We start from the raw sequence: 118,200 nt of genomic DNA on the forward strand, positions 1-118,200 counted from the left end.
AAGATACATTTGCAGACAGATGAGCATTCTCTGGATGTAAACATCAAACAGTTCCTAACCACCCCCTACATCCCCTCAATTAATTATTTTGCTCTGAATCCTGGTGACAAATTCAGGGAAAGAAGTATCCAATATTGGGCATAGTATCATAGCCATCAACTGGTTTATATCTAATGTTCTACTTCTGTTTTTAAAAAGGAAAAAAAAACATTTGGAGCAATCATATCCAATGTTCAAGACAATTGGTGATTTTAGTCTCCTGCTTTGTCCAACCTGCTGACCAGGTGGACTGCAGAAGTAGACTCCCAGGTACAGGTCCATCTGAAAGCAATGATTTTCTCAGCAGGGGGGTGTACCTGCCATTGGCTTAGTAAAAGTCCAACACTTTGACATCCTGAAATATGCAGGAGTTGGGATGAAATAAATAGTTTTTAGGCATCTAGGTGCATTGGCAGAATGTACAGAAAGTGTAAGGAATGTGATGCACTTGGGTAGGGCCAATTTCAGGCATGAAGGTATCATGAAATGTTGTGTACTGTTAAGCTGTTGACAAATATCTGAGAGTTGTAGTTCACAAAGCTTTGAGATTTCATGATCACTGGTGTTGGACGACTACAAAATTGGATTGGGGCCTCATTATATTTTTTAAGTATAATTTTTACAATATACAAACTTGTTTGGCTGCATCTAGCATCCTGCATCCAGTTTTGGTCCCTCATGGTGGGTGAATATTCAGGTCATGGAGAAAGTTTAGAGAAGGATTACCCCACATGGAGGAAATTAGAACTAGGGAACGCAGTTGGGGCGCAATCTTAGAATTTTTTTTGTAAGTGCCAAATGAATGAGAAAACAGAAGAGAATTGCACTGGCCCTGACTTTAATGACCTCCAATTCACCCCCCCCCCCCAACCCCGGCCCCCCCAGCAGGAAAGTGAAGTTAAGGTCACAATCCAACAAACCATAATCTTATCGAATGGCAGAGCAGGCTTGAGGGGCTGAATGGCTCACTCCTGCTCCTATTTCCTACTTTGAGGGATTTTAATTGTGAAAATAGCTTTGAAGATGGGGGCTTTTTTTTATCTGGAAATTCTAAACTTTAATGACACATGATTAAGTTATTTCTAAGGTATTAGATTTTATCCAAATTATGGGTTATTTGGTTTAGTAGGCAGGGGAGGGGCAGGTGATATAAATGAAAGTTATAGAAGTTATGTCAGTTTTTGGAAGTCATGGGTCTCGAATAGTTTTGTATCGTACATGATCAGTTGCTACAGACCTTCCGAAGGTTGTTCCTGTGAGTGGAAGATTTACACAGCTTCCTTATCCTTTTTCTATGTTTCTATGATCTGCTGTTTCTGGATCAATGGTAATTGCCCTTCAACTTTTTTAAAATGCTGCTCAGTTATTGCACCTTAATTAAAAATGATTGCTGGGGAGAGATTAATGAAATTATTTTCTTATAGGGTATGACCTGAGGACCTCGATTCTGCTTAGTTTGAATAAGTGCTGTGATCACTGTTTTACATTAAAAGTAAAGAAAATGCAAGTGGGACCAATAATGCTTTTTAAAAATATTTTGATATTGGCCACAAGTTGAGTTAAAAGGTCATTTATTAAGATAGCAATCCCATGGGTAAACTTAATGCCCCCAGCTGCCATCTAATCGGGTGGGTGGGGGAGATCCTGCTGCCCCTCTCTGATTAAATCCAGGCGGGATGGCTTGCTGGCAGCCTGCCTGCCTGGAGACCAACTGAGGCCATTGAGTAAACACTTAGTCCACTTAAGGGCCTTATCCCACCATCTGATGAGATCACGGTCTTGATGGAGAAAGGGTGGAGGAATCCTCGTTCACAAGCATTTAGTGCCTGATCAAGGGACCGAGTTTCAGGACAGGATGGAGGCCACCCACCTCCCCCCTAATGGTGGAGCAGGCTCAAAGGACCAAGTAGCCTACTCCTACTTCTATTCCTATGTTCATTCTATAGTTTGTATCGTGTGTCTTTTTAAAAATCAGAACTTGGTTTTGATTCAATTTAATATGAATTTGGCCTTTCTGCTGATTTTACGATTCATTTATGAAATTGTTGATGCCATCATCTGGTTGTGTTGAGGTCTTGAATTTCAGCATCAGGAAGTTATGTTGCCATCAATCCAGTGCTTGCATTAGTGGATGACAGCAATCGTGCCATAACCATCATTCAATTCTGTTACATTGTCAGATTTAGTTCTGAATAACAAAATCGGTAAGCATTTGACTTGAATATCTTGACAGAAGTAATGCTTCATTTTGGCACCTCCCAACACCACCCCCTCACCCCCCTCAAACTTCCCTAAACTTGAATCAGTGTAAAAAAGAACTATTGCTGTGCATGTGAGTTACTCACACAGGTCAGTGCTTTTTCACATACTGAGCTGCAAACTATTAAATTCAGCACCTTGCCACCCTGTCAGGGAGATGTTAATATTAGCAATGCAGTTACATTGTAAAATTATTCTTTCTGTACTAAATACTTAAAAAAAATATATCTTAAACAGTTTAATTAGGAAAATGTTTTATTCTGAATCTAATTTGAAGCTTGGCATTTTCTTTTCAAATTTCAGCATAAATTGTTTATTGCTGGTTTTTAAAATGCATACTTTGGTTTTCTGATCTGACTGCATTGGAAACTGATTTTCCCAGCTTAGTTCCATCTTTGTGCAATGTCATTGACATTGCCAGGGAGGACAGAGCATCAAATCGAACATTAAAATGTAAAGGATCAGCTTTCAACCTGCTTTCTGTATTTCACTGCCTCCCACGACACCAATTCCAATATGAAAGGATATTCTTTTTAGTAGTTTTCTGTATTAAATGTAACGGTAGAGGGTATTTGTATTTAGAAATTTTGCAGCCGCTATCAACTTGTGTGATGAGTACAAGAGAGGATAGCTGAACTGAAGTGTTTGGATTAATTGTGTGTTGGTGAAGGAATGGCTGATCTTACTGTGGATAATTACAGTAAAAGATCTGAAAACTTGAACAGGAAATGTGTTATTGAAAGGGTGTGAGCAATGATGTAAAGGATCATGTTTTTATTAGTGAAAACAGCAAGAAGAAATCTGGATTCCAGTTTTCCGATGACAACTGGTAAAAGAGGAATAATGAACAATATATGGTTGGCTTCCTGGAGTTTGGGGCAGGAGGCAAGATGGGGTTGGGCTTAGGAAGGGATCAGGAAATATTTTGCCAACATTTTTGCATGAGGTGAAATAGAAAAAATCCATGATTGAGCAGTTTCTCTTGCAGGTGTAAGAAACAATAGCTACTTGTTACACTCTTAGCCATTCACTCGATCATCATTCTTTGCTTCACTGTCTACTGTGACTTCAATGGAGCAAAGTGAACTCATCCAACCCATCCTGCTCACTTTCTTCCCGCACTTGCACGCTGTCACTCGTGCCCTCCCTATCCTCCTCTGGCTCTTGCTGTCTCCTTCAGCATTTTTCTTTCTTTTGAATCTTCTTTTCTTCCTCCTAAACCAAAAATATACCATTTTACACTACATCTTGCATCCAAACCAGCTCCTGCACTTCTAACCTATGCTAGAGTCTATTGAAAAGGATGTGATAATAGGACAATTAGAGAAGATCAATGGGATTAGATTTATGAAAGGAAAATGTTTTACAAACCTACTGGAGTCTTTGAGAACATAATTAGTAGTATAGATAAGGATGAACTACTGAATGATGGCATAGTGATTAGCATTGCTGCCTCAGCGCCAGGGACCCGGGTTCAATTCTAGCCTCAGGTCACTGTGTGGAGTTTGCACATTTTCCCCATGTCTGTGTCGGTTTCCTCTGGGTGTTCCAGTTTCCACCCACAATCCAAAGATGTGCAGGTTAGGTTGATTGGCCATGCTAAACTGACCCTAATGTCAAGGGGATTAGCAAGGTAAATATGAGGGGTTACGGGAATAGGACCTGGGTGGGATTGAGGTCGGTGCAGACGCGATGGGCCGAATGACCTCCATCTGCACTGTAGGGATTCTATAAGGATGTGGTGTATTCGGATTTTTAGAAAGCTTTTGATAAAGTCCCACACAAGAGGTTAGTGTGCAGAATTAAAGCACATGGGATTGGGGAGCAATGTACTGGCATGGATTGAGAATTGGTCAGCAGACAGGAAGCATAGAGCATAGAACATTACAGCGCCGTACAGGCCCTTCGGCCCTCGATGTTGCGCCGACCAGTGAAACCAATCTAAAGCCCCTCTAATCTACACTATTCCAATATTATCCATATGTTTATCCAATAACCATCTGAATGCTCTTAATGTTGACGAGTCCACTACTGCTGCAGGCAGGGCATTCCACGCCCTTACTACTCTCTGAGTATAGAACCTACCTCTAACATCTGTCCTATATCTCTCACCCCTCAATTTAAAGCTACGTCCCCTCGTGTTAGCCACCACCATCCAAGGAAAAAGGCTCTCACTATCCACCCTATCTAATCCTCTGATCATCTTGTATGCCTCTATTAAGTCACCTCTTCACCTTCTTCTCTCTAACGAAAACAACCTCAAGCCCCTCGGCCTTTCCTCATACGATCTTCCCACCATACCGGACAACATCCTGGTAAATCTCCTCTGCACACTTTCCAACACTTCCACATCTTTCCTATAATGCGGCGACCAGAACTGTACGCAATACTCCAAATGCGGCCGCACCAGAGTTTTGTACAGTTGCAGCATGACCTCCTGGCTCCGAAACTCAATCCCTCTACCAATAAAAGCTAACACACCGTACGCCTTCTTAACAACCCTATCAACTTGGGTGCCAACTTTCAGGGATCTATGCACATGGACACCCAGATCCCTCTGTTCATCCACACTACCAAGTATCTTGCCATTAGCCCAGTACTCTGTATTCCTGTTACCCCTTCCAAAGTGAATCACTTCACACTTTTCTGCATTAAACTCCATTTGCCACCTCTCAGCCTAGCTCTGCAGCTTATCTATGTCCCTCTGTAACCTGCCACTTCCCTCCGCACTGTCTACAACTCCACCGACTTTAGTGTCATCCGCAAATTTACTAATCCATCTTTTTACGCCTTCATCCAGGTCATTAATAAAAATGACAAACAGCAGTGGCCCCAAAACAGATCCTTGCGGTACACCACTAGTAACTGAACTCCAGGATGAATATTTCCCATCAACCACCACCCTCTGTTTTCTTACAGCTAGCCAATTCCTGATCCAAACCACTAAATCACCCTCAATCCCATGTGTCCGTATTTTCTGCAAAAGCTTACCATGGGGAACCTTATCAAACGCTTTGCTGAAATCCATATACACCACATCAACCGCTTTACCCTCATCCACCTCTTTGGTCACCTTCTCAAGAACTCGATAAGGTTTGTGAGGCACGACCTCCCCTTCACAAAACCGCGCTGACTATCCCTAATCAAATTATTCCTTTCTAGGTGATTATAAATCCTATCTCTTATAATCCTTTCCAAAACTTTGCCCACAACAGAAGTAAGGGTCACCGGTCTATAATTACCAGGGTTGTCCCTACTCCCCTTCTTGAACAAGGGGACAACATTTGCTATCCTCCAGTCTTCTGGCACTGTTCCTGTAGACAATGACAACACAAAGATCAAAGCCAAAGGCTTTGCAATCTCCTCTCTAGCCTCCCAGAGAATCCTAGGATAAATCCCATCTGGCCCAGGGGACTTATCTATTTTTACCCTTTCCAGAATTGCTAACACCTCCTCCTTATGAACCTCAATCCTGTCCAGTCCAATAGCCTGCATCTCCGTACTCCCCTCGACAACACTGTCCCTCTCCTGTGTGAATACCGACAAAAAATATTCATTTAGTGCCTCTCCTATCTCTTCAGACTCCACGCACAACTTCCCACTACTGTCCTTGACTGGCCCTAATCTTACCCTAGTCATTCTTTTACTCCTGACATACCTATAGAAAGCTTTAGGGTTTTCCTTGATCCTACCTGCCAAAGACTTCTCATGTCCCCTCTTGGCTCTTCTTAACTCTTTCTTTATGTCCTTCCTGGCTAACTTGTAACTCTCAAGCGCCCTAACTGAGCCTTCACGTCTCATCTTAACATAAGTCTCCTTCTTCCTCTTCACAAGAGATTCAACCTCCTTAGTAAACCACGGTTCCCTCACACGTCTGCTTCCTCCCTGCCTGACAGGTACATATTTATCAAGGACGCGTAGTAGCTGTTCCTTGAACAAGTTCCACATTACAATTGTGCCCATCCCCTGTAGTTTCCTTCCCCAACCTATGCCAGCTAAATCTCGCCTAATCGCATCATAATTTCCTTTCCCCCAGCTATAACTCTTGCCCTTTGGTATATACCTATCCCTTTCCATTGCCAAGGTAAACATAATCGAATTGTGGTCACTGTCACCAAAGTGCTCACCTACCTCCAAATCTAACAACTGGCCTGATTCATTACCCAGTACCAAATCCAATGTGGCCTCGCCTCTTGTTGGCCTATCTACATACTGTGTCAGGAAGCCTTCCTGCACACATTGGACAAAAACTGACTCCTCCAAAGTACTCGAACTATAGCTTTTCCAGTCAATATTTGTAAAGTTAAAGTCCCCCAGAACAACTACCCTGTTACTTTCGCTCCTATCCAGAATCATCTTTGCAATCTTTTCCTCTACATCTCTGGAACTTTTCGGAGGTCTATAAAAAACTCCCAACATGGTAGGAAAAAACTCCCAAATGGTAGGAATAAATGGGTCTTTTTTGAAGTGGCAGGTAGTGACTAGTGGGGTTCTGCAGCGATCAGTGCTTGGGGCCCCAGATATTTACAAAATACATTCAAAGTAATATTTCCCTTCGGGGGAGGGGGGGGGGGTCACCTTCTCGGGATTAGAAAGTCCTGCTGGTGGGAAGGGCCAGAAAATCCCACCCTATGTTTCTGTGCCTTTACCCTTTCTCCTCCCTCCCAGAACCATGACTTTTTTGTCACTACCCCACCAGCCTCTGCATTCAAAGGATAATCCTCTGCCGTTTCCACCAACTCATGTGATGCAAACACCAAACACATCTTCCCCTCCCCTCCCCTCCCCTGTTAGCATTCAATAGGGACCGGACCCTCTGTCATACCCAACACTTATCCTGTTCCCACTGCATAAGCTCATGCAACCACAGGAGCTGTAACACAGGTCCCTTTAAAACTGAGATGAGGAGGAACTACTTCTCATAGAGGGTGGTGAATTTGTAGAACTCGCTGCCCCATAGCACAGTGGAGTCTGAATTGTTGAATGGTTTCAAGAGGGAGATGCACATTTCTTTTAAAAAAAGGAAAAGGAGGATATGGGGAACAGGTGGGGAGTGGATTTGACACGAGGGAGAGATCAGCCATGATCTGATTGAATGGCAGAGCAGACTCAAAGGACTGAATTTGCCTACTTCTGCTACAAATTCCTATGTTCAGTTTGGTCTACTGCTCTCCTCTATATTAGGGAGGCTAAATGCAGACAGTGTGACTGTCTTGTGGAATACCTTTACTTAGTCTGTAAGCAGGACCCCAATCTTTCTGTTGCTTGCCAGTTCAATTCATCACCTTGCTTTCATGCCCACATTCTTGTGCTTGGCCTGCTGCAAAGTTCCAGTTGAGCCTAACACTTTGCCTTCCATTTAGGCACTTTACTGCCTTCTGGACTCAACATCGAGTTCAACAACTTCAGACCATGAACTCATTCCTCCACTCTGATTTATTTGCCTAACTCCCTCGCTCCACAGAGACAGTCTGTAATTTGTTCTTATGTTTTGCTTTCAGGGAGCATTGATCCTTGCGCTGCTATTAACACATTCTGCTATCTGACCTTTGTGTGACTATTAGCACCCATCATTACCACTCCCTTTTGTCTTGTATCCATGACATCTTTGTCATCTCTCCCACCAACCCCTAATCCTTTTTTTTGTTCCACCTTCTTTTCAATAGAATAAAACTCATTACATTTATCCTTTTCTTCAGTTCTGAAAAAATGTTAACTGTTTCTCACTCCACAGATGCTGCTGTTCCTCTCCTCTCTACATCTTAACTATCTGAATTTAAGATTCCTCGCTGTCTCTTACTCTAAATTTCTTTGGGGCTCCTTATCCTTCTCAATCTTCAGGCTTATGAAACTTAAAACTAAACTTTGACTCTGCATGTATTTGAGAGACCCACAAATCTCTTGAGCTGTACTTTATCTAGACTTTCCTTTGCCCTCCTGTCTTTAGACTTTTAAAACACCAGCTTGACTTCATCTAATTATTACCACCTAATTTACCTTTTATCTCAAAATTCAATCAATCATGAGCAAAAATAGGAATAATGACAATCGAACAGACTTGTCTCATGCCACTTTCTATGTTGAATTTGTCAGAAAAAGCTCCTCTATGCAAGACTCAATAGTTCATTCCGTCATTGGTATTTTTCATGAGGGAGATTATTTTCTCTGGAATGCCATAGCTTATTGCAAGGAAAGCTTTTACATGGAACCAGCAAGGAAAGAGAAAGCAATGTAGATCCAGAAACACATGGAGGCGGGATACAGAAAAGGAGATGAGAGCCAAGGGCTACACATGGCAACAGCTGAAGAGTTTGGCCCAAAACAGGATTAGATGGAGAGAATTTATCCATGGCCTATGCTCCTTCAAGGAGTGAAAATGCTAAGAAGAAGAATTTACCTTTTTTTTTTACATGGTAGTGTCTGAATTATGAAGCTTAGATTTTCACTGGTTTTGCCATAATCTTAAGAACATTGTACAATGAATATTAAGTTTGTGTGTGTGCGTTTGAGATGTCTGATGATAAATCAAAATATGGGTAACAGATATCCTTCAAGCAATTGTGCAGACCTCTGGAATATTATCTGGCAGTAAGAGGCAGTTTTACCTTTCAAGGTGATCGCTTTAAGATCAAGGGAAGAGACACTTAAAATATAAATGACACCCTTAAATTTCCATCTTATGGTTTTGAATGTGACCAGCACAAACCTGTCTGGACTTTAGCTTTTTGGCTATCAAATAACCAAACTCTACTTCATAAAGCATACAGAGATTTCAGTATCTGCCTTTGTGTCTACAACCATTTTTCATTAAAATGTGGCAATCAAACAAAGGCCAGCTTACGTTTTGACTTGAAAGTGTGAAGTGTTAAATGAGATGGGCTATAAAATGCTTGTTTCCACAATGAAGTAGTAGATTGAAAACTTGGAAAAAGCAATAGATAACTGCAGTCACCTGACAGGCAGCACCTTATAGACTCCATTTGTAAGGTAGCTGTCATATTTTGGAACTTCTGCCTATGCATCACCTAGCAACTCGTGATATAATATATTAATGCTGTTACTGAGTTAATTAACTCTGTCAAAGGATTAAATTAATAGGACAGCAAAACAAGTAGATTAAGATTTGGTCACAATATTCTAACCAGTGCACCTTAAATGATGAACATTAGTTTTAACATTTCACTGATCGGTCATGCCTATTCTAGTGGCTATGATTTGTTTCATTTGCAGGCAGCAGGAAGAATCTAATGAGATCCCTTTCTTGGTGATTTTAACAAAAGGGTAGGAGTATTGAGACATTTGGTTCTAACAAAGGCTGTAAGAAAACAACTTTTGGGCTGAGTTAGGAATTAAAAAATAACTGGTTGCTTTTGGTGATCAGAAACTGGCTGGAAAGGAAATAGTGACTATTCCACCTCCCATCTGAGAGTGTGTGTTTGCTTTGTGTTATGTAAAGCATTGGTGGGTGAAGTTTTAGAGAATGGAATTGATTAGAATCATAGAATAGGACAGAATCTTTGAATCCCTACAGTGGAGAAGGATGCCATTCAGCCCATCAAGGCTGCACCAACAACAGTCCCATCCTGGCCCTATTCCCTTAATCCCACATCCCCCTGACATGAAGGAGCAATTTAGTATGGCCAATCAACCTAACCCCACACCTTTGGAGTGTGAGAGGAAACCGGAGTGTCTGGAGGAAACCCACAAAAACATGGAGAGCATGCAAACTCCATACAGTTAACCGAGGGTTAAGTCCCTGGCGCTGTGAGGCAGCAGTGCTAACCACTGTGCCACCGTGTTGTCTGCAAAATAAACAAGCTTCTAGGTTTGTCATTTTATCAACATTTTTGCCTATGAAATGATTGGTGAAGAGCACTGAGGGCACATGTGACTTTATACTATCAAATTCATTGGCTAAGGAGGATGCATTGTTCCATTTTGGAAGCTATGATACAAGTAGCTGTTAGGCAGTCTGCTCAATGGGAGTGGCTGATCCTATTGAACCTGAAGATAGAATCATAGAAACCCTACAGTGCAGAAGGAGGCCATTCGGCCCATCGAGTCTGCACCGACCACAATCCCACCCAGGCCCAACCCCCACATATTTTACCCACTAATCCCTCTAACCTACGCATCTCAAGACTCTAAGGGGCAATTTTTAACCTGGCCAATCAACCTAACCCGCACCTCTTTGGACTGTGGGAGGTTACCTACAGCAAATCCTGAATTTGAAACTGTGATTATAATTGGAAGCAATATTCATATATTTATTGTCTGGATTTGCTCCAAAGAAGAATATTCTTTTGATCACTCATCGTAATTAACTGCAACTTACTTGTTGGGGCTTTCCCTCCATAAGATTTTGATGGAGGAATGTCCTAATGAGCGCTGTTAAATATTTGTGGTCTATGCAAGAGACTTGCCTACATTCCTATGAACTGACATTTGAGTATGTGCAAACTATCTGAGATAGTCGGTCATGGGGGTGAGGCCAGTTTTCTTTCATTACTGTAGTTTACAACAAAAAAGAATGGACTGCCAATGCCTTCACTCTGGAAGCAGCATTTTGTTGGCAACACCTGCTAAAATGAAGTAGCAGAAGGAGGGAAATAGGACAGAGAAGGTAGAATTTCCACCCCTTAGAGCCCTGCTGGAAGCCTTCCCCCTTTTTCTACTCTTGCTATCCCCAAAGCTGGGAATTTATCCCTTCTCACTTGCTGTACACATGGAGGGACAGGTCTAGGGAAACCAATTTTCCTGCAACTATTACTTGTTGTGATATAAACAGCAATCATTCATGTGGGGATTGTGTAAACACGTTGTGGATTCATTTATTTACAACAAGCACATGAAAACATTTTATATATGGGTAGAAAGCTTGAACACATAAGCAGCAGAGCTGTGTGTATGCTCTGCTCAAGTGAAACTAAGACTGGATTGCATGACTTATTCCCTTCTAATGTCATCTCTTAAAGGCATATTATAGTACTGCTATGCTTAGGAATTGACAAAAGAAGGGTGGCAGAGATTTCTAGTGAAGCAGTAAGAATACTGCTGATTGGTGTCTAGTACTTGCCTCCGAAAAGGATAGGGCACCGGTCACCTCTGCTTTTTTTCTACCCCGAGTACATTTCTAGTTTCTAAAAAGAATCTTGGGGCTGTTCCTTTAACACATTTACTTTTATTTTTAGTATTGCAGCATCACAGTATTTTGCTAATAGCACTAGAATTCCCACTTAAACCCATCACCAGTGACATAGGAGCTCCCGAGGAGCGCGCGCACACACACAGGTCTCACTCTGGGATCTAACTTGTCCAGTATTATCAGCTGGGATCATAATATCAAAGCTGGGAGCCTCGCATTTTTACAGCTTTACAGCTTCAACTTGACTGGCTGGATTTCTCAAATCTCGGGACAGATGGTAGTTCAAAGTAGACGAGAGAGCTTGACGAAAACTAAGTGCCCCTACAGCATTGTTAATGGGCCCGGAGGAATGGGGTGCTTGATCTGGGCCTCCACCCTATCCACCTTTCCTGCCATTGAAGCTTTCCAGCCAACCCAAAGAACCTGGACCTGTCTCCATGCTCACAATACAGCAGCCTTTTCCTGTTCTAGCAGCTGCAGCTGCTAGCTCCTCCAAAGGATTCCCCACCTGACAGGGAGCCAAGCCTGACATCGGGCTTCTGATAGAGTTTCTGCTTAATGTGCCTGTTTGAGAAGCTTCCAGGAAGCTCATGAAATGGTGCATTTATGCTTGAGGGCACTAATAGGCACTTTAAGTATTATATATTTAATATAGTGGCTAACTGACAACTGTACATCTGAATCTATTAAAATTCTTTATTTTTTAAGTCCCTTTAGATACAATCGGGTTACTCACCGGTGGTGGGCGAGACAGTGATCAAAAATATTTTGTCAAAAGTCAATTAATTTTAGCTGTATTGATACACTGTTTAAAAATATATATAATAATTTTTCTTTCAAAAGTAAGGGGAAAACATGACGTTTTGAAACGCTGCCTGATTGCACTGGTTCATGGAAGATTTTCCACTTGTGATATGCAAATAAATTTGAGCACAAAGTTGTACTTATTAAAAGTAGCTCAATTTTAAGAACAACTTACGGCTGAATTGCTGATTACACTTGAAGCGGAAACTCGACCAAGTATTTTAAGAATACTGTAAACGTGCTTTTCCTGCTTTTGTCACTGTTTCCATGGTGGTGGTGTTGTCCAAATGAGTACTGAGCATGTTGCGTATTTACATAGCATATAGAATTCTTTTATATCCCTTAAGGATACAATGTTTAGCAGTTTGGGGTTTTAGAACGACATGAGCAAAAAGTATCAATGTGGAGTTTTTCCCTACATGCTCGAATAATCCCTGAAATATCCTCGAGTTTAATTCTACAAAAGTCTTGGTAACTAATATTTTTTTAATTTGAAATCACATGAGAATGGATCTTCAGCTTTTCCACATGTAAACGTTGGCATTTAAACCATGTGATGAGTTACTGTTAACAATCGCCCTTTTGAGCCTTTTAATAGTGCGTTGGAACTTCACTTGTAGAAGGAAGATGCGCTTTAAATCGAACTCTTTCACTTCCTACTGCTTCAGTAGTTTCTCGGCCAAGAAACAATTAGATTGTAAATCCTTTATTGCATCTCAGCCAATACTGTCAGTGTTTCTATCGCAGTTAATAGTGGGTTTGGAAATTATTGTACGAACATGCAAATTGCGTGCTAGTTTGGGCAGGGAGGTCATTTGATTTATATAAACTCCAGGAAGTAACACACACAAAAAAAACTCAGCAGTTAGTTCCTTAATTTGAGCTGTGCTGCAGGGAGTGGATAAAGCAGCTGTAAATTTTCTCCGAATTGCTTTCCGTTCAATGTGCAAAAACTTCGGTGTGGGTTTTAAAAGTTACGGAATCCACATGTAGAAAATTTCCCTTGGATTGGTAAATCGTCGGTACAACTAAAAGACCAATTCTATCCGATTCCCATTCGGATACTGGGGAAGGTAAATAATTTTCAGTCCCGGAACTGTGTTTTGAGTGAAATAGACATGGAGTTGAACTTTGTTCTTTGTGTAAATTGTTCCGTGTTTTTATTTTTAAGAATTAATAGCTGTTTTAACACAGTACAAAAGCAGTTGGGAATGTGTTTACCAGCGAACTACCAGAGACAATAAAGTCCCTTGGTGTTTGACTTGGTGCTTATTGATATGGTTAAGTAGTCTTGGATACAAAAAGCTTTAAGGTTACATGACAGCGACCAAATTCATTTCTTTTAATTGATGGATTTCCTTTAAAAGGTAATCCTTTAACTGTGTTTGCCAGCATGTGGCATTCAGGACTTTTAAGAGGTAGAAAAGATAAGGAAGCAAGAATGCAAAGTTTTATTGAACTAAAGGGGTTTGCGGAACTGCAAACTCATGCTCGAAGGGCCGAATGATCTATTTTTTCAATAGAATCTCATTTTCTATGTTGAAGGCTAAAAGGGGGGATCACTTTTCACAATGTGTAACTAGTGTTATATCACTTAGTTTGCGCCACATTGTATGTACCAGTAACGTGCATTGGAATGTTTGTAATGTTAAAAATGCCATGTAAACAGTTACATGATGTTTCCTTTGACCAGGTGCTGCATTCTTTTGTAAATCAGTGGGTTTCCTTTTAAAAATGATGATTCTGCTTTTCATATTCTTTTTCTAAGTTAATATTTTATTTTTTTTACTTGTCCTATTATCTCCATTTGTACCATCGTCCCTTTTGTCATTTAATCTTTCCTGCTTTCTACCCTAAAGACTTTCCTTTTTGTCTTTCCCTCTTTCTTTGCCTCCATACTTGCTTAATACATATTAAATCTCTCATTTTTTCCAGTTCTGATTAAAGGTCATTAACTTGAAATATTAACTTAGTTCCTCTTTCTCAGGTGTTGCCAGGTTTGCTGAGAAGCTCTAGCATCTTCTATTTTTTATTTCAGATTTCCAACATCTGCAGAATTTTCATTTTTAAATTATTGTTAATGGGATGTGGGTGTTGTTGGCTAGGCCAGCATTTGTTGCCCTTGAGAAGGTAGTGGTGTCTTCTTGAACCTTTGCAGTATGTGTAGGTATACCCACAGTACTGTTAGGCAGGGAGTTCCAGAAGCTTGACCCAGAGACTTTGAAGGAACGGTGATATAGTTCCAAGTCAGGGTGGTGAGTGACTTGGAGCAGGATTGCAGGTGGTGGTGATCCCATTCATCAGATGGTAGAGGTGGGTTTGGAAAGTACCATTGAAGTTTTGGTGAATTGCTGCAGTGCATTTTGGAGATGGTACATGCTGCTGCCACTGTGCATCGATGATGGAGGGAATGAATGTTTAAGGTGGGGGATGGGATGCAAATCAAGTGGGCTGCTTTGAAGCTTCTGGAGTATAGTTGAAGCTGTACTCATCCAGGGAAGTGGAGAGTATTACATTACAGTCCTGACTATTGCCTCATAGTTCATGGACAGGCTTTATGGAGTCAGGAGGTGAGTTATCTCTACAGACTGGGAGACCAGGAAGGGAGTTGAAGGGAGGGGGGATAGGGTTGGTGGGAGATTGATAAGGCAGGGCAAGGCGGATCAGACTGCAGCCGGGGGAGGTGTGGGGGGAGTGGTGTGTAGGGGTGGGGTGCTGTAGTGGGTCCCCTGTAGAGATCATGCAAGGCTGGGTCTGGGTGTTTAGATAGCTACTCTAGAGTTGAAAGCATTTTTTTTCCTTATACCTCTTTCAGAGTAACTATCAATGTAAAACTGATCAATCAAAACTTACCAATTCAAATCACTTCTGTCGGATGGTTCTCAGCCCAGCGCAATTATCCAGAGGTGAGGGTGGCACATAGCACTGTTGCCTCTCAGCGCCAAGGACCTGGGGTCGATTCTTGGCTTGGGTCACTGTCTGTGTGGAGTTTGCACATTCTCCCCATGTCTGCATGATTTCCTCTGGATTCCTCCTGCTATCTGAAAGACATGCTGGTTAGGTGGATTGGCCATGCTCAATTCACCCTCAGTGTATCCGAACAGGCACTGGAGTGTGGCGACTAGGGGATTTTCACAATAACTTCATTGCAGTGTTGATGTAAACCTACTTGTGACATTATAAATTTTAAAAAGAGTTAGCATTTCTGGGCAATTTCTAGGTAAACCATTGCATGGGAATTTCCTAATCCCCAGTGCATTATTGGGGAAGTTATGGGCCCGTGTCAATTAATCATGAAATACTTGTTTTGTGTTAACTTACATTAAAGCTGTTATCAGTAAGATTGCCAAATGGAGTAGCTTTAAAATTTGGGAATAATGTGAAAACAGTACTCTATATATACTGTTATCATCTTAGATCAACATTGCTACCTAAAACTGACAACTGTGAAAATGCCCACCTTCATTAAACTATTTTGTTCCCCTAGTAAACCACATTTATCTGAATCCTTGTTTGGAGAGGGGTGGAATGCATCAACTCCAAGTATTGCTGTGAATGACTTCAGTGCTGCTCCTGTGTGGTACAGGAAGGAATCTCTTGTCTAGACAAGAGATTCTTGATGGGCAGTTTAAAGTTGGCAGATATTTTCTCAAGATAGACATGTGAACCATTGTCAATTGAAACTGGATTTTATCCTGCCCTCCATTTTGAGAGGTTGGCGCACTAAATGTGCGTGGTTATTAGAGTCAGATTTACAGCACCAAGGGACCCTTGGGCCCATCATCCCCGCGCAAGCCATCAAGCACCTAGCTATTCCAATCCCATTTTCTAGCACTTGGTCGGTAGCCTTGTATGCTATTGCATTTCAAGTGTTCATCTAAATGATGCTCATGTTGTGAAGGTTCCTGCCTCTACCATCTATTTGGGCAGTGAGTTTCAAGGCAAACATGCTTGGACTAAATGCCTGTGGTTGGGTGAACTGCAGCTCCAAGAGGCCAGGATACAATTAGAGTTCAACATATGGCTCAAAGGTTGATGTGGGAAAAATGGGCTTCCATTCATGGGGTACTGGGGAAAGTGGGAGCTGTACTGTTGGGCCGGTCTTCACCTGAACTATGATGGAACTTGTGCTCTGGTGAATTGGATAACTGGGATTGTAAAAACCCCACAAACTAAATAGTGGGGGATAGGGATCAAATGAAGGAAGATGTGCTAAATAAAGAGAACACAAGCAAGAGGGCAAAGTAGCAGCAATGGTATTCAGTGTGTGGTAAAAAGGGACAGAGTACACAAATGTGTGTGCCAATAGTGAAGACTGGTGATCATGAAAATTATCGGAATGCACATTGCACTCGCCACAAGATAGATGAATTGACTGCATGAATAGAAGTAAACAGGTATGGTCTAATTGCCATTACAGAGATGCGGGTGTAGGGTGACCGAGGCTAGAAACTAAATGTCCAAGAGTATTTAGCATTAAGAAAGGATAAGCAGGGAGGAAGTGGGATAGCACTGTTGATAAAGGATGAGATCAGTACATTAGCGAGCGAGGATTTTCAATTGAAAGAATAAGTAGGATTTAGAGCTAAGAGGAAGGGGCAGCAAATATTGGTAGGAGTTGTTTACAGGCCACCAACAATAAATCTAATATAAGACATGGTATAAATCCGGCAATTAGAGGTGCATCTAACAAGGGTAATAGAGTAATCCATGGGAACTTCAATGTAATATAGACGGAGTAAACTCAAGTAGCACTCAGTGGCTGTGAGGACAAATTCCTGGGATATATACGCAATGATTTTCCTGAATGTATGTTTAGTAACTAACTAGAGAATGGACTATTTTACATTAGTATTGTGTAATGAGAAAGGGTAATGTTGTTGTAAAGGGGCCTTTGGGGAGGAAAGACCATTAGCTGACAAAAGTTTACATTTGTTTGAAAGTAATGTGGTTCAAACCAAAACTAGGGAGTTAGCTTAATAGTTTCCTTTGTTTAGATTTATCAGGGGCAAATTGGCTGTGGCAGATTGGGGAAACAACATTAAAAGGAATGATGATAGACAGACAATGGCTAGTATTTTTTAAAAAATACATGGTTTACAATAAATTTACATTCCTTTTGAGGCACAAATCCCAGCAGGAAAAGTGATTCAACCATGGCTAACACGGGAAGAAAGATTTTATTAGATCAAAGGGAAAGGCTTATAAAGTTGTCAAGAAAAGTAGTAAGCCTGAAGATTGGGGGCATTTTAAAATCCAGCAAAAGAGGACCAAGAAACTGATGAAGAGAAATCAGAATGAGTGTAAATGGACTATAAAAGCTTCTCTAGGTATGTAAAAAGGAAAAGATTTGCAAAGACAAATGTGGGCCCATTGCACAAACGAACAGGAGAATTTATAATGGAAATGAAATATTTTGTCTGTCTTCATGGCGGGAGGGGCCAAAAAAACATTCCGGAAATACTGGAGAACCAAGGTACTTGTGCAAATATGGAAAATAAATTAGTATTAGTCAAAAGTAGTACTGAAGAAATTAATGGGCGTAGAAGTCAATAAATGCCCTGGACTTGATTGTCTAAATCCCAGAGTGATGAAAAAAGTGGTTGTAGAGTTGTTGGATGCATTGAGGCTCATCTTCCAAAATCCTATTGATTCTGGAGTGTGCCTTGCAGATTAGAAGGTAGCAAAAGAAACCACACTATTTAGGAAAGAACAGAGAAAACGTGGAACTACAAACCTGTTAACCTAATATCTGTAGCAGAGAAAATGCTAGAATCTGGGCGGCAGGGTGGCACAGTGGTTAGCACTTCTGCCTCAGCACCAGGGACCTGGGTTCAAAACTAGGGTGACTAGTTTGCACATTGTCTGCATGGGTTTCCCCCCACAGTCCAAAGATGTGCAGATTAGGTGGATTGGCCATGCTAAATTGCTCCTTAGTGTCCCAGCTTAGTGTAGGTTGGGGGAATTAGCGGGGTAAATGCACGGGGTTGCAGGGGTGGGCCTGGGAAAGATGGTCTGTTGGAGAGTTGGTGCAGACGAGATGGGCAAAATAGCCTGCTTCTCCACTGTAAGCATTGTATAAAGGATGTGATAGCTAGAATAATAGTAGGATCGGGCAAAGTCGACATGGATTTATGAAAGGGGAATCACCTTTGACAAACTGGAGTTTTTAAGGTATGTGCTGTATTTGAATTTTCAGAAGGGTTTCAATAAGGTCCCATGCAGGAGGTTGGTGAGCAAAATTGGAGCTCATGGGTTTGGGGATAATACTGGCATGGATTGAGAATTTGTTAATGAACAGAAAACAGTAAGAATAAATGGGTCAATTCTCTGGTTGACAGGCTGTGACTAGTGGGGTACCACTAGGATCTGGGCTTGGGCCCCAGCTATTCGCAATCTACATAAAGGATTGGATGTGGGGACCAAATGTAGTATTTGAGTTTGCTGATGAGACAAAACTAGTTGGAAATGTGAGTTGTGTGGAGGATACAAAGAGGCTTCAAGGGGCTTTAAGCAGGCTTAGTGTTTGGCTAAGAATATGACAGACAGAATATAATTGAGAAATGTTGCATCCATGACACTTTTGAGGAAACACCTTTTATAGATTCTAAAGTTGCCTGTTAACAATGGTATTTGAAGTATGTATGTAAGTATGTTTTTTTACCAGTAGAGTGTAAAATTCAATTTAATTTACCCAGCAGTGAAGCCTTTTTACTCAACAGGAAGAGGTTGAATTATTTTGCTCTCTATTGATCTTAAGTTTTCTGAGTAAAGAGAAAGTTACTAATACAAATGTGCGCACACTAGAGGGAGATAAAAATTGGATCAGCTCAGTCCCTCTCTTGTTTCGTGCAGGCCTGATGTGCCTGAAGTCAGGACCTTGCATTCTCTGTAGTGAAGGTTGACTAGATGGATTTCTGGGAAGAGAGTGTTGTCTTCGGAGATGAAAAGTAGAGGTCATGGTCTCGGAATAAGGCCATTTTGGACACAGATGGGAAACATTTCCTGACTCGGAGGGTTGTGAATCTTTAGAATTCTCTACTCGGAAGGATTGTGGATATTCATTCATTGCGTATATGCATGGCTGAGCTTGATGGATTGGACAGGAAGTTAGTGTTAAGGTTAAACATCAGGAATGATATTACTAAATGGCAGTGCAAGCTTGAGCGATCTTATCGTTTGTTCCTGCTTCTATTTTCTTTATGCTCTTGAGTTTCTGCCTACTGTGAAAAGCATACTATCAGACCTTTGGTACTTGGGCTCAATCTAAGAAGCATATTGATTTACAAAGAAGATTGGTCATGAATGCAGTGAAGTACATAAGATGCTTGATTACTTAAAAGCATGAAGTGATTAAGAGGAGGTTGAAGGTTTGTGGGGTTTTTTCTTTGTTTTGTTTCTTTTGCTTATAACTTGCAGAATGCACCAAGACTGGCCTTTCGTATAGCCAGTCTCTGCATATGGTAGCCCCACCCCTCCAAATTGTTTCCGGAGTCAGAAATTTTCCCAGCTCTTCGCTTCCAGCTCTGGAGCATAATCCAGGCCCAAATGTCAGTTCCAGACACTGAACTGCATTATTAAGAAAAGTCAACAGTAAAAATCTCAGACAAATGGCCTCTACTATAGTTTTATCAGTCATTTTCAGAGGCAGATTGGCAGAGCTACTATGCTAGTGTTTACATGTCAGCAATTTGCAAAAGACTCGATCTTTTAACCAATTTATATTTGGAATAGCACCCCCCCCCCCCCCCCCCACTTCCCAAGACACAATGAGGCCATTTACAATGGAATTTTGCAAGACTATGTACTTCAAATGTTAGCTTGGTTCAATGGGCACCTCTGACTTTAAAGATTCTAAGTTCTGTATTACTGAAAAAGGGCTGCATTGTCAAACATGGTGTATTTTGGAAGAGATGCTAAAGAAGTGCTCAACTACCTGAAAACATCCCATCTGGCTTGCAAAGGGAACTCTTTGGTTTCCTGATCAGAAGCCATTCTTCCAACATGCACCAGATAATCAGTTAATTTGCCATTCCCCTCTTTGCTATTTGTGTGATCTTGTGGTATACAGATTGGCTGTCATGTTTTCATGCAAACAATTCATAACATCATAGTATGATGCAGCTCAGAAGGAGGTCACTTGGCCCATTGTATCTGTGTTGGATCTTTGGTAGAGCTAACTAGCTAATCCCTTCCTTCTGCTGCCTCTCAAAGTCCTCCCAAAAGTATGGCCCTGAATTACACAATACTTGACCTTTTTTTTTAAAGAGGCTTACTATTGCTTCCTTGCTTTTGTATCCTATGTCTCTATTAATAAAATGAAGGACTTTTCAACTTGTCCTGCCACCACGAATTGTGTACATGTACACCTAGATCTCTTGTTCCTCCACCTTGTTTAGAACTGGGCATTTAGTTTATATTGCCTTTCCTCGTAATTCCTATCGAAATCAATCACACGATACTCTTATTTCAATCTGTCCATGCACTCCAGTGGTATGTTACTATTTTCATTGTTTACTAAATTCCTCAGTTTTCTGCAATTTTTGTACTTGTCCTGTAAACTCAAGACCAGATTATTAATGTATATCAAAAAGAGGAGTGATCTGGGGGTATAGTGTTGTATATACTTCTCTCCAATTCAGAAAACAACCAGTACTCTCTGCTTTCTATCCCTAAGCCAATTTTGCACCCATTGTGCTGCTATACCCCAAGGCTATAATTTTGAGAACAGGCCAATTGTGTGGTTCTTTATTAACCATCTTTGGAAAGTTTATATACACAACATCAACTATTCCCTCCATCAATCCTGTCTGTCACTTAATCACATAACCTCAAGTTACTCTAACAGAACTTCGCTGGGATTCTCTGGTGCTGCTGCTGTGAATGGAGTTTTGGCTGAGCACCAAATTTTTCATTCTTGCTGGCAGTGGTGCTGGGGCTGACGAGATTGGAAAATGCCACCCATAGCCTTTAGCAACTCAATGCTGACTTTTCTAACACACACGTTTTCAAGTTTCAATTTTGTTCTCGATTATTCTCAGTAAAAGTTTCTCCAATGCTTGAAATTGCCAAGTTTTCCCTTCCCTTTTTGTTGCTGTATTTGCATTACCCCATATCTAAGATGGAGGCTCTGACTAATGTTTTCTAATTATCAATTTCCACCCTTCTCCCAGTAACCCAGAATATAGGGTGACTTTTCTACTTCAAAGTTTTGAAATGGGAGGAAGGTCTTTTTTGTGAAAGGCTTGTTTTCAGTTGCCTATTAATTTAATTATCTGATCTCTCTGAACTTGATTGCCTGTTGCAACAAAGAACAACCTAAGTTTGAGGAACAGCAATTCATCTTTTGATTAGGCACTTTACAACCTTCTGAACCCATTGATTCAACAGTTTCTGTTCATAAGCACTGCCCATTTCTTTTCTGTCAATAATGCTTTTCCCATTTATACCATCTCTAGACTCATGTTTTCTTTGCTGATTATATTGTGATCTGCACCATCATCCCTTTTATCCTCCTTTAATCGCTCCTGCCTTCCATCCCATCAAATACCTTCATTTGTGTTCTGTCACTGTACTTGAAACAGTTAGAGGTATTTACAAGGTTTTAAGTCCTGATGAATTTGCCAGAAATTGACACTCGTCCTCCTGGGGAGAGTTGGGTTGACAGGTAAGGGGATGATGTGAAATTGGGCACCATGGCAGCAGCGCTGTTCACTGCCTATCCACTCCTCACAAGTATTTTACCTGTTGCAGGGAGATATCGGGTGGCTTGCTTACCCATGTGCCAATTGAGCCTGTTAAGTGGGCCAATGAGGGACACCTCCCACTGGTACCTTGCCCACATGGTGGAAGCCATTGCCATGTGCCCAGGCCACCCAATTAAAGCATTGTGGCTAGGTGGAAGGTTTGGGAAGGGGGGAGGTTGGTGTTGTGGTGCCTGGGCTGGATTAGAGATAGAAGGTTCTATTTGCTTGGAAATAGAGCTCCTTATTTGAAGGTGAACTTTGGATTTCAGCAGGGATCATCTTTGATGGTTGACTTAACCAAAAGAAAGGTCTGCATTTTAGGTGTGACCTAACAAGACATCCTCCATGATGTTGTGTGAACACTTCATTTCTGCTTAGACTTTCATTTCCCCATCTTGGCGCTATTTAAAGATTGACTGCACTGTATGCTACTTCTCTGGAGATTAAAGTGAATAAAGCATCCTTTTTAATTTGCTTGATTAAGCAAATAGCTCATTTACTTGATTTGTATGTTGCTGGAGCCAGCACTGTATATTTAAGTTGTTATATTTCTGCTTTTCTAATACACTTTATTGTTTTATATTGAATCCCAAATGGCTCAAAAGTCTTCCTTTTTCCATTTAAAAAAATAAACTCATTTCGTTGCCATACAGCTTCTTTTGATTGAGGAAGTAGGAGGCAAGCTGCTCTCATGGTGGAGTGTGGTGTCTACTCTTTGCCTTCACCCACCTCCACTGTGTTGCTGTAAAGTTTGCTGCTAAATAGTATGAAAGATTGGCAAAGAACTGAATTACCACTTCTCCTTTTGCTGATTCTTGTCATGCAAAGAGCTGTCGAGTTCTTTCCATCCACGGAAACAGCAGCCATTAAAGGCTAGGTTGTTTGTCAGTTTTCCAGCTGATTCCGGTTCAGCAAGCACATTTTCATTTTTAAACAAGCACACGCACAGGCCAGGAATTTCCTTGGAGCTACTCGTGCTCAATCATGGTAATTTCATTGTCTAATTTATAGCTGCAGAGCAGAAATGCCTCTGAGGACATTGATAACATTTGAATGAAGAAAGCCCTTCAGACCATTTGGTCTCTCCAATCTACCAATCCTAATCTTACTTCCTTCCCATTGCAGCATTCCGTTGTTTCTTAAATAGATTGCGTGTCTGGTCAAAGCCATAAATTATGCTTGTTGATGTTAAATTAACCCTTTTATGACTTTGTCCTTATCCTGTTTTGATTAGCAGATTCAAAAGTAAAATGTTTTAATTAACAAGTATTGTTACAGAAAGTAGAGTTGCTCATGGGTGAAGGTACGTCCGTGAAATGAAACAAATATTTTGATCAATTCCTTCAGAGATGATAGTGGAAAGGAGAAGGAAGGTGTACTACAGGAGAATATAGAATCTTTATTAGCAAAAACAACAGGAAAGGATTGCTTTTAATGAGTCTGATGGTACACATTTGGGCTGTTAGAAAAGCACAGTACAAAGGTTAGAACAGAAGCTCTAGTCACAACTTTCCTTTTAATATGCAAATTATGCAGCAGGAGAAGTAGAAATCATAGAAATCATAGAAATCATAGAATCCTACAGTGCAGAAGGAGGCCATTCGGCCCATCGAGTCTGCACCGACCACAATCCCACCCAGGCCCTACCCCCACATATTTTACCCACTAATCCCTCTAACCTACACACCCCAGGACTCTAAGGGGCAATTTTTTAACCTGGCCAATCAACCTAACCCGCACATCTTTGGACTGTGGGAGGAAACCGGAGCACCCGGAGGAAACCCACGCAGACACGAGGAGAATGTGCAAACTCCACACAGACAGTGACCCGAGCCGGGAATCGAACCCGGGACCCTGGAGCTGTGAAGCAGCAGTGCTAACCACTGTGCTACCGTGCCACTGTTGTAAATCTGGAAGAGAGAAAAATAAATACTCAAACTATAGACCAGTTAATTTAATGTCCTTTATGGGCCAACTCTTGCATAGCAATTTTTAAACTGACCTACAAAGTTATCCACTTGCAGGAAAACTGCTGTGATCCCACCAATCAGGATTCTAACTGCTGAGCAGGGAAACACCCAAAGTTGCTGGGGTGCTTGGATTCTGATCATGTCTTCAAGACCCCACGGCAATTTTAATTGGTCATCTTAGTGAGGAAACATTGAAACTTTCCTTCAAGGTGCAGATTTTGGGAGGAGGATCTAAGTCAGAGGAACACTAATATTTGTTCATGTGAGATCTGGAGGATCACTCCTCTAGTTTTGGACACCAAAGGAAAACTTGGCCTTTTTTTTTAACCCCCTCTTCCCAAATGTGAGGTTTCCACAACTTTGACTGGGAAAACAATTCAGTCACTATCTATTAGTGGATGGCCTCAATACCATGCAGTTCTTCAGATGCTTTTCACCCATCACTGGATGGAAATCAGCTGATGGGATTTATATAAACCAGGAAGCTTAAATAGCCCAAGCTTCATCTCTCGAGCAGTGGATGCATTTCCAACTTTTCTTGCTACTGCCTACATCGTTAAAATCCGGAGCTCGGTGGTGGGGAGGGGGGAGGGGGGAGGGGGGAGGGGGGGGGTGGATCTTGCACCTCCCCCCCCCCCCCCCCCCCAGTGGCACATTTGAAGGGGTAAAATAAGTAGGGTGGGCAGACAATGTGTCAGCCTGACCACCCTGAGGCCTATTGAGTTCCTTGGGCTGCCAGTTAGAAGTTACTAATAGGCCTTGTTTTATCGCTGCATCATTGTACAATGAGTGTGGGAAGGCAGAAGGAAAGTAGCCAGCCTTCTACTTTACCAATTCAGGAAGAAAGCAAGGAAGGAGGTGTGTATCCTGTGTCTATCAGGGGCATCCCAAACTCACTCCAACCCCAGCCTCTAGAACCCGATCATTCACCAGGGATGCTAATCCCTCCATAACCAAAAATCTCCGCATTTAACTTGAAGGCTGGCATCCATAACCTCCTTCTGAAGCTTCCCTTGCAGTCCCAGCACTGTCCACTATTGCATTCTGATGCTGCTGCATTACTGCCCCTGAAGGGCAGAAGCCACATCCTCATTGTGAAGGCTGCTCCCAGTGTATTATGGCAGCCCTTATAAAAGCTGTCAAGCAGGTGACTGTAGCACCCTCCCCAGAAAACTCACCCCTTTATAATCCATAATTTGGCCATTACTATTTGTTGACAAGATGGGTAGTATGAACAGCAACTTGTGTGCTGAGGCCTGGAATGATTTTGACTCCTGAGTATTGTTGTCATATTTGGGCTCAAGACTCCCACCCAAACCTGATGGGAATCACTTCCTGCCCAGCAGGCTGGAACTGGAATTCGGACACTGAGGCCACAACCTGACTAGTATGGGAAATGTCCCTACCAGTTGGAAGTGGTGAAATGGTTGGGTGAAGGGAGGACATCCAGAGGTGATCACAATCTGAGAGAAGGGTTGTCTAGGGCAAAGGTGGCCCAAGATTTGAGACCCAAAGGCACACTGCTACTGTTCCTGATCTATAAGGAAACTTGAGCAGAGTTGAAATGTATATCACTGGGTCTGTTCTGACACTTGACCCAGAAGTGCAGTTATCACCACTGGTGCCTGCCAGGCCTCTGTTAAATTGGCAAATCCAGACTTCATGACATTTTTGAAACCCAACTGCATATTTAAAGAGATGCCAATTGACTAGAGCTGACTGTTCTTGCCAACTGTAAAGTAGTGAGTAACTCCTTCATTTCATTTTAGCAAAGTTTCTGCACTTTAGGCCAGTAAGTGAATGTTCAGAAATACGTTGATTAATAGGGACGGCAAGCATAGATTTATTGAGAGCAAGTGGTGACTATCTGGATAAATAAATGCTAGGCATCAGATGTGGGTGTATTTCAAAAAGACTTCAATAAAATGTCAGAGTTTTGTTAGGAGTGTATGATAGACAAGGAAATGTAATGCCCAGATCAAAAAGATAATTGTTAAATGGGACATGGAGAGGTTAGGATAAATGGTTATCCCTTGATGAGTTGGACTTCGATGTGGGGGGACCTTGTGTTTAGAATTTGCTGATGAAACAAAGATTTCGTAACCAGTTAGGATTATAAAAGTCTTCAGGAAAACCTAATCAGCTTTTAGTGTTACAAGAGCAGAGAATATGAATAACTAATTAATGAAGAATCTGTTGAAAACCTTGGTTAAGCTACAATCATACAGAGAGATTTTAGCTGCTCCATCATAAGACGGTTAAAGACGTAAGGCAGCATTATAGGTAAAGTCCCAGATGCCCATTGGCTGTTCTCCCCTTTTAAGGAGGAGATTGACTGGTGGTGATTTATCCGGAGGATCACCACACCTCGGGCAAGGGGCAAAGTTGAGAAGGCAGACCCTTCATGAATAACCTCAACTGGTATCGGAATTGAACCCGCATTGTTGGTGTCACTCTGCATCACAAACTAACAGTGTAGCCAACTGAACCCACCTGCCAAGGGGAAGCAGATTCAGGTAGTATATGGGCAGGAGATTAGAGTACCAAAAAGTGACACCTCATCACAAACCAACATGGTTCCTTCCACTTCTGGGTTTAACCCAGGTGTGTTTGCAGTCAAGAGGAGAACCCCTGTGGACCTGTTGGATAAGTGATTAAAATATTCAAAGAGGCAATTTACTGAGTATTTAACCCAGAATTTTGCCTTTAACCAACACTGGGCTTTGAAAGTTGTGTGGAATTCACCAGGTGGTGGTGTGGCAGAGAATGCTTCTTCATCGAAACTGACAGGCTGGAAAAACTTCAGCTAGTGAAACTAAATAGCTGAAGTCACGTCTGGGTGAAAGGCTAGTGCTCAGACACTTCTGAAAGTTGCTCTTACCACTTGGCAGATGCCTTCTAAATTCTTGTTCACTTGTCTTGGGAGTTCTCTCGTGTTGTGCTGTGCTTCCCTGCTGCCCGCTTTTACTGCAGCATGGGAGCAACTTATTTGAGCTTTTCCTTGGATCTCTGTCCTGTGGAGCAGAAAATGACAGCGGAGAAGGCCGCTGGTGCTATTGTACTTGCTGCTCCTCTTGCTCCACAGCAAAGGAGCTAGACATAGAGCTTCAAGGAGGTGTGACCCTTGACATAGTGTTTATAGGCAGAGGATCAGCTCTCGACCTGTGTGGACACCGGTGGCTCAGATAGTTCAGGCTTTGATAGCAAGCCATTACTGACACTTGCAACCTTCTGGAACAAAATTTCCTTGCCAGCCAACTAGGTAGGCATCGATGCGGGTAGCTGCAAGTTGGCTATCACTAGAGGCTTTGTTTCATTATCGCTTCCTCAACCTGCTCGCTATTCTCTAAGGAGGGAAAACAGCGTTGTGAGAAAAGGATTGTGCAGAAGGAAGGATGTTTATGGACAGTGACTGAACATGGGTGTAAAATGACATAAAAAGGAGGGGTGCATGTGTGTGTTAGCTGTCCAGATGGGGATGTGAGGTTCCTGGCAAAAGAGGAATGAGTGGTGATAGTGTGTTGATCTGTGGAGTGCTGTCCAAGGGCATGCTGGGAATGTCAGAGGCACCTGAAGGTGTTTGGCCACTTACCTTTCCTGTCTTCCTGAGCTCCTGGAACCTCTTTGGGAACTGGCTGGCGGGACCACACTCCTGCTCATTTTCTCAACCACTTCTGTCCAGGTTGGAGAGGCTGGCTTCTTCCCCCATCCTTGGCAAAGATCACCTCCTTGCACTTTCTCAAATCCCACATGAGTAAGAGACCAAGATCCCAGGTCAGCCTTTCCAGGTCACTTGCTATTTCTGTGGTTGCTGAAGTCGCAGGAATCAATGTACCAGTCAGCCATTCTGAACCCTGCTGGGCTCTCTTTAATTAGAAATCTTTCCAGGGCATCTTAATCCGGAAACTGGATGCTGATGTTGTAATTGAGTTGCAAAGCCCACTGACCAAGCAGCTGACCCACTACCAGCCTTGTCACTGCATGCAGGTCTGTCAAGATAAAATGTTGCCTATGAAGACCATAGCAGGAATGTAATGAACAATGGAATTTAAGAGGAAAGGCTCAAGATTCTGGGACAATTTTTACCGGATGATATTTAAGAGGGTTTTTTCCCCAATTAGTTGTGTTAGTGAATAGTGAAAGACAGTTTCCTCTGGTTGAGATGTCAGTGATAATGAGTCATTCATTTACAATCGGCACCCAAGTCCAAGCCCAGTGGGGCTCTCCTTTCAAAGTTTACATATGTTCTCCATCCACAGTACACTTCCTCAATTCTCACAGAGCACTGGTGCCATTTGAAAATTTCAGTATTCATTAAATAATTAATGTCTATCAGCAAAAAGAAGAAATCCCTGGATCACCCCATCAAAATTCTTTCCCCCCTCTTCTCTACTGCATAGATGTTCAAACAGGAAAAATCCCACATGAATTTGCTCTGCTTGGTGTACCTTGTCTCACTGTTTCCTTTCACTTAGCTTTTATTAGACTGTGTTTGTGTTGATAGCCACAGGCCTTAATTTGTAATGGGTTTCTTTCATATAGTATTATATTCAGAAGCCTTTTGAAAATCCTACACATGCTATCATGTGGCTCCATTATGTCATAAGACTTCCCTAGGTCTATTTGGAATATTGTTTCCTCAAAGAAAAATCCACCATTAGTCAGACTAGTGTTGAAGCATTTTTTTACACATTATTAGGACTTGGATAACATTAACAAAATGCCAACAAGACCGAGGTTATGGTTGGAATTTTTCAAAAGTAGCCCTACTTCAAGCAAAAATGGTTTCCCACTGGCGGGCAACCTGTGTGTGGCAATTTACCGGCCAATTAAGAGTTGGCTGTCAGGACAACCGTCCAGTTGAGAACAACGGCCCATCTCCCGAAGCTACTACCAATCGTCTTGCAGCCTTGCCAGTGGCCACTTGTATCGGTATTGTGTAACCGGTACAGATGGCCACTGGTGAGGCTGCAAGAAAAAAGGGGGTATCCAGGTAGGTTTTTAACAAGAATTAACAGTGGCTTCATGTTTATCGTTCCTTTTCTTAAACCCAGATTTTTTTTTGTTATTGAATTCAAATTCCACCATCTGCTGTGGTGGGATTCAAACCCTGTCTCCAGACCTTGGGTCTTTGTATTACTCGTCCAGTGACAATACCTCTATGCCACTGCTCCCTATATGACTAACAGTGCCAAATACATGACCTCTCTTTTTCACCATCAGTGGCAGAGATAATTTAAAAGGCTGGAAATACTCTGTCAGGATGCATCTGTGGAGAGTGAAAAATATTTTCTGTCTGTTTAAGCAGTTCTCGATCCATGCTAGTATGTTACCCCAATCCCATGCATTCTAATTTTGGTTACAAATCTCTTGTAGGACCTTATTGAAAGAGTTCTGAAAATCCAAATACACCATATCCGCTGGTTCCCCCTTATCTATTTTGCTAGTTGCATCCACAAGAAACTCCCACATGTTTGTCAAACATGGCTTGCCCTTCATAAATTTTGACTGTTCCTAACCCTACCATTTTTTAAATGTCCACTTATCATCTACTTCATAATAGATGCTGGCATTTTCCCTATTGCTGATGTCAGGCTAACAGGTAGGTCCCTGTTTTTCCTCCTCTTCCTTTCAACACTCTGGATTGTAAGTAATTGGGTCACAGAGTTATGGACTCAGAGCCCATTTTCCTGTACTTGGTCTGTGACCTTGTATGCTATGGCATTTCAAGTGCTCATCAAAAAGCTGCTTAAATGTTGAGGGTTCTGCCTCTATCATTCCTTTCAGCAGTGAGTTCCAGATACTCACCACCCTCTGGGTGAAATAGTATTTCCTCAAATCCCTCTAAATTTCCTCCTTGCCTTAAATTTGGTTATTGACCCCTCTACTAAGAGGACAAGTTTCTTCCTATCTATGTCCTTCATAATTTTATACACCTTGATTAGCCTTTTCTGCTCTGAGGACGACAACCCCAGCATGGCCAACCTCTTCTTATAACTGAAATGCTCCAGCCCAGGCAATATCCTGGTAAATCTCCCCTGCACTCTTTCTACTGCAGTCACATCCTTTGTATAGTGTGATGACCAGAACTGCGCAAGTACTCTAGCAGTGGCCTAACGAGCATTTTATTTTCATCATAATCTCCCTGCTCTTTATGTTCTATGCTTCAGCTAATAAATGCAAGTATCTCGTATGCCTTTTTAACCACCTTGCCTACCTAGTCTGCAGCATTCAGGGACCTATGGACATACACCCCAAGGTCCCTTTGGTCCTCTGTATTTGGCGTTCTACTGTTCATTCTGTATTATCTTGCCTTGGCCCTCCCAAAATGCATCACCTCACACATTTTGGGGTTAAATTCCATTTGCCACTGTTCGGGTCAAGGGGATTTATTAACTTCCAGGCCCATTAATTAATCCAGTACTCCTTTTTTACTAATTTATTTTAATTCCGTATTCTCACTATCCCTTGGGCCTTTAGTATTTCTGGGAGATTTTTTGTATCTTCCTCCATGAAGGTGGACAGAAAATGTGTTTAGTTTCTCTATCATTTTGTATTTCCCCATTATAAAGTCCCCTGTCTGTGTAATGGGTGCACATTTGTATTTGCCAATCCATTTTGCATACCTAGACCATTCTGTTCCTATGTTTCTTTTTGTTTACACTTGTATTCCATTTTCTCTAAGTTTCATGGCTCTCCTTTGCTCCATTCTAAAATGTTCCCAATCCTTGGGCTTACTACTTGGCAACTTAAGCATTTTCCTTTGATCTAATGCAATCTTTACTGTCTCTTGTTAGTCATGATTTGGTTTTTGTGCTTCAAAGGAATGCAAATTTGTTGTAAATCATGTATTAATTCTTTAAATGCTTGCCATTGCCTGTCTATCATCATACCTATTATAATGTTATTTACTAATCTACCACAGCCAACCTGCTCCTCGTACCTTCACAGTTTCTTTAGTTTAGAGTAATTACCCTAGTTTTGGATTGAACTACATTACTTTCATAATGTAACATTGTACATATTATGGCCACTTTCTCCTACAGCCTCCTTACGATAAGATTATCAATGAGCCCTTTTTCATTGCACAATGCTAAATCGAAAATAGCCCATTCACTAATTGGGTACTCAACATTCTGTTCCAGAAAGCCATTGCTATTAGATCCCAGGAATTTGTACTCCAAATCCTCACTGCTAATTGGAATCTATATGGAGATTGGAGTCCCCCATGATTACTGTATTGTCCTTGTTACATGCATCTCTAATTTTTTGATTTATACGATGCCCTACATTACTTTGGTCTACAAAGAACTTCTACTAATATGTGCTGTTTCTTGGCTCTACCCAAACCGATTCTACGGGCAGACTTTCTTCAAAAGAAAGGCAAGCCAGTTATTTCAGCGATGTAAGTAATGGTAATTTACTGCATGCTATGCAATATGCTTGCCTAAGCTGCTGAGCTCTAGGGGCACCATTCCTAGATCTTCCAATATGCTCTGTGTTCAGAATACTGGGAGATCTGTCACTCCCTCTGCCCCACCTGCAGAGTTCTACCTTTCCTCCCCTCGTATGGATCTCCTCCTCAGGCTACGCCCCTTTGGCAGTGCAAGGATGCTAGGGTGGCAGTGCCTCATGAGCACTGCCCGCACCTGCCCCAACCATCCTGGAGGCTTCAATGGCCTCTTGTCCCACTGGTGAGGCTATCGTGTCTGGTCCCCGTTGGTGGGGACCATCTGTGATCCTCAACCGAAGAGGGCACTGAGGTTGGTGAGCCTGACGATTGCGTAAAAAATGTCATTTATATTGAAATCAGCCTCAGGCCCAGGATTTCTCCAGCAAGATTGAGAGGTGGGAAATCGGGTACAAATCCAATTTTGTTTCACCTCTCTCCCTATCTTACTGGCTCACCATGCCGATTGACTGGCATGATGAGCCAGTGAGATTGTACCCTACCTTGATCTTTTGGTTCAAGTTTTGATTTATTATTGTCACATGAATTAACATACAGTGAAAAGTATTGTTTCTTGTGCACTATACAGACAGAGCATACCATTCATAGAGAAGGAAATGAGAGAGTGCAGAATGTAGTGTTATAGTCATAGCTAGGGTGTAGAGAAAGATCAACTTAATGCAAGGTAAGTTCATTCAAACGTCTGATGGCAGCAGGGAAGAAGCTGTTCTTGAGTCAGTTGGTACGTGACCTCAAACTTTCACTAATATATTGATCTCATCCTTTATTATGAGTGCTACCCTACATTCTTTTCCTTTTTGTCTATCCTATCCTTTCAAAATGTTGGATCTCTTGAATCTTCAATTTGCAGCATCGGGCACACTGCAGCCACATCTCCATAATGGCAACTAGATTATACCTATTTACCTCTTTGTGCTGTCAATTCATCTATCTTGTTGCGAATGCTGTGTGCTTTCTGGTGATTTAACTCTGTCTCGATTATTTTCAGTCTCCATAGCCTTATCTGCTGACACATGTTTGTATCATTCTATGATCATCTTGCTGGTGCCAGTACAGAGCGAGACTGCGGATAGTTGGGAACCTGTCTCGGGGGCAGGGAATTCATATGGTGTTCGTGGAAGTGGAAATGACGGGTTGGGAAGCATTTTCCGATCAGGGCCATTGTGATCTCCTGGACTCGTTTCGATCGCCTCAGGGGGTCGGAGAGGAATTTCCCAGATTTTTTTTTTCCCCATATTGGCCCTGGGGTTTTTCACTCTGGGTTTTCGCCTCTCCCTGGAGATCACATGGTCTGGAATGGGGGGGTGGGGGTGAGTTAATAGGTTGTAATGAACAAAGCATCGTAGCTGTGAGGGACAGCTCAGTGGATAGGATATTGGTATGTAGATAGGCTGGAAAATTGGGCGGGGATCCTGGATTCAGGATTCAATCCTGGACTGGGGAGCGGCGCAGGCTTGGAGGGCCGAAGGGCCTGTTCCTGTGCTGTATTGTTCTTTGTTCTTTGTATGTTCTGTCCACACACTGTACTTGCTCTTATTATTACCTTGCTCTCTTGCTTTGTCTTCTCTTTACTTTATCACACCTTCCCTCACTTGAAGCTTGGCCCTCTCTATCAGCCTAGCTATAAAATTCACAGAACACTGGTCCTAGCACAGTTCAGGTGAAGACTGCTTCCAATAATACAGGTCCTACTTTCCCCAGTACTGGTGCCAGTGTCCCCTGAATAAAAACTCATTTCTCCCACACCAATCTTGAAGCCATGCGTTTATCTTATTTGCCCTACCTCATCCACTAATATTCAGTCCTTCCATCATCGCCCAATAACAGCAGTAGTCTAATGTACAAGATGCACTGCAGGAACTCACCAAGACTCCTGAGACAACACCTTACAAACCCATAACAACCAAGAGGACAAGAGCAGAAGATACCTGGGAACACCAACATCTGGAAGTCCTCACCATACTGACTTGGAAATCTATCGCTGTTCCTTCACTGTCGCTGGATCAAAATCCTGGAACTCTCTCCCTCACACATTGTGGCTGCACCTACTCCACACGGACTGTAGTGGTTCAAGAAGAAAGTTCACCACCACTTTCTTATGGGCAAGAAATGTTGGCTTTGCCAGCGAAACCACATCCCTTGAATGAATAAAAATAAATTGCTCATGACACAATGAATTAATTGACAGGTTATTATCTTTTTAAGGTTTTGTGTTTTTTTAATTTGACCCCCCCCCCCCGGCCCCAACTCTTCTCCAGCCCAGAGCAAAAGTCCCAAACACTGGCACCAGTCAGGCAACTCTGCCTTCTTGATCTGCACTCTTGGCTGTAGAGAATTGTCTATCCCCCTGACTACAACTATCTCCTACTACCATTAAGTTCCTATTAACTGCCCCTGCTTGAATGGCTATCTTGTACCAAGATGTGATGGTCAAGTTAGCTTATCCACCTTAAAGCTTTTGTCCATACCGGCTGCAAGGACCTCAAACCTGTTGGACAATTGGAAATATTGAGGCTCCTCCACTTCTACCTTCTCGATCTCCATTACTGCCTCACTCTCAGCCCCTGACCAAACTTGCCATTGGTGGGACATTAAATTCAGCTCATTGTTTCTTTCTTTCAGCACTCTCTACTTATGTTGCCAGATGACTCAAATCTTTCATGAATAATGCTATTTCATTGATGGATGTGTAAGTTCAGTGAATTCCTTTTGATGTTCCTGTAGTGCCACAGGATGTCCATTGCACCTGCTTGCCTACAGGTAAAGATCAGAGGAACTTTCGTCAAAGTTTTTGTGGAACTTCTATGGAAAATATTTTTGAGACTTTTTTAGGATCTGCCTTTTGAACATTACATTCATTCAATCCATGTAACTTTAAACTGAATCAAAAAGTACAAAGCCACTAACCACTTGAAGGAAAAAATACCTCTACTTAAGTGTAAGTGATCTAGAACTGAAGGGAAGACCTTTCAATTTTTTTTGCCCTCCTGCTGCACATCATTAGTCTCTATTTTTAAATATGGCCACTACGATGGAAAAATAAATGATTTTTATGTTTTGGAAGCTAGGAAGATGCTGCAAAAGGACATTTTTGCCCAGAGGACTTTTTTGAAATTTGGTGTGTATTTTTAGATAGCATTTGTTTTTAAAATAACCCTAACCCCTCCAAACCACCAAAATGTATTAGCTGAAGAAGTGTATTATGTGCCTATTTTTATTAATTCATGGGACATGGGTGTTGCTGGTTGGCCAGAATTTATTACCCACCCTTAGTTTCCCTTGAAGGACAGTTGAGAGTCACATGTAGGCCAGACCACGTAAAGACAGCAGATTTCCTTCTTTCCTAAAGGACATATTAGTGAACCAGAGTCACATCGTAATCAACTCAGCAGTCCAGAGAGAACACTCTGAAAGAAGCCTCCCGGAATGGCAAAAGCACCATGCAAGCCTGGAATCTATAATAGTTAAAGACTAACAGTAAACAGTCTTTTAAAACAAAGTGGCTGATCGCTGGACAGTCTGCTGAAACTCGAGCACAGACATTCAAACAAAAGAGGAAGGTTTCTGCAGAGTTAAAAGAAAAATAACTTTAAAAATCGTTCAGAGAAGAATTGCTGCAATTCTAACAGCTTTGAAAAGTTTGAAAGCAGGAGACCCAAAATCACCATGAAGCCCAGCCAAACCTGAAAAACATGGGCACCTCCATGGCACAGAGTGTCAACAGACAGCCTGAATGTGGGGGAAAAAAAATGGCTACTGCACTCATGGCCTTAAAGACGCAACGACATTTAAAGCAAAAGAAAAGGGCCTTGGACTGAAATGAAAAGAGCGCAGAAAGGGCAATTGCCAATAAAGCGCTAAGGGAGCCAAGGGACGCAAAGGAGGGAACTATGATCCAAGTCAACCACAAGATGGTTGCCATCCATGCCAGTGCAATGAATTTCACAAGCCAAAGAGTTTTGGTCAAGAAGAAATAGCTGAGAAGCAGCCAAAAGGTTCAATAATTTCTTGAAAGTACTGACATACCCAAACTGCCACAGCAGGTGGCAGTGCAGAGTGTGCAGATGGCTATGAATGAATGAAAGCTATCTGAGGTAACTCGGAAGAAGCGAAGTGTGCAAAAAGTCAATAATGCTGTTTTACAGTAAAAAGTTCACATTCAAGCTGAACTAGAAGATTCAAAGCACAAGATGTGCTGAAATGCAGAGTAATTTGGCAAGAGGTCAACAAGAAAATAAAACCATTAATTGTCGTTCAGGATTGAATGCATGACCATTCAGCAACATGAAGAGATTGTCTCTTTAAACAGCAAAATGGAAGCAGAGCAGTAGAAACTAAAGGGCTGAATTATAAGAACTCAATGAAGCAAACTAGCTTCACACGCAAAACCTGTTGATAGACTTTCAAATGCTATAACAGTTCCTCAGGTCAAAGTTTATTCCTCTAGGAAATTACAGAGATGCAAAATTAATTAAGCATCACTCTGAAGAATCAGTTGGCAGACTAGACACTGTAATATTCAATATTCCAGGAGGAAGCTGAAAGCTACAAGAAAGAGATGAAGCAGTTGAGTGAGATGGCATTGAAAGGAAAACCATAGAACTTTCCAAGCTGTGAACGGATAATGAAACCATGAGTAGCTCGATTACAGAACTGAAACAAGTGAGATTTCACCAGAGACCAACTACTGAATCCAATATGAAGGACCAAGGGCAGACAAAGGAAAGAAACAGAAATAAGATTGTAAAATGTAAATTCACAAGGCACTCAAAAAAAAAACCAGCTGAGCTGAATGGAAAGATTAATAAGCTTGCAAACTGGCCCAAGAATAAAGCAGCAAAGAAATGTTTGACTGAGATTGTGAAACAAGTGGAAATGAGGTGTGAAACATTCATGTCTAAGAACATGGCAGACACCACGGAAAGAGAAACTTGCGTCCACTCAAGGAATGAACAGTCCCTACAGAAAGAACTGAACAAACCCACAGTCTTGATAAAGACAAAAGGCAACTCAAACACAAAATACAGATCAAATGCAAATAATCAAGTACCGGAAACAGAGTATTGCAGCCATTCCTCCAAATGTGACAGATCAAGATGTGAAAGAACTATCAAGCCTCAAGACTGTCTGTCTGAATTTATGAAGTCAAAGATTTTGACCTGAGATAGAGGAGCAGGGATAGCAAGTAAAGATTGTGTTGCAAATAGTTAGGCTCTGTTGGAAAAGAAAGTAAATGCATGCTAGTAATCTGGGAACTATACATAGTTACATACTAACAATGAACAGAATCTTAGAATTGTTAAAGCGCATTATTTTGGCCCATTATTTCTGCACTGGCTCTCCGAATGAAAGCATTATTTAGTACCACTCCCCTGCCTTTTCCTCGTACCCCTGCACATTGTTTCTATTCAAGTAATCATCTGATGCCCTCTTGTTTGCCTCGATTGAACCTGCTTCTACTGCACTGCATTTCAGACCTGAACCACTCGAGTGTAAAAAAAAAGTTTATTCTCGCATCACATTTTGCTTCTTTTGCCCTCTTGTTCTTGATGCTTTTATGAGTAGGAATAGTTTCTCCCTACCAGTTCAACCTCCTCATGCTTTTGAGCATCTCTATCAAATCTCCTCTTAGCTTTCTCTCCAAGAGAAAAGTCCCAATTTTATAGGTATATTAAGAGCAGAAATATGACCAGGGAAAGTAGGGCCCCTTGGAGACAAATTGTGACAATTTGTGTGTGGAGTGGAAGACATAGGTGAGGTTTCAAATGTGTACTTTGCATTTATGTTCACTATGATGTAGGTATAGAAATCAGGCTGGGGCATTGTGATTTACTTGGACAACTTAACATTGTATCGGGCCTAAAAGTGGATAAATCGCCAGGTTCACATACTATGTATTTCAGCCTGCTGTGGGAAGCAAGGGAGGAGATTGCAGCGGCTCTGGCAATTTTCAAATTTTCTCTGGCCACAGGAAAGGTGCTGGAGGACAGCTAAACGTGGTACCATTATTCAAGAAGGGAAGCAGGGAAAAACTAAGAAATTACAGACCAGTGAGTCTTAACTTCAATGATAGGGAACTATTGAAAAAAACTTCAGAAGGTCAGAATTAATCTCCACTTGGGGAGGCAAAGATTAATCAAAGATAGTATGGTTTTATCAAAGGAATATCATGTCTTACAAATTTGATTGAATTTTTTGAGGAGGTGATCAGGTATGTAGATGAGGGCAGTGCAGTTAATGTAGTCTACATTAATTTCTGTAATGCTTTTGACAAGGTCCCACATGGGAGGCTGATGAAGATGCTAAAAGCCCATGGAATCCAGGGCAATTTGGCAAACTGGACCAAAAATTGGCTTCTTGGCAGGAGGCAGCGAATGATGGTCGAAGGTTGTTTTTGTGAATGGAAGCCTGTGTCCAGTGGTGTTCTGCAAGGATCAGTGCTGGGTCCCTTGTTGTTTATAGTGTAGATTAACGACATGAATGTAGGAGATATGATAAGTAATTTGCAGATGACAAAGTTGATAGTGTGGTAAATAGTGAGGAGCAAAGCCTTAGATTACAGGATGATATAGATGGGCAGAGTAAAAAGTCTCAACACCAGGTTAAAGTCCAACAGGTTTATTTGGAATCACGAGCTTTGAGTGCTGCTCCTTTCATCAGCTGAATCCTGATGGAGCAGCGCTCCAAAAGCTCATGATTCCAAATAAACCTGTTGGACTTTAACTTGGTGTTGTGAGACTGCTTATTGTGCCCACCCCAGTCCAACGCCGGCATCTCCACATTATAGATGGGCAGAACAGTGGCAAATAGAATTTAACCTCAGTATGAGGTAATGCATTTGCATTACGGCAAGGAAATATACAATTGATGGTCGGACCCTCGGAAGTACGGAGGATCAGAGAGATCATGGTGTGCATGGACATTGATCCCAGAAGACAGCAGGAGAGGTGGACAAGTTGGTTAAGAAGGTAAATGGGGTAGTTGCCTTTGAGCTGAGGCATAGACTATAAGAGAAGAGAGGTTATGATGGAGCTGTATAAAAGTACGATGGAGCTTTATAAAACACCCGTTAGGCCCCAGCTGGATTACTGTTTGCAGATCTGGTTGCCACACTATAGGAAGGATGTGATTGTACTGGAGGGAGCACAGAGAGGATTCACCAAAATGCTACCTGGGCTGGGATGTTTCAACTCCATTTGAGAGACTGGATAAGCTGGGGTTGTTTTCCTTGGGGAACCTGATTTGAGGTATAAAATTGAAGGGCATAGAAGGGGTGGAAAGAAAGGAACTTTCCCCTTAGTGAAGGGTTAATAACCAGGGGGAATGGATTTAAGTTCAGGGGCAGGATATTTATAGGAGATGAGGAAAAAAAAATTCACCCAGAGGGTGGTGTAAATCTGGAACACTCTCTGCCTGGAAGGGTGGGAGAGGTAGGAATCTTCAACATTTAAGAGGTAGTTAAATGAGCACTTGATTTGCCATAGCGTACAAGGCCAAGGGCCAACTACTGGAAAATGGGATTAGAATAGCTAGGTGCTTGATGGCTGGTGTGGACTGAGCCCCAACCTCTCCAATCTATCCTTCTAATTGATTGAAGTTTCTCATCCCTGGAACTATTGAGGTTAATGTTGTGTGGAGAAAACGGGAGGTAAGGACTGTCGGCCAACTCAAGTGACAGATTATTTTGTGAAAGAAAACAATTGAGTTGTGTAAAAAAAAAAGTATAATTTAGTCATTTGCTAGATGGCTGGGTGTATTCATTTCACTAAACTGGTCTGGGTGATTGCTGGCAAATAGAATGAATTGAACAAATTTGCTTGAATAATTATCAGCAGTGTAGCTCAATACTTGCTGAGGCAATTGTCATGTGGCAGTTTGCGGTCACATCTGCAAACTGTTCTCATAAGGGACTCGAGTCTTAGTGTCTGAAGGAGTTATTTTTGAACATATTTGGTTGTGGCACCATTCGCTTCTCTCCTGTCCTTTTCCACTCAAACATACACTCCATAAAAGTATAGCAAAATACATTTTTTATTTTGATACTTGCATCAGTGAACCACTTGTCACCCCTCAATAATCAGACATATTTTGTACTGCAACCAAGGCACAACCCCCAACGCCGCAGGAATTCTGAGCCTGACACAGATTTTAACACTCCCAATTCCCACTTCCCTCTTCCACTAAGTGTGATAGATGTCTTATCCTGGATTTTTAAAAAAAACAAGCTGTTTTCATCAAATTAACTTGCAAACTCCACTGAACCACCATTTTCTAGTGTGCATAATTAATAGAATTCGGGTGCACATGAGGCTCACTCAAGGTTGTGCACTGATTAATTCCTCTTTGCCAGACTGGAAGGCAATGATTGGGTTACAGACTTGCCTTGATCCATGTATGCTAACAAGAAATTTCTCAAATTAATATCACTCCACTTTCAATCTCTTTCAAAGATAGTCGGTAGGATTTACTGGCTGTTCATTCCAGCAGGATCTTCCAGTCTCGACAACAGCACACCCGATTTCTCCAACGGTATAGGGTGGATTCCAGGGGAAATCCCATTGACGGTGGCAGGACCTGAAGATCCCACTGTCGGCCAGTGGCAGGCTGCCTTTTGCCACTGAGAACTATGTTAAGGTGGCAATGTCTTAGCACAACGATACCAACATCCCTTGGTAAGAGGGTCCATTTAGTTATCACTATGGGAAATGGTCTATACCTGAGGAGAGGTTTGGGTTTTTTTTGCAAGTGCATTTAAACTGAATTTTATCTTCAGGGTTGTAAATGAGTTCACATAGTGATACCTTGCTATATTCTGTTACAGTTCCTTAATTTTTTAAATATTAATTCATGATTTGTGGGTGTCACTGGATCTGCCAGTATTTATTGCCTCCTTACAAATTGGTAGTGAGCTGCTTACTTGAACCGTTCATACCACACAAGTGTTAGGCCATGACCATTCTCAGCAAGAGAGAATCTAACCATCTCCCTCCACATTCAGTTGCATTGCCATCACTGGACTCCCCATCTGGGAGTCACCATTGACCAGAAACTAAATTGGGCAAAGCATTTAAATACTGTGGCAGGTCAGATTGGGAATCCTGTGGCAGGTTAGCTCACCTCATGACTCCCCAAAGCCTGTCCATCATCTACAAGGCACAAGTCAAGAATGTGATGAAATACTCCCATCTTGGTTAGATAAATGCAGCTCCAACACCACAAGAAGCTCAACACCATCCAGGACAAAGCTCACTCAATTGGTACCCAATTCACCACCTTAAATACAGTGTCCATCACCAAATGCACAGTGGCAGCAGTATGCCTCATCTATAAGATTCACTACAGTAACTAACCAAGGCTCCTTCAATTAGCAACTTCAAAACCTATGAGCTGGGAAAGAGGAGGGAAACTGATGTATGGGAGCACCATCTCAGTAGGAGGCTGTTTGGCCCATCCACCTTAAGTTGCCACATGCCATCCTGACTTGGAACTATATAGCCATTCCTTCGCTGTATCTGAGTCAAATTCTTGGAACTTCCTTTCTAACAGCACAGCAGGTGTACCTACCCCACGTGGACTGCAGTGGTTTGAGAAGCTGGCAGCTCCCCTCCCCCTCGAGGACAATTGGGAATGGGGAATAAATGCTGGCCTCGGAAACACTGCTCACATCCTGTGAACGAGGGTTGTAGGGCTGGAGGTGATTATACAGAAGACTGAGGCAATGGAGGCTTTTAAGTTTGAATGAGAATCTTAATTATAAAAGACATTAATTAGAAAGCAAGTTATTAAAAACAGTAGTGTCAAGGTATAACTATGTTTTCCAATTGTTGGGGATCAGATGTTTGAATAATTTTAGGACACTTAGATCTCAAATTTTCTCAATAATCAGGATCAATGCTTTATCTCTCGGATCGGCAACCTTTTCAAGCCAAAGAACCAAACTACTTCAAAATTCAGAAGAAGTAGTTAAGAATTCAGTTACGTGACTGAAAATATACAACTTAATATCTGGACTTCTCCCCCCTCATGCTGTTTTTAAATTCTCAGACCTCTTTTTTTCCACCCCCCGAATGACAAAGCGTCATAGTTGGTTCCATGTTATACTAGCAGGCCATAGGATGTTGACCCCTGCTTTACACTGTCTTATTTAAAATGGAGAATCCATGTAATATCTTTTGGATTGTATTCCATCTCTTTCTAGTTTTGATGCAATGCACCGCTCCAATATAGTTGAAGGTATATAGGAACTCTGTGAGAAGAGGGGAGATCCAAATAATCATTTCAGACATGCTAACATTCAAAGCAAGTTTCATTTACTTGGCTCAATCTCCCTTCTCTCCTCCAAAACATGGAAAAAGAAGTAAATCACATGTCCTGTCAAGATTGTGGCTGACTTGCCTATTTTTGGTGTTGTTTCTTTTGCACTATTAACTATCTTGAATCGTTTGGCTTTGTGCTCCAAGCTCAGGGCTGTTTGCCAAGGTCTGTTGTTAAAACCTTGCTGTCCAAGCTGACCTTTGTCTCCAACAGTAGGAGGAGTGTGATGTTGATTTCCTCCTCGTAATGATTTTCCGGTTGGTCTGTGAATAAAGCTCCAACCTCTCCTCCTTCCTTGGCTGTGATTTATTTAGCAGCCATCTCCGGGACTGAGACTGTTGGCCATTATTGTGTCAATTTGAAGTAGGCAGTGAACCACAGTATTTAGCAAACTGCAATATATCTAATTCAATAGACATCTTCAATGGATGCTCCCTGTGACGTCCACATTTTAAGAAATTTTGTGAAAATTAAATTTCTTTCAAATGTGGGGGCAATTCTCCGACCTCCCCACACTGTTAGCAGATCACACCGAGCCTGGAGAATAGCGTGTGGGCCTAAAAATCTGTTTCACGCCTGGCACCAAACAGTTTGCGAGTCTCCCAGCCTCTTTCTAATGGCATGAACCGGATCATGCCCAGAAAGGGTTGAGGTTGATTAGCGTATTTAAATATGCTTAACGTGTTCAAATCCCAGTGCACGGAAGATTCCGGCCTTCGGGTGCGGCATGATAACAGTGAGAATAATCACTGGTCTCTGGCGCGATGGTCACGCCGGGGGGTTCAGAGCCCATTGAAGCCCTGGGTGGTCGGGTCATGACTTGGCAGTGTCCACCTGCTGGGTCTACCTGGTGCCCAGTAAGAAGTCCAACAGGTTTATTTGGTAGCAAAAGCCACTAGCTTTCGGAACAGGCTGTCCCTTCGTCAGGTGGGTGGGAGTTCTGATTACAAACAAGGCACAAAGACACAAACTCAATTTCAGGTTGTGGGGGTTACAGATAGTGTGACATGAACCCAATATCCCGGTTGAGGCCGTCCTCGTGTGCAGAACCTGGCTATCAGTCTCTGCTCAGCGACTCTGCGCCCCCACAACCTGCCTGGATGTGCAAAATCTCACGAGCTGTCCTGTCTGGAGACAATACACATCTCTTTAACCTGTGCTTAATGCTCCCTCCACTCACATTGTCTGTACCTTTAAGACTTGATTAGCTGTAAAGGCTCACATTCCAATCATTATTCATGTAAATTGAGTTTGTTTCTTTGTGCCTTGTTTGTAATCAGAACTCCCACCCACCTGACGAAGGGACAGCCTGTTCCGAAAGCTCGTGGCTTTTGCTACCAAATAAACCTGTTGGACTTTAACCTGGTGTTGTTAGACTTCTTACTGTGTTTACCCCAGTCCAACGCTGGCATCTCCACATCAGCACTAGTGCCCACCAGACACCCTGGCTGTGCCAGATGGGGCACTGCCAGTGTGCTGGGGCAGTGCCAAGAGGGTGGGGCCTGAGTCAGGGTTATGACAGGATGGGTCATTTGGGCGGGGCGGGGGGGGGGGGGGGGGGGGACATATTGTGAGAGCCCAGATGCCAGTGACCCATGTCATGGAGGGGCCTAGGGGATTTACCGATTTTATTTTTTTGTTTCGGGGGAGAGGGGACCTCCCATTAAACTGTGAGATCGGGGTGCCCTCTCACAACAGCATATTTAGCCCCCCCCCCCCCAACAGCGCGCCTGAGAGACCGGCGCAGATCATGCCGTTATTGTCGTCATTATGACACTTTGAGTTCAGAGAATTCTGTCCATAATGTTTAAACACTGTTCTGTGGAGAATACATCATCCATTCTGCAGAGAAAATAATCAAATTCCGAATGCACAAACATACAAAAATAACAGACAAAAGGGACCCGCTGAGCCATCTAACCTGTTCTACACAGTTGTGATGCACACATTTCCCACCTACCCCAGCTGTGCTAAAAGAAGCTGTTTTTTTTTTAATTTACGGGGGGAAACAAAGTGTAAAATTCCTCTCTGAACCATTAGGCAATTGAAGTTCATCCAGGAGAGGACATTGGGCCTGGTTTGTTCCAAGATACCTACTTTTTTTTTGTGATTTCTTCCTCCTCCCTCCTCCCACTCAGAAATGGATCCAGCACATATTTAGAGGAATGCAGCAACTCAGCATTGCTGTCATAAGCTGGCAAGCTTTTCCATGCGATTAATGTTGCCCATTGATTTTTCAGCTTTCTGGTGCAATTTCCTTTACACCAGATACATACTCTGGCCACATCAGTGGAAAGCCAAGAATGACATTTTATATTGACTGCCTAATCACAAAGCATCAAGGCTGGAAAGAAGAAATAATAATCTTGCATGGTTTTGTTTTACTTTCTATCTCCATTCTAAACTACATTATTGTTTAACTAATTTAAATTAGAACTATAATCAACCCATATTCTGAACCTGACCACTGTAGCTTGGCTGATGATATCCTCAACGCACATGTTTTTAAAAAAAACTTGCGACCTAAAAATGGATTTGTAAAGGAACTGAAAACAGTGATGAAAGATTAAAAGATATGTATGTGTGAAAGGTGTTCTGTTTGAGTAAGATGACCATACTATACCAGTGTTCTTATTACTTGGAAATTGAAGAGGGGAGGGGACGGGGAAGCAGGTCTGAACCTGGGGGTAATAGCATAAGATGGGACACTGTTCAATGAAAAGATAATGTAACCAGGATCACAGAACTTCACTGGTTGCTTTCTCTTTGTAAACGCAATGAATATTAGAGCTTAGAATGCAATTATGAAAAAGATGGCTGATCTTTGGTGAAAATGCATGAGGCTAGTTCATATTAACTGAAGGTAATACTGCAGTTTCATATTCCCACCTGCCTACTTCGGATCAAGTTGCTTAAACTGTAAATAGTCACAATACATGCTACCTTGTACAAATAAAACTGCCCAAGCTTTGGAGCTAAAACTGATTACGATTTTTGGGAAGAAGAACCACTCCACATTTACTCCCTGACCTCCTAGTACAAAAATTCAATATTGAGGTGCTTGGCATCTGCATTCCTTGATTTGAACACCCCATTGCTGAATAGATTCATTCTTATTGAGGAGTACAAGAGTAAGAACAAGATCAAGATGTCAATTTTAAAGTGAGAGGGCAGAAAGTTAAGATGGCATGAGGGGATGCTCTGATTTTTTGCAGGATTTAAATTGCCACCTACCCAAGATCTGCTGCTGAGTAGATTGAATAACCGCAACTTTGAAGATCTGATTGTCAATTTTGTATTTTGCAAATATGGTGGAATAGCAAAAATGGATGTGAAATTTTAAATAATTGTAACTGGTAAATCTTTGGTTCTTCACATATTTTGAGAAAAGGGTCTTTAATGTACAAAGATGGTGAAGCTGATCTTGGGCAATAGCAAGCCAGTAGCTTATCTAACATCATAAAATCATATAGCGCAGAAGAGGCCCTTCAGTCCATCGAGTCCGCACTGACACTTGGAGTTCCATTGGAAGTTGCCATAGTCCCAGAGGACCATAGGCTGCTTTTCGATCTGAGAGCTGACTGGTGGAGATTCAGCCTTGGGTCGTCATACCTCTGGGGAGGGGCAAGATTGAGAAGGTGAGGTCTTCATGAGTAACCTCAGTGGTACGGGAACAGAACCCGTGATGTTGGCATCGTTCTAAACCATGAACCAGCTATCCAGCTAACTGAGCTAACCAACCATTACTGGGGGTTCCATTACTGACCAAGACTAATATCATTCCTATAGTGTTCATCAAAGAATGACAGTAGACTTTGTTTGTTGAATGCATAGCCACATGAGTGAGTTTTGAGAGAATTTTACCACTGTGTTCTTTTACAGAAAATATGGGATGTATAAAGTCAAAGAACTTCACTGAAGAACCAAAAGAATTGAAGGAAAAACCAGTACGTAAATCTGAACCAACTATTTATGTGCGAGATCCCACATCCAATACACAAGTGCCAGTAAGTAGTGAAGGGACACCTCATGGCACAAAGCTGGATACATGCATGACTGACTTATTTGAAAAATCCATTGCCCTGATCACAATTCTATGAACTAAAACTTCTGATTTGTCTAATTTACCTTATTTACCAATCATCTTTTCATCACTAATAACTAGTGTTGTATTTTATTTGAAACAAATGTCATGAGTATTTCATGTATTGATCTAGATATTAAAATATTCCCCCCCCCCCCCCCCCAACTGCTCCCTTTTGTGCACGACTCAAACATGCACCTTTCTCAGTTTCTCTTCATGCCCCTTTCTGATCTTATCTCATCCATAAGACCCACTTCTTGTTCCATTGCCCCTTTACTAAGTGATAAATGGTTTCCTCTCCTAGGATTTTCAAACTGCCTTTTCCCTCCCTGTTCTTAAATAATCCAACCTCAACCCACCTGTCTAAAAAATTTACCTCCGTGTCTCTAATCTCCCTTTGTCTTCAAAGGCTTTTGTTAACTTTTTAATCTCTCTACCGTGAAACGTGTCTCCGTGTTTCCAGACTTGAATTGCTCCAGCCTGGCTTCTGCCTCTCCCACAACAATGAGTCCTTATCAGAGTTACAAATGACACCTTCTGTGACTGACCGTGGTGCACTATTCCCCACTTCACCTCCTCCCCAGCCTTCGAAACAGTTGACTGCACCACTCTCTTCCGGTGTTTAGCTCAGTGAGGTGGTTGTTGCTTGGTTTTCCTTTTAGCTATCTAAATGTAGAACTGAAGTGGATAATTTACTGCTTCAAGCTTGCTTTGCCATTCAGTTTGGTCATGACTGATCTGTGCCTCATTTCCCCATTTAACTCCAGATCCCTCAACCTTCATGCAACTAAAGTTCATTACTCTCCAATTTAAAAATTCCAATTCCTCCAGCATCCACAGCTTTTTTTGATGGAGTGAGTTCCAGATTTCCACTACATTTTACTTGCTGAATTCCCTCCCAAATGGCCTGGTTCTAATTTTAAAATGATGTCCATATTCTTTATCCTCCCAACAGAGGAAGTGATTTCACAATTATTATATTGCAGAAGGAGGCCATTTGGCCCATGGTGCCTGTACCAGTTCTCCAAAGGAGCATCATGAGTTAGTGTCATTCTCTTGCCTCTAAAACGTTGAACGTATTCAAGAGGCGGCTAAATATAACGCTTAGGACGAATGGGGTCAAAGGTTATGGGGAGAAAGCAGGATTAGGCTATTGAGTTGGACGATCAGCCATGATTGTGATGAATGGCAGAGCAGGTTTGAAGGACCAAATGGCCTCCTCCTGCTCCTAAATTCTATGTTTTCCTGTATCCCTGCACATTGTTTCATTAAATGCCTCGACTGAACATGCCTCTGCCTCATTTCCAGGCAGTGCATTCTAGACCCAAACCATGTGTTCTGTAAAAGTTTCTTCTCACAGCACATTTGCTCCTTTTGCAAATCACTTTCAATCTGTGCCCTCTTGTTCTTGACCTTTTTACAAGCGGGAACTGTTTCTCCTTATCTACTCTGTCCAGCCCCCACGTGATTTTGAACGTCTCAGTCAAATTTCCCTCTTCTCTTCAAGGAGAACGGTTGCAACCCCTCCAATCTTTTCTCATAACTGAAGCTTTTTATCCCTGGAACCATTTCTGTAAACCTCTTCTGCACTTCACGATTCTTTGTAACGTTTTCATCACCTTGGTCAGATTTCCCTTTCAGTCTTCCACAGTCATGGAAATCCAAACTACATGTATGTGACCTATCCTGATCCCTCAAAGCCCTGATATCATTTTGGTGAATCTGTGCTGCACCCCTGCCAAGGCCACTATATCCTTCCTGAGGTGTGCTGCCCAAATTGGATGCAATATTGCAGATGGCGCCTGACCAAGACTCAACACAATGGAAGTAGGACTTCCTTCACTTTTCTGAATATAATTAATATAGTGTAGTTTCTTCAAGTTCTACTTGCTTCTTTGGTTATACCTCATAAGCTATATTTATTAATAATTCCTCACATCAAAGACTTGTGTACTGCCCGGAAAGAGAGTTTTTGATACTCCCAGAAGGTTCCCTTGACTTGTATAATTTCAGATAATATTTAATAAGATTTTGCTTTGCCTGTAAGCGTTGAACACGTGCATGCTAGAAGACAATAATGTAGTCTCTCTTTTTCTATAGTTCCGAGATTTCTAATGGTAATCTTTGGAGCTGATACTGTTACACAAATGATTACAACACTAGTTCATCCACATTACCCATGATTTGATCATTGATCCAGAGTAAATTGTTGTTTTAAAAAAAAATTACCTTAAACTTTCTGCACTTCTGTTAAATTTAATATTGTTCTATATTCTCCTAGTCTGCTGGGAAACTTGCACGAGAAGCTTTTATCAGATCTATGGCAATTAAAACACAATTGTTGGAAGGTTTTTGGGTGAAGAAGGAAATAATCTATGCAGTGAAAAATATATTTTATATAATAATATATTATAAAATAATAAAATGATTGCATTTACTTTTTAAAGTATATAAAGCCTACTCTCTCTTGTGTTCTTTCAATGCATCTGGTAACTCCCTTCCTTCTAATATTTGCCATGGATACAATGATTGAGCTTGTGCAGTTGTGGTGCCATGTGACTTAACTTTTCCTTTTTAATTCTGACTCCGCGTGAGGGCAGATTGTTACTTCTTGCATGTGTAACAAGGAAACATACTGAAAATTTGAATTATTTCTTTTGAATCCATATGCAAAGCAGATTGGGGTGATTATATAATCAGCTACATTAAATATATTTTTGTTCTCGAATATTTGTCTTGTTTTAGGCTCCGAACCAGGATTCTCATCTTTTACCTGGCCAGAAGTTTCAGAAGTTTGAAGGTAAATTTATTAGCAGCTTTGTATCCATGTGGATTCATTCTTTCTATTTTGACTTTGCAATCACTTTAATATATCTTCTATTTGTATATAGAGACTGATGGCAAAATAGTTATTGCCTTGTATCCATATGATGGAAACCATTCAGATGACCTGAACTTTAAGAAAGGGGAAAGACTGAAAGTGCTTGAAGAGTAAGTGCTTAACATTTCTCTCTCACTTGTTCACTCAATCACTCATTAAGAATATAAGTGCATAGGCATTAAATTAGTCACTCTTCAGTGAAGTTGTCATGTATCTAATTTCATTTTGGATTGCCTTTGCTAGTGTGGGCAAAACTATTTGAGCTCTGATTGTGCAGGATCAAGTTGTTATCGGTAATGATTAGGACCAATCATTTTAAGAGTAAGACACTTCTTGCTTTGCAATAAGTTTGAAGTTTTTAAGTTTGTTTGTTAGTGTCACAAGTTAGCTTGCATTAACACTGTAATGAAGTTACTGTGAAAATCCCCTAATCACCACACTCCAGTGCCTGTTCAGGAGGGAGAATCTAGCATAGCTAATGCACTTAACCAGCACGTCTTTCAGATTGTGGGAGGAAACCAGAGCACCCTGAGGAAACCAACGCAGACACTGGGAGAATGTGCAGACTCCACACAACCAGTGATGCAAGCTGGGAATTGAACCTGGGTCCCTGGTGAGGTAGCAGTGCTCATCACTGTGCCACCATGCTGCCCAGGATCCACCTCACAATGTGGTTCCTGCCCAACCAAAGATGCTTCAAAAGATCAGTCATGTAGAATCTGTTCTGCAGACAATATTGAGGTTGAAATTTAACATTTATAGCCCAAGGCTATTTGGCCAAAGACGGGAGGCCTGTGCTTTTCTTGTGGAGCCCGGAGAACTCTCCTGACCCTTAGATCCTGTAGTAAACTATCAAAATGTGCCTTCAGCCTCCTATGATCACATTCCTGCTTGCTCCCAGATTTCTCAGGTGAGTTTGGTGTACCGTGTGACACACATGATCTGGGATTAAAATCATCTTGGGGTCCTATTGCACTGTAGAACCCTGACTTTGACACGTGTCAGACTATGTCCAGTCCCCTTGTCAGACTGTGGCCAGTGTTTTCAATGCCTTCTGAGACCCCACAACTAAAAATGACAGTGGGACAGCTCAGGTCAAGCTGCGAGGTAAGTATTCTGTCCCTATTTTAATCACTTCCCTCCCTGGGCACATTTGTTCTGATGTGGAGATGCCGGCGTTGGACTGGGGTAAACACAGTAAGAGTTTTAACAACACCAGGTTAAAGTCCAACAGGTTTATTTGGTAGCAAATGCCATTAGCTTTCGGAATCCTGCTCCTTCGTCAGATGGAATGGAAATCTGCTCACAAACAAGGCAGACAGAGACACAAACTCAAGTTACAGAATACTGATTAGAATGCAAATCTTTACAGCTAATCAAGTCATAAAGATATAGACAATGTGAGGGGAGAGAGAGCATTAGGCACAGGTTAAAGAAATGTGTATTGTCTCCAGACAGGACAGCCAGTGAGATTCTGCAGGTCCAGGCAAGCTGTGGGGGTTACCGATAGTGTGACATCATCCCAAGATCCTGGTTCAGGCCGTCCTCGTGTGTGGAACTTGGCTATCAGTTTCTGCGCAGCGACCCTGCGCTGTCGTGTGTCGTGAAGGCTGCCTTGGAGAATGGTTACCTGAAGATCAGAGGCCGAATGTCTGTGACCGCTGCAGTGCTCCCCCACAGGAAGAGAACAGTCTTGCCTGGTGATTGTTGAGCGGTGTTCATTCATCCATTGTTGTAGCATGGTTTCCCCAATGTACCAGATCAGGTAGACAACGTTGGCCGAGTTGCAAGAGTAGGTACCGTGGACCTGGTAGATGGTGTTCTCGCGCGAGATGATGGCATCTGTGTCGATGATCTGGCACGTCTTGCAGAGGTTGCTGTGGCAGGGTTGTGTGGTGTCGTGGTCACTGTTCTCCTGAAGGCTGGGTAGTTTGCTGCGGACAATGGTCTGTTTGAGGTTGTGCAGTTGTTTGAAGGCAAGAAGTGGGGGTGTGGGGAAGGCCTTGGTGAGATGTTCGTCTTCATCAATGACATGTTGAAGGCTCCGGAGGAGGTGCCGTAGCTTCTCTGCTCCGGGGAAGTACTGGACGAAGAAGGGTACTCTGTCCGCCGTGTCCCGTGCTTGTCTTCTGAGGAGGTCGGTGCGGTTTATCGCTGTGGCGCGTCGGAACTGTCAATCGATGAGTTGAGCGCCATATCCTGTTCTTATAAGGGCATCTTTCAGCGTCTGGAGGTGTCTGTTGCGATCCTCCTCATCCGAGCAGATCCTGTGTATATGGAGGGCTTGTCGTCCTGCTGAGCAGAAACTGATAGCCAAGTTCCGCACACATGAGGACAGCCTGAACCGGGATCTTGGGTTCATGTCACACTATCGGTAACCCCCACAGCTTGCCTGGATCTGCAGAATCTTACTGGCTGTCCTGTCTGGAGACCAAACACATTTAGAAATCTTAGAAATCACAGAAATCCTACAGTGCAGAAACAGGCCATTCGGCCCAACTAGTCTGCACCGACCACAATCCCACCCAGGCCCTACCTCCATATCCCTACACACATTACCCGCTAATCCCTGTAACCTACGCATCTCAGGACACTAAGGGGCAATTTTAGCATGGCCGATCAACCTAACCCGCACATCTTTGGACTGTCGGAGGAAACCGGAGCACCCAGAGGAAACCCACGCAGACACGAGGAGAATGTGCAAACTCCACACAGACAGTGACCCAAGCCGGGAATCGAACCCAGGTCCCTGGAGCTGTGAAGCAGCAGTGCTAACCACTGTGCTACCGTGCCGTTATTTCTTTAACCTGTGCCTAATGCTCTCTCCACTCACATTGTCTGTATCTTTAAGACTTGATTAGCTGTAAAGATTCGCATTCTAATCCGTATTCTGTAACTTGAGTTTGTGTCTCTGTATGCCTTGTTTATGAGCAGATATCCATTCCATCTGACGAAGGAGCAGGATTCCGAAAGCTAATGGCATTTATACCAACTAAACCTGTTGGACTTTAACCTGGTGTTGTTAAAACTCTTATCACATTTGTCCTGCCAGAATATCAGGACTCAAGTGTTTATTCGTTAGTTCCAGCAACTTGATTATTTCCTCCATCAGCGAATTCTGACTCTTTGACACTTCAGATGAACATCTATGTCCCCAGTTGTGAATTATCTCTCTGCCCTGAACTGTTCAGCATTGTCTTTTGGCTGATCACATTCTGAATATCTCATCTTCCATGCATTCCTTCGGGATTGAGGATGATTTGCTTCCACTCTGGTTTAATAGTTAAATGCCGAAATTGCAGACTTACTGCATATGGGGAGGGTTGGGTGGATGGGTTTTTGGAAGGTTTGTGTGCTCCCTCCAATGCCTTGACTTTGCCTTTGTCATTTAGGATAAGGAGAAACTTCTTCACTGAAAGGATTATGAATCCTTGGAATTCTCTAGCCCAGAAAGTTGTGGATTCTCTGGCTTTAATATATTTAAGGCTGAGATAGACATATCAATGGATACAGAGAGCCAGTGGGAAAGTGGAGTTGAAGAGCAAGATTAACCATGATCAAGCTGAGCAAACTTGATGGAACACTTGGCTGTCTTGCATTCATATTTCTTACATTGTTCTTGTTGTTTGCGTGGTCCCAACAAAGTTTCTCGATGCTTTGGTACCTTCCTGCATGAACCTTCTCCATTTTGGTTGGTCACAAGTCAAGAACTCCCTAAGGAGGATGTTTGACCACTTCAGTGGTGCTTTGAGGACCATTTCTGCTCTTCTTGGGAGTCTTCTGCTATGACCGAGTGCTGAGTAGAACAGCTGCTTTGGTAGTCTGGTATCAGGCATATTATCAACATGTCCTTCCCAGCAGAATTTTGAATAGAATGGTTCAGAAATCCCTCAACTTCCCGGAATGTGGTTATTAAAGGAGTCCTTTGGGACCAGAAGTTCAAGTTCCTGAAACTAAAGGACAGAAAATGCTGGAAAACTGCTTGGCAGCATCTGCGGGGAGAGAATGTTTTTGAGTCCAATATGACTTCTTCGGAGCAGAGGAGAGATAGAAATATGATAGATTTTATGCTTATGAAAAAGGGAGGTAGGGGCAGGTGGAGCAAAGGGAATACGTTAGAGGGCAGGGGAGATTAAATGAAAAAGGTGTAATGGAATACAAGACAAAGGGAGTTGTAATGATGGTATTAAAAACTAACACCGAGACTTTCCAGCCCCTGCCATGGTGGGTATTTCCATGCTGGATGTGATGGTCCGTTTAAACCCCTGTAAAATTCTGCCCTAATGTTTTGACCAGAGTAAGCATTAATAGCAGAATAAGGGTAAGCACTGTCTGAAAGCAAAAATATGGCACACAGTTCACTTCTGAAGTTGTTGAACTGGAGTCCAGAAGGTTGTAACGTGCCTAACTGAAAGATATTGGAACATTGTAGTAGTCCAAGGGTAGCAATATGAGCATGAGAACAACATGGTGAGTTGAAATGGCAAGTGGCAGGAAGGTTGTGATCATGCTTGCGGACTGAACAATAAAGTTTTTGAAACTGGATTGACCGAGATTCTGTGATGACTGACTTGTCTTACTCATACTCATTAAAAATTCCCTTTTCCACTGCATCAAAGATAATACTTCTGTCTCATTGTTTCGTTTGAAATTATAGGCCAAAGTTTATGCTTTCAAACTAAGTTCTGAGATTGCTGTAGAGCTCCAAGGTGGTTTAGAGTTCTTCCCTGCCTGCCTGGCTGCAGAAGCAGCTGCAAGGCATTCTTGCAGGGGGGCCAGCCCTTCAGTTATTGCCTGGTTGCAAAAGCCATTGGAGATGGGGCATCTCTATTTTGATGCAACCCCTCTCTCACTCGCCTGATCTGGCAGCTTGCTGCCGCTTTCAAACTGGAAACTCTGGCTCTCCAGCTTTGAGAGCACATCACTATCCTTAATTGCCCACAAATTGGCCTCTCTGGGGAAGATCAGAATTACTGTTTCTCTCAAAGTTCAGGATTCTGGCCAACATTTGAGTGTGACTGTGGAGTTCAGTGCCCCACAGGAAACATTCTGCCCCAAATTTGGGTGAGGTTACTGTGCTGCAAACTCACTTTAGGAAAGGGGAACAATCTACCCTCTCTCCCACTCCATTTTACAGAATGCCTGGACCATTCTACTCTTATGACTGAGCATAGCCTCACCAGTTAATCACCTCTGGCTACTGTAAATATATCTCATTGGTTATATTTCAACGTTGCAGCAGATTTTCACTTGAACTGCTTTCATTTATTTTCCCTTCAGCTGTATAAACTTTTATTAAAATCTTAGTTGCTTTTCAGTTATTTCATTTTAGATCTGGTACAACTTTTTTGTCTAGTTGAGCCTGAGTGTTCATGGTCTTGATCGCCCCCCCCCCCCCCCCATCAGATTCTCCTGGGTAAAATACAGGGATGTCCCCAATGTTTAGTCATAAAGCCACCCTACCCCCAAAAGTTGGACGACAGACAGCTAAGACTTTCATCTGGACTATAAACAGTCATGTGTTCAGGCTGGGGCGGAAACCCAAGAGGAAGTGACTTCCTTCGCTGTACAAGAACATCTCTGCTCTGACACACTAAACTAATTCTGCCACATTGGCTTAAAAGCAGACCAGAAATGCACATTGGTGCACATGAACAATGGTGGTTAATCGGGTAGATTTTTCATCCTCTCTCCTGGTCTTACAACCACCTGTAATTCTTTAAAACAAAATGCAACTACTTCAGTTTGCACAGAAAACCTACCGTTTTGTTCTTTTTTTTGCCATGGCATGTGTGCATTTCTGGGAAGTAGGAAGATAGTTTCAACCAAAACTAATTTAAGAACGATAGTAAAATTGGGCTTTTTGACTTCCTTCCCTGTCGTTCGAAAGCCTATAATTCCCACCGTAATTCTTTTGTCACTTCTCCTAATTCTCTTGCCAGCAATTGGGCAATGCCCGCCTATGTGGTGTGCTTTTGGATATCTTAAACTAAAAATACTAAGCAAATGGAAATGCTTTCTGTTGTAGGTTTCAAATTTTCACGTGAGGTTTTCAGTTCATCAGTTGCCTCACTCGTTCCAGTGTTGTAATGTGTCTTTGCACATACACGCATTTTATTTCCTGAGATGTCTGAAACATCTTGACTAACTTTGTTCCTTCAGACGCCAATTGACTTTGGCAGACATCACTGCATGATGAGGCATTTTGCTGGTCACCCGAATTCTGTGCTGAATCATGCACTTTTCTGGGCATCTTCCTATTACCAGGGATAAATGTTAGATATTGCGTCTTTTCCAAATATCATTTATAAAAATTAAATTTTAACCACAGTGAGGGCTATCAATTCATCAAGTATTGTAAAGTTACTCAATCAAGCAGGGATTTAATACAAATTAATCAGTCCCAAGAAAGGTTTCCAGAAAGACTAAAATTAATGTTTGCACTTTTTATTCAAGACCGGCATCAACCATTCATTTGTTTGAAATGTAAGCTGAATAATGGAGCATTGGGAAGCGGATGTTAGAGTTTTCATCCAGAAACAGATATCTAGAATACTTTCTTGCTGACAAGAAAGAAATAGAATAGGAGGTTCCACATTCCTCCTGGGCACCGTTGGATTTCTGTTCCAACAATCATAAAATCCCTACAGTGCAGAAGGAGACCATTCAGCCCATTTGAGTCTGCACAGACGACAATCCCACCCAGGCCCTATCCCCATAATCCCACGTATTTACCCTGCTAGACCCCCTAACACTAAGGTACAACTTGGCATGACTGATCCATTTAACCTGTACATCTTTGGACTGTGGGAGGAAACCCACACTGACCCTGGGAGAACGTGCAAACTCCACACACAGTCACCCAAGATCGGAATTGAACTTGGGTCCCTGGTGCAGTGAAGCAGCAGTGCTAACCACTCTGCCACCGTGCTGCCTGGTGATTTTTCACCCTCAGCACTGAAATGATGATGATGTCACTCAGATGGTTTTATCCCAACAAACTGCAAATAACGGTTTTGTCAAAGCAAAATAATTTTGAGGGGTGATCGTGAGATGCGCGTTCAAAGGGCCCAGACTTTATAATGGTAGTATTGATGGCAATCTATTCATTTTAAATAGGTTATCAGTTGTCTAAACCAGTTGTCACCTGGATTTTCTACCTACGGAATATGAATTGTATTATCTCTTCGAACTGCTCTTTAAATGTAGTATTTGTATCTTGCAGACATGGTGAATGGTGGAAAGCCAAGTCACTTGTCACTAGAAGAGAGGGATATATTCCCAGCAATTATGTGGCAAACATCAACACACTGGAAACTGAGGAGTATGTTGCTACTACTTTTATACTTCAAATAATTTGATTTTTGCTCCATATCATATGTAAATTAAACACTCAAACTTTTGATATTTTTGAGGTGGTTCTTTAAAGATATCAGTCGCAAAGATTCAGAGAGACATCTGTTATCACCTGGAAATAAAGCTGGTGCTTTCCTCATTAGGGAGAGTGAAACATCAAAAGGTATGACTTTATAATTGCTACCCTCATTTTTTACATCTGATTTGACGACTGTATTATGGCCTATTATTTAGACGTGTTCTGTTCTGCTTAAATCCTCATTGACATCTGTTTTAAGTGTGGAGTTGTGCTTTCCCCAAATTTTAATTTTAGGCACAAATCCACCCTTGGTTCTAAACCAAAAGGAATCATTAGATTACTGATACGAACCGGGAAAAAATTAAACTGCATGTCAAACTGCCAATTTAGCACGAAGGTTGAATATTTTTCCATTTTGTTTTTTTTTTGAGAGGTGGGCGTCTGGAATGCTGAGCAAAAGAAGTCTCTTATTTTGGGCACCCAAGATTATTATGAAACATTTCCAGATTATGGGTTAAGAAGATTGTCTGTTCCACTCCCAACATTGTGCATTAATTCCACCCTTTGACCATTACCCATGATGCTCTTCAGAAATTCTGTATCCCCACAGCAGCTGTCCTAGTTGTAGTTACTAGATATAATGGACAATATTTAATGGAGGCAATGGGGGGGGGGGGGGTGGAGTCACACCTGTTCACTGGAGAGCAAGTGAATGTCTGTCTTTGTCTCTTTTCGGGAAGGCCTGCCAAATTAAGTGCATTTAACTGGGCAACAGTGGGCCTTCCCTCTGATCAAGGACCCCAGGGTCAGAAATCCCACTCATTGGGAGTTGCAGCCATACAGAGGCCAGCAGCTGTTTATTTTGCAGCAGCGCCATCAGGATGGTGGTGACTGCAGCTGGTACTGCAAGTATTGAAGGCCTAGGATCACCCACAGATCCAGCCACAAGTGCATGATGGTAGGAGGGGGCTGGTAAAGTGAAGGCTTTTGGGGGAATGGGGTCAGCAGCAAGGGCAGGGGTGTAGCTATTTGCATGCATGCTCCCCTCCCCCCACCATCCCAATTCCTGATGCCAGGTCTTTTGATCCTGCACTGAGTGCCTTTGGCACAACTTCCTACAGCTACAGAAACCAATGTTGGGCCACATCTGGAGTACTGTGTACAATACTGGACATCTTGGAAAGGATATATTGCCCTTGGAAGGGGTGCAATGCAGATTCATTAGAACATTACCAGGACTCCAAAGGTTATATTATGAAGCAAGATTACATAAACTGGGCCTCTGTTTCCTGGAATAGTTAATGTTAAGAAAGATTTGATAGAACTTTTCAGGATTTTGAAAATAGATTAAAGTCGCTGGAAACTTTTTTCTTCTGGTGGGGGAATCTGGGGCAAGGGCACATAACCTTAAAATCAATTCACAACCAGGCTATTCAGGAGAGAAGTTAGACACTCTTCACACAGAGTGGCGTGGACCTACTCTCAAAAATCAATAGCTTTTAGCTGAATTATTCCTGTTAAAGTTGTGTTTGGGTTTTTGCTAGCCAAGGTATTATGGAATATGGAGCCAGGTGGGGAGTTAGGTAATCGATTGGCAATGACCTCACTGAACAGAGGGGTTAAATGATCACCTCCTGCTCTATGTACTAATTGGTTATTTTGGCCAATTTTGTCCCAGTTAATATAATTGAACCCTCTATAGTTTAGTGATTAATACGACAACATAAAAAAATTAAGGAAACACGTTTTTATTTTGACTGAAGTTATGCTAATAATTAGAAAATCAAATCAAAAGTTTACTTTTAAACCCTATTCTGTTTCTTAGGTAGTTACTCACTGTCGATGAGAGATTCTGATCCTCAGTTGGGCGATGTAGTTAAACACTACAAGATTCGATGTTTGGACAGTGGAGGCTTTTACATTTCTCCTAGAATTACATTTGTTGACCTAAATGAGCTAATTAAACATTACCAAAGTAAGTACTTGCATTTTGTACGATATATCTGAAATGTGGCTTGATACGTGGATAATTGGAACACATTCTGGGGAAGGTGGGACCTGTACAAACAGGACGGGGTGCACCTGAACCAGAGGGGCACCAATATCATGGGAGGGAAATTTGATAAGGCTCTTCAGGGGGGTTTAAACTAATTTGTCAGGGGAGTGGGAAAAGGAGTTGTAGTCCAGAAGTCAGTGTTGAGGGTGGAGAGGTATTGGGGAAAGTATCAGGGTCAAGGGTGGGTACCGGTAGACAGGAAGGTGGGTTGAAGTGTGTCTACTTCAATGCAAGGAGCATCCGGAACAAGGTAGATGAACTTGGGGCGTGGATTGGTACTTGGGACTACGATGTTGTGGCCATTACGGAGACGTGGGTAGAACAAGGACAGGGATGGTTGTTGGACGTTCCGGGGTATAGATGTTTCAGTAAGTGTAGGGAAGCTGGTAAACGAGGTGAAGGAGTAGCATTGTTAATCAAGGATCGTTTAACGGCTGCGGAAAGGCACTTCGAGGGGGATCTGCACACTGAGGTAATATGGGCTGAGGTTAGAAATAGGAAAGGAGCGGTCACGTTGTTAGGAGTTTACTATAGGCCCCCAAATAGTAATAGAGATGTGGAGGAAGAAATTGCTAAGCAGATTATGGATAGGTGTGGGGGTCACAGGGTAGTTGTCGTGGGGGACTTTAACTTTCCAAATATTGATTGGAACCTTTGTAAGTCAAATAGTTCGGATGGGGCAGTTTTTGTGCAGTGTGTGCAGGAGGGTTTCCTGACACAATATGTGGATAGGCCGACAAGAGGTGAGGCCACATTGGATTTGGTACTGGGAAATGAACCGGGCCAAGTGTTAGATTTGGTTGTGGGAGAGCACTTTGGAGATAGTGACCACAATTCGGTGTCTTTTGTTATTGCAATGGAGAGGGATAGGGCCGTACCGCAGGGCAAGGTTTACAATTGGGGGAGAGGTAATTATGATGCGATTAGGCAAGAATTAGGGGGCATAAGTTGGGAACAGAAACTGTCAGGGAAAGGCACTAATGAAAAGTGGAACTTTTTCAAGGAACAAATACTGGGTGTCCTTGATAGGTATGTCCCTGTCAGGCAGGGAGGAAATGGCCAAGTGAGGGAACCATGGTTCACGAAAGAGGTGGAATGTCTTGTGAAAAGGAAGAGGGAAGCTTATGTAGGGATGAGGAAACAAGGTTCAGATGGCTCGATTGAGGGTTACAAGTTAGCAAGGAACGAGCTGAAAAAGAGGCTTAGGAGAGCTAGGAGGGGACATGAGAAGTCCTTGGCGGGTCGGATCAAGGAAAACCCCAAGGCTTTTTACTCTTATGTGAGGGATAAAAGAATGACCAGGGTGAGGTTAGGGCCGGTCAAGGACAGTAGTGGGAACTTGTGTATGGAGTCAGTAGAGATAGGCGAGGTGATGAATGAATACTTTTCTTCAGTGTTCACCAAGGAGAAGGGCCATGTTTTTGAGGAAGAGAAGGTGTTACAGGCTAATAGGCTGGAGGAAATAGATGTTCGGAAGGAGGATGTCCTGGCAGTTTTGAATAAACTGAAGGTCGATAAGTCCCCTGGGCCTGCTGAAATGTATCCTAGGATTCTTTGGGAGGCAAGGGATGAGATTGCAGAGCCTTTGGCTTTGATCTTTGGGTCCTCGCTGTCCACGGGGATGGTGCCAGAGGACTGGAGAATGGTGAATGTTGTTCCTCTGTTTAAGAAAGGGAATAGAAATGACCCTGGTAATTATACACCGGTTAGTCTTACTTCGGTGGTTGGTAAATTGATGGAAAAGGTCCATAGGGATGGGATTTACGACCATTTAGAAAGATGCGGATTAATCCGGGATAGTCAGCACGGATTCGTGAAGGGCAAGTCATGCCTCACAAATTTGATTGAATTTTTTGAGGAGGTAACTAAGTGTGTTGATGAAGGTAGGGCAGTTGATGTCATATACGTGGATTTTAGTAAGGCGTTTGATAAGGTCCCCCATGGTCGGCTTATGATGAAACTGAGGTGTGGGATAGAGGGAAAGTTGGCCGATTGGATAGGTAACTGGCTATCTGATCGAAGACAAAGGGTGGTGGTGGATGGAAAATTTTTGGATTGGAGGCAGGTTGCTAGCGGAGTGCCACAGGGATCAGTGCTTGGTCCTCTGCTCTTTGTGATTTTTATTAATGACTTAGAGGAGGGGGCTGAAGGGTGGATCAGTAAATTTGCTGATGACACCAAGATTGGTGGAGTAGCGGATGAGGTGGAGGGCTGTTGTAGGCTGCAAAGACTGCCTGCAGTGACAGTGGAGTCAGACACTTTCGGAACATTTAAGCGGTTATTGGATAGGCACATGGAGCACACCAGGATGATAGGGAGTGGGATAGCTTGATCATGGTTTCAGATAAAGCTCGGCACAACATCGTGGGCCGAAGGGCCTGTTCTGTGCTGTACTGTTCTATGTTCTATACACAGGAGTGCATTTTCACCCTAGAGGTGGGTAATGGGAGTCAGGAAATTTCCTGGCTCGGAGCTTGCCGCAGGAAATAGTGCTTGCAAAAGTGAGATTTTCATTCCGGGGGGGTGGGAGGTTCAGGCTGGAGTCGGCCTGCTGCCTGCCTCCCGAAGCAGTTCAGAGGCGATCAGCATAGTCAATCAACCTAACCTGCATATCTTTGGACTGTGGGAGGAAACCAGAACATCCAGAGGAAACCTACGCAGAAACGGGGAGAATGTGCAAACTCTAGACAGACAGTCACCCGAGGCTGGAATTGAACGTAGGTCCCTGGCACTGTGAGGCAGCAGTGATAATCACTGTGCCACCGTTACTTGTGTTGAAATTATAAGCGAATGATGTATTCGATTTTTGCTGTAAATAGCAAAGACAGGAGTTTCATCTAGATGAATACATTTTGTACAACTTGGTTTCTTGTTGGAACCATGTAACTGCAATCTACCCTGACCAACAGCACTCCACAGATAACAGTTTTTAGTCTTCCTTCTGGGATCACTGAGGAATTTGTGTGTTTTATATGATCAACAAGCTGTTACAGGAGATGAATAAAGTGGATCCTATTTTGGGGTAAATTACACATAGCTTGTGCATGGTCATTTAGTCATCTTCAGTTCTTTTAACTCGTTTTTAAAAAAAATAGTCCAAGTTGACACAGCAACTATGGTAGGGATCTATGTTGTGGTAATTTCCCATCAAGTTTCAAGACAAATTTGAGCTGAATCAACCATTTTTCAAGGTTTCATGCACCAAATTGTAAACTAATTGAATCTGATGAAGGCTTTTTATTCCAATGTAGCCATTTTTTGCCTGATAAAAAGAAGCATCATAAAGTTTGATCTGTTTGGACAGATTTAAAAGGCAGGGCTCTGGGTCAGGACCCCGGCTCTCTGTGTGGTTGGAGCAGTCTGATTTTTGCCTAAATTAGCCATCAAATTAAAATAGTGCACCCCCCACCCCCGCCAACATCCAGCCTCACCAAAATGGCTTTGGGATGGGATGCTGCCACCAAACAGGCACACCATCTAGCAGGGTGAAATTGTGTGCCTCGTCGTCCTTCTTTCCATCAGCCAATGAAAACCCTGCCCAGGTTCAGTCTGTAGCTGACCTTCAGTTTCAGAACTCCGAGGCAATTTCACTCTTTTCAAATACATTGGCCAGAATCCTGTGGCAGTTCGCTGGTGGTGGATTCTCTGGTCGTGTTGGCAGTAGACCCCTGCCCCTGATTTAAAGAACCACCTCGATGCTAGGAGTCTTCTTCTCAGTTGTTCTCTATAATATTAAGCCTTCTAGCCCTCGGCATTCACACCATTCATCCCCCTACACACTTGCCATGCCCCATCCATGTCAACCTGTGCCCCCTAATTCATCCACCTCGATGGACCAAAAAATCTGAAACCAGCTATTACTCCCCTTCCCAAGGAAAACATAGTCTGCTGTGACCAATTCTGAAACCTGAAGCGTAACTAGAATGATGTGTATAAATATATCAACAAATTCATTGTGTATGGATCTATAAATAATGCAGAAGCAGAACTTGCAATAACTTCACAAACAGCTTACAGCACCTTTTTAATGTAGTGAAACATTCCGCGATGCATTATTAAACAAAAATATGACACTTGAGGCAAATAAGAAAATATTAGGTCAGATGTCAGAGGAAGGTTTAAAGGAACTTTTTGAAAGAGAAGAGCAAGGTAGGGGTGGAGATTAGGGGATTCCAAATCTGAGGCCCTGGGCAGCTGAAGGCATGGCCACAAATGGTGGTGATGCATAAGGGGCCGGAATTGGAGAAATGTGGATATTTCGGAGGGTTATAGGGCTGGAGGAGATTAGAGATGTACCAATGTGTAAGATTCTAGGAAATGAAAATAATTACTTATTGCAATGCATTCTGTAATGAACTAACCTGCAAAATAATTTTAATGTTCAAGAAGATGGATCTGTTGTGCATAGTATTTCAGCTTAAACTCTGTTTGAATCAACAGGACAAGCTGATGGCCTGTGTCGAAAGCTTGGATCCCCCTGTCTTAGTCCCAAACCACAAAAACCATGGGATAAAGATGCATGGGAAATTCCACGAGACTCTGTGAAACTGGTGAAGAAGCTTGGAGCTGGACAGTTTGGAGAAGTATGGATGGGTAAGCGACTGGAGGTTACTTGTTTGATTTTATAAATATATACGGATACAGCCATATCCAACTGAAATTTATACACTGTGCAGGGCCAAGAAATAAGATGGACAATAATATTCTACCATTTGCAGTCCAGAGTCAGAAAATGATCCTATTAAAAGCCAAGTCATCTTTGAAAGGTGTCTAGGAAATTTGTTTGGCTGAGGGGTTATGTCAGTATGTTGGAAACTTGTACCCTGTCATGATTCTGTGTGAAATGATGGATCTTAGCACAATTTGCAGTAATCTGTAGTGCAGTTGCAAATTCTTTTTGTTCAATTACTTTATCCTGAAGATGGATTCTCTAAAAGAATAAGACCATTACTTGAAATTCTTTGGAATTAAAATCCCACTCATCATTACTGCCTAGAGGAGTGGCTCGGATTAGATGATCATAGTTTGTTCCTCCCATGTGATCTTTTGGAGTATTTAAGTTATAAGCCACAGTCTTTAGTGTCCTCATACATTTTTGGTATTGCTTTTAAAATGAAATGAACAGCAGTATTAATTCTCTGGGGAGTTCCCAATAGTCCACCGTAGCTTGAATCACGAGTTTTATGCACTGTTTCCCTGGGGTTTCCACAAATTTCCACTAGAAGGCAACTGCAAAGATTCTGCCTGTTTGCAGGTATGGGTACTTGTCTGGAATGGCTTGTGGTTGTACAACACTCCAGATTGGGGACAGAGAAAGCAATACTCTACCTTCATCTCTTAACATACTGGGGGATTACCATTGACCCGACACTGAATTGGTGCCCCAATTTCTGAGGAGCTGGTCTTGCTGCCGTCTTTCGGCCCCGCACATCCCCCTCATGGTGTGAATCACCCCAACCTCCCAAATCTTTCTGAAGTGTGGGTGAATTGTGTGGGAATCTTCTTCCCAAGCTCTAAAAAAATCACAAGTGTGGGCGAATTGCAATTTGTATTGCGCCAACCCACTCAGTGGAATTCCCACTGCTTTTCCTACTGGAGATGACACTTAGCATGAAATTTGCAGTCCTAAGTTGTATTGGCACAATATTTGTTTGAATCAAATGCTTTGTGTAACCCTTGCTTTTGCTGTGTTTTAAGTCAATGGATTAATGAGATATCATTGCACAAGCGGTATGACTTTTTAATGGGAATCAAATGGGCAATATTATAAAATTGCATAAAAGCTCATGGAAATATTTCAGCCTCCTCGTTGGGGGAAAAAAGATACAACTCTGTCTGATTTCACACCCCTCCCCAGCAGCATGTTTTGCGGAGGTGGCTTGCTATTGATGCCGGCAGGGTCTTCTGGTCCTGCTGATGTCTACGCCATTTTGTGTGGCTCACCCATCCCATGGTGACTGGTTGCCTTTGTTGGGACCGGAAGATCCATCCCTCCGTCTCATTGTATTATTGAAATTATTAAAACCTCCCATTTCATGAGGCAGCACAGTGAGCATCATCAGGGTACAGCAGTTTTGCATAAATCAAAGTTGTTTGAAGTCTGTTGCAGCCATTACAGGTGTTGGGGAAATAGATTTTTCCCGTCTTATCCTCTGCTCTTTCACTATATACAATGCTCAGTCTCTGGGTCAACGAAAGATAGCTAAAAGTGCAGGTGAGCTGTGCTCTGGTTGCTGAATGTGTGATGAACAGCAGTAGAGCCTTGTAATATCCTAGGTAATAATGCAACTATAACCTGAATGCTAAATGCTGACACTTGACAGTATGTGAAATTGCTATGTGAAAATGATCATTCGGTTTTCATATTACAAAGGCAATGGTGAAACTACCATTTGGTATTCATTTCATTCAATTCAGATTTAAAATCCAAAGGGTAGATCAGTCACATATGTCAAAAAAAATATTGACTGAGGTAAATACTACAGATCCCATTAAAGTGGATTATGGATGGAAGAGGCTAGACATTTTGCACATAAGTTTGATGTGCTGGTAACTTATCATAATATTAGTTCAGCATCTAGCAGTATAAACCATACATTCTTTCTTTCTATTTTTTGTTCTTGTGTGTTTCATTACTGGCATGAAATCATTCACCGTATGAAATGTAGATTTCATTGCTTTTCACACTTGTTGAATTGTTTAACCTTTTTTTACGTGGTAAAGGAATTGATATCAATTCCAGGAAGCTTGTAGTTCTTCAGATGTAAAATATTCAGGGTTGTCTGACGTGCAAGATGTTTCCTCTAATTTATACAGCTAGGTTGACGTGTATACTGGGTGAAGCTCTTCCTTTTGTCATTGTTGTTACAACTGGCACCATGAGTAAAGCAGCAGTGCACATTTCCCCTCTCGCTGCCTCTGTCAACTATTCCTTTGCTTTGTAATGTTCCTTGCTGTGACTCACAGGGCACAGAAAAATCAGCAGTTTCTGATGGTTTAGGTCTGGAGACTTAAGTTACAAAATACACAAACATGCCCATTTTATACAGTGCAGTTTAAGGCCAGTTGGACAAACTGCAATTTATAAATGGTTTTGATGTCACAGAAACGTTGATTAACGTTCTTTTACACTGGTTTATCTAGTAAAGAATCAGTTTGAGGACATGTGGGGATGAGGACTGGATTTTATCTGTTATATAATCCATACAGTGCAGAAGGAGTCCATTCAGCCCATCGAGCCTGCACCAATAACAATCCCACCCAGGCCCTATCCTCGTAACTTCATGTAATTACACTGCTAATCCCCCTAACACTTGAGGACAATTTTAGCATAGCCAATCAACCTAACCAAAAACTTTGGACTGTGGGAGGAAACCGGAGCACCCAGAGGAAACCCACGCAGACACTGGGAGAATGTGCAAACTCCATACAGTCACCCAAGGCTGGAATTGAACCTGGGTCCCTGGCACTGAGGCAGCCGTGCTAACCATTGTGCCACCATTACTTGTATTGAAGTTGTAAACAAATTGTGTTCGATTTTTGCTGTAAATAGCAAAGAGAGGAGTTTCCTGTAGATGAATAAATTTTGTACAACTTGGTTTCTTGTTGGAACCATGTAACTGCAATCTACCCTGACCAACAGCACTCCACAGATAACAGTGTTAGTTTTTAGTCTTCCTTCTGGGGTCACTGAGAAATTTGTGTTTTTTATATGATTAACAAGCTGTTAGAGGAGATGAATAAGGTGGATCCTATTCTGGGGTAAATTACACATAGCTTGTGCGTGATCATTTAGTCATCTTCAGTTCTTTTAACTTTTAAAAAAAATAGTCCAAGTTGACACAGCAACTATGGTAGGGATCTATGTTGTGGTAATTTCCCATCGAGTTTCAAGACACATTTGAGCTGAATCAACCATTTTTCAGGGTTTCATGCACCAAATTGTAAACTGATTGAATCTGATGAAGGCTTTTTATTCCAATGTATCCATTTTTTGCCTGATTTAAAAAGAAGCATCATAAAGTTTGATCTGTTTGGATAGATTTTAAAAGACAGGGCTTTGGGTCAGGACCCCAGCTCTCTGTGTGGTTGGAGCAGTCTGATTTTTGCCTGAGTTAGCCATCAAATTAAAATAGTGGCCCCCCCACCACCGCCCCCCCCCCCCACCTTGACATCCAGCTTCATCAAAATGGCTTTGGAATGGGATGCTGCCACCAAACCGGCACACCATCTAGCAAGGTGAAATTGTGTGCCTAGTTGTCCTCCTTTCCATCCCCACCAGCCAATGAAAACCCTGCCCGGGTTCAGTCTATAGCTGACCTTCAGTTCAGAACTCCGAGGCAATTTCACTCTTTTCAAATACATTGGCCAGAATCCTGTGGCTGTTTGCTGGTGGTGGATTCTTTGGTCGTGTTGGCAGTACATCCCTGCCCCTGGTTTCCTGGCTCCATGGGGTGGTTACAGTGGGAAATCCCATTGACAGCAGCGAGACCAGAGACCCTGCTGCTAGCGAACAGCGTGCTGCCCCTCACTGCCGAGAAATCCACTGATGGGAGGCTGGGGAATTCCAGCTTTTCAAGAAATGTTGAATATTCTTTTTTCCAGAATTTTTTTTCTAATCCCTTGAATGGTGAAGTTCCAGGTCGTTTGGCAGTAGGAAATACCTGGTGCAGGGTGAGAACGATGGTACCATTAAAATTTGGATGAAATGTATTCTACACACTTGGAGCTGAGGGCTTTGTCATTTAACATTTTTTAACAATCAAACAGCTATCATAATGGCACAGAAGGACATTTGGCTCGCCAACACTTGCTCGAGGAATCCAGTCCATCCCATTTCCCTGCTCTATCTTTCTAGCCCGGCAGTTTATTTTCCTCCGCTGCACATCCAATTTCCTTTTAAAATCATCGTCTCCATTTCCATCAAGCAGTGAATTCCAGGTCATTACCTCTTGCTGGGTTTTTGTTTTGAAAGAAGAGCACTTCCTTGCATTCAGTCCAGCCTCTACTTCCCTTATCCAAAATCCTAAATCTGTGTTCCCTAGTCCTTGCGCCATCCACTAATAGCAACAGCTTTTCTTTGTCTGCTTTATCTAAATCTGTCTTAATCTTACACAGCACTGTCAAATCTCCACTCCATCACCTCCTCTCCAGAGAGAACAACCCCAGCTTCTCCAGTCTAACCTTGGAACTAAAATCCCTCATTCCTGGAATCATTCTGGTAATTCTCCTCTGCATCCTCTCAAAGATCCTCACATTCTTTCTTCAGTTTGGTGGCCAGAACTGATGTAATACTCTTTGTGGCCTAACGTTTGCTTGAGTTTTGAAAATGGATGTGATTTAAGCTGCTGGAAGAAGTGGCAGATGGAATACAATGTGGAAAAGTGTGAGGTTATGCACTTTGGAAGGAGGAATGGAGACATAGACTATTTTCTAAATGGGAAAATGCTGAGGAAATCAGAAACACAAAGGGACTTGAGAGTCCTTGTTCAAGATTCTTTTAAGGTTAATGTGCAGGTTCAGTCAGCAGTTAAGGAGGCAAATGCAATGTTAGCATTCATGTCGAGAGGGCTAGAATACAAGAGCTGGTATATACTGGTCAGACCCCATTTGTAATACTGTGAGCAGTTTTGGGCCCCATATCTGAGGAAGGATGTGTTGGCCTTGGAAAGGGTCCAGAGAAGATTCACAAGAATGATCCCTAGAATGAACAGCATGTCGTATGAGGAACGGTTGAAGACTCTGGGTCTGTACTCGTTGGAGTTTAGAAGGATGAGGGAGGATTTTATTGAAGCTTACAGGATATTGAAAGGCCTGGATAGAGTGGACGTGGAGAGGATGTTTCCACAAGTAGGAAAAACTAGAACCAGAGGGCACAAATTCAGGCTGAAGGGTCGATCCTTTAAAACAGAGATGAGGAGGAATTTCTTCAGCCAGAGAGTGGTGAATCTGTGGAACTCTTGACACAAAAAGGCTGTGGAAGCTAGGTCATTGAGTGTCTTTAAGATAGACAGGTTCTTGATTAATATGGGGAAAAGGCAGGAGAATGGGGATGAGAAAAATATCAGCCATGATTGAATGGTGAAGCAGGATTAATGGGCCGAGTGGCCTAATTCTGCTCCTATGTCTTCTGGCCTTGTGCTGCTTAATTTAGGTGGCGAATGCCTGGCAGCACAAGCGATCCCTTCCTTTAGTGGCAAGACATTGCATGAGTAGCATTGGGGGGGGGGGGGGGGGGGTACCGGGGGTGGGACTGAGAGCTGATTCATGTTTTTCTTAGCAATTGTTGGCCTTGTCCACAAAATACTTGGCTTGTATGACTGCTTATTCTTCTAATAAGGTAGATGTGATTGGATAGAATTTGCAATGTCTACTCAAATCAAAACAAAGAAAAAAATGTTTCAATTTGGTGCATAAATTGAGCTTCCGCCTTTAGAGCAGTCCGAAGGCTGAAGTTGTTTTTCCCTGTTTGAGATACCGTAGGAGCAGGTTATAAAGGTGCTATAAACTCTGTACTGAAACCTCACTCCAAATTGCTATCTCTTTTGCTTACAGAGCATATAACTTATAGTATCTTATACGCAATGTGCAATTAATTTTATTGAAATGTGTGGAATTCATCCTTTTTTTTCCTCTGCTCCATCCCTTCCTGGCCTGACCACCTCCAGCAAAGTTGGGAACTTTTGAGCAGTACAAGATGGTAAATTACTGGACAATGTCAATTTCCATAAATTTAGATCAGTTTTTTAAATAATCAACAATGAATTCCATTTGTTTCTAAAGTGAGTCCAGGAGCAGAAAGCTCTTGGGGTTTAAATTATTGAAGGTGGCAAAACAGGCTGTGAAAGTGGATAAAAAAACATCAAGCATACTTTATAAATGGTAGCATAAGAGTAGAAAAGCAAGGAAAATTTGAGCTTTTATGAAACACTCTTTTGGTCTCAACAGGAGTATTATGTTCATTTCTGGGCACCACATTTTAGGGAGTGGGTTAATGAAATGATTAATGAGTGATCCCAGAGATGAGGGACTTTGTTATTTGGTATGGGCAGCATGGTGGCACAGTGGTTAGCACTGCTGCCTCACAGCACCAGGAACCTGGGTTTGATTCTGAGTGGAGTTTGCATGTTCTCCCTGTGTGGGTTTCATCCGGGTGCTCTGGTTTCCTTCCTCAGTCCAAAGTTGTGTGAGTTAAGTGGATTGGCCATGCTGAATTGCCCTTTAGTGTCCAAAGATGTGTAGGCTAGATGGATTAGCCATGGTAAATGCACTGGGTTTTGGGAATAGGGTGGGGGAGTGGACCTGGGCAAAATGCTCTTTTGAAGAGTTGGTGCAGACTCGATGGGCCAAATGGCAACCTCCTGCACTGTAAGGATTCTCTGGATAAATTGGAGAAGCTTCTTCTTGGGGAGAAAAAGGTTGAGAGGAGCTTTGATAGAAGTGTTCAAAATCAATGGAGATCTGGACGATGTAGTGGCAGGGATGAGAACAAAAGGACACCAATTTTAAGGTAATTAGCAAACAAACCAATGAAGACCTGAGGATTTTTTAATGCAGTAATTGATTAAGAACTGGGATGGACTATTTCAGAATGTGGTGGAGGCCAATACAATTGGGGTTTTCAAAAGAGAATTGGATACATCCTGAAGAGAAATAAATTACATGTCGCCAGCGGAAAGGCAGGGAAGTGGGATTAACTGAGTTACTTTTGTAAATACTTAATGGACTGAATAGCTTCCTCCTGTGGTGTAACCATTCTAATTTAGTTAGACATGATTTGCCTTTACCAAATCCATGCTGACTCTCCTTTAACCCATGCTTTCCAAATTTGTTTATTTTGTCTTTGATCTTCTCCAACAGTGATGTTGGGCTGACTGGCCTGTATTTTCCTGATCTATACCTCTTCTTGTGTAGTGGCTTAACATTAGCAATCTCCTAGTTCTGTGGCACCACTCCTGTATCCATGGATACAGGATGGAAAGATTGTGATAAATTCCTTTACTATTTTTAGTTTTGCTTCTTTCAACAGCCTAGGATGCAATCCATCTGCAGCAGGTAACTACTTTCAATCATGGTGAACTTTTAGTACATCTTCTCTATCCTGTCCATCAATTCCTTCTGCTCTTTTAGTGAACCTTCACATCATCCATTTCCTTTGTTAAGACAGGTGCAAAGTTTAATGCTTTTGCATTATCCTCTGCATTAAAATTTCCCTCTTGTGGCCTTAAGTCCAACCTTTTCCCCTGCAAACTGCTTACAATTTCTGGATGCAAAGTTCTTGTATAGCTTCAAGTGCCACGATACAGACTTCCGCTTTCTTCAGAGGCTATAGTGCTGCAGGTCATGACTTGCACAGTTTAAATGCTATCTGTCATTGATTTGGAAACAGGCAGCTGTGTCACAACATATGAATGTGATACTGACATCTCCTAACCAACTGACGTGATGCCAGGATAAGCAGGTCTTGGTGACGCAGAAGAGAAGGGGAACTGCCCCCACACATTGCAACAGGGATTGGATCAGCAGTGGCATTACCCATGGGCCTGGGATGCTGCAGGGAGATGGAATAGGGGTCGTGGAGAGGATGATCTCTGTGTAATACCGCCTGTCAAGTTGGAGCCAAGCTCCATCATGTTCCTCAACACTGACAGGAGGCTGACAGGAAGGTCAACCAATGTGCCAGCATCTCTGCATGCATTCACATTCCGTGCTCTCTCTCTCTCGCCACATTTAAGTCCTCATATATAAGATCTCTGCAGCAGAACTCATCTGCAACCTTGACTTCTGGTTAGCTGGCGAAACAAACATATCTCTGGAACAAAAACAAGAAAATGTTGGAAAACTCAGCAGGTCTGGCATCTGTAGAGAGAGAGAAAATAGATTTAACTTTTTGAGTCTTTGACTCTCAGAAGCTAAAGAGAGATGTGATGGATTATACACAATATAAAAGGGAGTGTAATAGCTGGAGCAGGGTCGAAGGTCAGTAATTGGTGGGAGCTAGGAGAGATTGCAACAAAGATATATAGGTCATGAGACGTGTATGCAATGGGTCACAGTTGACCTGCCATGGTGGTCAAATAAATGGCCTACAAACCACAAAATTGAATTCTAAATATCAAAGATTACAATGAAGGTATAAATTAATTCTCCCCCACTTTGTGCTGTAAATGACTCAATGGCTAAGTATGGTGAAGAACTGTGGGGAGAAGAACATGCTGGGGAATGCCATTTCTTAATGCCCTTTTTGTTTAGCCATTTTGGGCAATAATCTAAAAGCTCAAGTTATTATTGGCCTCTGAATCTTGCTGCTTAGCAATAAGGCTCATTTTCATGAGGTGAAGTGTAGCCCTCTTTAGAAGAAAAGTGTATTGCCACCTGTGACATTTTTTGTCATGTCCAACTGAAACCCTTCCCCTTTGGAGCATTCCCCACCGGCCCCTCAATCATTGTCATCCAACCATAAGCCCCTTTACAAGATCACATTGCACTTAAGTGAATAGAGCATCAATATTATGCGCAAGAACATAACCCAAGATGTAAAAATGTGTGACCAAGACTTCAAATAGGGCTTTAGCATGCACTGGAATCCATTCACTTGCCCAATAGGTGACTCATTTTGTTTGGTTTACAGCGAAGTCCATAATCCCATGAATGAATAAATCTAATAAACATTTTTATAAAATTGGGTGACTGTTTAATACAGACTGTATTTGTCTGTTTATTCCTCATACTTGCATGATGTGACCTTTTTTTTTATTTGCATAGATTTGCCTGGCAAATCTTAGACATACTGCTTCCCTCTCATAGCTTAGTTTTCCTTGTGTTCATATTTCTAAACCACTGAATATTCACAAAGGCTCACTTCCTTTCCACAGTTGCTTATGAGAGATTTTTAAAATGTTTATTCCATCCAAAAAACCAAATTCAAATTTAATCCAATTAATGGTCCTCACAAGAGAGACACAAACAAGATTCAAGCTGACAAAATTAGGCATTGAACCCCATCTTTGGTTTGATATGAGAGTACTTGCACAACTTATTACATTTAGTTTCAGTGGTAATTGTTTTTGTTTCCATAGTTTCAGAGACATCTATCCAAGGTGAGGGTGTGTTGTTAGAATGATAATGCATTATCTTTTTAATGAGCCTACATGTAACATAAACCAAGAATCCAACTACAGTCCATCTTTTGTCTAATCCCAAACAATGAGGAATGCTTTCATGTAATAGGATAACTTCCATTTACATAATAATAACACATGCTGTGATGAGAAGGATTCATAACATAATATTTTGATAGTATTTTTTCTTCTTGTACTGTTGGGTTATGATGATTGGAGAGAGACTGGATTAATCAAATTGGCAAGGGTAGCCTTGAGGGAGAGATCATTTAATGTGTGTGAGATTGTTTCTTGGAGCAATACGTTGTGGAACCAACCAGAGGCTATTCTGGATTTGGTGTTGTGTAATGAGCAGTGATTAATTAATGACCTCATAATTAAGGATTCTGTGGCAAAGAGTGATCATAGTATGATGGAATTCCAAATTCAGTATGAGGGCAGGAAACTGAAGTCCCACACTCTCATTCTGGAGTTAACCAAAGGTAATTATGTAAGCATGAGGATAGACTTGGCCCTAGTGGACTGGGCAGGAAGGCTGAAAGGGAGGACCGTTGATGAGCAAGGGGAGATGGACAGATCTTGAATCAGTCGTGGGTTGAAGAGTTATGGAGAATGGGCAGAAAAGTTGAATTGAGGCTGAGATGAGATCAACCATGATCATTGAATGGCAGAGCAGGCTCGAAGGGCTGAATTGCCTACTCCTGCTCCTAATTCTAATGTTCTTAAATCAAATGATACTTCAATAGCCTGCTTTCACAGCATATTTAATGTGATGAAGTGGGACAAAACCATGAGGAAGAAGTATTGGGAGAATGATTACCAAAAAGCTGGGTCTGAATTTTCCCAGCCCTGTAATGGTGGGCTTGGAAGCAAGCGACCCATGGGGAAACTGATCAGCTGCCTGGGAGGTGGAGCTTTTGAAGACCCTGTTTGGCGGCAATTTTGTATGCCTTGTCAGCATTTTTCAACTGGCAGAGAGGCTCCACCTATGTGTACAACTTCCCTTTAGCAAGCTTGGGGGGGATACTAAAGCCGAAGGCTCCCTGACCCATTGATAGGGCTGCAATCATGGCTGCATCTGAACCAACGGATGGATTTCCCCTTCATTGTTATGGACCTACCACTCTGGATCGTGTTTATTTTTGCATTGCAGTGCCAACCAAGGAGGACACCTCCATATTGCGAGACCCTCGCAGTCTCCAAATTGCATCTCAGCAGCATCCTCCTCCCAGTGGGACTGCCTAGGCTCCACAGCTGCCAGCCCCCTGAGCCAACAGCATCAGGGGGTAGAAGTCAATTAGGAGGCCAGATTACTGTGCCAGTGTCACTGCTGGCAAGTGCAAGCTTGGGCCCCCATTAAATCCCCAAGCTCAAGTGGAAAATCCAGCGCATAATCACAGAAATGGGTTTGAGGAGGATTTAGAAGGGGTTGGAGAAAGAGGAGAATGAAAATTTGTCTTTTTCACCTACCTTGTGCACTTCCATTTGAGTGCCAACTGCCAATGATCTCCAATATCTTTTAGCAACTTTGGTATTTAGGCTAGAATAAATAACACAAAAATCTTTCCTTTTATTTCTTATGTACTGGGTTTATCCTACACTTCCATAGGTTTTTTTATTTTGTATGGATTGAATAAACGTATTTCACAATAAATAAAATGAATAATAGTAGTATGATGCATATATCTTAATAATAGAAAATATTCTGCCAATCTCCTAGAAAGGTGAAAATTAAATGTTCCCAACCTTTGTCCCAAGTGTAAATGTGGCGAATTAACATTTAATACTCTCACATTGTTTCCTGCCACAGGGAGTTGTGCTTTGGGTAGAGAAGAATAAGGCTGTGGAGAAACATCTGCCTATCTGTAGGCTGCATACAAACTCTGGTCTCTAAAATTAAATTTACCATGCAGTAGTTGCTATTGTAGCAGTGATATTGCCTCACCATTTTTTTGACGCAGCAACTTTGACTTCCCATGTCAATGCACAAGTGACCATTTAGAAGGACGTGTCAGACAGGAACCCCTGCATCATTAGTGCCAAGCCTCATTGTTTGTATCATTTGTTTTTCCTTTTACCTTTTTTTAGATCTAAACAAAAAATTTTCCTGCATTTCTGTTGTGCTGAATTTTGCTTGTCTGCCTAATATTCCATTGTTGTTTTTTATGGTTTTGTACTCTTGTAGAATTGCTTGTAATTTGGCTCTGCATCTCCAAATTGTTCTGCTCTCCTATATTATCCAGCTTTCCCACATTGAAAATATAATTTTAAAACAATTAATATTTACTACCTCACTAACATTGAACTCCATCTGCCACGACTTGCCCATCCCATCATTTTATCATGGTTCTCCAGATAATGCTCCAAGCCTTGCATTTGCCGCCCTTGCAAAGGGCGACACAGTGGTTAGCTTTGCTGCCTCTCAGGGCCAGGGACCCGGGTGCGATTCCCAGCTTGGGTCACTGGCTGTGTGGAGTCTGCACATTCTCCCCGTGTCTGCGTAGGTTTCCTCCGGGTGCTCCGGTTTCTTCCCACAGTCTGAAAGGCATGCTGGTTTAGGTGCATTGGCCACACTAAATTCTCCCTCGGTGTACCCGAACAGACTAGGGGATTTTCACAGCAACTTCATTGCAGTGTAAATGTAAGCCTACTTGTGACACAAATAAATAAATAATCTTTAGTAGCACTGAATTGGCAATTGGCAGGAAAGCAGCACAAAAGTAACTATTTTTCATTAAGCCATTGGGTGCAAATTTCAACTTTGAAGAACCTCTGGGGCATAGCCATTGAAAATAACTTTCCCAAGATTATGCACAGTGCTGCTTCTGGCATGGTCTGTACAGCGCACCACATTGCGCACCACGTGTGCTGGAAGCAGCTAGATTGGGCCAACCCTCTGCCACACACTGGCTAATGTAATGCTTAGTACCAACATTGGACTATGCAGTTTCATTATATAAATTTGGACGTTGCTGAACAAGGATCAGATGTTTAAATCTAAGAGCACTGGTGTTAATTGAAGGGGCAGGCACTCAACTTGCAGGTGAATTATATTTGAAGAAATTCTGCTGCTGCAAGAGTGCTGCTCCATTCTTGTGGAGCGCAGAGGATTAGATGACTTATTAACAGGCTGCAAATGGTGTAGGAACAGCACGTGTAGTGCCTTTGGGTCTCAAATATGAACAGGAGATGGAGCAGAAGCTGCAAAGATGGGAAAGCTCTGCAAAGTCTAATGCCAAGTTAGAACCAGACTCATTCATGCCTCTTGTCGGTAACAGAAGGTTGTCTGGAGGCCAAACACTGCATCTCGCATCTCCGTATGTATGTTGATAGTTCTCCTATATGCTTCTCATCAAGTCTTGATCAGAGCTCCGTGTAGAAGGACTGGACTGTGACCACACCTTCTGGGGAATTTAGAGAACTGTACTTTACCCCTGGCCTAGCAGCAACCCACTTGTGCCCATCTTATGTCATCTCTATACCTGCTAAGGTACATGTAGTGCCAATCACTGAGCTGGTGGCTGGGAGTGATTGATCGCATGGTGGTGCTTTATTAAAGTTGTGATATTGCTTTCTTTGCTCTTCGCCTTGGGTGGCTGTGACTGGGCAACTGGAAACTCTTGGGTGTCTGAAGGCAGGAATTCTGAAGTGGAAAGTTGAAGTGAGGAAACAAGGGTTGGATAGGAGACAAAAGGTCTGTGGTCACATCATCAGCACTCGTCTTTCAGGTCCAATAGCAGGACGAGGGACCTGAATGTTCTCAGCAATGTTGGATGGCACAGGCTCTGCTGCAACCAGTCCCATGATGCTGAAAGCCATCTCCAGTATGGCTCAGGAGATAATAGCATCCTGTCCCTGCCATTCTGCTCTACTGCCTTGAATTTTGTGCAACCTTGCCCTTCAAGGGAGATGGCAAAACATCCGTGATGGTGTAGCACAGTGTTGAAGTAAAGCTGAATAGTTGCATATATGTGGAGGCAGTGACAAATCAGTGTGAGGCTGCCGTCATTAGAATGTATGTAAAGGTGAGATGGGAAAATTCTGCTGTTAGGAGATTATTGGGCTGGAGTGCAGTGAATCATGTGACAGGCTAGTGGAGCTGTTGGTAGGAGATGTCATGTGAAGATGCATGCACTGACCTTGGCCATCCACTTATTAGACTTGTGGCACTGCAGTCAGCCAGGTCCATTTGTCCAGATGCCAGGAGTTGACTCCCTGGCCACTTGCTCCTGATCTCTCCTGAGGGTGGTACTTGAATGCCACCTGTCTCCTGGCAGAACAATATTGTCTTTCCTTCAGTCCACCTCCACTAAAGGTCTCCAGCACCAATATTATGATCCTGGAGCCCTGCCTTGTTCTGATGATCCATTTGCCATGTTTGAAATTGAAGCAATAGTATTCAGCAGCAGTTTCCTGCAATTCAGTGCTGTTTCCCTTCAAGAAGGATGGGCTGTCTTTCAAAGCAGAAGGTTGGCTGCACCTTGTACCAACAGCACAATGTTACTAGGGTTCCTGTTGAGCACAGAGGCACTTGACACTGTCACAATCCAGTGGCAGCACCAGGTTTGTGTGCGCCCACCTTCACTGGAACCAGCACAGCAAGTCAGGGATTGTAATCCTTTGATTACAATTAAAAGTTTTGGATAGTGTTTGAATTTTTATAACATTCACAGCATTTTAATCGTAAATATAATTGACTATTGTGTTTAAAATATTGTACTTGACCCAACAGTGGAAGTGTGTGAAAAGAACTAAAATAAATTGACAACAGGGAAATAGGTATTCCTGCCTCGGGTGGAATGCATCAAGGTACACAACCAAAATTGCATGAAATATACATATTCAAGAGTAAAGAATGGAGAGAAATTAAACTGAGTATTGCTTGAAATTCTGAGCACTACATTGTCACTGTCATAGCCAAGAAGAGCCAGGGAAGGGCATAAAAGAGAGCAGAAACAGAGTAGGAAGAACCTATCCATGCCCCTAATATATATACATCAATTAAATCCTCACTCAGCAGTCTCTGTTCCAAGAAAAATGACACTAGCCTATTCAATCCTTCCTAGCTAAAATTCACCATTCTTAGCAACGTCCTCATAAATCTCTTCCATACTCTCTCTCCTGTTCTTTCTGCAGTGTGGTGACCACTAAATAAAATTTCCTTGTCAATCATTAGGAGCAAATTTAAACTATATCTGTGCAAGAATAAATCTAATAAACAGAAGTTAACATGGTCTTAGTTGGACAGGATCTTCCATTCTATTCTCATTGATTTTTCTTGTGGAAGAGACATCCCATGCAAGACGGTAGAAAAGCAGATGTCATGGTATTTGCAGATTTCCAAATAGCCTTTGATAAAGCTCCTTTTGGAAAGGCTGCTATTGAGCTGAAATGGATGAAATTTCTGCGTTAAGCCTGGATGAGGATAAGGAATTGGCTGAAGGAAAGAAAATGATGCAAAAATGTTGGTGTTCTGAATGGACTTCCATGAGTTTTTGAGGTTGTGGCCTTTACTCTTCCTAATCTATAGTAGATGACTTGGATACAGAAATCCAATGCAAACTCTCTAGTTCACTGGTAGTATTTAACTGGGGGTTGGTTAAAGAAGTCTAAACTAGGAATCTACAAAAGGAGTTGGATGAAACCTGCAATTGAGCAATGTAAATGCCATGAATTTGTAGGAATAGGGACTTTACAAGTATATTATGGACTTGAAAAAATAACAGTGAGGCAGGAAGAGATTTGGACGTGACAGTAAATTTGGCCCAACTTTAATTACTGGAGAGTAGTGGTAGTAATGAACAAAGCAAACAAAAGTGAAAAGGAAACTCTGTCGAATGCATAGCTGTGCACACTGTTTACTCAACATTATTACAACTGCGCAGCTCTTCCTTAATGCTTTCCCCTGATTGATTTTTTTTTGTAACTATAAAGCTGAAAAAATAAATCTTTTTATTAAGAGTTTCCAGCCATTGAGGAGGTTTTGGACTAATCAACCTCCAACAAACTGCTGCGACAAATTCCACCACAGCAGCAGAGATATTCAATAACATTCTAAATTAAACAGCTCATTCATAGAATCATGGAGTCCCCACAGAGCCAAAGGAGACCATTCGGCCCATCAAGTCTGCACCAACTCGCTGACAGAGCAGGTAAATGGGAATGTGGAATTCAATACACAAACTGACCAGCCATGATCTTACTGAATAGCGGAGCAGGCTCAAGGGCCAAGTGGCCTACTTCCGCTCCAATTTTGTATGTTCGTACAAGAAGCAAATTCTGAGGTTCCTTCTTTACGTCAAAGGAAAGACTGGGGTAACTGTGTGCTCTACAATCTTAAAAGGAGCAATACTAGAAGAATCTTATTAATCTTTACAAGATAATTCACCATAGACCATGAATATTGAACATTTAATTTTGAGTATGTCAGGATATTAGAGAAAAAATATAAAGGTTAACGCTGTTGGAAGGAAAGTTTGATTGATGTCAGAAATAAACAGCTCAAAAAGACACTGATCAACATCTGAATAAGTAATAAAGGCAAAAACCTTGCAATTATTCAAGAGTCAGGTAACGTAATAGAGAATGAAATACTTTTATCTGGATTTATGAGCTAAATATGTTTGCAATCTCCTCCTCATCTCTATCACCTACTTACATTGTCTTTACTACAGAGAAGTAAATTGTACATTGAAATTGCAACTCAAAATGGTTGGTTTGGAGCTTATAATTGATCAGAGAAACAAATCATTCTTTGTTAATAGCTTTCGTCATTATATTTGTGTTCCATTTTGTTTAGGTTACTATAAAAATTCTACAAAAGTAGCTGTGAAAACTTTGAAACCTGGCACCATGTCTGTGGAAGCCTTCCTTGAAGAAGCCAATCTCATGAAGAGACTATTACACGACCGATTAGTGCGGCTCTATGCAGTAGTGACCAAAGGAGATCCAATTTACATTATTGCTGAATTTATGGCCAATGGTCAGTATGAATATTGGAATTAAACACTTTTTAGTAGCCTGTGATCCCAAATGTACAAAAAAACCCGGGTTACTTAATTGTCCAGCTTTAGAAGCATGTTTACTGTGTAACAATCCTAGCGGATTTGGTAAGTCTGCTCCTGCTTGAGATTTGGAATCTAGGGCTAAACCTTTAGACCCATTTTACCCTCAACTTTTATATTGCTGTAAAAAAGACAAAGCTTTTTGTCTTGAGCTCATTAGGACAATTGACAAAAATGCCAACATCAGGTGAAACACACTGAGAAGAGAGTGCCTATAGCTTGGCAAATGGGCTCTGGTCGAGGCGTTGCCATTGAGAATGCACCAGTTGATGGGGACTGACAGCTGCCAAACATTGTTCAAAATTTACACCAGACAGCTTGCCTCTGATCACAGCATTGTGCTGAGGAGTGAATCAACAAATGGCCATCATTGATTTTGTTTAGCTGAAACAGGCGCAATGTGTGTACATGTTCTTTCTGCCTGCAAAGAACAGGACCCTGTGTATTCATACATGTAGCTTCCAGTACACACACACACACATGTCACACTGAGCCCGATTGACAATCTTAAGTTGGTTGTCAGTGTAATTTTTAGCAGTGAGGATTATTTAGCAAATGTTGTCCAATCAGAATCATATCTAATGTTGGACACTGTTTGAGTTTTGCAAGCATGGGCTGGTTGGATACGGTCTGTCCCTTGCCCATTGTGAACAGAGGACATGCTATTTGATACGATTGGCCAGTCTTTGGGACATACAGTCTTGTAGGCAATAAGGTAAATGCTGAACAGACTCTTACTAGTTCTGAGGACAGCAATTACAAAGTACTTGGTTTGGAAATTCAGGAATAGCTATAATCAATGCTACAGGGCACTCTACCCTGATCTCATAAAGTTATTGTATTTCTATAATTCAGAGGATTTCTAAATCACATTTGAACTCCAGAAAATATTGGGGGGGCATTTACCTGCCCCATTCGCACAAAGCATCATAGCTGTGCGGGACAGCTCGGGGATAGGATATTAGTATGTAGATAGGCTGGAAAATTGGGCGGGGATCCTGGATTCAGGATTCAATCCTGGACCGGGGAGCGGCGCGGGCTTGGAGGGCCGAAGGGCCTGTTCCTGTGCTGTATTGTTCTTTGTTTTGTTTGTAGTGCGAAGGTGCCGAGGTTAAAATGGGATTGCTGCTGGGTGGCAAACCTGTCGTGAGGTTCCCAGCCTGCCCCACTGGCCCTGATCAGGTTCCCATCTGCCACGATTAGCAGGTCTGAAGCCCGATTCAAAAGCCCGCCTGCCATTCACTCACCTCCCCAGCGGGAACTGCACTGGGCGGACTTCGGTGCTGGTAAGGACAGGTGTGGATCTGGTGTGTTGGACCCTAAGGGAGTCAAGCCCAGTGTCCATGTGCCCCCCTGCCACTGTCATGTTGCAGAGGGAGGGTTTCCCCAAGTGTCCTGGGGATTTGATGGGTTTGAGCTGGGGCAAGGAGTGGACCTCCGCACTCTTCCCTGGAATGGGGCCTCATGGCTGGGTTGCTTCTACTAGCCCTGGAAAATCTAAGCATCACTCTTGACATGATTTCAGGCATGCCCATGATCAAAGTCTTCACTCTGATCTGTAGGCCGTGAAAACTTTGAAGTGGGCTGGTCACTTTAATCTACATACCCCCTAGATAGGTGGCAGGTTTCCAAATCCCAGCAGCACACACTCCAGCAGAGGCGATTCCTCTTTCTCTGTTTCAGAAGTTGCAGATGCGAGAAGACCCCTTTTAAGTCCTCCTCTGACTGACAGAAGTGAGCCACTTCTCCACAGCTGTTCATTCAGCCCTGTTTGTTTAACAGTGTTTAATTCAAGTCTCTGAGCCTTCATAGAAATGAAGACTGTGTCTGCATGGTATGGGAGGTGCCCATTATTTTAGTGGTGGTGGGGGGCGGGGGGGGGGGGGGGGGCGTTAGGGAGGGTGGCCCTTTTTGCTAAGGGATTGGAGGTACTCCCCTGGTCAGTGAGGACTCATCGTTTCTTCTGTTGTTGGGGGAGGGGCGGGGGGGGGCTCTCTATGAATGCAGAGACCAGCAAAGACCGATCTCTGAACAGCTGAGCTGTCGGGGGCGCTTCGCATAAAAAGGTTAAGGTGGGTGAATCCCACCTCACAGCTGCTGCTAACGGCGGAGGGACCACTTTCCCACTGGTGTGGGTATTTGGAGCCATTTTGTGTAAATCGCACCCATAATTTCAGGATTCACTTCTTTTAAACCATCAAAATTTACAGATATCACTGAACTTATTGCTGGAATTTAAAGAACTAACTGGAGTTTTATCTATCATAGAATTGTTGTTGCACTCGAAGTCTTTATTTCCCTAAAGTGTTGTTTTATTTCTAAACGCAGGTAGTTTACTAGATTTCCTCAAGACAGATGAAGGGAGGAGACTTATATTACCAAAAATGATTGATTTCTCAGCACAGGTAAGTTATGAGAAAATAAGTTTAGAAATGCTTTGGCCTGTCTTTGTATAGTGAGAAAAAAATCTGAAGATCTGTTCTAACATTTCCGTACAATAAATTCAAATTGGTTTCCTACATCACTACAGTGACTACATTTCCAGGCCAAGTTCTTCATTTGTTGCAAAGTGTTTTGGGATGTCCTGTCGTCATGAAAGAAGCCAAAGAAATATTTCTTCTTTCAATATCAAAGTGCTTACACCATCATTTGGGTCTGTTATTCCTTGCTTCACAAAGCAGTAGAGTCAATATTAAATCATCCCTGCCATGGACAGATGAGGGTCAGAGGTAAAAGTGTGAAATGCGACCCAAATGCATGTGTCACCATTTTACATTGGTAGGTTGTGTGAAGTACCTGTGTTGATTGAAGGAGAACACTTCTTAATAATTATTCATTGAAATCTAGCACCCATGGTGCAGGGAAGCCTGATTTAAAAGTTAACAGTTACAGGGTGAGTTTCCCAGGGCTCAGGAAACCATAGAGCAAAATAGAAATGGGAGCTTCTTGCTGCAGAAGATGAGCATTTTTAAGAGCACTCCTTGTGAGCCAGGTAAAGCAGAAATGTTTTGCTGACCCCTCTAGCAAACCTTCTATGGATTCCCACCTCCTATCCTGTGATCTGACAATGTTTTGTTTTCTCTTCTTGCCTTTTAACATGCGATCTTTTGATTTTTTCATTCCTCCTTAATCTCTGCTCGAAGCCTCTTGGTCCACACACTTCACCAGCCAGCCAATCCAACAGTCCCCAGCTGCAACTTTCTGCAGTTGGTTTTCCTACTCATCAGCCTATCAATGTGGCTGGCTCCTGGACAGGAAAAACACTTTTTTTTTAAAAAAAGCATGATGTGCTCCTGTTATCATTGAAGATAAAGGTGAGCAGAAACCTGCTCCTCTATGCCTGGATGTTGCCGGACTGCCGAATTTAGATCTGATTTACTATAAAGTTTCTCTGTTATTCATTCAAGGGAAGTGGGCATTGCTGGCAAGGCCAGCATTTATTGCCCCTGAGAAGGTGGTTGGTAGTGAACTGCCTTCTTGAACCACTGCAATCCCTGTGGTGTAGGTACACTCGGTGCTGTTAGGGAGGGAGATCGAGAGCTTTGACCCAGTAACAGTGAAGGAACAGTGAAATATTTCCAAGTCAGGATGGTGAGAGGCTTGGAGGGGAAGGACCATATGGTGGTGTTCGCACACCTGACTTGTGCCTTGTAGATTATGGACAGACTTTGGGAGTCAGAAGGTGAGTGAATTTGCTGCAGGATTCCTGGGCTCTTACCTGTTTTTGTAATCGCACTAGTTATATGGTAAAGTTAAGTTTCTGGTCAATAGTAACTCCCATGATATTGATAGCGGGGGATTCAGTAATGGTAATGCCATTGGATGTCAAGGGGCGATGGTTAGATTCTCTTTCATTGGCGACATTTTTCATGCCACACAAGTGCCAAGCAATGTTACTTGCCACTTATCAGCCCAAGCTTGAATGTTATCCAGGTCATGCTGCATTTGGATATCGACTGCTTTAGTATCAGAGGAGTCATGAATGGTGCTGAACCATATGCAATTATCAGTGAACATCCCCGCTTAATTCCTTAGTGTGGAAGGAAGGCCATTGAAGCAGCTGATGCAGCAATCATGTCCTGGAACTGAGAGGACTGGGCTCCAACAACTGCAACTATCGTCCATTGTGCCAAGTATAACTCCAACCAATGGAGAGTTTTCCCCTTTTTTGCTAGAGTTCTTTGAAGCCACACTTGGTCAAATGCGGCCTTGGTATCAAGGGTAGTCACTCTCTCCTCACCTCTTGGATTCATCTCTTTTGTCCATGTTTGAACCAAGGCTGCAATGAGGTCAGGAGCTGAGTGGTCCTGGTGGAACCCAAACTGAGTGTCAGTGTGCAGGTTATTGCTGAGCAAGTGCCACTTGACCCCCTGATGAACCCTTCCATCACCACTGAAAATGAGGAGCAGACTGATGGGACGCTAACTTGTGGAGTTAGAGTTGTCCTGCTTTTTGTGTATAGGAGCTACCCAGGCAATTTTGCACCTTGCCAGGTAGATGGCAGCTTGGCTAGGGGTGCGGTAAGTTGTGAAGCACAAGTCTTCAGTACTGTTGCTAGAATATCATCAGGTCCATAACCTCTGTAGCATTCAATGTCTTCAGCTTGTTTTTCGATATGACATGGAGTGAATTGAATTGGTGTCTATGATGCTTGGGACCTCCAGAAGAGGCAGAGATGGATCATCCATTTGGCACTTAGAGTCATAGAGGTTTATAGCATGGAAACAGGCCCTTTGGCCCAACTTGTCCATGCCTTCCTTTTTTAATGACTAAGCTAGTCCCAATTGACCACGTTTTGCCCATATCCCTCGATAGCCATCTTACCCATGTAACTGTCTAAATGCTTTTTAATAGACAAAATTGTACCTGCCTCTACTACCACCTCCAGTAGCTTGTTCCAGACACTCACTGCCCTCTGTGGAAAAAATTGCCCCTTTGGACCCTTTTATATCTCTCACCTTAAACCTATGCCCTCTAGTTTTAGACTCCCCTACCTTTGGGAAAAGATATTGACTATATAGCTGTTCTATGCCCCTCATTATTTTATAGACCTCTATAAGATCACCCGTAAGCCTCCTAGGCTCCAGAGGAAAAACATCTGTCTATCCAGCCTCTCCTTATAACTCAAACCATCAAGTCCTGGTAGCATCCTATTAAATCTTTTCTGCACTCTTTCTAGTTTAATAATATCCTTTCTTTAATAGGGTGACCAGAACTGTACACAGTATTCCAAGTGTGGCCTTACCAATGTCTTGTACAACTTCAATAAGACTTCCCAACTCCTGTATTCAATGTTCTGACCAATGAAACCAAGCATGCTGAATACCTTCTTCACCACTCTGTCCACCTGTGACTCCACTTTCAATGAGCTATGAACATGTACCCCCAGATCTCTTTGTTCTATAACTCTCCCCAGTGATCAACCATTAACTGAGTAAGTCCTGCCCTGGTTCAATCTACCAAAATGCATCACCTTGCATTTATCTAAATTAAACTCCATCTGCCATTCGTCAGCCCACTGGTCCAATTAATCGATCCCATTGCAATCCGAGATAACTTTCTTCACTGTCCACTATGCCACCAATCTTGGTGTCATCTGCAAACTTACTAACCATGCCCCCTAAATTCTCATCCAAACCATGAATATAAATGACAAATAACGATGGACACAACACCGATTCCTGAGGCACACCGCTGGTCACAGGCCTCCAATTTGAAAAAACAACCCTCTACAACCACCCTCTGTTTTCTGGCATTAAGCTAATTTTGTATCCATTTGGCACTTCTGGTTGAAGATTGTAGCAAATGCTTCTGCCTTATCTTTTGGTCTCCCTCATCATTGGAGATATTTTTGGAGTTTGCTCCTCCCAGTGAGTTGTTTAATTGTCCACCATCATTTATGACCGGATGTGTTGGACAGCAGAGTTTAGATCTGATCCACTGATTATGGAATTGCTTAGCTCTGTCAGTGACTTGTTGCTTATGCTGTTTGGCACACAAGTAATCCTGTGTTTTTTGGTTTCACCAACTTGACATCTCATTTTTAGGAGTGTCTGGTCCTGCTCTTGGCATATTCTTGCACTCTCTTCTTTGAACTGGGGTTGATTCCCTGGCTTGGTGGTAATAGAAGAGTGGAGGATGTGCCAGGCCATGAGGTTAGATTGTGGTTGAGTGCAATTCTGCTGATGGCCAATCCACCTCATGATTGCCCAGTCTTGAGTTGTTCGATCTGCTCAAACCCAATCCCATTTAGTATGGTGGTAGTGCCACACAACATGATGGATGATATCCTCAGTGTGAAGATGTAACTTTTTATCTATGCAAGAACTGTGCAGTGGTTGCTGCGACTGAAACTGTCATGGACAGGTGCACCTGTAGCAGGCAGGATGTGGTCGAGTTATATTACCCTCTTGTTGGTTCCCTAACCACCTGTCGCAGACCCTTTTATCAACTATGATAAGAATCGACTGGTTAGGTCAGTAGTGGTGCCACTAAGTGACTCTTGGTAATGTACAAGTCCCCCACCCGGAGTACATTCTGTGCCCTTGCCACCCTCCGTGCTTCCTCAAAGTAGTGTTCAACATGGAGGATTACAAATTCGTCAGCTGGGGGTGGGTGGGGTTGGTGGTATGGCACGTGATAATCAGTGGAAGGTTTTCTTGCTCATGTTTGACCTGGTGCCATGAGACTTCATGGGGCCACCTTTGGGTGTGCCCTGCCAATGGGACAGGACATAACCAGAGATAGTAATGGTGTCTGGGACATTGTCTTTCAAATATGATTCCATGAATATGACTACATCAAGCTGTTGCTTGACTAGTCTGTGGGACAGCGCTCCCAATTTAGGCACAAGCCCCCAGATGTTAGTATGGAGGACTTTGCAGGATTGATGGGGTTTCCAGGCCTAGATCAATGCCGGGTGGTCATCTGGTTTCATTCCTTTTCCTTCCTCTAATCTTGTTTCCTTTTATTCTTGAGATTAATCATTGTTCTTCGAACTTGATATAAAATAGGTACAACATGGTATACAAAACTGAACATCATATGATGAACATGAATCCTGGAGTTGCTATTATCATCTGTACCATGTTGAAAGGAGTTGAAGTTGCTGGGCTGCATCTATCACTTCTCCAAGTTTACATTCACAGGGTGCTTGTGGGTGGGAAAGGCTACATGACTCACCATATGTCATTTCTCCAGAATAGTCTTCCTCTTCCCCCTTGCCCACTTTGCTACACCTAGTTATTTTAGTGTTTTTGCTGCTGCCATTCTGCTGAGCAGTCCACTTATTTGGGAGTTTTACATAGCCAGTATCATCCAGTCACTATTAGTCATAGTTCCTTTTCTCTATGAACAGAGAACTGCAACGTTGTTTTATAAGGTCAATCTTCCAAATTTTAATTGTATTGCAGTTTTTAACTCCATACAGTTCAAACATTCTTTTAAACTCATCTGATACTAGTTCATTGTTACTGCAGTTTGTATTAAAAACAAGATAATTCATACTTTCAAAAAGAGTCACAGACTCTAGGTTCTCACCACTGTATCCCAGTAACACTTGCCATTTCTATACTTTCACAGTCGGTAAAAACACAAAAGGAAACATTCCTTATGTGCAATGGTGAGTTCTAGCATAAGCCCACGTGACTTTTACTGGGGACTGTTTAAGTTTTTATAGTTTTGTTACAAGCATTTCCTTAACAATATAATCCAGTTAAACAAAAAAATCCTGCTTGCCAAATGGACATTTCGTGCCTGAAGGAATGTTCCTTCAAGTCAGTGAGTGTTTTCTTAAATTATTTTACATGCAGACTTGCACAAATTTTGGTTTAGATATTGATTTTATTTCTGAGCTGGATATCCCGGTTCTCAAAATGATACTATGCAAAATAAATGCTGGCTGAGTTTTAAACCACCCTGTGTAGCTTCTGGACTTTTGAAAGTATTTTCCTATGAAATTGCACTTCCAATGAGTTTTTGCCCTCTCTTGTTCCATAATATTCTGATGTTAATTTGATCAAACACTGGATGCACTTCACCAGAAGGGAAGAGGAATGACTGGCACTAGATCCTCGGAGTGCAGTCAATGATTCACAGCCCCCTACAGATTCTTTCGGTTGAGTATGGCATCTTTTTTGGCCTTAACATGCTGTAGACGTTGAATTATGCGATGGTACTTTCCTCACCTCCTGGCAAGTTCCCAGTTGCAAGTGATGAGCTTATCCAAAGCCAGCCAAAAAATAAAACTTTAGTTGGTCCTGGAAGATTTTCTGAACTGTTGGGTGGGTAGGATTCTTTCCCTCCCACATTTATAGTGGCATCACTGGGAGTGGGGGAGGAGTTGGGGTGGGTAGTTTGTACATCTGTGGTTCACAGAGGTAGCTGCACATGTAAAAGTGCAGCTATCTCCAGTCAGATCCAATTTTTGTCAGCAGGATGTCCAGAGCAAGACTTGTGGGCTTTATTGTTTGAGCTAACTTCAATCCTGTATAACATTTTTCTATTGACGCATTTTGCCTGTTAGAGAATGAAAGGTGCAATGAGTTCACACAGTATCCTATTATTTTTGGAGCATGTTCCAATTCAATGGTGCAAAGGTTTCCTGGTTATAAGAGTTCTACATAAAATAAGTTGGGCTGCCTGAACTCATTGCTGGCGTTATGTCTGTAACTTGGAATTTATTTACAATCTCACTCATCCATAGTGGCCATTGACATGAAGCAACTTAACAAAAATAAACAACTTTTATCAAAGCATACTCTCTCAGTATTTTCTGCAGAACTTCTCAAGATGTAATATAGTTTTAACAGAAAATTGGTGAAGACCTTGAAGATGGCCTTAAATGGCCATGAAAGCTGTTTCTTCAATTTTCTGCCATAATTTCCAGCAGGAGATTGGGAAACTCCTGTGAAAATTCTATCCAACTGTGCCGAGGTTAGGCTTGAAGTGAAGAAAAGAAAGAAGGACTGTTGTTAGTGTATCTTTACACCCAATACTTTTTTTATTATCCTTTTGGGGAATAGTGGTGAAAGGATTTCCGAGCTGGTTATTAGCCCATTGAACCGCGTTAAATACTTTTGTGGCCAACAAATCCTGGCTTTAGACTTGAACTTGGAGCATCTGGTCCAACAACAGGGATGCTACCACTCTGCCACAAGGCCTCCCCTATAGAAGAATGAGGAAGGATGATTTGTTCGAAGGAGCACCAAATGAAACTATTTATCTTGAACCAAGGAACAAAAAAAACCTGCAAATAAAGGAGATAGAAGAGCAAATATACTGCCCTTACTCAGTCTGTATGCCTCTATTCCCTCCTTATTCATGTACCCATCCAGATGCCCTTTAAATATTGCTAATGCCCCTGCTTCCACCACCTTCTCTGGCAGTGAGTTCAAGGCACCAACTACACCTTCCCCTGCACATGTCCATTAAACTATCTCCCCCTCACCTTGAAACTATGCTTCCTTGTAATTAACACTTCCACCTTGGAGGAAAAAGACCTCTATTCACCCTGTCTATGCCTCTCACAATTTTGCAGACCTCTATCATGTCTCCCCTCAGCCTCTGTCTTTCCAGTGAAAACAATCCTAATTTATTCAACCTTTCCTCATAGCCAATGCCCTCGAGATCCGGCAACATCCTGGTGAACCTTCTTTGCACTCTCTCCAGAACTTCCACGTCCTTCTGGTAATATGGTGACCAAAACTGCACATAATGCTCCAAATGCAGCCTAACCAAGGTTTTATATTGTTCCAACGTGATTTCCCAATTCTTGTACTCAATGCCCTGGCCAATGAATGGAAGCATGCCATATGTTTTCTTAATTAGCTTGGCCACCTTTGTTGTCACTTTTAGGGAACTGTGGACCTCCATGCCCAAATCCCTCTATGTTAATGTTCCTAAGGGTTCTGCCATTTATAGTATAATTCACAGCTAAATTTGATCCTCAAATGCATCACCTCACATTTGTCCAGATTAAACTTCATCTGTCATTTCTGTGCCCAAGATCTATGTCCTGTTGTACCCTCAGGAGAGAGAGGAGCAGATGTGCAGGCAGATACTGGAAAGGTGTGAAAAAAGCAGGGTAGTCCTGGTGGTGACTTTAACTTCCCCCATATTAACTGGGACTACCTGAGAGCCAAGGCTCAGATGGAGAGCAATTTGTTAGATGTGCCCAGGGGGTGCTTTTTGATACAGTATGTTGACAATCCAACCAGGGAGGGAGCCATACCAGACTTTGTATTGGGGAATAAGCTGGACCATGTGATTGATGTTTCAGCGAGGGAGCATTTTGGGTTTAGCGACCATAATTCCAGATGATTTTGGGTAGTCATGGATAAGGATAAGAGTGGCCCTCGGGTCAGGGTGAGGGCCAAATACATCCAAATTAGACAGGAACTGGGGAATGTGGTTTGGGAGCAGCTATTCCAGAGCATGTTCACATCTGGGAAGCTTTGAAAGGCCAGTTGACGCACATGCATGTACTCACAAGAATGAAGGATAGAAATGGTAGGATTCGGGAACTATGGATGACATGGAAAATTTTAAGCTTAGTCAAAAGGAAAAAGGAAGCATATGATAGGCCCATGCAACTAAAAACTGACAAAGCCCTTGAGGTGTATAGAGAAAGTAGGAAGGAACTTGAACACGGAAGTAGGAGGGCCAAAAGGGGCCATGAGGTCGAGGAAAATCCCAAGGCTATTATGCATATATTAGGAGCAAGAGAAAGAGTAGGCCCACTCGAGGACAATGGAGGGAAGTTGTGTGTAGAGCCACAGGAAGTGGGTGAGATCCTTAATGAGTACTTTGTACCAGTATTCACCAAGGAGAAGGACATGACGGATGTTGAAGTCAGGGATAGGTGTGTGAAGGCTCTAGAAAATGTCAATATATCGAAGGAGGAAGTGTTGGGTATCCTAAATTGCATTAAGGTGAACAAGTCTCTGGGGCCGAATGGCAGGAGGCAAGGGAAGAAATAGCTGGAGCCTTAACCGATATCTTCACATTCTCATTGATTACAGGCACTGTTCCAGAGGACTGGAGAATAGCCAGTGTTGTTCCCTTGTTTAATATTAACCTGGAGAAATTCAATGCAAGAGGTGTAGAAAGTGTCAAATTCTTATGCATTCAGGAGAACTTTTTTTTAAAATCCAATATGTAGCAAGCCCAACAAAGAGTGAGTTCTGGACTTCGATTTTAGGGAATGAGTCAGGGCAGGTGGAAGGAGCATCATTGAAACAACATTTTGGTGAGTGGTAGTGATCCATAATTCAATTAGACCATGGAAAAGGATAAAAATATTCAGACAACCAAATGTATGGGGGAAGGTCAATTTTACTAAGATGATTTGGCAAAACTGGCCTGGAACCAGTGACTTGAAAGTAAATCCATGTTAGAGCAATGGATTATTCAAGGAGAAGATGAAAAGGGTGTGACTCAAAATTCTCAACTTCCAGGATGTCAAATAGTATGCAGAACAGTAAAAGCCAAAAAGTGTACGCCAGATATTGAGAGCTTAAGATTGTAGAATTCCTAAAGGAGTATAGAGTGAGCAGGGATAAAATTCAAGAAAGAAATCAGGAAGGCACACTGAGGTCTCAGAAAAATTATTGGCAAGTAAAATCAAAGAAAACCTAAATATGTTTTCTAAATACATAAAGAGCAAAAGGATAACATAGGAAAGAATAGGGCCAGATCTTTATTTTATGCCTCCCCTTCCCCACAAACCTGTTGCCAGCCTTGCCCCCTGCCAATCACCTTTCCTCCTGTTCTAGCCACTGTGGTGCTGTTCTTGGAATGCCTGGAGAACCGCTGGCCAGTCTAATTGACTGGCAGCTCTCTCTAGGGCAGGACTTCCTCCTGGAGACGGTGGGGTACATTCCCCATTGACCCTTCTGGCGACTTGTGTGTGGAGGTGGAATATGTGGGCCTGATTCTGAGTGAATAATTTGCCTTTGTTTTCACATAAGCAATGGATAAACTAGACATGGTCATTAAGAAGAAGGAGAAATAATACAGATGAGCAGTGAGGGTTTAAAATATTATGGGGGAAGTCGATAAATCATGAGGTCTGGATAAAATGTATCCCAGGCTGTTAGAGAGCAAGGAAGAAAAAGCAGAGGTTCTGGCTAGCATTTTCCAATCCTCTCTGGATTGGCATGGTGCTGGATGAATGTTAACATTGTGCTGTTGTTTAAAAAGGAAGAAAGACATAGCCCAAATTATTACAAGTAAATCAGGCTAACCTTGGTGGTGGGCAAATTATTGGGAAATCATTGTCTAAATTCTCATTTAATGAGGCACAGATTAATTGAAGAAAATCAGCCTGGATTTGTTAATGGAAGGTTGGTCTGACACTTATTGAAATTCCTTGTTACCTCCAAAATGGCAGATGAGTCATAAAATTAAAAGCCCGTGGGATACAAGGGAAAGTGGCAATTAGGATCCAAAACTGTTTCTGTTCAGTGTCAAGAAACAAAGGGTTAAGGCCAATGGATCTTTTTCGTGACAGGGAGGCTGTTTCCAATAGGGTTCTACAAGGCTCAATACTGGGTTTCTTGTTTCTCATTGTCCATATTAATGATTCAGACCTGCAATGGAGGGAGCATAATTTAAAAAGTTTGCAGATGATATGAAAATTGTTCATGCGGTTGATGGCGAGGAAGGTATAGGCTGCAGGAAGATCAGTGGACTGATCAGGTAGGAAGCAAAATGGCAAATGGGGTTCAGTCTGGAGAACTGTAAGGTAATGCTTTTACAGAAGACAAGCAAGGCAAGGAAATATGCAAAAGATTATTGGATGCGAAGGGGTGTAGAGGGACAGACGGACCTTAAAGTGATGTCTGCAGATGCCTGAAAGTAACAGGACAAGTAAGTCAGGTGGTCAACAAGGCATAGGGCTACTTTCCTTTCCTTTCTTGGTCAAGGCCAAGAATATAAGAGCAGGAGGTTTCCTCGAACTCCTGGAAAATATTTCAACCGCAGCACCACATTGTAGAAAGGATGTCATTACACGAGAGACTATGCAGAAGAGGTTTACCAGGAATGGAAAGTTTTAGTTTGAGAAGCTTGCATAGGCTAGGGTTAGGCTGAAGACAGATTTAACTCTGGTGTATAGAATGAGAGACCTAGATAGAGTGAATAGGATGAACCTATTTCCGTTAGCAGGAAAATCAACAATCGTAAGCACAGATCTAAGATTGGTAGCAGGACTAGAGGGAATGATGTGAGTTTGGTACTGAGTGATAGAGGCAGAAAGCTTCACAGTTTAAAAAATACACACAAGGTGCCTTAACATACAAGGCTATGGACCAAGAGCTAGAAGCTAGGAGATTGGCTAACTCCTTTACAGCCACACAATGTCCAAAAATGTGCAGGTTAGGTGCATTGGCCATGCTAAATTGCCGTTTAGTGTTCTGGGATGCATAGGTTAGAGGGATTAGCGGGGTAAATATGTCGGGTGGCAGAGATTGAACCTGGGTGGGATTGTTGTTGGTGCAGACTCGATGGGCCGAATAGCCTCCTTCTGCACTGTAGGGGTTCTATGATGTGCTGAATAGTCACCTTCTGTGGTGTCAATATTTCTGTGGTCAATATTTTCTATGTTTTACTGCTTCATTTGACTCATTTATCTCAGCATGATTTTGGATAAGAAAAATTATAAGTTCTATTCTTCAATAAGTAATAAAAGCTCTATTAAGTAATATGTCTGACTTTGCGAACAGAAAATCACCAAAATAATCAAAGGACCATCGTTTTAGCTGCTAACTATCATGCTCTGGATTGTTTAAGAAAATGCAGCATTTTCCTAAAATTCCAGAGGGTTGTTTCATTCAGAGCAGCAGAAAGCTGAACAAACAGTTAATATGGGGGTGTTGCTTTAAGAATAGCAGAAGAATCCCTATGGAACTTCAGGGCTTTCCTATTCGATTAGCTTGTTGGGTTGCCCGTAAACTTATAAACTGACACTAACCTCCCAAAACCCATGGCCTATGCCACCCAGAACAAGAGCAGTAATCCACAGAAACACCATCAGATCCAAGTCCCACACCATCCTGATTTGAACAGATGCACTACCGTTGTTTCTTTCTTGTTCTGGGGTCAAATTCTGGCAGTATTGCAGGAGTACCTTTACCAAATGAACTACAAGGAAACTAACAATGGGCGTAACATCCTCTCCCAGAGATTTTTTAAAATGTAGTTTCTGGAATTCTTTATTATTTTTAGAAAGGTTTGTGGTCATTTCTGCGCAAACTAATTTTTGAGTTTCATTGTTCACACTGTAGTCATACTTCCCGCAAGTGCATCAAATAGGGGAACTGAGAAAATGAACATTTGCTGATCTAAATATTACTGGCCCATGATGTGCATGTTTTGGAAACAGATGTGTTTTACCTATTTGTTGCTATCTGATTGACATAACATACAAGCAGTGTTCAATGTGACTGGAGTTAACCTACACTTGTAGATGGAAAGCCTGGTCATTGCACTCTTTCCCCTCCTTCACCTTAGCCCCATAAAATATTTGTCTACAAGCCTCCTTACTTCATAGGATCTGTGGTTATTATTGTTAGCCTTCAAGTTGAATTTTAAAAAAACACCGGGCCTTTTAATGAAAAATATACATGATTTCTTTCAAAAGAGAAAGACACCATCTGTTCTCTATGGACTGCCAGTAGCACCTCTTAGCCTTTCCCCTTATTTTTGTAGGTACTCATCTTTCATTTCCTCACCCTACAGTATAAATATCTCTCTTTTTATATGCCTTTTAGCTTTGACAAAGGGTCATTTGGACTCGACGTCAGCTCTTTTCTCTCCTTACAGATGCTGCCAGAGTTGCTGAGATTTTCCAACATTTTCTCTTTTGGTTTCAGATTCCAGCATCTGCAGTAATTTGTTTTTATAATTTTTTCAATGTTGTTTTGAATTTTGCACCTTTATAAATATCTTTCCCATGTTATTGGGTGTGCTGTTTTAGGTAAATTACTGGAAGAAAGTCAATGATGCATAGCTACAGCTGCTTGCATTGGCTTGGTTCCACCCATGTGGGCTTATTGCATGACTAGATAGCATTCTGATTTTCGACAAGAAAACAGACGGCAGAATCTTGTGGAGGCAACAGGGTCACGACTGCAGAGACAGCGAGATCCACCACCTCCCCATTACCTCTTTTTTTGAGAGAGCCTTCCCCTGGGATCAAGGACCCTGGGGGCTGAAGTCTCGCCCACCAATTTGATGAGATCACTTTCTGGAGTCGCGTGGAAAGCCCAAGATACCTTAACCCCTATATAAATCTTCCAAATGGGGGGTGGAGGGGTTACATTTAATATCTTTAACATAACTAACTTCTTGAGATAAAGGGTAAAATTGCCATAATCCCAGATGGCCATAGGCTGCTCTCCTGTGTGTGTGTGTGCGCGTGCGTGCGCGTACGTGTGTGCACTGACTGATGGTGATTTTAACCTGAGGGTCACCTCACATCAGTCAAGGGGCAAGGTTGCAATGGCAGGCCTTCATGAATAACCTCAGCTGGTACAGGAATTGAACCCATGCTGTTGGTGTCGCTCTGCATCATAAACTAGCAGTTCAGCCAACTGACCTAACTGACTTCCAGTTACTAAGGCTGGGATTTTCTGTGACCCCTGCCATCACCCGCCTCCCGCAGCAAGTGGCCAATGGCCACCACCAGTGGGATTTTGCTCACCCCTGTGCTGGGGATCCCACCGCAGGGGGTTGATTCCAGCAGGACTAGAAGATCCTGCCGGCAGGAAGGGCCAATGTAGGTGTTCTTTGATTTTAGTTCAGAAAATTTATTTTGTTTTAAACAGTGAATCTTCAGGTTTCATTCCTTTAACAGATGCCTGGATTTCCAGATTCTTAAAAAATAGTAAACATGTTGCTGGTCTCTCCTGAGATCATAACACAATTGTGATAATTTCCTGATCAGCTCTCCACTTTCGCCTGAACTGAGTAGCTGGATGATGTTGTGATTATGGTTGAATCATAGAATCCCCACAGTACAGAAGGAGGCCATTCATAATCCCACCCAGGCCCTATTCCCATAACCCTCAACACTGCTAATCCTCCTGACACTAGGGTCAATTTAGCATAGCCAATCAACCTAACCCGTGCATCTTTGTGTTAAGGCACCAGTACCTGTGGACCTATACCCCACCTTAATTAAGTCCCTTCAGGAGTTGAATGGAGAAAGTCAGCTAAGCTAACAAAATGTGACAAACTTCTTCGTCACCTATTTTTATATAAATGAGAGAGAATGGATGTTGTGACAGGTTTTGTTATTAGGTGACAGTGCAGGCTAAGACAACTATTGCAATGATTTTGACTAGTTTTCTATTTATTTTCATTTCATAACCAAATGGATAACTGCACTCGTGCTATTGTGTCAAATTCAGTTTACCTCCACATGACAAACTACGCTCTAATCTGTGCCCCTTAGATTTCTGGGAAATCTTGTTGGATGAAAGTGTTATCATCCTGGTTCAGAAAGGGGATATTGCAATAATTGCACAGTCAAAATGAAATCCTGTTCAAAAGCTCTGTTGGCCAAAGTACCTTTTTTTAAAAAAAAACAAACTAACCCTTGTGTGCAGCATTCTAATGCCGCTCGGTAAATGCGGTTCACAGTAGCTCGCCCACGGTGTGTCTCGCTGCGATAACATAGCTGACGTAGATAAACTTGGAGCATGGAGTATTATGGGTATAATGCTCCACAACTCCCTTCCCCAATTATATAAAGCAGCGCTTTGTAGACATTCACCTGCTCCATGAAACTAACTTTAATCCCTTTTGTAGCTTTGTGAGATATGAGCTTATTCTTCCATGACACGCGCATATCAACAATACTTAATTTTTCTTTCAGGTTTGTACAAAATGATTACTCTGTCAGAGGTTCCCATTTTGGATTTAACTGGTTCAGTATATTTATTTGTATATTTAGATTTTTGAAAGGATGCTGGTTATAAACTCTGCGCACAATCTTCCTGTGTACATAAGGTCAAGGCTACATTTAAAGTTTGTTCACTTCTCTTTCATGTGAAGTGAGACTGGGAAGTTTCTGGTTCCTTACCCTAGCCCTTAGTACTTACAGTAGGTTTGTGCATAAGCACAGTTTATTGAGAAAGAAGCTGATCAGAATTTTAATCATCCCACGCCCCTCGCAACAAAGGGAGCAATCTGGGAGGCCACTTTGAGACCCCTGAATGGCCAGTTAGTGAGGAAGTGTCACACCAATGATTCGTGTGCCAGGGTGAAGATACCACCCTATTTTTATTGTTTTTTAATGCTGTCTGTGGGATTTGCGTCCCCTCTTTGACATGTGATGAACTGTGGCAGCAGGTAAATCAATTGTATTTATACATCTTTCACATTCTTGGGACATCATAGAATCCCCACAGTATAGAAGGAGGCAATTTAGCCCATCAAGCCTGTACCGACTACAATCCGACCCAGGCCCTATTCCCGTAACCCTCATTTACTCTGTGAACCCCCCTGACACTAGTGTCAATTTAGCACGACCAATCAACCTAACCTGCACATCTTTGGACTGTGGGAGGAAACCATAGCACCCAGAGGAAACCCATGCAGACACTGGGAGAAAGTGCAAACTCCACAAGGCCAGAATTGAACCCGGGTCCCTAGCACTGTGAGGCAGCAGTGCTAACCACTGCTGCCTCACATCCTAAAGTCTTTTTGACTACATTTAAAATATATTTACTCTATGTGAAGATATATTCAAGTATGGCAGCCAATTTACATAAAACAACATTGCATAAAAAGCAATGAGATGAGTGACCTGTTTTGTGATTTTTGATATAGGGATTAAGGTTTTTACCAGAAAAATTCAATAATGGTTCTATCCCTGTGTTGAGGTAGCTAATCTTTTCCCAAGACATTGAAGGAGAAGCTACATTTGACTTAACTATCTCCAATTATGGGGTCTAGAGTGGATCAGTTAAAGAAGGCAATACTTCTATTCTAAAACAAATTGGCTTTCATCCTTAAGCACCAGAGCGAACTGTATTTCAATGAAGGAGCTTTCATCTGCTGTCAACTGCAGTAATAACGAGCTGACATTATGACTGTGAAAAAAAAATGAGTTTATAGGGCAAACTTTTAGGTTCCCCACCAACAGATTTGAAGGTAAAGGGGAATCTGTAAAACTCTACAGGTGGCTTTCCCACTGTCTGACCTGTCCACAATTTTATGTGGGGCAGGTGAAGCCTAGGGTAGCCCACCCATCCTTGACCCAATTGAGGTCTATAAATAGCCAATATTAGTCCACAGTGGGCATTTTCCAGCTGGGTTCATTTTTGAGGCTGGTGAGAGGAATTCGGGGGAAGACTGACATGTCACTTGTGTGGCCCTCGGGTGAGAAGTAGGGTGCCTCCCTCAAGGGCTCCCAATCCACATCAGACTCGCCTGCCCCTGGCAGGCGCCCCCGGAGCCTCTCCGTCAAGACCCCTGACCCCGTCTGCATCCCCTCCTGTCCCCAATCCTGGACCTCGCTTCCTCTCCCTGCATTTGGATTGGCCAGCAGTCCTGAGGCAGGACCTCTGGCTGATGGAAGAGTGGAAGTCTTGTCTCCGGCCAACGAGTGTTCATTGGCTGAGGGGCTGTGATCAGCAAGGATTCATTCCCCTTCGGGTAGCAGAGTGGGAAATCTCTTCCCCCGATAAATCTTCCTCATATATTTCTTCTTGGGGCAGAGATTTAGTTTCATCCTTGTTCTAGTTCTGCCAATCATGTTTTTTAAAAGGAATAGGTACTGACTTGTTTTCACAATTGGGTGGACACCGTTATTATTTATCATTGGACAATGTAGCTAAAAAGGATACAAAACCTTGTGTGCAAAATCTGTTTGATGCTGAAGCAGTTTGTGTTGGTTAAGGAATGAGACAGACCTTGTGGGGGTTTTTGTTGCATTTTGTTTGATTTCCAGAACCAGTTTGCAATAAAGTTCCATGGACCTGTATTTAAAGATGAAAGAAATAAGAAAATGCTGGGAATCTTCAGCAGGTCTGGCAGTATCTGTGGGGAGAGGAACAAAGTTTATTTTTCATTGGCTGGATTTCCCCTGCTGGTTTCTGAACCTTGCTGTCTGACTGAACTGTAGGTCAGAAGCCCAGACTATGGGGAAACAGTCACTCGTTCAGATTTACCCTGGGTTAGCCAATTCGTGCTCAAGAGGCTAGGATCACCACCCAATTGAGGACACCTTAGGTGGGCTTTGATCCTGGAGGGCCAATCAGAGGTCTTTCTCTCTGAGAAAAGCAGGAGGATGCATTGGAAAACAAGTGAGAGGGAAGATGCTTCAAAATGGAGGGGCCCTCACTCCATAAGTTTAAACTCACATCAGCCCCATTATTATAGGAGAAGGAGAATTGCTTTCCTGGGGCAGCTGGCATTTTCTTATGCTGCACACAGGAAGGTGGGTTGGGGGGGAGGGGGGTGGTGGGGGCAAGGCCTGCCCACCCCCAATCCCCACTGTCCCTCACTAAGAGGCCTCACCAGGCAGTTAAATTTTCATTGTAGTAGTGCTTGGTGGCCCTGCATCATCCAGATAGTTCTACAAATTTCAACATCGGGCATCCCCGCTTCCCCCAACTCAGTTGAGCCCTGGAATAGGGTCAAGCACTGCTACAGTGTGAAAGAAGATGCATGCCAGTAGTAGGGGTTAGTGGCATTACGGTTGGACAGACAGACCCAGCCTCCATTGTAAGTGCTGGATTTGCCAGTTGCATGGGATAGGTGGGTACTAGCAATTGGCAGGAATACTCAACTCTCACCTAGAATGGTGCCACAAACTTCCATATGGTCAGCATTGGAGGACGATGGCATATGCAAACTACCTGAGTTGTAGCTTCAGGACTTTCAGTGCCTGAACCCCTAATTCATCCTTTATTTATTAACATGATTTGCATGTCACTTCTTTCATGGAACATAGAACAGTACAGCACAGAACAGGCCCTTCGGCACACTATGTTGTGCCGAGCTTTATCTGAAACCGAGATCAAGCTATCCCACTCCCTATCATCCTGGTGTGCTCCATGTGCCTATCCAATAACCACTTAAATGTTCCTAAAGTGTCTGACTCCACTATCACTGCAGGCAGTCCATTCCACATCCCAACCACTCTCTGCATAAAAAACCTACCTCTGATATCCTTCCTATATCTCCCACCACGAACCCTATAGTTATGCCCCCTTGTAATAGCTCCATCCACCCGAGGAAATAGTCTTTGAACGTTCACTCTATCTATCCCCTTCATCATTTTATAAACCTCTATTAAGTCTTCCCTCAGCCTCCTTCACTCCAGAGAGAACAGCCCTAGCTCCCTCAACCTTTCCCCATAAGACCTACCCTCCAAACCAGGCAGCATCCTGGTAAATCTCCTCTGCACTCTCTCCAATGCTTCCACATCCTTCTTATAGTGAGGTGACCAGAACTGCACACAATATTCCAAATGTGGTCTCACCAAGGTCCTGTACAGTTGCAGCATAACCCCACGGCTCTTAAACTCCAACCCCCTGTTAATAAAAGCTAACACACTATAGGCCTTCTTCACAGCTCTATCCACTTGAGTGGCAACCTTTAGAGATCTGTGGATATGGACCCCAAGATCTCTGTTCCTCCACAGTCTTCAGAACCCTACCTTTTGACCCTGTAATCCACATTTAAATTAGACCTACCAAAATGAATCACCTCACATTTATCAGGGTTAAACTCCATTTGCCATTTTTCAGCCCAGCTTTGCATCCTATCTATGATTCTTTGCAGCCTACAACAGCCCTCCACCTCATCCACTACTCCACCAATCTTGGTGTCATCAGCAAATTTACTGATCCACCCTTCAGCCCCCTCCTCTAAGTCATTAATAAAAATCACAAAGAGCAGAGGACCAAGCATTGATCCCTGTGGCACTCCGCTAGCAACCTGCCTCCAGTCCAAAAATTTTCCATCCACCACCACCCTCTGTCTTCTGTGCATTTAAGACCTGGCTGGCTGTAGAGATTTGCATTCTAATCAGTATTCTGTAATTTGATTTCTGTGTCTGTGCCCTGTTTGAGAACAGAGACCACTGCATCAGACGAAGGAGCATTGCTCCGAAAGCTTATGGTATTTGCTACCAAATAAACCTGTTGGACTTTAACCTGGTGTTGTGAGACTTCTTACTGTGCTTACCCCAGTCCAACGCCGGCATCTCCACATCATTTCGATCAGACAGCCAGTTACCTATCCAATCGGCTAACTTTCCCTCTATCCCACACCTCCTTACTTTCATCATAAGCCGACCATGGGGGACCTTATCAAACGCCTCACTAAAATCCATGTTTATGACATCAACTGCCCTACCTTTATCAACACACTTAGTTACCTCCTCAAAAAATTCCATCAAATTTGTGAGGCACGACTTGCCCTTCACAAATCCGTGCTGACTATCCCGGATTAATCCGCATCTTTCTAAATGGTCGTAAATCCCATCCCTAAGGACCTTTCCCATCAATTTACCAACCACAGAAGTAAGACTAACCGGTCTATAATTACCAGGGTCATTTCTATTCCCTTTCTTAAACAGAGGAACAACATTCGCCACTCTCCAGTCCTTTCGATGAGATTTTCACTGGGAATCAAATCTTATTTAATTTCCAGAAATTGCATATGATCCAAAATGCAATTTATTGATATTTTATGCTGCAACCTGCAAGAGACAATCTAACTCCTAAAATATGTTTGATTCTATTGTAGATTGCAGAGGGAATGGCGTTTATTGAAAGAAAAAATTACATCCATCGAGATCTTAGAGCAGCTAATGTTTTGGTATCGGAAAGCTTGATGTGTAAAATTGCTGATTTTGGTCTTGCTCGAATAATTGAAGATAATGAGTACACAGCCAAAGAAGGTACATTTTAACCGTCTGAAAATTGATGTGAATTTTACAAATGTTTAATTCCACAAAGTGACTATGAACCATATGATAAAGCTTAATTAAAGCAGAATGTTTATTTCCATGGTTATGAAACAAAAAACTGGAAGATAGCTGACCTTTTATTGGTCCTTCAGGAATTTAAGGGTGAACTTCCTCAGCATCTTCCTCCTTGTCAACTGATACTTTGACAGAAATAGCATCAACAGTGTTTCTATTACTTTTCCCAGGTTTAATGAGGCTAAAGCCTCCTTTGCGTTTTCCTGGCTCAGTGAATGTTAAAAGCAGGGAGGGGAATTATCTTTCAGTTTACGTGCAATCCCTGAGCTGTATAACTTTCCTGTAATCGTTGCTTCCAAACTCTCTTCAGTTGATTATTTTAAATGTGGTTCTTTTCAAGAAGTGCAAAATTCATAATTTTGTGCATCATTTATCACAAGATCTGGAAAAGTAGTGACACCTTTTAATGCCTGATGTCCTAGAATAAAAGAATCTTTGTCAAATAAGCTTCATTTTGTGGTGGTCAGTTGGTAGCAAAACTGTTTCACAGTAAAAGAAAAATCTTTGTGTCTCCAATGACTCCATCATCCCACGCACCCTGGTAATCCTGGAGTGGTTTAAGTATTTTGTGAAAAACTGGTAGCAGTCCATATCAGCAGATTGTAATGTATGATAATCATTGTTTTATCAGATAAATCATTCAGAGCTGTAGAAGGATTTAAAAATTAACGAACTTGCAAAACTTCATTTTAAGTACTTCAACCCAAATTCTCTGTTGCATTTTGAGAAATTAAACATAACATTTCTGCATCTCTGCTGCTAAATGTAGCATAACAAATGTTACACAAAAATCTCAATGTTAATGAAAACCATGATGGACATGAACATATAAATGTGTCTAATATGGCATGTGAGGCTGTAAAGTTGGAAATACACAAATTCCCTGGTTGTAATGACTTTGTGATTGAGGCCTTGCTTCTAATCAGATTTTATCTTTTGTTCTTAATTAGCCTGAAATGCTTTAATTATAGCTGAGATGATGTTCCTGATGGGCTAATTAAAGCTGCTCTGCTACTAAAACATTGATTCACATTTTGGACAGCAATTTGAATATAATTTAGAACATTTTAGTTGCCTCTAGGTTTTGAAAGTGCTGGTAAAAGTATCATAACATATTGAAAAAATTAGAATCCATCTTTTGGACAGTAGCACTGCTCAAATATTGACTCTGAATACAAAAGTTCATGTATAGAATGATTTTCATGTTAATGAAATGGCACCATTCAAAGAGCGAAATTATCACTAGGGAAATTTATTCCCTGTTTAAGAAATTCCCTCTGATAGCAATAATGACCATAATCCAGAATCTCTTTGTTGTAAAGGATGACCATGAAGCCTAGGAAAAATGTTTTAGTGTTATAGTATGATAAGTTGTGACAGCATATCAGTACAAAATTTTATTTTTCAAACCCTGCTTGATTCCAATATCAGCTTTTGACTATTGTACAGATACATTTCTGTTTCTTGTTTGTCAAGCTCTGCTTTATTCTTTTCCTGAGCTGTATATGGGGCAGAAAGATGAGCAGTTATGTCATTATATTTATTCAGAGCTGTTTAATATTTTATATTATCCTTGTAGAATGTCAGTCTTCAGTATTTTAACTTTTTCCCACTTTAGGAAGCAGTTGAGTTCCAAAAGGAAAACTAAATTTAAAAGATAATTAAAGAAGTGTATTCTACATTTCAGGGGCTAAGTTTCCAATTAAATGGACAGCACCTGAAGCTATAAGCTATGGATCTTTCACGATTAAGTCAGATGTTTGGTCCTTTGGGATACTCCTGTATGAAATAGTTACATATGGAAAAATCCCATATCCAGGTAAGAACACCCACACCATGTGGTATAATATTACAGCAAGCATTCTACGCTCTGGATGATTACCTCAACAGTGATATTTGATTTGACTTTAAATATTTTTTACTTTAAATATTTTTATTCAAAGGATCCTTCACCTTCCAATTTCTCTGCTCCTTTCAACTCTTGCTGCAAGATGACAGGACTCTGGTACATTGCCCAAGTGGCTATGTGATAGACAAGAACAATCTACTCAGCAGTGGAGGATATCACAGCAACTTCTTATTTTTGTCCCAACACTCACAAATGCACTCTTCCAACAGGAATCTGTCAATAGCAATCAGACTCTGATTCACTTCTGCATGTTATCCTGCTGCTGAGGTTAATTGTAATATCCTAGATGACTCTGCACAGACTGGGGATCAAACCAGAGATGGATTAGCAGGACATAAGGTGGCATCTGTGACAAAAAAGTTTTATTTTTAATAAAGTTCCCTCTGCTTTGTCCCAATAATATGGCCCAATCCCATAGGAACAGTCCCACTGGAGAAGAGTGATATTTGAAATCATTCACCACAACAGCTATTCTGTGGCCACTGAGTGAGAATTGCTACACTGGATTCTGACGTAGATGCGGTTTGTGTTTATTGGTGGAGTGATGATCACTTGGAACATGTCTGAGAATAGCAATGATTTATTTCCATTACAGATTTTAAAAACTGAAATTATTGAAGAAAATTGAATATTTTATTTTCTTCTTTAGGGATGTCGAATACTGAGGTTGTAAATGCTATTGGGCGGGGTTACCGCATGCCACGTCCTGATGAATGCCCACTAGAGCTGTATGATGTCATGAAGGATTGTTGGAAGAGTAAAGCTGAAGATCGGCCAACCTTTGAATATCTTAAAGGGCTGCTTGAAGACTTTTACACAGCAACAGAAGGTCAATACCAACAACAGCCATAGAGGAATTTAAAATTTTTTAAAAATCAATAACAAGGACATTGTTAAATTGTGTGAAAGAGAATCTTCCATTTGATTGCCACCAGAATATAATTTCAATTAGAGAAACCACTAACTGAATCTTAATTAACTGGAACATTCAGTGATACCAAGTGATCTCCCCAATCACATTGGGAAATATTATGGAGGTTGTATATTGTGTCTTAAAGGATAGAAACAAAAGTTCGATAAAACAGTTGATATTTTCATGGAAGTGGCAAGTCATTTTTTAAAGCAAGGGGAGTGTGTGCGCATCCATATGTGCGAGAGGTCAGATGGAAGCTTTTGCCCTAACTCACTACATAGCCTTCCTATGCCCATTTGGTACTTCATGATACTGTTCAGATGCCCTGTGGTGTGTCTTAAATGGTCTAACTTGACAAGTGATGCACAAAGTCAAACCTGGTTTAAGACCTACTCGTTATTCCCTGACATTGAAAGATTATTCACGTTAGCAGCTGCACAGAGTACTTAATCCAGAGAATTGGAGTTCATACATTGATCATATTTAGGAAATTAAAGAACGAGATTAACAGTGATGTAATCATTAGCAGGTTCATTGTTTGTTAACTGTTTGTCATATTCTTACTGTTGCATTGGATTCTGGTATATTGTGTTTGGACTGCCCAAACAAGTCAAATGCAGTTTATTATTTCACCAAGGTGGTCGAGATTATGTTCCACATTTAAACTGCAAATCAGTGCCTTGGTCCTTGGCTAACTCACCCTATGGATAGTATGTACTGTAGACATTCTTATTACACACCTGATTTTTTTTTTCAATCCTTGTAACATTTCATTTTTCTTAAAGCCCCCCACTTCAGTACCACTGACTGGACTGAAGATACTGGTTTTCTCTCATTTTATTCAATCTCAAAAAAATGATATTTGAAAGCTTTGAAGAAATGTTATGACATGATTTTTGTGTGTGAATGTGCAAAATACAATTGTATATAATAGAGAACAATTTATAAATGTTTTTGCATAAACAACATTACACTGACTATTAGAAAGAATTAAAGTCACATCTTTTGTTTTAAGATATTTTATGTTCATTTCACCTAGCTGTTGGGATTGGTAATAGTTTTCAGAATATGTATATATTTTGATGTACTATGCAGTGCTATGGTTCCAGAAATTAATCCATTCACATCCCAAATGGAGTGTAAAACTGGAATAAAGCACTATGGGCACGGTCAATATTCCACAATATAGATATTACCAACAAATGTTTACACATTTTAATTGAGAATTTGCAGAAGTGAATTAACTATATAACCAGAAAATGTTCCCTTGATTTGTAAATGGTATTTTATTCCATGTATTTTGTATAATAAAATTTGACCATCTATTTTACTGGAACTGTTAACATGTACCCTATTTTGTAACATGGACAATAAGTTGCTTTGTTTCTGCTTTCCCTTTGTGGGAAGCAATATACAGTAAATTATGAATTTGTAAAATGAACATTAATCTAGAATAAAAACATTACTTGAGTATATACACACCTCCCTGGGAAACTACAATTATCCAAAATCCTTTATCTATAAATGGCAACTCAAATTTGGAAAGTCTGTAGTAGGTAAAACTAAAATAAATTGTTAAAGTTTCCACTTTTCTAAAGAGGATGAATAAGGTGGCTCAAAAATACTAAAGATTTATTCCAGAATGAATCCCAATAAGTTGACCCAGTGATGAACAAAATTCAAATCAGATTATGAAATCTGATTGCAAAATCTGTTCCCTCTGAAGCAAAAGGGAAAACTGAGCAATACAGCGATTTGCAATATTTGTTAAAGGGGATGATTCCAATTTCATTATCCCAATCAATTAACATAAATTAATGAAGTGGATGTTTGAACAGCTATTACAAAAAAATTGGTTAGTTTAGTTTCTAGACAGAAAAAGCAAACCCTTGTTCTTTCCAACATGGAATACATTTTCTCCAAAGCAACTAGTGGAAGAACCTCCCACTTAAACAGGTGAAATCTGGTCAGAACTGGTGATGGTTGCTGAACATGTTCTGTACCATTCTCAACTCCTAAGCTGCTGGAGCAGTCTGTGACCAAATGCTCAAGATCTGACAACATTCAGGCTTGGGCTGATGTGTGGCATGCTTAAGGGCCAAAAAAGGACAATCTCCCCTTCATATTCAATTCCACACCAACATCCTGGTGGGGTTACCACAGAGCAGAAAGTGAACTGGACTAGCCTTAAATTTATTAGGATAAATTTGTTGCCCATTCCCATTTGATTATGGTTTGGAGGGGAAATTGCAGGGTGTGGTGTTTCCTTCCATCTGCTTCTCTTGTTCTTCAAGATGGTAGAGTTGCTAGTTTTGAAGGTGTTAGAACAGCCTTGCTAAGTTGCTGTAGTGCACCATTTATTAGATGTTAAAGGCTGATGGAATGCCAAGCAGACTACTACCCTGGATGAGTACAGCAACAACCAAGAATCCCAACACTATCCTAGATAAAACAGAGTATTCCATCACCCCCTTGACTTGCATTAGTTTTAGAGAGGACAGGATTTGGAGAGTCACCACAGAATTCCCAGCCTCTAACCTTCCTGCTTCAGAATAATATTACCATGCCTGCACTCTGACTGGGTCAAAATCCTACAACTCCCTAACAGCACTGTGAAGTGAACAAACCAGGTGGATGACAAGAGGTTCAAAATCAGTTCACAAGTGAATTAGGAATGGGCAACAAATGTATCCCATTAACAGGAGTTTACAGGAGTGCAGATCTGAGTCCCCTCTGCTTTTCAACTGTGTGAGAACTTTACCCAATGGCCTAATCAATCTCATATCCAGGAATTGCTGCACAGAAGTTCAAATCTCAATCAGTTCTTCTGTAGCCCAATACTAATGCATTTACTCTGTCACATGCCAGCCCATACATCAAATGGTAAAAGTTAATTCCAGAAATAGCAAGGTGAAAGTCAAATTCCCATGATTGTACAGTATTTACAGTTACCATTGCATTGCAGCCATCATTGGACAAGTAATACACAAGCTCATTGCTCCAGGGATCAAGGAGTTCAAATTCAATTAAACATGGAATTAAAATATAGTATTGCTGATGGATTGCCATTAACTTATCTTCAGTGTCCTGTAGAGAAGGAAATCCACTGTCCATACAACAGAGCAGGAGGAGACCATTCAGCCCACTCTGCCATTTGATACAATCATAGCTGATCTGACTGTAGCCTTAACTTACCTGCCTGCCTACCCCTTAACTCCCGTTCCCTTGTGGATCAAAAATCTGTCCACCTCAATCTTAAATACACTCAACAACTCAGCCCTCAAGGTTCTCTGTGGAAGAGAATTCCAAACAACCCAGAGAGAAGGAAATCCCTCCTCATCCTGGTCTATTCTGTACATAAGAATTTCAAATCAAGTTCTCCAAGCATATAGTGGCAGATGCAATCTCAACTCATTTAAACTACATTTCTAAAACTCATGTTTTGGTTAAACAGAATTATAAATTGAATGTTTTATTCTTCTGTCATGCAGAATTTGGACTAATTTTCAATGACACAGTTGTGTTCAACTTCCCTTCCAGTCACCCACCATTTTGACTTGGAAGTATATTGCAGATAGTGAGGAACATTGTCAGAGGCTACAGAAGGATATAGATAGGCTGGAAATTTGGGCAAGGAAATGGCAGATGGAGTTCAATCCTGATAAATGCGAAGTGATGCATTTTGGTGGGAATAATGTAGGGAGGAGCTACACGATAAATGGAAGAACCATAAAGGGTGTAGAGACGCAGAGGGACCTGGGTGTGCAAGTCCACAGATCTTTGAAGGTGACGTCACAGGTCGAGAAGGTGGTGAAGAAGGCATATGGCATGCTTGCCTTTATAGGACGGGGCATAGAGTATAAAAGTTGGGGTCTGATGTTGCAGATGTATAGAACGTTGGTTCGGCCGCATTTGGAGTACTACGTCCAGTTCTGGTCGCCACACTACCAGAAGGACGTGGAGGCTTTGGAGAGAGTACAGAGGAGGTTTACCAGGATGTTGCCTGGTATGGAGGGGCTTGGTTATGAGGAGAGGTTGGGGAAACTGGGGTTGTTCTCCTTGGAAAGACGGAGGATGAGGGGAGACTTAATAGAGGTGTATAAAATTATGAAAGGCATAGATAGGGTGAACGGTGGGAAGCTTTTCCCCGGGTCGGTGGTGACGTTCACGAGGGGTCATAGGTTCAAGGTGAAGGGGGGGGGGGGGGGGAGGTTTAACAAAGATCAGAAGGACATATTTTACACAGAGGGTCGTGGGGGCCTGGAATGTGTTGCCGGGCAAGGTGGTGGAGGTGGACACACTGGGAACGTTTAAGACTTATCTAGACAGCTATATGAACGGAGTGGGAATGGAGGGATACAAAAAGAGTGGTCTAGTTTGGACCAGGGAGCGGCGCGGGCTAATTGTTCTTTGTTTCTTGTTTCAAGGCTTCATTCTATGATCATCTTGCTGGTGCCAGTACAGAGCGAGACTGAGGATAGTTGGGAACCTGTCTCGGGGGCAGGGAAGTTCGTAAAGCAGAAGTGGAAATGAATAGGGTTGGGAAGCATTTTCTGATCAGGGCCAGTGTGATCTCCTGGACTCGTTTCGATCGCCTCAGGGGGTCGGAGAGGAATTTCCCAGATTTTTTTCCCCATATTGGCCCTGGGGTTTTCACTCTGGGTTTTCGCCTCTCCCTGGAGATCACATGGTCTGGAATGGGGGGGTGGGGGTGAGTTAATAGGTTGTGATGAACAAAGCATTGTAGCTGTGAGGGACAGCTCGGTGGATAGGATATTAGGATGTAGATAGGCTGGAAAATTGGGCGGGGATCCTGGATTCAGGATTCAATCCTGGACCGGGGAGCGGCGTGGGCTTGGAGGGCCGAAGGGCCTGTTCCTGTGCTGTATTGTTCTTTGTTCTTTTTTGTTGTTCCTTCACTGTCACTGGTCAAAACCTTGGAATTCCCTCCTTAACAGTACTGTAGGGGTACTGCTGCAGTGGTTTAAGGCGGCAGTTCACCACCACATTCTCAAGGACAATTAGGATGGGTAATAAATGCTGGCCAGCCAGTGATGCTCAAATCCTATAAAAGGATGTTTTTAAATTGTTAAGCAGCTTTAGAGAGAAGAGAGATTAGGGCAGGAGTAGAGGGAAGGCCTGGCATCCAGTCCTTTATCATCAAGAGAATGAGTTTGGCACACAATTAAAAATTGTATTCCAGCCCTAACCTCACATTCTAGTCCAACAGGCCAATTGTTGCCCAGACGGTATTAGGGAGGGTAAAAGAAATTGCCCATGTCAAGTTTGTCCTGGAAAACAAGTGACAATAAAGTAATAAAGTTTATTTATTAGTCACAAGTAAGGCTTACATTAACATTGCAAGGAGGTTACTGTGAAATTCCCCTAGTCGCCACACTCTGGCACCTGTTTGGGTTAATGCACCTAACCAGCATATCTTTCAGACTGTGGGAGGAAACCAGAGCACCCAGGAGGGAACCCACACAGACACTGGAGAACGTGCAAACTCCACACACAGTGACCCAAGTCAGGAATCGAACCCAGGTCCCTGGCGCTGTGAAGCAGCAGTGTTAATCACTGTGCCATCGTGGAAAAGGCAAAATAAAAGTTGCACTGTTGGACCTCCACCTAGTGCTCATGAACTGTGCTGTCTGCACATTGGCTGTCAGAGTTCCTTGCAGTCAGCAGCCATACTCAGGATCACTGCTTTGCCAGTGATCTTGGAACTGTCCCAGAGCTTTATGGTGTTCATGTCAGGTTAGATCCTTCCCTCCTCAACTAACAACCCACACGTTGTTGCTGGCACCATGTAGAGATGTTGCATGCACGTATCCCCTCCTGCGAGAAATCAATAGAACATCTATTCCCATTTGGTCGTTGTGTTTGCAAATGAGACATTTCAATACAACTTTGCAGCAGCAGCTATCAGAAACAAAGCCAAAAGGACAGATTCCCATAATCCCAAAGTCAGAATCCCGCCAACTGGCAGGAATTTCTGATCCCTGCAGGAGCTATCTAGTCAAACTCCCTCAAAAACATTTTTGATAAGATCACCTCTCCTTCTAAACTCCAGTGGAGTGGATCTGGTCTGGGCTAAATACAACTCCAGACCAAAAGCTATATGGTTGACTCGTAATTGCCCTCAAGAAGGCAGCTCACCACTACATTCTCAAGAAAAATTATGGTAGGAAATAGATGCTGATTTTGGCAGCGATCTTCACTTTAAAAAGAAAATTGCATTTCACACACAAATTGTTATTGCTCAACCTTTTCAGCAAAGTAGCTTTTGGATTATTGTGAATATTGCACCCTCTAATGGTGCAAAATAAAACAAGCCTCTAAAAATATACAATTTGAAATAGATATCAGAGACTGCTGCCCTCTGATGGCAGGCAATGCGATATTGTTATATTATTCATAAAGAAATATGAATATTTCATAAAGAAATCAGAATGTTCATCCAGAGCACCACATTTTACCAAATGCAAAATACTGTAGGTGGCAGAAGCTGGAAATCTAAAATAAAAACAGAAAGTGATGGAAACACTCAGCAAGTCTGGCAGCATTGGTGAGAGAGAGAGATTTAGATTTGAATAAGAGTCTTCTTCAGAATGGAGGAAGAGTCATAGTTGACACAAGCATTAATCTCGCTCATGGAATTGCTGAATATTTACAGCACATTCTGAATTTGTATCATAGCTGGCCAACAATGTCCACCAACCACATGGAAAAAAATAGGAATATCCAAACTTTTGATTGCAGGGTGCAATCATGGGACCAGAAGACAACATGGTGGCAGTGGGTGTCTGAGAAAAAAAATCCAAATTAGATTTTTAAAAGATGGAGTCGAATTAGTGCCAGAGCAAGGGTAAAGTGAAATGTGCAAAAATGAAATGGCCAACGCTGCAACAATAAATACATAGCTCCCCCCATGATGGATTGGGAGGCTGATGATGTCTTGGAAGCATATTTGAGGAGTTTAAACAAAAGTGCAGACTGCCATTGAGTAGCTTTCCAAAAGGCACTAGTGAAGAGGAAAGGGTCAGCTACATCTTTTGTGGACAGGAGAGGAAGAGTTCAATCATTTATTTTCTAAAAGGGGAAATGCTTAGGAAATCAGAAACATAAAAGGGACTTGGAAGTCCTTGTTCAAGATTCTCTTAAGATTAGCGTGCAGGTTCAGTCAGCAGTTAAGGCGGCAAATGCAATATTAGCATTCATGTCGAGAGAGCTAGAATACAAGAGCAGGAGTGTACTTGAGGCTGTACAAGGCTCTGGTCAGACCCCTTTTGGAGTATTGTGAGCAGTTTTGGGCCCCGTATCTAATGAAGGATGTGCTGGCCTTGGAAAGGGTCCAGGAGGAGGCTCAAGAATGATTCCTGGAATGAAGAGCTTGTCATAGGAGGAATGGTTGAGGACTCTGGGTCTGTTCTCGGAGTTTAGAAGGACGAGGGGGGATCTTATTGAAAGTGACAGGATACTGCGAGGCCTGGATAGAGTGGACGTGGAGAGGATGTTTCCACTAGTAGGAAAAACTAGAACCAGAGGGCACAACCTCAGGCTGAAGGGTCGATCCTTTAAAACAGAGACGAGGAGGAATTTCTTCAGCCAGAGAGTGGTGAATCTGTGGAACTCTTTGCCGCAGAAGGCCGTGGAGGCCAGGTCATTGAGTGTCTTCAAGACAGAGATAGATAGGTTCTTGATTAATAAGGGGATCAGGTGCTATGAGGATGAGAAAAATATCAGCCATGATTGAATGGCGGAGCAGACTCGATGGGCTTAGTGGCCTAATTCTGACCTCACGTCTTATGGTCTAATTGGTTTAACACTTGTGAGCCAAGTGAGGACAGCAAAAAAAACCACACAATTCAGTGCATACTTCCAGCCAAAATCAAAACATACCTACCAATATGAATTTCAAACCCTGAAGCAGGAACCAATGAACCTGTTAGCAATTTCTTAACCAAACTCAAATGCAGCCAGAAAAAGTAAATTCAAGGACACAGATGAAAGACTAACAGACCAGCACATTTGGAGCTCTGAGCACACCGAAGCACAAAACTGAGAGACTGGCAAGAACAAGCTCACAATATCACTGTCCGTAGATGGAGAGCACATGAAGTCACAAGTAGATAGATGAAGATGTTGTCTACCCTAATGACTAGCCTTCAGTAAAGTCAAGAGAAAAAGCAGCAAGGGTGATGCAACGAAAGAATGTGCAGCCGATAGACAAAAGGATGTGCAAGAGCTATGGACGATCATGAGGTCACAGACAGAAAAAAAAAAATTCCTGCCTACGGACTAAACTGCAAAGTTTGTGGAAAGCCAAAATCACTGGGAAAAGATGTACAGAGCAACAAAAAAAGATGGGAAAACATTTCAAGGCAGAGCAAAAGAAAAGTAAAGGATTCAAAACATTCATACTCTGGAAGATGACAATGAGTTTGAGGATACAACAGGCATTGGAACAATACAAGGTGAAATGACCGGATTTCCAGAGAAATAAAATTCACACAAACAACCATTCGGATCAGCAAGAAAAGTGAGAAATAAACCCACAACCATAAATCTGAAATTTGATACCAGAGCACAGAGAAACATCATCCCACTCAGACTATACCAGAGGATCTCTCCTGAAAATTTGAAATAGATGCTCAAGGAAACACCTTCTGAAACGGAGCAACAGCATGCTAACGGCACATGGGAAATTGAGGCTCAACAGCTGGCAACACAAATCAGAAGGACACACAAATGGAAAGATGTTGGCTGGAATTCTCCCATCCGTGTGCCACTGGAATTCTAGTGGGTGGGGTGGGGCTGACCATGTAAAAGGTCCATTGAAGTCAGGTGGGAATCTTCAGTTTTCAGGTGAGCACAGCTGGAGAATCCCATCCGTTAACTATATGTTCTACATCAATGAAACAGATGCCAGAAACGGCTACTGGACTGTGAAGTTCAATAAGGAACCTTCGCTGTTGACAACATTCAACACACCCTTTGGCCAGTGCAAATACCTGGCCGAAAGACGTGCTGGTTAGGTGCATTGGCCATGCTAACTTCTCAGTGTACCCCAACAGACTAGGGGATTTTCACAGCAACTTCATTGAGGTTTTAATGAAAGCCGACTTGTGATTAATAAATACACTTTAAAGACCAGTGTCTACCTTTAGTAGACCGTGACGTGAGCCAGGATGCATTTCAGCAGAACAAAGCAGAGGATGTAACAGGGGCAGTCAGCACTGATAATGACATCCAGATCTATTGTACAGATGGAGAAAGATCATGATCATGTAGCCATGGAGAGAAACAAAGAAGCTGGCATCAAATTAAACACAGACAAATGCTTGTGTGGGTGAAAAAATATCAGTGCTTTGGAATAGTGTACAATCTGAAGTTGAGCCAAATCCTGAAAAAGTCACAGCTAGCTCCAAGATGGAAGCTCTGTGGGACAAGAAAAAGATTTGTGAAGTTTCCTTGGCTTCATGAGTTCTTTCATGTCTCATGTCAGAGCACAGAACCAACCTAATGAGACCTGATGAAAAAGATACTGAGTACCAATAGGCACACAGTCACATCAGGTCCTAGGGATGGGCAATAAATGCTGGCCAGCCAGCGATGCCCATGTCCCACAAAAGAAGAGAGAGAAGTTTCAACAAACTTAAGTAAATTAGTATGCAAATAAGTATAATGCATCATCATTGGCAAAGGTATAGAATATAAAAAGGATATAAATGTTGGAATTGTATAAAACATTGGTGAGGTCACAACTGGAGTAGTGTGTGCAGTTCTGGTCTTCACATTACAGGAAGGACCTAATTGCTCTGGAGAGTGTGCAGGGGAGCTGTATAAGGATGTTGCCACAGCTAGAAAAGTGCAGCTATGAAGAGATTGGATAGGTTGGGGTTATTTTCCTTTGGAACAAAGAAGGCCAAGAGGGTGACATGATTGAGATGTACAAGATTGAGGGGAAGAGATAGAAAGGACAGGATAATATTGTTTCCCTTGGTGGAGAATTCTAGAACAAGGCAACATAAATGGCAGAAGGTGTAGAGGGGACACGAGGAACAATTTTCTAAAAAAAAAAAAGAGGGTTGTGGGTGTCTGGAATTCATTGTTTTGGTAGTTGAGTATGGATGTGAGAAATTCCAGAATTACTTCTATTGGAAAAAGTTTGTAGTGGAGAGCGATCACTGTCCACTGGAGTAGATCTACAAGAAAAATCTGTAAAGCAGCAGCAAAACTGCTGAGGTTACTTTCGAGGATCAGTTAGAACTGGCACATGACCCATCTCAGTTGCTGCCACAGGAAAAATGAGAGAAGTGATCTTGGTATAAAAATGCATTGATTCATGAACATAACCACCAAAATTGAGTCAAATTGAAGGGGAGACAAGCAAGATAAAGAGTCATAATATGTTTGCTGTATCAAGAGATGACATCTCAGTAGATGATGTTCTGCCGGCCAGATCCAGAATAATCATACCCTAATAATGCAGGAAATGTTTCTCCCGAGGATACACAAAGACCATGTGGGGATGGAGACATTTAATGTCAGAACCAGATTAGCTGTGTGCTGGATAGGTATTTACATAAACATTAAAAGAATGGTGTCTACATGCAATGTATGCCAGAATTACAGAAATATGCAGCAGAAAGAGATGATAGCTACTGAGGTACCGGCCAGACCAGTGGGAGCTGATGTATTCTCACACGATCAATCGAAAATAGTTGTAGACGACTACTCAGAATTCTCTTTTGTCCAAAAGATAAAAGATTTGAGCTACAACATTCACTTCAGCAGTACAAATTCTCTTCGAGTCGAGGATTCCAGAAAGAATAATGCTTCCATGAAAGCCAATTCATCTCCAGATAATTTACAGGATTCAATATCACCACATTACTCAAGTGCGTACAGGTTTAAAGAAAGACATCCAGACGGTCGAGAGAACACTCTATGACATGCTGACACACAAAGGAAGACCCAAACCTTGGTCATTCCAATCTACACCTTTCATGGCTGACATGAAACTGCCTGAAGAGCTGCTAAATGGAAGAAAGTGCAATAAGATACTCCTTCTCCAAATGACCAGGACAAAGACAGAAAACAACTTATGATGCACATGTAAAAAGGAGACAAACAAGATGAAGAGTTATGATGCTCTCAAAGGGGTTGGCCTGACAAGATAGATCAAAACTGCAGTGTTTGCTACATCAAGAGATGACATCTCCATAGAACTTGTTGTTCTGCTGGCCAGATCGAGAATAATCATACCCAAATAACGCAGTTAGATTTTCACCAGAGGATACACAAAAAGTACAAGATACTCTCTCTCTAAATGACCAGGACAAAGACAGACAACAACTTACTGATGCACAGGTAAAAGGTTGACACTTCAAGAAGCTTGACAAATCTATGCCTTGGTTTTTGAAAGGACAAACTGTATATGTAGAGGACCCAGCCAGCAAAAGTTGTCAGAAGGTCATACATAGAGACCAAAATCGGTAAGTAATTGAGAAGGAGCAGATTCCATATCCGAACTACATCAGAGCTAGGAAAGCAGAAAAGATTAACAATACCAGCAGCATCACTAAGCAATGAGATAACATCACTAACAAATGACAACATTCGCAACATCAGCTGCAGCTCCTAGAACATCAGGAGCAGTCTGTGAAGCTGCCAACTCTCCAAGGCACAACATCCTACCACCAGCTATATACCCTGAATGACATTTTTAGAAGAGGAAACAAGCAATAAAATGTGTTCAGTTTATTTACAAAAGTGGATTGTTATGCTTTAGTTTGAAAAAAGTTAAAGATTGGAATAGTTATATTGATAGAGGCATTATATGAATATTATTCGTAAAGGAATGGGAACTCATTGTACAGAGTGGTGCATCGTTCTGCTGCACTGCATTCCAGGTGCTGAGCAACAATATATAACTCCACCAGCCACATGGAGAGCTGCAAGAGATACAATTGATGAAGCTCCAGTATTTCGATTTTAAACATGATTATTTCTAGACACAAGGGTAGGATTTTCCAACCACGCTCACCCCAAAACCAGGAAATTCTGCCAGAGGTCAACGGACCTTTGCATGGTCCACCTCTCCTGCCTGCTATGATTCCCGTGGTGGGCTGGACAGGAAAACTCTGCCTCGAAGAGTCTCAAGGTTGGCAATACAGCTGACATACATTTGTTTATGCAAGTTTAAATTTTTTTTTTTGAGTATCTACTGATTATGTTACTGGACGAGTAATACTCTCAGGAATAGATAAATTACTCAGGATGGGATGCGCCCAAGGCCATTGGAGGGAAGGATAGGTGGACATTGCAGAGGCTTTGCTCAAAATCTTCCATTCCTCAAGAGAGTGGTGCAAGAGTATTGTTTGATTACAAATGTTACACCCTGTTCAAAAAAATGAATAAACTCAGCATTTACAGACCAGTCAACCTAACATTAGTTGTGGGAAAATTGCAAAGAGAAATTAATTGATTCTAGGAAAATTGGAGGGGGGGGGGGGTGAAGGAGGGCAAATAAATGAAAGAAAAGGTAAAATTTGTTGGGCTAACTTTTTTTTAAAAATGAAGTAACGATGAGTTGATGAGTGCAGCATTTTCTTTTATTTATTCTTTTCATAAGATGGAGCGTTGATGGCTAGGCTAGCATTTATTGACCATCCTTAAATTGCCCTGGAGAACATGGTGGTGAGCCCACTACTTGAACTGCTGTAGTCCCACAGTACTGTTTGGAAGGGTGTTCCAAGATGTTAACTCAGCAACAGCGAAGGAACAGCCGTATAGTTCCAAATTAGATGCTCCGTGGTTTGGAGGGGGAATTTGCATGTGGTGGCATTCCCATGCATCTGCTGCCCTTGTCCTTCTAGATGGTAGAAATCACTGGTCTGAGAAGGAGCCTTGGGGAGTATATCTTGCAGATGGTGCACATTGCTGCCACTGTGGGTGGTGGGATGGGGAGTCAATCAAGTGGGCTGCTTTGTGTTGAGCTTCGAGTGGAAAGTACTCCACTGCATTCCTGCATTGTGCCTTGTAGACAGTGGACAGAACTGGGGAGTCAGGCGGAGAGTTACTTACCTCAGAGTTCCCAGCCTCTGACCTGCTCTTGTAGCCTCAGTATTTAAATACTGGTCCACTTCAGTTTGTCAAAGTAAACCCTAAGGATTGACTGGTGGGGGCTTCAGTGATGGCAATGCCATTGAATGTCAAAGGGAGATGGTTCCATTTGGGGGAATACAAAACCAGTTTGGCACATCAGTCTTCGAGGTTCCTAGGTGTGGTCAGTTGGTAGCACACCAGCCTCTGAACAACAAGGTTCCAGGTTGCTCTCCAATGCGAGTACAAAAAGAAAAATCAACACTGACACTCCAGGGCAGAACTGAAGCAGCACTGCACTCTGTATGAGGTGTCATCTTTTAGATGAGACATTAAACTGAGGCCCCATCTGCCTGTTGTGGTGGATGTAAAAGATTACATGGCACTATTTCAAATAGTAGGAGAGTTATCACTAGGCAAATTTATCCCCCAATCACCATCACAAAAACAGATAATCTGGTCATCACAAACCCCCACACAAAACAGCAATGTGATGGAGTACAAATTAGCTGCAGCATTTCTGACTGTGACTACACTTCAGAAAGTAATTCACTGGCTGTAAATGCTGTGAAAATGTCTCGTGGTCGTGAAAAAATGCTATGTAAATCTTTCTATCACTATGTTGAAAAACCAAACTGCAATTCACTTGCATCAAAATTGGTACAAAAAAGTACCTTCACCATAAGAACTGCAGCAATTTGATAAAGGCATGTAGCCATCACCTTCATGCTAACTGGCAATGGGGATATTCCCAGCATCAGTCAACTGGGAGGCTGTCAATCAAGGGTGGCAGCCTGCCTGCTAGTTGCCAGCCCAATCAGGTAGAGATTTCTGCTGCAGAAGTTACAAGGAGGGGGACACTGAACAACAGCAAAGGCAAAAGATTTTAAGTTTTAACATGCTGGGGTCCAGGAGGCAGGTCCTGGCAATTGTAGAG

At 42.1% G+C, this 118,200-nt stretch overlaps 1 protein-coding gene across 3 annotated transcripts; it reads left to right on the plus strand.

Moving 5' to 3' along the window:
- The first annotated feature begins 12,623 nt into the window (after positions 1–12,623).
- lyn (LYN proto-oncogene, Src family tyrosine kinase) lies at positions 12,624–104,105 on the plus strand. 3 transcript variants are annotated; one of them, XM_078216187.1, is made up of 13 exons: positions 12,624–12,718; positions 45,631–45,755; positions 48,578–48,632; positions 48,724–48,823; positions 55,939–56,037; positions 56,129–56,232; positions 57,914–58,063; positions 62,585–62,737; positions 79,064–79,246; positions 81,657–81,733; positions 101,094–101,247; positions 103,019–103,150; positions 103,890–104,105. In XM_078216187.1, the coding sequence occupies exons 2-13, from the start codon at positions 45,636–45,638 to the stop codon at positions 104,090–104,092; spliced, it is 1,530 nt and encodes a 509-aa protein (XP_078072313.1). In that variant the 5' UTR covers positions 12,624–12,718; positions 45,631–45,635; the 3' UTR covers positions 104,093–104,105. The 3 variants fall into 3 exon arrangements, with proteins under 3 accessions (XP_078072313.1, XP_078072312.1, XP_078072314.1); XM_078216186.1 differs by lacking the exon at positions 12,624–12,718 and adding an exon at positions 12,940–13,320; XM_078216188.1 differs by lacking the exon at positions 12,624–12,718 and adding an exon at positions 13,062–13,320 and having other exon boundaries at positions 45,631–45,695.
- The last annotated feature ends 14,095 nt before the right edge of the window (positions 104,106–118,200 follow it).

This window comes from Mustelus asterias, chromosome 7 (assembly GCF_964213995.1).
Source record: "Mustelus asterias chromosome 7, sMusAst1.hap1.1, whole genome shotgun sequence".
NCBI lineage: Eukaryota > Metazoa > Chordata > Chondrichthyes > Carcharhiniformes > Triakidae > Mustelus > Mustelus asterias.

What these genes read in the sequence shown, in the direction of transcription:
- lyn (XM_078216187.1), top strand. Translation starts at nt 45,636, where the DNA reads ATGGGATGTATAAAGTCAAAGAACTTCACTGAAGAACCAAAAGAATTG. An exon ending in AACACACTGGAAACTGAGGA is followed by an intron (nt 56,038 to 56,128) that starts GTATGTTGCTAC and finishes GATATTTTTGAG; the next exon opens with GTGGTTCTTTAAAGATATCA. An exon ending in TGCTGAATTTATGGCCAATG is followed by an intron (nt 79,247 to 81,656) that starts GTCAGTATGAAT and finishes TTCTAAACGCAG; the next exon opens with GTAGTTTACTAGATTTCCTC.